General features: G+C 44.0%; 2 protein-coding genes across 2 annotated transcripts in view; both read right to left on the bottom strand.

Moving 5' to 3' along the window:
• The window catches only part of LOC311224234 (AN1-type zinc finger protein 5-like), a gene marked incomplete at both ends in the record, with an annotated part of 15,095 nt that extends 1,604 nt beyond the window's left edge, over window positions 1-13,491 (bottom strand). Inside the window, 4 exons of the mRNA XM_084309136.1 lie at window positions 8,056-8,175; window positions 8,937-9,022; window positions 9,268-9,370; window positions 13,332-13,491. Of these exons, the coding sequence (XP_084165262.1) occupies window positions 8,056-8,175; window positions 8,937-9,022; window positions 9,268-9,370; window positions 13,332-13,491 (469 nt within the window). The remainder of the gene's footprint in view (window positions 1-8,055; window positions 8,176-8,936; window positions 9,023-9,267; window positions 9,371-13,331) is intronic.
• A 32,562-nt stretch (window positions 13,492-46,053) lies between these two features.
• LOC311223819 (uncharacterized protein) lies at window positions 46,054-112,845 on the bottom strand (the record flags this gene model as incomplete). The annotated part of the gene is made up of 5 exons (XM_084308584.1): window positions 112,775-112,845; window positions 109,901-110,033; window positions 106,766-107,617; window positions 48,298-48,593; window positions 46,054-46,119 (listed from the first exon to the last, which is right to left on the bottom strand). The coding sequence occupies exons 2-5, from the start codon at window positions 110,019-110,021 to the stop codon at window positions 46,054-46,056; spliced, it is 1,335 nt and encodes a 444-aa protein (XP_084164710.1). The 5' UTR covers window positions 110,022-110,033; window positions 112,775-112,845.
• Window positions 112,846-144,179: the final 31,334 nt, after the last annotated feature.

Raw genomic sequence — 144,179 nt, 5'->3', positions numbered from 1 at the left:
GCACGTGGTAGCCTCCACTCTCCCAGATGATCTGACTGTGGGGGGTAAGTGCGCAGCGACCAGGAAGGGGATTGGGAATTGGCATACGACTAACATTGGGATGGGAGAAAATCGGAGGAAAATGGAGGGGGGAAAAGATCAATACAAAAAAAAAAAACAAAAAAAAGTTTTATTTCTTATTTTTGGCAACCATTTTTGCAGTGTGGAGTTTTCTCTCCTGATTGGATAGACTAGAGAACAGGATACCAGAGAATGTATTTTTGTTTACTGCAGCGCGGAGGGACTGGGAGAAACCCATGTTATACTGACCAAACCTTCTGTCTATATCAGTAACGGCTGTTGGAATGTAAGAGCTATTGTTTTAACATTTAGACCACTTACAAAAACACTTACAGTGCCTTTAATAACCATCCAATGTCAGCTTGTAATTGCAACTCCGCCCGGTGACCAAACCCCACCTAGACCCACTCCAGTTCGCCTACCAGCCCCGACTGGGGGTAGAGGATGCTGTCATCTACCTGCTGAACCGAGCCTACACTCACCTAGACAAGCCGGGGAGCACTGTGAGAATCATGTTCTTTGACTTCTCCAGTGCTTTCGATACCATAAGGCCTGGGCTACTGGGTGAGAGGTTGGAGGCGATGCAAGTAGAGGCCCCCCTGGTGTCCTGGGTTGTGGACTATCTGTCTGGAAGACCACAGTACGTGCGCCTACGGAGCTGTGTGTCAGACAGACTGGTCAGCAACACCGGGGCCCCGCAGGGGACAGTCCTCTCTCCCTTCCTCTTCACTGTCTACACCAACGACTTCCACTATCGGTCAGAGTCCTGCCACCTTCAGAAGTTTTCTGATGACTCTGCGATAGTGGGATGTATAAAGGACGGTGACGAGAGAGAATACCGGGAACTGGTAGTGGACTTTGTCACATGGTGCGACAAAAACCACCTGCAGCTAAATGTGGCGAAGACCAAGGAACTGGTGGTGGAGCTGGGGAGGAGGAGGAGTGCACCCGTGACCCCCGTTTCCATCAGGGGAGTTGATGTGGACATGGTTGAGGTGTACAAATACCTCGGTGTGCACATCGACAACAAACTGAACGGGTCAAAACATGCAGAAGCACTATACAAGAAGGGCCAGAGCCGACTCTACTTCCTCAGAAGGCTGAGATCCTTCAATGTCTGTACAAGGATGTTGAGGATGTTTTATGAGTCGGTGGTGGCGGGCGCCTTCTTGTACGCTGTGACCTGCTGGGGCAGCGGACTGAGAGCAGTGGACACAACCAGGCTGGATAAGCTGGTCAAGAAGGCCAGCAGCGTGGTTGGGGTTGAGCTGGACTCTCTAGCGAGGGTGGTGGAGAGGAGGAGCCTCGCTAAGCTCCAGGCCATCAGGGAAAACCCCACCCATCCACTATACACAGACTTGGCTGACAGGAGGAGCATGTTCAGTGCTAGGCTCACACTACCCAAATGCAGCACTGAACGGCACAGGAAATCCTTCATTCCAACAGCCATCAGACTATATAATGCATCACTGTGCCTCACTGCATCACTGAGCACAGAGCGGCAGCTCAATAATAGTGGCAGGAGGCCGCGACTAGCGGCCTCCAGGCTCCACAACAGGGGGCAGCGACGGCTGCCAGACATTAATCTAAGTCTTATTGGAACCCAAGGAGGTCAATACACTACCTAAAGCATACTGCACCTAGTTACACTGAATACTGGAATATATATTTCATATTTCATTTAGTTAGATTTAAATTATAATTATAACCAAATTGTTTACCCCATGCTCAGTATGCTCAGTATATTCTTACTGTATTTATTTCTGTATATATCATTTCATTTAATTTTATCCTATTTTATTTTACTCTACTCTTATCCTAGGCAACTTGATTTGATTTGTGTTATTATTCTAATTTGTGACCTGTCCTGTCTAAATGTTTAAATGTTGAGCGATTTGCAGTGTCTAATTTCCCACGGGATAATAAAAGTATTTCTATTCTATTTCTATTCTATTTCTCTGATTACTATTGAGCTGCATTTATTTGTGACTGTGTGTTGGTGATTGATTTATTGTATGTTTTAAATTCATTGTGTGTGCGTTTTGTAATCTCATATGCCATGTACACTCTGCACCATTGAAAATGAGGGTATCCCTGAGTAAAAAAAATTATATATATATATATATATATATATATATATATATATATATATATATATATATATATATATATATATATATATATATATATATATATATATATATATATCTGTATCACAGTAGCTAAAAAACTGATCGCATCACGCTGGTTTCAACCGGAAAAAATGTGCCGGAAAGTTTGGTCTCTTACATATCTCGATGTGATATATCAAGAAATATCTACAGCAAGAATTCTGGGTCTCAACGAATCCAAAATGTCAATGTGGGTAGAAGTGGTGGAGAGAATAAAAGCTAGCTTATAATGGTAGTGTCTGGTTAGGAGTGAGGGATAATGGAGGTACTATCCAAGGAGGGGTCCGGGAGGGGGGGGTTCGAGCTGGAGCATATGTGTGTAGGGTTTTAGAAAATAGGTATTAGGGGTATGTCCTATATAAGCATTTGTATAATTGTTAATTTCGCTGGATATACACTGTATACGGTTAAAATATTATTATATACTTTTTTTTTTGTCTTGTTTCTGTACTTGCATGTAATTTTAACCACCTTGACTGTTAGTTTCATTATGCATTATGTGTTGAGTACTGACTTTTAATCATTTTTGTTTTGCAATAATAAAAAAAAAATATATATATATATATATATATATATATAAAATAAATAACTCAAGTAAAAGACATTGTTGTTGTTAAAAGAACACTTTGGGAAATTAGCTTACTGTCTTCTCCAGAGAGAGACAAGAAGATACATACCAGTTTCCTCTCTGTGCGTTCAGTAGAAAGCTATCGATAGGTTATGTATATAACCTAGTTATATGAGTACTGGCTGAGCATCTTGCTCTTTCGCCATCGAGATATACCTCATCTCCAGTACCTACTGTACTTCATTAACGAAACAAATGCACCCATGCACCTGACCAGGCCCCGCCCCAGTGTCCTCCTATAAGGCACCAGGCGTGGTCACACTCGCCCTTCCTCTGGAAAAGTTTCCATCAGAAAACCCCCCCCAAGGGACCTCAGGGCGCGCTAAGAGCAAGACGCTCAGCCAGTACTCATATAACTAGGTTATGTATATCGTTATATAGTCGTACTGGCGAATCGCGTCTTGCTCTTTCGCCATCGAGATATGGGGACAGAGCAGACGCGAGGACCGACAAATGCACCCCCTGAGGACCCGCAAGCCCTACACCAGGGGGGAGGGGAGTCCCGTCACCCCCCCTTCCTAGTGAAGAGGGGGCGGCAGTCAACTCCACCCAAGTGCGAAAAAGAGGGAACTAGAAACCTCTAAATGCACAGCACAGGTGGGACCACGTGTGACACAACACCTTGTGGTCCACACCCACACATCCCTGCTAACCCACCGAATGGTGGGAAGCAGGGGAGGTTCCAGACCTCAGAACCGCCTGGGAGACAGAACCCCCAGTCATGTCCATGAGGTAAAACCTTACGAAGGGACCCGGGGAGGACCATGAGGCCGCAGCACAGATGTCCTCCACAGAGGCCCCTCCTAACAGGGCGGCAGAGGCCGCCACCCCACGCGCTCAGCTCACCCACGCGCTTAGCGGAGGTGATGGCCAGCAGGAACACAGTCTTGAACGACAGCTGTTCCAAAGGCGCTTGCTCAATAGGCTCAAACGGGGCCTCGGACAACTCGGAGCCAGAGAACGTTTCACCGGCTTAAGGCGCCGAGCGCCAAGCAGGAAACGCTTCACAAGAGGGTGGCCTTACACCTCTTGGAAAATACGCCACCTACCCGCGTAAACCACGATAGTGGAGGGAGCATGCGCGTTCCGGATGGTGTCAACCACAGAAGGATCCATCCTCTCCAGACTCACCCTCTCACCAGCCAAACCAGCACAGGGAACTAACACAGAGACCTGTGTGCTTGAGAGAGGGCCCGCGATGACCAAGGAACAGGCCACGGCGGGGCTACCAAGAGCTGGATCAGGACCGGGAACCACACAGCTGCGCCCCGGTCCGGCGCAATCAGGATCAAGGTCCTGTGCTCAACATACCCGCCCCAACAACTGACCTAACAGATGTACGGGGGGAAAGAATCCCAGGCGGCCACGGCATCGGTCCCAGACCTGCCTGACTATGTCCGGACGTAATCCCCACTAGTCAGGGTGAGGACCGCCCGCGACATCACACCTGTACCCACATTCACCCTGCCGGGGATGTGGAGAGCCCTCAGGCTGCGCAGATGGAGAACGCCCATAGCTAGCCGCCCGCCGCCCGGTGCAGACGGGGGGAGCGTACTCCTCCCTGTCTGTCGATATACGATGCTGACGTCGTATTGTCCGTCCTGATCAAACACCATTTGAGGACCAGAAGGACCGCCTTCAATACCAACACATTGAACGTAGCGCAGACCGGGCAGCATGCCTTGCCAGCTGCCCCCTACTGCGTTGGCCCGACGCGTCTCCAGCGAGGGAGGCATCGGTGAAAAACGTGACGTGTGACAGCCTACTGCCCATAGGGACCCCTCTGGTGAGGACCCCAGGCCCTCCCCAGGGGGCGAGGTCCCCCAGTACTGACACGGGAACCTTAGCCGCTTCCACTTGCCTCTCACCGGGTCTATTTCCATACTGGAAAAAAACCACCTCCGTAACCTCCTCCTGGGGTGAAGAGGAGGCCAAGAGGGACCACGGAATGAGCAGATGCCATCATACCGAGCAGGCGTATCACGGACAGCGCCGTAAGCGTCCTAGGACGGAACCTCCCGAGTGTGTCGATAACACGCTCTGAGAAGGATGCCCATAGCACTCCACCCGTTGACTGGGAAGAGGAGTACTCTACTTCCAGTCTACAGCAACCCCAGGCTGGTAGGAATTCCACCACCTGCCTGGTATGAGACCTGACGATCCACCTTGACCACCAAGGACCAGAACGTCGTCAGGGCACAATACACTTCGTAACCCCTGACGACGCAGAGGCCGCAGTGCGGCCTCCACGCACTTGGTGAAGATGCGGGGAGCCAGAGAAAAGCCGAACGGCAGCCTCTGGTACTCATACGCTAAACCCTGCAAAGGAAGCGTAGGTAAGCCCTAGGATGGAAGATCGGGGATACGCATCCTACAGGTATATGGAGGAGAACCAGGCCCCCACCTGACAGTGTTCAACAGGTAGGAGACGATCCAAAAAATGCTGAACCTTCCCATGGGACAGGTCCAGCATGGGTCTGACACCCCCCCCCCCCCCCCCCCCGATTTCTCGGGCACCAGAGAATACCGGGAGGAAAACTCCACGACGATGGCTTGCTTCGTCCACAGAGATTGGTTCTCGTTGACCAGAGCTGTCACTGCTGGTGACCCTGACATTAGGGTCTGTACCAAACCTGAAAACGGGTGGGGTTGTGTAAATACAAGTCCCTGCCTCAGCGTTCTCTCCATCCACTTCGACATATGGCACTGCTGAAGCCATATGTGATGATACTCCCAGAGCGCACCCACCGCCATTCGGCGCTGGTCCGCAAGGAACTGTAGATAGGCGGCCTGGTCCCTCCCGCTGTGCGTAGCCAACCCTGGACCCGTGCGAGCAGAGCGTTCTGTGGAGTCGGGACATCGGACCCTGACACTACCCACGAGGCAATCGCACCCAAGGGGGGACCCCGACAGAAAGGGCCGGTTTGATACGGGGGAAGCTGACATCAGTCTAGGTGACAAAAGCTCCCCCACTGAACACCCCTCCAGAACATGCTGAGGAGTTGTTCTGCAGCTGGACATGCAAGGTGTGAGGCCCCCATGGGTTCCTACACACCGTAGCCCTGCAGTGATATTACTACCACCCAAATCACGCGCGCCTGCGAGACCACTGCCAATCTTTCAGGAGTGGGAGGCACCAACATGATACCCGGCCTGGCGAAGGCGAGGTCGGGGAAGCCCGCACTGTGTGCCTCAAAAAGGTCTCGAGCCCCCCTGCTGACAACACTTGTAGTTGACAGACGTAACACCAGGCTCAACCAAACACAGCTTATGGTGTGGGAGCCGCTTGACAGCACAACATTCTCACGGACAGACCCAGGCTCAGCCATCAACTGGGTGTCAGCCCCTGTCCCCATGAGAAGCGAAACGTGGGGCCGCATGCGCTTCAACGAAGGCTCGCGGCCCGCAGCCAAAGGAAACAAATCAGAGCCCCTTTTCCGCTGGTGTTGGGGGAGGGAGTGATCGGCGAGCGGGCTGCTCACGGCAGGACGGCGACGGTTTCTCAGGCCGTGCTGAGGCTGTCGGCCTTGTGGACACCTGTTGACTCAACACCCAGGATACGAGGCCGTGCTCTCACCTCTGGCTGTGCGGCGTGAGGCGGTGTGGGGCCTAGGACAAATACCGCCCGCACTCCAGCAGAAGACCAAAATCCTCTGCGGAGAGGGGAGCCCTGAGGAGGGAACCTCCCTGCGGTTATAGCTTGCGGCTAGGTCAAAGCTAATAACGTCAACAACTTTGCGCGATGTTCCGACATCGGCTGGCCCTCATGGCCCCGCCACCAGACACCATTTTTGACAGAAAAAACAGCAAGTCGAACAAAGTTACTAATCGCTGCCAATTCCATACCGTGGCGGTACCGGCTTAACAGCCCACCAGCCACTCGCCGGGCCGAGCCACCTCATGGCGTCGGCCGGGCGGGGCACTGTTTCAACATGCCAGAGGCAAAGGACTGATGCTAAACAGGGAGCACCAGTGGTGGTTGCAACCAGTAACCTCCACTGTGGTGTGCACCATGAAGGGGTTAATGAATAAATGAACTAAAAACACCACCAATATACTGTAGAATGGGCTAGCCCATACACACAACGTTAAGGGGATGCGGACCAGAGAACCAGTCCCGCATATCATTCATAATATTCACAAACAGCACACCAGCCCTAGACCTCAGCCCATTCACCCATGAAAGGTAAACAAAGCCCCCCCGCAATACTCCCACAGTAGACACCGATTGACCGTCAGCATGAACGGTTAAGAGGAGGGAAGACTTTATTCAGACATCCCTCAGCGGGGAGACAAACAGAAACAGTAGCCCAGCACATAGCATAGCGTTAGCCGCGCGCTCCAGGATAACGGGGAAAACAACAACGTTTACCCAGATATCCCGCCCCTTGCGCCAATACACAACTCGGTTGTCTCACAGGACAACAAGCAGTATTATTAACACCAGCGTTAATGCCTGATGGCACAGATCCTACCTGAGTACGAGGTAGCTCGCACGCTGTCCCTCAAGCTGCTGTAAAAGACGAGGAACACAGGACAGGCCCTGATGCGGGGATGCATCAAAGCGCATGCAGCTGCAGGGCCGCAGAACCCATACGGCGCCGTTGGAACATGCCGAAGATTCCATGGGCTGGCAAATGTTCAATTGTTCAATTTCTCTTTACACTTACGCTAGTTACACAGGGTGCAAGCATCCGCCATGATGGAAACGAAAAAAGAGGAAGGGCGAGTGTGACCACGCCTGGTGCCTTATAGGACACTGGGGCGGGGCCTGGTCAGGTGCATGGGTGCATTTGTTTCGTTAATGAAGTACAGTAGGTACTGGAGATGAGGTATATCTCGATGGCGAAAGAGCAAGACGCGATTCGCCAGTACGACTATATAACTATCTGGCTGCACGTTAGCCTAGCTTAGCACAATGAATGGAAGCGGACATGGCTGGTTAGCCTAGGCATTGTCCAACTAACACCTCTCCGAAGGCTAACCGGCCATGTCCGCTTCCATTCATTGTGCTAAGCTAGGCTAACGTGCAGCCAGATAGATAGCTTTCTACTGAACGCACAGAGAGGAAACTGGTATGTATCTTCTTGTCTCTCTCTGGAGAAGACGGTAAGCACATTTCCCAAAATGTTGGCGTGTTCTTTTAAGACGTCGACACAAAAGCTACAGTTACATCACATCCTCCTCTCTGCTCACCTGTAAGGCCCACCTTCTTGCGGCACATGAAGCACCTGTTCTTCTTGGGTTTGGGCGCGTCCCCCTCACTGCTGCTCGAAGCTACAGGGCTGGGGAGAGAGGCAGTGGGCTGGCTCACAACTGAGAGAGAGAGCGAGAGAGCGAGAGAGAGAGAGAGAGAGAGAGAGAGAGAGGTTTTATTAAGAAACTATAGGGCTGGGGAGAGGCAGTGGGCTGGCTCACAACAGAGAGAGAGAGAGAGAGAGAGCGAGAGAGAGAGAGAGAGAGAGGTTTTATTAAGAAACTATAGGGCTGGGGAGAGGCAGTGGGCTGGCTCACAACTGCAAGAGAGAGAGCGAGATGTTTTATTAAGAAAGATTTTGTGGGACCACACACGTGTGCACCGAAATAATACTGTACATGAATCGCTAGATAAATGTTCCCCTAGCGTGCAGACCCGCGCTACCATGTTTGGCTTAACTTGCGCGGCTCATCTCTAGATGGGCCTTCCCAGATAAGCCCTCCTTGCGCTTGGCAGAAGGCCGCGTTCTTGCCCGAGGAAGCCTTGGCTAGCGGTGTTGAATCTAAGAATGGTCTCCAGTGTGGAGGTATTTTTTAAAAACAGGCTTATTTTTAGGAGAGGCCTCTGTACCTTGAAAGCAAGTCAGTAAGCCGACAGTTGGGAGTCTGAGGAATGCGGGGGAGCGGCTGAAGTGGGTCGAACACTGCGGTGTTGCCTTTAGATCCGTCTGTGGGTTGTTACCCGTGTATACTGTACGCATGTACTGTATACTGCATATACAGTAAGGGTGTATACTGCATATACAGTATGTGTGTACGTGCGCCTGTTTGGTATCCTGAGAGTGTGTGTGTGTGTCTGTCTGTGTGTGTGTGTTTCTTACCAGGTTCTAGGGGATCTGGTTTGTCCTCTTTGGAGATGCTCATCTCCGTCATTTGTTGAGGTACAGGAAGAGAACCTTGAATAGTTCTGTAGGAGAGATAGGGAGTTTAAAGTAACCGCAAATACAAACTCTGCACCCTCACTCACTCACTCACTCACTCACTCACTCACTCACTCACTCACTCACTCACTCACTCACTCACTCACTCACTCAATCTGACACACACACTCACTCACTCTGACACACACACACACTCACTCACTCTGACACACACACACACACACACACTCACTCACTCTGACACACACACACACACACACACAGTACTGACCTAGACATGTCTGGTGAAGAGGCAGGGGACACGTCCACCTTGGCTACACTGGCTTCTAGTCTCTGGAAGGCAGAGGCCTCTGAGGTAGAACTACCGGCTGATCCTGGATCAGAGGGGGGGAAAGCATTAATCATTACATTACAATTAGGGATGTCTGATATTATCGGCCGATATTGGCATTAACACAATCTGCGCCAGAAACGAGTTAACTCGTTATTGCCCGCCATGCGTTCAGCACCAGAAACGATTTAACTCGTTTTTGGGATCGTTATTTCGTTTATTCGCTATATCTATTCATAATTCATAGCTGCAGCCTCTGGTATACCCTTCAGACCCTGTCTGAGCTGGCAGATGGTCAACACCGCCCTCTACTGCCATGCAGAGCTATTGCATCTCATTGAAAATGGGCTGGTGTGTTTTAGGAGCCGATCTGAGCCGGGCGGGCGGGGGTTTAAATACTCAGGTGAGCCAGTTCTATACAACGATGGCATCGAATAGGGGGGGCGAGCGCCCCGCTACGACGGTCATTTCATGTATGCACAATGAGATATAATAATGATAATCTAGCGTTGATTTCAGGATGATTAGATAATCAGCCAAAAAATTACAACATGATGACTGGATTACAGTAAAATGCCTTTTTCTCGTCTTTTTCCTGGAATTACTCAAAAGCACCCAAACCATACTCTATTCAAAGCGGTATAAAACGGAAATGTACGGATGAAAAAACAATCTGTTTTGGGCATGTTGACTGGAAGCAACTCACTGACAGTCGATGGCGTTATTAGACCCATAGATATAATATAAGATATATTTTAAGCACTCGCAAATGTCGCAGTCTAAAACTACATCCATTGAATAAAGACCTGGCGATGAAGGGGGATCAGCGCCCCCTGCTGCTGGCGGTCAATGTGTTAAAATGTAATATCGGAAATTATCGGTTTTCAAAACTTTTAAATTTTTTACATTTATTTAACCTTTATTACCCAGGCAAGCAAGTGAGAACAAATTCTTATTTTATTTATTGTCAAAAGTATGCATAATGTTGTGTTAATTCCATGACAAGAGATATGTAATGTTAATTACCTGAAATTATTCTGTTTTTTGGGGGGGAAAACCCTGCATACACATTTCTAAATCCACGGGGAAGGACTGAGGAGAGCAAGCGTTGCGACGTGCGTAGTATCATAAGCCAAAGCAATACATTCGGTTTCCATTTCCCCCTGTGGCGACCGCGATGTCTTGCTTAAAAACAGGTTCAGTCAGGCCGTCGGCGACGCGTCATGGGGACAGAAAACAATATGGCCGTTTGACCTCTGAAGGTTTTTCAGAGGGAGTGAAATCCCTTCCCTGTCTATTGTCATGAAGCAAACAGCTGTCTTTCATTACAGGGAGTGGAAGAACAGAGAGGGAGGGCCGAGCGGAGAGGGAGCTGGGAAAATAACACTGCATGGAACTACATGGACTAGATGGGATCTGGTTGGATCACACAACAATGTCCTTCATTCCTTCTCCTCCCTCCCTCCATCCGTAGAAATATATTGGGAGGTTAATGTCTAATGTCTTTTGTGTTGTTTGTGGTGTTTTTATTTTTACTCTGTATTTTGTATTTGGTATTTATTAGTTAAGTTTTGATCTGTATTTCTTATTTCTTATTGTCTCGTCATTATTATGATTATTATTGTTGATGTTGATGTGTTGTTAATTGGAAATTGGAAACAATTATAATAATGTTCTGCTGTGCTTATTACTGATGATATACTCAAACATCAAAGGCTTTTTAATCTGTATCACTGGGGGCTTCACTGTTTCCCCAGGGGGCTTCGAGCTTCCTACCCCCTGAACATGCCCTGCCATGTTTTTACCAAGAGAAGGAGAGAGAAAGGCAAGGAGAGAAACTGGGGAATCAAGGAAATGCCAGCAATTGAGAGAAAATAGCCGTGTGTAACTATGTTATGAGATTGGAAAGACTGACATGCAAGGTGGTCCACGGAGAGCAGCTCACAGAGGCATTCCAAATGAGGACCGGGGTCAGACAAGGTTGTCTGCTCTCGCCCTTCCTCTTCCTGCTGGCCATTGACTGGATAATGAAGACCTCCACAGCACAGAGAAGCAGGGAACCAAATTAACTTTTTGACTTACCAGCCATTTGGCTGGTAGATTTTAAAAACGACCAGCCAAGGCAGATTTTTTACCAGCCAAAAATTTAAAATAGCTTTTTAGTATATCGCCATGTGTTATTATTACTATATAATACTCTCATATGCTATTTTCAATTAATATCATAAACAACATAAGGAATATTAGCATACTTTTGAGTGGACTGAAGGAATGAGTCAGCGTTAATAGTTTTAAATGCAAATAATTTATTGAAACATAGAAGTGGGGTCGGGGACACACACTGTTTCAACTCACCACCCCCGCATCATATTGTAGTCTAGTCTGTCTTCAAACTTCCACTCCTCTCGAAACCTTTTTATATTTGAATATCAACATTATCTGTGCATCCTCAGTAATCCTCAGTTTACTACAATATACTCCTCTCCTGAGTCCTGACTAGTGACTTCATCGTCTTTCCAAACGCACGCACACACAGAGAAAGGGAGAGTGCCCCCCATTTCCCTTTCCCCAGTCCACACTGTCTGCTGTTCTCTATGGCTCTGCCGCTGATCAGGATTAGCTTGTTAGCTTACGCTAACATAACGTTCATTTCGGGCGATGTTGGCATAAAGGAATGGCGACGATGCAATGCATGTTAGATGCATTTGACCCGTTGTGAGAAGAAGAAAAAACCACAGACTTATTTCGGCTCGCAAAATAGGCGCACTGCTGTGTAGCTCTGCTCTCAGGGAACAAACTTAACTTTTTGACTTACCAGCCATTTGGCTGGTAGATTTTAAAAACTACCAGCCAGGCAGATTTTTTACCAGCCATTGGCGGTTGGCTGGTACTTATTTTGTTCCCTGCAGAGAAGGTACGGGATTCAGTGGACACCTTGGACGCAACTGGACGACTTGGACTATGCTGACGATTTGGCACTACTGTCGCACACCCAACAACAGATGCAGGAGAAGACCAACAACGTGGCATCCACTTCCGCGCAAGTGGGACTAAACATGCACAAAGGCAAGACTAAGATCCTCAAAACCAATGCAAACAACACCAACGCAATCATGCTGGATGGCGAGGCTTTGAAAGAAGTTGAAGCCTTTACCTACCTTGGCAGTGTTATATGCTGATGTCAGAGCACGAATAAGGAAAGCACGTACAGCATTCGTGCAATTACGCAACATCTGGAGCTCAAAAGAACTGACTTCCAACACCAAAGTCAGATTCTTTAACACCAACGTCAAGGCAGTCCTACTATACGGAGCAGAGACGTGGAGAACTACAGCTGCAACCATCAGGAAAGTGCAGGTCTTCATTAACAGCTGCCTGCGGAAGATCATCCACATCCGATGGCCAGACACCATCAGCAACTGCGAACTCTGGCAGAGAGCAAACCAGCTGCCCGCAGAAGAAGAAATTAAGAAACGCAGATGTCGCCGGATAGGCCACACCCTGCGAAAGCCCGCAAGTAACATCACCAGACACACCCTAACATGGAACCCGCAGGGCAAGCGGAAAAGTGGCCGCCCAAGAAACACCTGGCGCAGAGACCAGGAGGCAGACACCAAGACCATGAAGATGACCTGGAACCAACTGGAGAGAACAGCTCAAGACAGAGATGCTTGGAGATCACTTGTTGACGGCCTATGGGGTAGCAAGCGTAAGTAAGTAAGTAAGTAAGTAAGTAACTATGTTACGGGTCGGAATTTTTACTTATGTATGGACATGATGCATTACTATGATTAATTATTAATCCAGAAGGGGAGAGGTTGCATTACGTGTGTGTGTGTGTGTGTGTGTGTGTGTGTGTGTGTGTGTGTGTGTGTGTGTGTGTGTGTGTGTGTGTGTGTGTGTGTGTGTGTGTGTGTGTGTGTGTGTGTGTGTGTGTGTGTGTGTGTGTGTGTGTGTGTGTGTGTGTGTGTGTGTGTGTGTGTGTGTGTGTGTGTGCGTGTTACCCATGGGGCTGAGGGGTGCCACTCGATCAGTGCTCTGCTGCCGTGTCAGGTGCTCCTTGTAGCACACAGAGCACATGCCACTGGTTCTGGGGTTGCCAAAGAAACCACAGCCAGTGGCACAAAGCACGGGCACTGCGCTCTGGTTCATCTCTTGAGCCATTGCTGAGAGAGAGAGAGAGAGAGAGAGAGAGAGAGAGAGAGAGAGAGAGAGAGAGAGAGAGAGAGAGAGAGAGAGAGAGAGAGAGAGAGAGAGAGAGAGAGAGAGAGAGAGAGAGAGAGAGAGAGAGAGAGAGAGAGAGAGAGAGAGAGAGAGAGAGAGAGAGATATTTCAGTTACAATACCAGTTTTGATTAGATATGAAATGGTAAATTGTCTAACCTGGTGCATTTTTTAAGATATTAATGTTTACTAATCATCTGTTCCACCCCTTTGGGTCGGTACCGACCCCAAAATGACATGTTGTCATAAATCCATATTTTTCGCGATTTTTAAATCAAACGTTTTCAAGTATTAACATCACTAACATGTCACAAAAGCATGTAGAATGTATATTATCATCAATACGTTAGTTTAGCAATAGGTTAAAAGTGCCATTAGATAGTTTTAGATTTTCGATCGTCTATCCAAGCCGGAAATGGAAATGGACATTTTTAACCATGGGAATTGTAGTCTTTTTCTGTAGAGGACATGCATAGCTGTCGACCAGCGTTGGAATTTTTCCGAACTACACTTCCTGTCACATACTGTGGGGGTTCAAAGTTCAGCGTTCTGAATGAATCATATCAATAACGGTTATGATTCGCGATAATAAGCCACAAAAGGTAACGTTTTTGACAAATATTGAAACACAGTTAGTTTCTCCTCCCTATTGTTAGCATGTAGGAACAATTAGATCTGAAATTAGTTTCAAAATGGTTACACTGTGGGGAAAATAAAAAAGTACACAAGATTACAGTAGATATCATTTTCTGTTCTTATGCACGCCTGGTGATACTAAATCCAAATTGACCTCGGGCATTTGAAAGATAATATATGTATATATATATAAATGTGCGAATTGGCTATAATAAGGTAATGTATAAGCATCTATTCTATATTCTATAATAATATTTCAAATTGCATTGGTCCGGATGGGAGAATTCAGTACTGTATCTACAGAACCTTCGGTTTTATCATCTTCCCTTTATTAATTTCCCTCGATTTTTTATACACATGATCTCAATGGTACTGAACGAGATCAGTGGCAGATTTTTAAGTTTGGTCATTATTATCATGGGGTTATTCACTGTCAAAGATGCAAAGAAAAATCATAATTCATATTCTCCTTTGTTTCATCACAATTTAAGCAAGCCTAGTAATAGACACAATATTTCTGACACTGTGAATACATTCCCTGAGGTCCATAGATGTACCTAGATACCAAGAATATGCAAATAGCCCTTGTAGAAGTCGAGCAATATTCCATTTACCTACTGTAGGTACTGTATATATTTTATGCAGATTTTCACATTGTGTGGAACAGGTACTAAATGACCATACCAGTCTAATTTTGACTTCTCGCCATTACCAGAGATTGTCACACATTTTGTGTTCATAGGTGTATAAAGTGTTATGTTTTGGTAGATCTCAGCCTACCTTTCGCACTGCCACTGGTTATTATGTTCCATGAAACTTGAAAGTCACTAGGCATAGGTCATTTACTCTTGTGAAACTCACCGTCTCGTTTATTTTCACTAATGTTACTGCATTACTCTACTACAAGCTATTCAAATACACAGCAACCGGGACCACCCGGGAGTTAATTACAAACGCACCCAAGTGAAAGCGGAAGTTTGACGTGTGGGGCTTTTACTACACCACTAACAAACGTAAAATAGCGCCATGCTTGAAGTAGTATTTTCCATCCCTTTTTAACATCAACGGTAGTTTGAAATGGTGTTTACTAGTAAGGCAAGCCGATATCAGCTAGGACGCACACCGTATATATACTACACCTATGAACGTCAAATTCGGTATGGTCCTTTAAGAATGGACCCCAAAGCAGGTACATTAATGTACTTTTTATTTAACATGACCAACACACTACAGCAATCAACACAATATAGTGCAACTCTACAGACTCTAAGTCAGTGGGTATTGAGTGACCAGATAAAAATAGTACTTCGCTTAGTGCAGAGGGTGCATAGATGGTACGCATCACGTGGACACAAGTGTGTCATTACTTTTAGTCGCGTGTCAGGATTTTCATTTGTATCGCAGGTGATAAGTCAAGTACTGCGAGTGCGATGTGTACATTTCAACAGGCTGAATCCAGTGAAAGGAGAGACTGCCATTCACCTAATGCTGTCCCCACAAAACTAACGTGAACCTGCACCAAGGACTGCTCCCCTGTGCACTGTAACTGTTCTGGGCCGGCTTAGTAACATTACGCTAACGTTAGCTAGTTTTTTAGTTTTTAGTTGCACAGTCAAGAGACGCAGCTCTACAGATCACAGAGTTGTAGTTCTCTACCTGGCCAAATATTCTGGGGAGTTTCAGGCTACGTCACAGGTCAATCTAGTGTTGCCTGAGGAATCCAATCCAGCCCCAAAACAATGCTGTTTCCCCATTGCCCATTAAACTTTAGGGAAAGGGTATGATGAAGCTACCACGTTCTCTTTATTCTTAGTGCTGTGTCTAAATTCCTTGTGGTATACTATCAACTTAATGTCACGTGAATTCAACTACGGCATGCATGAAAGAGGAACTCTCCCTCTTTAAAATTGAATCATCATCATATATTGCAAGGGTTGCATTATGTACGTTATTGCTACTTGTAAAGGCCTCTGCATGCTACAGCAACTTCAAAGCAACTGCACCACAACATCGACAAAGCAACAGTGTTTTAGACACTCTGCCTTTATGCTTCTGCAACATCGACGCGCAAAGTTAGTTTAACTAAAGTTTGTTTAGGTTCGTGTTAACGTTAGATAATGTACAAAATAAACGTATTTCCGGTGCTTTTAGACGTCGCTCTTTTATTTTGAAATCCCCCGACCGGAAGTATTTGTGATGTATTCTGCTTGTGTAACTTTAGGTTCGTGTAACGTTAGCTGGCAGCTACAGGCACTCGAGGTCGAGGAAGAGCTGCTGAATTTAATCGGCAGGAGGAGAGAGAGCTCGTCAAAGCTGGATATATCCCTGTGGCTGTGGTTGTAGGCACGAAAATGCAGCTCGAACTACCTGTTATTATATTATTAAATTAATATACAACTTGTCCGTGTCCAGTCCTTTCGAACTGCCCCACCGTCCGTTCATTGTAAACAATGATGCATGTAATTATATTAACGTTACTGTGTGTTGTTGTAGCTATGTTAATAAATTCTGAATGGCATTAACGTTAGTTGGGTATGATAGAGCATTGAATAGCATCAAGTTCAACGCTAGCTGGCTGGCTACAACAATGGAGGATGGTATTCTCTGCGGGACCAATATTATTATATGACAGCCCCGCCCCCATTCGCTAACCAACCAATCACTGCTACGCAATATCAACGCAATGGTTGTTTAGGTTAGATTTGGGTGAAAGGTACGCAACATCCTCACAACACAGTCTACAAGACCCTCTAAAACAACCGTGCTGAAATCGCGCTGATGTTGTGTTGAAGTTGCTTTGAAGTTGCTGTAGCATGTAGAGGCCTTAAGGCTGTCCCCGAAGCCTGTTTTTGGGATTCGAACTTCGTTCTAGAATGTTCTATTATGACATCATACTGTGACATCATACTGTGACATCACTCATAGGTCTAACTTCAAGTCTAGGGGGGGAACGTGCTTTTGCGGTCGCAGCCCCTGACCTCTGGAACAGCATTCCCATGTCCATTAAATCTGCCCCCTCCATCGAGTCTTTTAAATCAAAACTCAAAACCCACCTATATCGCCTGGCCTTCCCTGACTCACTTTGACTCTTGCCGTACTTGTTGACGTGTTGTTCTGTTTTTCCTTTGTCTATCCGTTGATTTTATTTTATTTTTCTGTTTATTTTATACTTTTCTTTGTACTTAGCTTAGCTATGTGAAGCACTTTGGTTGACAAGCGTCATGTTTAAACTTGCTATACAAATAAATTTGATTGATTGATTGATTGATCACAACATGACATCATACTGTGACATCACAAATGTTCTAGAATGTTTGATTATGACATCATACTGTGACAAATGTTTAGGGCTGACCTTTGAATTTTTGGAATTCGAAGCTTCGGGGCGAGATTCGATTTTAATTCGAAGCTTCGAGATAACAAATAAAAAAAAAATTATAATTTTTTTATATATATTTTTTATGTTGTGGGACTTGTACAGCACAACGAAGCTTCTTCTTCTTCTTTATTTTTTTCTGCAGTGTAAACGCAACATGGCGTATTACTGCCCTCCTCAGTTCTATTCTCGAAGTCAACTTCCTGTCTGTTGTTGCTATGCAACTGCAGCGTGGGGGGAAACTGCCCCGCCTGGTACATTGTGTACGCTTCATTTAGTGGAGAAACGGATCGTTAAAGCGGCAAATGAAAGACAATCAAGCGGAATTTTCTTCAGTCCTTCACAATGCCAAAGAGCTGCTGTGTTACGCGTTGTACTAATGACAAAAACAGACATCCAAATCGCAAGTTTTATACCATCACGGAGGAAAAAGTGGCTGGTGGCTAACGTTCGGCTAACTCGCTCTGGTGTTGTGGTCGTGGTAGCTACATGCTAAGCTAACGTTAATTACATCATATCGAACCGATAGGAGCTTATTTTATCTAATCTTACATGGATGTTTGATCGGGTAGTGGCACACGTGGTACCACCACGTAAGATTAGATAAGATAAGCTCCTGTCGGTTCGATATGATGTAATTAACGTTAGCTTAGCATGTAGCTACCACGACCACAACACCAGAGCGAGTTAGCCGAACGTTAGCCACCAGCCACTTTTTCCTCCGTGATGCATCAGCTGGTATTATATAAAACTTGCGATTTGGATTTGTTATTAGTACAAAACGTAACACAGCAGCTTCAATTTGGGTATTCAAGAGATGGCCTGCAGGTGTTTTGTATGGACATTATGTCAAGTCATTCAGGGGGAGCTTATTTGACTCATATCTCGCCTTAGAATCACCAGAAAGGCTTTCGAAATAGTGAAATGCCATGTTGGCCTCAATATTTTCAAAACAAATCGTATGAAAATGTTATGAAATGAACAATAATGTGATAAAACATGTAATAAAAACGGACCTCAACGCATGCATTTGATGGTAGAAATCCGTATGGTCCCCCTATACCAAGATGGCAGCGGTCTCATGACATCAGAGTGTCTTCGAGAATACTACGCCCACAATTGAGAAAAACTTAAATACGCATAGGCTTACAAAATATATATATATATAATAATAATAAATAAAATAACATTATATCCTCTGGTACAACTCTGCCTCGTGCAGAAATGTCAACACTGCCTCTGTGATCAGCTGGTGGTTCTCATTATTCAGGCCAAAGAAAGATTTTAGAGAGAGAAAGAAACTCCCAATTCTGATAACCTTTTATAAAAGAGTTCCCTTTTTTTCCTATACCTGTCACATTCTAGGAAAACATGCTTGACAGTTTCAGGCTCTCCACATTCACACCGCCCATCTGGATGTTTTCCCACAATGCTTAAGGTACTGTTCAACCCACAAATGTCCCAGCCTCAATCTACACATCTTGACCCTATCACTCCTAGACCCATATCCAGCCACGTTGATTTTGCCCCGAGGCTGCAGAGAGAAATATTGCCTCCCGTTGGTCCCCTTTTCCCACTCAGCCTGACACTCAGCCTCAACTCCTTTCTTAATCTTCTCTGAGTTCAACTCTTCCCATTGAAATGCTTATCTCTTCTTCCCTTCACAGGCTCTGTTTGGCAAGGGAATCAGCTGTCTCATTTCCCTTAATCCCAGCATGCCCCGGAACCCAGCAAAACTCCACTGAACAGCCTGCCTTCTCAATCCTATATAAAACTAATATTATTTCCTGAAGGAGATCAGGGCGAGCTTTAGACCTACCTGCACTCACTAGCCATCAGTGCAGCAGCCGAGTCCGAACATATAATCACCTGGCCTGGTCCCACTTCCTCCACCCACCACAATGCCCAGAGAATGGCCAGTAACTCTGTTACAAATACAGAGCTGCCGTCAGAGATTCTCTGTCCCTTACCGATCCCTAACTGAGGCACACACCACCCAAATCCTGCCTTCCCACTCTCTGGATCCACAGAGCCATCAGTATAACCAGAGACCCTGAGGCTAAAAGGAATTTTTCTATTTCTCCCACAATCTCGCCCTTGTCATTCTCCATCAATAACCTAAATTCAATATCTCGATCAGGAACTAGCCAAAATGACACTGACAGCCAACGAGTGTGCTCCGCAACCCTTACCTGATGTAACCTCAACTTCCTGGCCCACTGATCAACACTGGACAAAAAAGGCTTATACTTATCCCCATCTCCTGCCCCTGAAAGTAAACACCTAGCTGGGAAGGACAGACTGGCCCCACTTAATTTTGCCCAGTACTGTAGCCCTAACTTTATTCTCCTCAGGCTTAAGGGCAATTCCCCCATTTCCACTAATAATGCTGCAATTGGGGTGGTCTTAAAAGCTCCACAACAGATTATCAGAGCCTTGCACTGTAGCACATCCAGCTTTCCTAAATTTGACTTGGCAGCAGAACCGTACACAAAACAGCCATAATCAATTGCTGACCTGATCATCGCCTGATATATCAAGCACATGGTCTCTCTATCCGCCCCCCACCCACTCCCAGCCAATCTTCTCAGCACATTCACTATTCTTTCACACTTTGCCAGGGTTTTCTCCATAGGCGGCGGGTATGTAAGGCCAGGCTAGGCAATGCCGACCCAAACCAGCAGCCCCAGTCTGCGCATTATTATAGGCAGCCTAGGCTACGATATTGTGTGTGTGTGGGCTGCTGCAGCCCGGTGGTGACAATACGCAAGGGTCGGCCAACCAAGGTGTCAATGGCAGTAGGTGTGGTGGCCGTTTAACATTCCAGACTTCAGGCAGTAACCAATCACGCCGCATCATCAAACTAACTGATGCCAGTCTGGTCTTCAAAATCCTCCATGGTCTAGCCCCACCCCCACTTTCTGATTTTTCACCTCCAGGTTCACCAGAACTGTTGTACCGGGTGACTTGGCTGTTCCATTAAGGACAAGTACATTTAGCAAATCAGCCCTCTCCGTGAGAGCTGCCAAGACCTGGAACTCCATTCCAAGTTACATGCCGCCTGGGCATAACACGGATCACCTGAGGCCAAGGGCTTGCTCTACGAGGGCATGATGAGACTGAGTCAGAGTTAATCAAACCATGGAAACTTTTTAGAGCTACTATGTACATTGTTTTCAAAGCATGATGACATCCAAATTACGGAAAACGTTTCCTTCATTGCTGTCGGCACCGCAACTTGTGAACGGTCTTTCCCAATGAGGCGCATCCGAAACTGGCTAAGAAGAACAACAATATGCGCCAGGAGAGACAGTCAACTCTGAGTCCGCTTCACATTGAAAGTGATCTCACAGACAAACTTAAAGCAGAAAAGATCATTGATGCGCGAAACGTCGCATTTTTTTTGTTGCATTAAGGTAAGACAATGGTTAATCATATTGGATGCCTTCATTTGAACAATTAATTTGCACTATATGAAATGAGTGGGGCTCGCTGTAGTAGCCTAGTAGTGGGTGTGTGTATTGTATGAAATCAGAACCTGGACAGCACCGTTTGCGTGCACCGCTTGCGTGCAAGCAAAGAAAAAGGAAACACGCTCCGTGCGAGTCCTATCCCATCTATAGCCTACCCCAATGTCCAGCTCACCCGCCGCCTATGGTTTTCTCTATGAACAGCCCAATTCATTCTTTCATCAAACCAAACTCCAGAAAATTTAAACACCTTCACTTTCTCTAGGGGAGACCCATACATGACCAGCCCACCTCTAGGCAACTTCCTTTTTAAACCAAAAATCATATAATTAGACTTAGAGGCTGAGATTTTAAAACCCCACTTGTCTCCCCATTCCTCTACATCCCCCAGAGCTCTTTGAACCTGCTTTAAACAGTACTCAACATTCCTCCCTCTTTTCCAAATGGCCCCATCGTCTGCAAATAAAGACAACCAAACCCTCTTCCAATTTGACTGAAAATGTCATTAATCATAACATCGAAGAGAACCGGACTAATCACGCTTCCTTGCGGGGGTGCCATTTTCTCGTGGTGCAAATGTACATATGAAATAAACCACCCAGTTAAGGCTAAAGAGGACCTCATCGTCATGACCAGTTATTGCTCCCCATGTGACTCTGTCAACATGGTTTGTAACACCAGTAATTTAATTAATTAATTACTAATGACGTGGTTGCCAAGTTCCCTGGGTCAGTGCACGACAGCTACATCTTTCGGGAACAGCAGTCTATACCGAACGATGCAAGCCATGGATTATTAAAAGTATTCTTCAGAAAACGTTTCTGCTGTAATATTCATTGAAAATATAGGAAAAATGATGCGCTTTTGTATATCATAGGGGACGGCGGATACCAACTCCATGGGCTAGCTGATGACTCCTGTGCGTAACCCATACCTGTCAACCATCCCGTTTTTTCCCGGGATTGTACTGTATTTCAACCTTCCTTCCCGCCGTCATCCCGTTAAAATATTTTCCCGTATTTTTCCCGTTTTCTTTTATTTTTACAAAATGGCTGCAATTCCCCTCCGTGACGACAGGTGGCAGCAGTGTAGATTAGAACGTTAGCACAGGAAGTCGCGTGGTTTTTTTCCGTAGGCTATGTGTGCGAAGACGCTCTCTGATTGGCTAGCCGCGTACAGCGAAGACCCTCTCTGATTGGTTTAGCGCCGAAGGATCTCTTCCACCTTGTACATATATATTCTCTGCTTCAAAGTGGTTATGCTTTGGCCCGCTTTCGAAGTGGGTTATGCTTAGAGTTAGAGTTAAGGTTAGGGTTAAGATTAAGGTTATGGTTAGGGTTTAGGCTGGTAAAGCTATGCCTCCTAAAGTGTGAAAACGGAAGTACAGGAAGTACCGGCTACAGGCTTTCCGGTTTCGACAAAACAATTATAGAAACGTGTGAAGTGCACAATAGTTCTCGTTTAAGCCACTGCAACGGCTTTGCCTGAAGATTTCACTACATGTTGAAGGCTTGAAGCCCTAAAAATAAACTAAACATGTTTAAAATGAATAATAATTACTAGTAAAATGCACAATAATGTTAATATAGCAATAAATATAGTATAAATCATTGTTTTTTGCATGCTATTCTAATCTCCTCCCCCTCGTTTGTGATTGACGTCAGTCTGAATCCGGGGCATCCAGGGCGCTAGACAAAATGCACTGAGTAGGCGTCACTGCGTGCAAGTGGCCAATGTAATGAATCTAGTAAATACATTTTAGCCTATCAATGGTCATAAATATGATCTGGGGGGGGGGCTGGGGGGATCGCGGTTTCTGGCGCTCTGGACAAGCAAGCACTGCAGACGCACTCTGTGTTCACTCGTCACCAGTTTGAAAGACGGACACTGCAAGAAAAACTCAGATTGAAAGAACTTGGACCTGTTCAACCTGAGATCAGCATTCAGCCACAGCCAGAGGAAGGCAATATATTCTGTCGTTTTCTAGAAGCTGGTTATTATTATTATTTTTTAAGTGGATTAAGGCTTGTGGACAGCTGAATGTCTCGCCTCCTTCAACTCTTCTGATGGTAAGTCATATGTTTAATCTATGCAAGCCAGCCTTGGCTCTTTTAACAATATGCAAAATATGCTGTACTCATACTGAAGTTATTTTTGGTATATACTGTATACTAGGTCTTGTAACGATAGCTGGGATTCCCACGTCATGCTGTGTGTGTGTGTGTGTGTGTGTGAGAGAGAGAGAGAGAGAAAGAGAGAGATAGAGGGGGATACTAATTAATTTCACTGCGGGGGGCATAATCACCCGGGACAATATAATGGTAACTTGTTTCAAATGACAAGATATACATCTGTGATTATTATTGGATGGATCTGAATAAGAGAGAGAGAGAGAGAGAGAGAGAGAGAGAGAGAGAGATGTGTAGGCGCTATTGGAAACCTGGCTGCATGGACTGTGATCATATATTGATTGATGGCAATGGTGATAGTTGTACTGTAACTGTACCTACTTAAATATTCGACGCTCTGACGGACACAGTAGGCTACTCAGTGTGTGGTTTCGCGATGCGTGCGCACGCGCATGTTTGTGTGCAGTGTGACATTGTGCTACCTCGGTACATGTTAATTTTTGGTATCGACCCCCCTGGAGAAAAATTCACCAGCCGCCACTGGCGCGCACGCGCCTGGGAGCGCACGTGGCGTCATTGGCGTGCGTGCAACCAGTGTTGATATGAGCATCGCAACACTGGTTAGGGTTAAGGTTAGGCGAAGGAGACCCTTCGGCGCTAAACCAATCAGAGAGGGTCTTTGCTGTACGCAGCTAGCCAATGAGCGTCTTCGCACACATAGGCTACGGAAAAAAATCACGCCAGGAAGTCAGACCCGAAGAAGAAGACCAGCGACCGGATAAAGGCGGGGTTTAGCACAAAATGTATTACATTCTAAAACTACCTACCTACAAAAGCCAGAGAAGCGATACCGGCAAAGTGGGGTTGTTCCCGGAGAGCTCACTCTCGGACGTGGTTTCTCAGTGTAATGTATGGTGCTCTCCCTCAACATGCGAGTAGGGTGAGACAACACCATTCTTTAGTCCAAATAATACCCTACTTTATACTATATTATTGTCATTCGTTTAATGTAAAGTCAGTCTTACATTGGCACTGCTTTAACGTTGCATTTACCCATAATCCATTGCTGTATTAGACTGTGCCAGTATAACTTTTGTAAAGTAATGAAGAGCAAATGTAAAGTTCATCAATACACAATGAAACAATATCTTTATCTATATCACATGTCAAAACAATTTTTTTTTTATTGGTCTTTTTCCCCCCTCCATTTTCCCCCGATTTTCTCCCATCCCAATGTTAGTCGTATGCCAATTCCCAATCCCCTTCCAGGTCGCTGCGCACTTACCCCCCACAGTCAGATCATCTGGGAGAGTGGAGGCTATCACGTGCTTCCTCCGACACACGTCCAGCCAATCAACCGCTTCTTTTCACCTGGCAGCGCGGATCCTCCCTGAGAGGGCGTAGCGTGTGGAAGGATCACACTATCCCACTCAGGTCCTATCCGCACTTAGCAGGCGCCCCGACCGAACTGTAGGAGTCGCTGTTTACAACGACCCGGACCCACCCGCCAGCTTCTCCCACCCTCTAATACAGCCAATTGTATTAGTGTGAACGGCCAGCCAAGTTGGTGACAACCCCGGAGCTGTGAGCTGGATTCGAACAGGCGAATCCAGCTCACAGCTCCGGGGTTGGTGATGTCAAAACTACTTTAATAAAAGAAGATTTCCGTTTTTCAGTTTTATTTGTCACGGCATACAGGTAGGTATACAGTGAAATGCGGGGGGTCTCGCCCGCAACGATGTGCATAATACAAGTAATAATATAAGAGTCCAACCAATAGAGCGACATAGTGCAATAAACAAGTAAACAAAGTAGGCATATCGGTATCTGTACATGAGCTATTTACAGAGCTATTTACGATCTCAAGCTATACTATTCTTAAAGTGACCTTCTGTAAAGTGTCCATAGTGTGAGCGTGTGCAGCATGAGTGTGTGTGTGCTCATGTTAAAGTGGCTGCTAGTGTGTGAGCGTGTACAGTGTGTGTGTTGTGTGTGTGCTCATGTGTGCTTGTGTGTGGAGAGTTCAGTGTTCAAGGCTCTGATGGCCTGGGGGAAGAAGCTGAGCCGAAGTCTCTCTGTCCTAGTAGCTGGTGCTCGCAGGCGTTCACAGCCCTGGGGGGACCCGATGCTCAGGGTGATGGTGTTGGAGGTCTGACCCCCCACCCTGACCGCCTGGGGTCTTTCACTCAGAAAGTCCAGTATCCAGGCGCTCAGAGCGGAGCTCAGACCCAGCTCGATCAACTTGTCCACCAGTCTGGTGGGGACTATGGTGTTGAATGCTGAGCTGTAGTCAATGAACAACAGTCTCACATAGCCCCCCTTCTGGCGGTCCAGGTGAGAGAGGGTGCTGTGCAGTACTTGCGTCAGTGGACCTGTTTGGCCTGTATGTAAATTGCATAGGGTCCATATCACTGGGGAGGGAGGTACAAATGTGATCCTTGACCAGCCTCTCGAAACATTTCATGGCCACAGAGGTGAGTGCCACTGGTCTGTAGTCATTGAGACATGTTGGGGAGGTTTTCTTCGGTACAGGGATGATGGTAGACATCTTGAAGCAGGCAGGGACCACTGACTGATTGATTAAATATGGCGGTGAACACAGGGGCTAGCTGGTTGGCACAGGACTTAAGTATGCGTCCTGTTATACCATCTGGGCCAGCAGCTTTTCTGGTGTTCACCTGCATAAATGCTCTTCTCACACTGTGTACCGACAACGAGAGAGCGTCCCCGCCCCCCCGCGGTTGCCCCCCCCCCCCTCCACAACAACCGGCGCGCCAGTGACGTCACTAGCCGTTGAGCTAGCGGCGCCACTGTCTACACCAAACCGAGCGTAGAAAGAGTTGAGTTTGTCCGCGAGAGAGGCGTCGTCGCTCCCCATAGAGGGGGCGCTGACTTCGTAGTTAGTTATTGTCCTCAGTCCCCGCCATAAGCCTCTTGTGTCGTTTTGTGCCATTTGTGTCTCCAGTTTATCAGCATATGTCCGTTTTGCAAGTTTTACAGCCTTGTGCAGAGTATAGACTGTAGCCTTATACTCCTCCATGTTTCCTGACTCTCTGCCCAGGTTGTAGGCGGTGGTGCAGGATTTCAGAGCTGCTCTGATAGTACTATCCACCCACGGTTTCTGGTTAGGGAAGACCCGCACCTTTTTAGTACATTTACATTTACATTTAGTCATTTAGCTGACGCTTTTATCCAAAGCGACTTACAAGTTCTGTACGACAAGACAGCAAGAAGGGTACAACTCTATCAGCTGAGTAACAATGTTCATCAAGTGTTGCGTGTTACAGTGTAGGTTAGTTTATTAGGACAAGTGCATGACAGTAAGGTTAGTCAGGGTTAGATTTTTTTTTTTTTTTTTTTTTGATTTAGACATTTTCAGACTCTCGTCAAGTTTGTTCCAGATCTGAGGGCCCCTGCATGCTATGCTTAGGCTAGCACATTTGAGCCTTCTCCTCTTGCCAAATATAAGATGCCTATTTCTTGTGTTATGGATGTGCAGTGGTCGGCAGACTGCACAAACTCAGACAATCTGTGATTCATGTTGTTGACAACTTGGTACATGATTGATGCGTTTTGGTGAATGTTAAACTCAGCGAGCCTCAGGAGACCAAAGCGATGGCACAGAGGTTGTGAGGGTGCTTTATACCCGGACCATGATAGTACTCGTAGTATTTTCTTTTGTAAGCTTTCAAGTTTCTTGAGATGGCTGGGGTATGTGTTGCACCATATGACATTACAGTAATTAATGAGGGGTTCATACAAGGTTTTATATAGAGTGAGAAGGGCAGGTAAGGGAAGAAAATTACGTATTTTGCAGAATAAGCCAACATATTTGGACATATTTGGACACCACTCTTGACAGCTCCTTTCCATTTATTTGTATGCACATGTGATGTGTGTGCATCCAATTTGAGTGGAAGACAATAAAGTTTGTTTTGCTGAGATTAAGTGATAATTTGTTGCATTTAAACCAGGTGTCCACTTTTTGTAGTTCTGTGTTGAGTAGATCTTGTAGCTCGAGTGGATTTTTATGTGACAGAAACAAATTAGTGTCATCAGCGAATATTACTTTGTGCAGAAGTTCAGATGAGTTGACAAAGTCATTTATATATAGAATAAATAGTAAAGGCCCTAGAATTGACCCCTGGGGGACCCCATATTTGATGTCCATTTTTATTGATTTGTGATTGTTTATATCGACATACTGTTGCCTACCATGTAAACAGTTACTGAACCAGTTGAGAGCCAGACCCCTTATGCCATAATGGTGCAGTTTCCCAAGTAGAATAGTGAAGTCAATGGTGTCAAAGGCCTTTGATAAGTCCAAGAAAACGCCCACCCCACAATCGCCCTGATCAATGGCATCATTTATTTTTTCAATGAGGTCTAATATTGCCATATATGTTGTTCTCTTTTTCCTAAAGCCGTATTGAGAACTGGTGAGTATATTTAGCTTGGTAGTGTATTCGCTTAATCTGTTATGCATGACTCTCTCATACACTTTGGATAGAGCTGGTAACACGGATATTGGACGGTAATTATTGATACTATTTTTGTTATATATGGGTATTGGCACCACACCATGAAGTAAGGACAGATTAATACAGTGAGCGAGTGGTCTGACTATAATATTGGCTATGGCTATTAGGATTTTGCTGCATATTCCATCAGCACCGGCTGTGCGAGTGTCCTTCATCTTCATGATAATGTTGAATAGTTCATCATGGTCAGTTGGTTTCATGAAAAAAGAGTTAAGATAGTTACCTGATAAATACTGTTTAAAAGACACACCCCCGGGATGGCTAATTTTATTCGCCAGGTCTTCACCAATGGATGCAAAGTAGGTATTGAATTTATCAGAGAGATCCTGCTGAGACATATTTGCAGGGTCAGGGAGCACTGATGTTTTTTTGTCCCTATTTAGTACTTTATTTAGAACTGACCATGTCCTTTTTTAATCACCCTGATATTCTATTACCTGATCAGTATAATGATCACATTTGCTTTTCCTTATTAAATGAGTAAGCTTATTTCTATATAGATTGTATTTATTTCTATTATTTATACTAGGCTTCTTAAAGGAAAACTCCAACATTTTGGGAAATTAGCTTATTTAACATCTTCCCTGGAGTTAGACAAGAAGATACATACCTTTTTTGTCTCTGTGCGTGCATTTAGCTTTGGGAACAGTCGCTCCGTTAGCGTAGCTTAGCTTCATCACTGGAAGTGGGGGGGGGGGCCGGAGCCTGACGTTCCCTACAGGGTCTTACAGTCACCAAATACAACTCCAAAACGTTCCTGTAAACATGTTGTGACCTGTGTATTCACCACGTGGAGAAATAAAAAATAATTGAATTAGACAATTACGTTTTATAAGCAAATATACTCGGAATTTTTTTTTGCCTAACCACTCGAGTCTCTGGGCGCAGTCAGTGGTTTCAACGTGAAGCCGTGTTTGTTGATATTCTCATTCCTTCAAAGGATCCAAACCGATTGAAGTTTATGGATACCATGACTTAAAATCCTCTTACCTTGACGATTAAAAGCCTCCCCAATTTAGAAAACAGTAATCCAATGGCTGGTATTGATAATATAATACTAACTACTGCACGCTCGGAGCTAACCGGAGCTAACACAGAACAGGATGGTAAAGCAAATATAATGACTTCCTTTCTGGGGTTTTCAAAATAAAAGTGCGACGTTTATAGCAGCGGAAAACGTTTATTTTGTACATTATCTAACGTTAACACGAACCTAAACTAACTTTAGGTTAGTTGTAACGTTAGTTTAGGTTTGTGTCTGTTACCGCTTGTGGTTTCAGTAAATCCTCGTAATTACAATGACCCATGATTTCATTTTCTGGATATCATGACTAACAGTCACATTACACTTATCATTATCATTACACTCTGTTTGTAGATAATACATTCTCTTGTACACTTCAATGTTAAATCGCGTACCGTCAGGTTCTACAAGGACATCTTTACCTTCACTGAAGAACACTTTGGCGCCGTTAGCAGTAGCAGACTTTACTGAGAATAGTTCTTGCAGGAACGAAGGTATGTAGAGAGCGTTCTTTAACGTCACTTTACACCGGCGGCCCTCACTGTTTATGAGGCATACCTGTGCGTCTCCTCTCCCATGCGCCAACCCAAAAGTGCTCTTCCCGTCTGCCAGCTCCATGCTGTGTCTCTCCGGCTCGAAGGTGTTGTCAAAGTTCTTGAATCTGTTCCTGTCGTTGATGATGTGGGACGACGCACCTGTGTCCACGATCAGTCCCTTCCTCTGGAACTGCTGCTGCTGTGTTGACTGGGTGACGTACGTTGTCTGCGCCCCGAAGATGAAGTCCTCTCGTCCTGCTGCTCTCCGGGCGTCATCTCGGCTCGCCTCACGTCCACTGTTGCCGCCATCTTGTCCACAGCCGCCATCTTGTCCACAGCCGCCATCTTGTCCATGTGCGTATCGGGCGATCTGGTCTCGTTTCTTTCTGCACGCTTTGTCTGTGTGCCCCGTGGATTTGCAGAAGCTACACCAAACAGTCTTTGTGCAGTTATCTTTCCGATGCCCTTTTTCTCCGCATCGCCAACACGCCAGCTCCGTCGGGGGTCTGGTCTTCTCTCTCTGTGCCGCCCGGGCCTTCAGCACCCTCTCTCCCGCCTCCGCGGCATCTGGGTGTGTGTCTTCTGAGGCCTCAAAGTTCCGCAGCTTGGCTTTGAAGTCCCCCAGCGACATGTCCGCTGAACCGTGTGTCACCAGTAGTGTGAACGGTTTGTACAGCTCCGGTAGTCCTCTCATAACCATCGCCATCATTAGTCCATCGCTCGGTGCTTCTCCTGCACTCTTCAGCGCCGTAATGATCTGCTCGGCCCTGATGACGTATTCGGTCACAGTCTCTGTGTGCGCTTTCTTTAGCGCGGTCAGTGTTATGTAGAGGGATACGATTCGGGGTCTTCCTCTCCCGATGTAATGTTCTCTCAACACTTTCAGGCTCTCTCTGCCTTGGTCCTTAGTGTCGCGGAATATCAGCCCTAAGCTTGTGTCGTCCAGGAGTGGTGCCAACTCGCAGTATGCGTCGGCGTTCTGCTTGGTATCCTGCGCTTGTGCTTCCACCATTAGGTCTCCCGTGGGGGCCGTCAAGATCGTTGTCTTCAGTCCCACTCTGTGCATGCAGCACAACATTCGCTCTACCCAGAGCTCATAGTCCTCTGCCTTTCCGTTGAACGAGAGCAATTTGCTCCTTCCCTTGGTCGCCATCCTCTTTTTGATGGTAGGCGTAGCTTTAGCTCCTGTTGGCCTAGCCTTTAGCCACGCGGTGCTCCCAGTGCTAACCTAGCCTATACTTCAGCTAAACTTGCTACCCTTATTATTTCGCCCCCTGCGTAATCTGGGCCCATAACCTGTTGACAGAGTCACTTATGGGGCGACAATAACTTGGTCATGACGACAAGGTTTCTCTCCTTCTGCCATTAATCGGCGTGGTTTATTATCACATTAGGACCATTTGTACATGAGACCTTCTCTCTGTGAGAGGTAGATGGGAAGAGACAGAGGGGGAGTTAAACATCTCCTTTTATACCTCTTACCTGGCACAGCATTACTAGCTCCGCCTATAGCGCCCTCTTGTGGAAACAGTTAGACACAGTTAGACAGTTACTTGCAATCATACATAACATCTAACTTTAACATACTGTTCCATCCAGACATTTATGACATACCAGATCTACAGAAATACAGCACTGTTTAGGAGTACAATGCCTGTCACATAGACCCTGGCGTTGGAAACTCTGTTTAAGAGACAGAGTTTCTAAAAAGAGTATATACATTTGAGGGGGAAGAAACTGTACATTGGAGGGGGTTGGGTAGGTGGGGTGGGGACTGGTGGTTACGGTAACGTCAGTTTAACAAGCTAATAATCACCCATTTTGTCTCTGCAGTTTAGATGAGAAGAAAGGGCTGCCGATGGGGGACACATACCGAAATAGATACCGAAATAGAAAGGAGTGCAAAGTGTTCATCAAATACATCGCCAAAGATCAAAGACACCAGCTTCAAGTCGAATTGGAGGCGGCCAAATTCTGCTCCATTATGTCGGATGGATCCACCGACACAGCAGTCAAAGAAGAGGAATTGGTATACATTCGGTTTTGTAGTAAAGGGGAAGTGAAGGTGCGGTTTGTGGGGATACAGGATGTGGAAAAGGCAGACTCACAGCACATAGCCCAGGTTATCAAAGTCCAGATGGACAGAGTTTGCAAGGGCTGGGAGGAGAAACTGGTGGCCTGTGCCACGGATGGGGCTGCAGTTATGACGGGGGTGAAGACTGGAGTCATAACCAGGCTCAGAGAGGGTAAAGATTATGTTGTGGGTGTTCATTGCATGGCCCACCGCCTTGAGTTGGCCTGCTCTGATGCTATAAAGAAGACTCCCATGTTCCTCAGAGTGGATGAACTACTTACAGGACTCTATAACTTTTACCACACAAGTCCGCTTAACAGAGCGAACCTCATAAACAGCTTCCAGACCCTCAAATTAACCCCTCTCATGCCCACAAGAATTGGGGGGACTCGATGGGTTGGACACCACCATCGAGCTCTGGACGAGTATCTAAGAGGATACCCAGCCCTTGTCCTCCATCTTGAACAGGTTATTACCAGACCACCATATACATGAATGTTTGGCCTGTCGTAGTAAATAAATAGTAGAAGGTAGCAGTAGTAAATAAATACATATATTTATTGGTATTTACATTTAAAGTTGTTAATTTGATGTCTCTTGTTTTGTCTGTGCATTGTGTGTATTTCAGATTCAGTCGTCTGATGCCCAAGGTGTCTGTGGTGTCCCACAAGCAAAAGCCAGGAATCTCTACAGCTCTGCCAGGGACAGCACTGTCCTGAAATTCTGTGGGTTCCTGCATGATGTCCTTGGTCATCTTAGCAAGCTCTCAGCAACTCTCCAGAAGTCAGCTGTCACATTGGCTGAAGCTCACAACTCCCTGTTAGCCACCCAGGCTGTGCTCGAGAAATACAAAACAAGGTTTGCTATACTGTGAGTGACCGCAAACCATTCAGGCAATTATGTGATTTAATGTTTGAGAATGAGATTTAAAAAGTGTTGAATGCCCACGCTGGCTCTTAGGTCAGATCGATAACTTCATAACTCATTGGTCTGCCTATCTACACCTCAAACAGCGTCCTGTGAAGTGGTTGACACGCAGAACCAACCGAGTCTACAACATGTTGTTGTTACCACTGACCGACAAGAGACAGCGAATGCACCGTTCCGACCCCCGTCAGTCATCGACCTTTAACGTCGAGTGATTGAAGTTGCGGAATCTTTTATTTTATTTGCACTGGGAAGGACTCTCTATATTCAGAGGAGGTCCATTTCCCTAATCCGTTACACGTATTTATCACTGTATGGATTTACTTGATAATCCCATTATACAGAATCCACCTTTAGTCCTTAATGCATAATCATAAGTCTCCTTTTACTCCGTAGGGATAAAGCCTATTATTATAGTTATATCCCCATTATAGCTAGGGATAAAGCCACTTACACATATTATCACTATATGGCTTTACTTGATAAAACCAGGTTTATCAGAATCCACCTTTAGTCCTTAATGCATAATCATAAGTCTCCTTTTACTCCGTAGGGATAAAGCCTATTATTATATTTTACATCATTAATCAAAAATGCATGGGGTGAAGTTACAAGACAAAACACATTTCATGCTTACCCGGTCGTCTGGTCAGAAGAAAGGATACAAATCATATTTATAAAGAGGTAATTTTAATTAGAAAAAGCTAGTTACAAAAAGATACTGAAGTGGAAAGCACCCAATTCAGTTTAAAATAAGCACAGAACAAAACATCTCATCATGGACGGCTTGTGCCCAGTGTCGAGCACCATTCTTCTCATCTCTCAAAAAAGTCTCTCCAGCTCAGTGTAAAAATCCCTCTGTGCTCTCGCCAGTTGGCCCTTATAAAGGGCCCCAGGGTCTCTTCTGCTTATTGGTCCAAATACAGCGCTGTCACCGTGATGTCATTTCACCAGCCAGTCAATGCACGGCTCGTGGGGACTGGCTCTCCTCCCATTTTACTCCACTAGGCCGTAACTCGAAAGTAATTGTAACATTTTCGCTGGAACAGACTTCCTTTGTTCTCTGCTGTGGAAAGTCCCTTCACTCCCCATCTCACTCAGACCCCACAAAGGGTTAACCAGTTGAATGCGTCTGCCGGCCGGAGAGGAGGGAGAGAGACAGATGCATAGTTCATAAGAATACAATGCCCCTCTGACTGGAGCTCCCTCTTCATGGCCTTTACATTCCAGCCGTTCACTCCCTTACTGCATGGGGCCACTCTCGTTCTGACTCACTCTAACAGTAAGAGAAACAGGCATAACAGGCAAGGGTTATCATACCTTCTGTAGGTATCATCGCCAAGCATATCATTCTTTTTAAGCAGATAATTATGAAACATATAATTAATATAGCATTATATATATATACCTTTATACCAACAGTATATATGTTTCCATAATTATTACATGTGAAAAATAGTTTATACGGCTATAGTAGCCCCTCTCTTCTCCACTCCTTTCTGACTGGGCATTACCAGCCCAGGCCTAGATACTTGTTCAAAGCGTATATGCATATATATACGTATACACATATATATGTATATATATATATATATGAATACATATCACATCTAGACACCTACAGTAACATATGCCTAGATTTAAAACAGATATATACAATAAACCTATTAAATCATACAAGGGACAGAGAGAACAGGATGTCATTTATACAAAGTGTCACTCGTTGACTGGTGGCACTTAAAATGTGTTTACACATAACGTGTTTCTATTCCATTGTCCAGGAAGAATCTACAGACATTTCCCCATAATCATATATAAGATCAGGATGTCATACCCAGTGTCACTTAGTTGGCTGTGACACTTTACACCCCCTCTGTCATCCTGGTCGGTCATTTTCCATTGTCTTAATAGCGTCTGTACTGGGGGACGAGATGGCGATTGTGGGGTCACGTGGCTGTGACTCTCCACACCCCCTCTGCCATCTTGGTACCTTGTTACCCTGGTAGCCGGCGGGAAGACTTGCATCTGTTGTTCCCTGGCTGGACGGCTCGACAGGATAGGGGTCACGTTGTTGCTTGGTATCCGGCGGGAAGACTTGCATCTGTTGTTCCCGGCCGATGCACCCAGGTTGTTGTCGTCTTCGTCATCTTGGTCATCTTGGTCATCTTGGTCATCTTGGTCATCTTGGGGTCACCTTGGTCATCTTGGGGTCACCCCCTCTGACCTCTTGGATCTCTCCCATAGTTTGGGGCAGGTTGATTTGTCACTTCTCGGGCGACCCCCACGGGTCCCCGAGAATTGTAGCAGCAGTCCTCTATTGAAGTGTGGTTGGCCTGGTCTTGTGACCCTGTCCGTAGGCCTCGCAGGACATCACAGATACAGTCCACAGAGGACTCATTTCTTTTCTCTCTTTCAGGTCCATTCAGGGCTCTCGTCGCCCTGTAACCCGGGTCCAGGCCGATGTCTCTCTGTCCGGTCTGGGAGGTCTAGGAGGTCTGGGAGGTCTGGGAGGTCTGGGAGGTCTGGGAGGTCTAGATGAGGACCTTGAGGATGCTCTGGAGCTTGACCTATCCCGGTCTTCCTCCATTTCCGATTTCTGACCTGAGTCAGTATATTCCTTCTTGCCATTCGCTGCGTCGTCCGCTGACTCCGGGGGACCCCCCCCCCTTGTCTAAGAATGCGGCACTGGTTCAGGTTTTGTCCCTTTACCAGCGCACCTTTACCAGCGCACATTGTTCACAGGCCTTTCGGACTGTTATCGCTCTTTGTTTGGCTTTATGTATGAGAATGTTGTTAGTTCTCAGGTATACCAACATCCTCCTACTTCCGGCATGTCCAAGGTTATCATATACCTGTCTGATCATGTGAGTAGCCTCGTCCTGTTAGCAATGGCTAGTTAGCCTGCTATTCGCTCCTATTCGCAATGGCTATTTCAGCCTGCTCGCAATGGCTATTTCAGCCTGCTATTCGCAATGGCTATTTCAGCCTGCTATTCGCAATGGCTATTTCAGCCTGCTATTCGCAATGGCTATTTCAGCCTGCTATTCGCAATGGCTATTTCAGCCTGCTATTCGCAATGGCTATTTCAGCCTGCTATTCGCAATGGCTATTTCAGCCTGCTATTCGCAATGGCTATTTCAGCCTGCTATTCACAAAGTAGAGTTTTTTCTACTTAAGTTCTGACTTTAAGTAAGCATTTAGTTACTTTAGTCATGAGTAAACCTTTTTACCGTATTTCACAAAAATATACTTTAATTGTGATTGTTTCTTTAAGTAGAACCTTCTACGTTTTTGACTGTAAGAAAACATTACGTAACTTTTTAGTCATGAGTAACCGCTACTTCAAGTCGTTACTTATCAACCCTCTCTTGTTCCTGATAGATTTTTTACCAATATACTTTTGGCTGTCTGCTGCGCTTTGCAGACCTCTACGTCACTCATTGTTCCAGATCTCGAGCACTTAGGAGGAGTCTTGGTTGGAGAGGATTGCTTGCTGATAAGATCACACTTGAGTAAGGTTTTAACTCAAATCTGTAATAAATTTTACTCCAGAGGCCCCTGACCGCAGTTATTTCAGTTCATATTCTTTCGGCTTTTGATACCTATTCAATTAGCATAAAGCCCAACTCACGAATGTTCTAAGCCCCAGAACCTCCAATCCGTTTTGACAGACCTATAAACCAGTGACTCGGCCGCCCAAGCACCACAGCGTCCTGTATGCTGAAGCTTCCGAGTCCCCACAAATCTGATAGGCCCGTCGGATATAGAGACCCTGATGCTCGCTCTGTCCCCCCGCGTCAAGGTGCTAAGCTTGATGAGAGTTTGCAGAGTCTCAATTTTTATCCATAGGCGCTGGTGAGTGTACATCTCACGCAGCTGATATGGTTGGTACAGGTGCTAACCTACCAGATGGTAGCTGTCAGGAAATCCCCTTTGCATGAAATAGATTACAAATTCTTTCGTCCTCTCTACTCTGGTTTAGAGAAAAGACGGACATCTTTACAGTATTTGTGTTGAGAAAGCATTTTGACTTGGTCATACAGCATGCATTCCGTCCGTAACTGGTCTCGGGACCATGCTGCGCATTTGGCTGCAAGACGGTTACCACCTGGTACACCGATGAATAGCTTTTCAAGCAGTAAGCCTGATCTTTGCCTAGGCGTTCCACGTATGACTGATTCTGCTGCAACAGTGAGAGACAAGCTCCCGTCTCGCACCTGTGGGATTAGTTTCTCCACCATATTTTCCCCTGGATCTTGACCGGGGATTCTTACTTCCATTTCCATCATTTGGGCCATTGAAGCCCCTTCGGGGACCTCCAGTCCTTTGAGGTGTCTCAAAATGCGAGCGGCCTCCGGGTCATCATAGAGAGGTGACCCATGGAAAATCTGAGCACACTTATGGATATAAGCAGCCTGGGTCTCCCCTCGAAGCATTTCTGGGGCCAGTTTTTTGAGCACTTGGGTTTTGCTTAACAATTCTTGTGCTTTGTTGCTTTCTCCATATTGGGTGCTGTCACGCAGACTCCTGCCTGTATGTGAACTCTTTCCTCTCGGTCGGTAAATGTCTCCGGGAGATTGGGCTAGTATGGAGTGAGGGCTCACTTCCGGTCGGTGTTCCTCTGTGCTGTGTCTCAGGGCTCGGATTGGGCTTATGGACGGGGCCTCGTTCAACCAGTTTCTTTCTCTCCTGGCTATTTCAGCCATGGCCCTGTCTAGCTTGTACACCTGTTCACGTAGTATGTCATAGCCTGCATGTAAGTGTGCATGCTTGTATGGGTCTGTTACCCCAGGGTGAGACAACACTTTTTCTGCCACGGGTGACCGGGCTAAGGCCTGAGCCGTTCCCCATCTCACGGGATATGCTGGCATAATATCCCCTGTTTTCTTTCCTTCCAAGTCTCCTTCACTCTCTTCGGAGACGTCCTCCAATCCTGAGCTCCAGGTCAAGCCCGAGGGTGACTGAAAGGTGGTGCCTTTCAGAGTAGGCCCCTTGCCTATAGGTCTCAGTTTGACCGGTTTCGCTCTCTTGTTTCGAGGTCTAGGAGGTTCGCCCCTCGGGTACCGAACTCTCTCCCTAGATCTTGATCGAGATGAAGACTTGGAGGATGCTCTGGAGCTTGACCTATCCCGGTCTCCCTCCATTCCTGAGTCCTGATTTAGATCAGTATACTCCTGTTCGCTACTTGCTGGGTCGTCCCCTGAGTCCGGGGGACGGCCTAGAAGTCTATGGATACTCCTGGCCTGAGATCGCGCAGGTTCCGCCTTTTCAGGTTCGAACGGTACTGTCGGTCTCCTGGGTGTGGATGATCTCCCTCTCTCCGCTGCTCGGGAGGAGTTCTGGGAGTTGGACCTTTCTTTCCTGGGTACGGGTCCCGATCCCTTAGGGTTCGGAGGGGGAGTGAGAGGTACCAATGCAGGCTCATCGTCCTCGTCTTCCTCACCCTCCCCGGCTCTATCCACGGCCAGGGTTATTGACTCCTGGTCCCTAGGTTCCATCATGAGACGGATCTCCGTGTGCCCTGCACTCCTTAGGCTTGAGATCGCGCTGATTACGGCTTTCCCCAACCATATGCCTCTTTGGCCATATCCTCGAGACCTGCCCCACATCAGGTTTATGGCTAGTCGGTAGGGCATGTCCTTAGTACCGTGGCCAGCATAGATTTCCCTTTTCTGCAGTAGTTCCTTTATACGGGACACCAGTCTGTCCCAGTTTATGTGTGAGGACTCTATCTCCTTGTATTGGTCTTGACTTAGTGTCACATGGACAATTTTCTCCGCGTGAAACACCTCATAATCACACTCCGTGATTACTGCCTTGCCTGGTTTCAGGGGCTTTTTGGTCCTTTTTTCCATTACCTGTTTCCTCAGGTTTCGGTAGTAAGAGCCTCCTGCCGTTACCATGCTTGTTTCCCATCTACCATAGTTCGTCAATGACGGTCCAGTGAAGGTGAGGATTGACCATGGTGTATCAGAGTTATCGGTCCAGACTGGGTGGTTAGTGACTGTTATGTTTGGTGATTGTCTGTGAGACCTTGTAGATGTCACTCTCACCCTTGAGTGTTCACCACGGGGAGATATATAGGTTGCTCTCGCTTGCCTCACTTCCTCGTGACCACGTGGTCCTGGGCTTATGCACTGCAGGGAGTGATCTCGCTCCTGCAGCTCCTTCAGCTCCTCCTCAAACTCCTCCTTCTCCAGACGAGACTGCAGCAGTTCCTGTTTGGTGCTTCGCAGTTCGTCTCTGGTGGTGTGGAACTGCTCCATCCAGTGGGCACTCTCGTCCCTGCAGTCCTCTAGCTGCTGCTGCAGGGAGCGCACCGAGGTGTTCACACGCTGCCGCTCTGCCTCGATACCTGCCTGAGACTGGGACACCTGCTCCATGCTGCTCCTCAGCCTCTCCATGTCGGTGCTGTACTGCTCCCTGAGGGTCTCGGATCTCCCGGTCGTGCGTGGCCACCTCGTCCTTCAGCGCCCCCTTCAGGGCCGTGAGCTCCCGCTCCCGCTGCCTCAGCGTCTCCTGGAGCTGGAGGTTGTCATCCAGTTAGCATTCAGTTCACTCCTGGCTTGTCAGCCCATGTTCCAGTGAACACGCCGTTTTAGCTAGCGTCACGTAGCCTCGGGCTAGGTAGCCATCCAGGGAACATTCAGTGAACGGTCGTCTTGGCTGCGTGTCACGTAGTCTCCCCTCCTCACAAACAGTATCTTTGGGCTAGGGGAGCCATCGCCTTTCTGTGAACGGTCGTTTTGACTTCGCTTCACATCCAGTCTCCCCTCCTTACAAACAGTGTCTTTGGGCTAGGGAGCCCTCGCCTTTCTGTGAACGGCCGTTTTGGCTTCGCTTCACATCCAGTCTCCCCTCCTTACAAATAGTGTCTTTGGGCTAGGGAGCCCTCGCCTTTCTGTGAACGGCCGTTTTGGCTTCGCTTCACATCCAGTCTCCCCTCCTTACAAACAGTGTCTTTGGGCTAGGGAGCCCTCGCCTTTCTGTGAACGGCCGTTTTGGCTTCGCTTCACATCCAGTCTCCCCTCCTTACAAACAGTGTCTTTGGGCTAGGGAGCCCTCGCCTTTCTGTGAACGGCCGTTTTGGCTTCGCTTCACATCCAGTCTCCCCTCCTTACAAACAGTGTCTTTGGGCTAGGGAGCCCTCGCCTTTCTGTGAACGGCCGTTTTGGCTTCGCTTCACATCCAGTCTCCCCTCCTTACAAACAGTGTCTTTGGGCTAGGGAGCCCTCGCCTTTCTGTGAACGGCCGTTTTGGCTTCGCTTCACATCCAGTCTCCCCTCCTTACAAACAGTGTCTTTGGGCTAGGGAGCCCTCGCCTTTCTGTGAACGGCCGTTTTGGCTTCGCTTCACATCCAGTCTCCCCTCCTTACAAACAGTGTCTTTGGGCTAGGGAGCCCTCGCCTTTCTGTGAACGGCCGTTTTGGCTTCGCTTCACATCCAGTCTCCCCTCCTTACAAACAGTGTCTTTGGGCTAGGGAGCCCTCGCCTTTCTGTGAACGGCCGTTTTGGCTTCGCTTCACATCCAGTCTCCCCTCCTTACAAACAGTGTCTTTGGGCTAGGGAGCCCTCGCCTTTCTGTGAACGGCCGTTTTGGCTTCGCTTCACATCCAGTCTCCCCTCCTTACAAACAGTGTCTTTGGGCTAGGGAGCCCTCGCCTTGGGTAGGGCCAGTTCGCTTCCTGTGGGCAAAGCACGAAATTATGCTGCACTTGTAACTCCCCCCAGAGCTCTATAAACATTATGTTACCCTTTAGTTGTGAGTAAACGTTGCTTTAATCACCAAGATAGAGCCTTCTATTCATTTGTGATATCCCCGAGTAGAGCCTTCCACTCGAGTCGCCAGTAGAGCTTTCTACTTAAATTTTAGCCAAATCTGTGATTTAATTTTACTCCAGAGGCTTTTGACAGTAGTCCTGTCTTCTTCGGCCGTTTAGCACCTATTTTGGTTAGTATAAATGCACATCGCCAGGGACGCCATGTTGAATGCCCACGCTGGCTCTTAGGTCAGATCGATAACTTCATAACTCATTGGTCTGCCTATCTACACCTCAAACAGCGTCCTGTGAAGTGGTTGACACGCAGAACCAACCGAGTCTACAACATGTTGTTGTTACCACTGACCGACAAGAGACAGCGAATGCACCGTTCCGACCCCCGTCAGTCATCGACCTTTAACGTCGAGTGATTGAAGTTGCGGAATCTTTTATTTTATTTGCACTGGGAAGGACTCTCTATATTCAGAGGAGGTCCATTTCCCTAATCCGTTACACGTATTTATCACTGTATGGATTTACTTGATAATCCCATTATACAGAATCCACCTTTAGTCCTTAATGCATAATCATAAGTCTCCTTTTACTCCGTAGGGATAAAGCCTATTATTATAGTTATATCCCCATTATAGCTAGGGATAAAGCCACTTACACATATTATCACTATATGGCTTTACTTGATAAAACCAGGTTTATCAGAATCCACCTTTAGTCCTTAATGCATAATCATAAGTCTCCTTTTACTCCGTAGGGATAAAGCCTATTATTATATTTTACATCATTAATCAAAAATGCATGGGGTGAAGTTACAAGACAAAACACATTTCATGCTTACCCGGTCGTCTGGTCAGAAGAAAGGATACAAATCATATTTATAAAGAGGTAATTTTAATTAGAAAAAGCTAGTTACAAAAAGATACTGAAGTGGAAAGCACCCAATTCAGTTTAAAATAAGCACAGAACAAAACATCTCATCATGGACGGCTTGTGCCCAGTGTCGAGCACCATTCTTCTCATCTCTCAAAAAAGTCTCTCCAGCTCAGTGTAAAAATCCCTCTGTGCTCTCGCCAGTTGGCCCTTATAAAGGGCCCCAGGGTCTCTTCTGCTTATTGGTCCAAATACAGCGCTGTCACCGTGATGTCATTTCACCAGCCAGTCAATGCACGGCTCGTGGGGACTGGCTCTCCTCCCATTTTACTCCACTAGGCCGTAACTCGAAAGTAATTGTAACATTTTCGCTGGAACAGACTTCCTTTGTTCTCTGCTGTGGAAAGTCCCTTCACTCCCCATCTCACTCAGACCCCACAAAGGGTTAACCAGTTGAATGCGTCTGCCGGCCGGAGAGGAGGGAGAGAGACAGATGCATAGTTCATAAGAATACAATGCCCCTCTGACTGGAGCTCCCTCTTCATGGCCTTTACATTCCAGCCGTTCACTCCCTTACTGCATGGGGCCACTCTCGTTCTGACTCACTCTAACAGTAAGAGAAACAGGCATAACAGGCAAGGGTTATGATACCTTCTGTAGGTATCATCGCCAAGCATATCATTCTTTTTAAGCAGATAATTATGAAACATATAATTAATATAGCATTATATATATATACCTTTATACCAACAGTATATATGTTTCCATAATTATTACATGTGAAAAATAGTTTATACGGCTATAGTAGCCCCTCTCTTCTCCACTCCTTTCTGACTGGGCATTACCAGCCCAGGCCTAGATACTTGTTCAAAGCGTATATGCATATATATACGTATACACATATATATGTATATATATATATATATATATATGAATACATATCACATCTAGACACCTACAGTAACATATGCCTAGATTTAAAACAGATATATACAATAAACCTATTAAATCATACAAGGGACAGAGAGAACAGGATGTCATTTATACAAAGTGTCACTCGTTGACTGGTGGCACTTAAAATGTGTTTACACATAACGTGTTTCTATTCCATTGTCCAGGAAGAATCTACAGACATTTCCCCATAATCATATATAAGATCAGGATGTCATACCCAGTGTCACTTAGTTGGCTGTGACACTTTGTTAAGCAATAATTAAATGCATAATTCTGTATTAGAAAAGGGCCGATGATGGAGGCCACCAGTGGCCAGTCATTTAAGGGAGTGGAGTTGAGAGTAGCAGCAGAAGCCAGGAGTGACAGGGCAGGGACGTCACCCTCCTATCAGCACTCCAAGAGAGCCTGACTGTCAGATATGGAGACATTGGTTCAGGAGTACTGGCTGCCACCAAGTTGGCCAGCTTCAGGAACTGGCCAGCTTCACAAAATGCAGCAGCAGGTTTGTTAAGTGATTAAGAATCAGGTACAGACACATTGTACATTACACAGAATGAATTATTACACACGTTTGTATCAAAAGGCAGGCTAGCTAATTATATCTTAGTGTCTCAAAGGTAGCATCTATGTTGTCATGTAGACTATACATGGAGGTGTATTTTGTGAGATAACAGGGAGACTCACTAAATGTATTCCCTGACCCAGATTTTGGGGAGACAGAAGTCGATGTCCTCTGCGCTCATTTTCAACCAGTTCTGAACTCCAATGGTGTCTGCGTTGAGAACATCCCCGACCAGTGGGTAATACTGAAGACAAAGATCTACGCGGAAAATGAAATGCTGCCAAGCCTGACCTGGTGTGATGTCAACAAGATGCACAGAGAGCTGTGCCCTGATGTCCTCCACCTGATGGACCTTGTTATGTCTATCCCAACGTTTGTGTGTTCCATGTTGGACTTAAGGGCTATTTTTAGGGCATGATCTCTTTCTTTCATTGACTTTCTTATATTTTCATTTATCGAAGGGAGGGTGGGTGCTCTTTTGGACACATTTGGATTTTATTTCTTTAAGAAAGCTGTCCATTGTAGATTTGATAGTGGAGAGGAACAGGTGACTGTCAGTTTCTACATCAGTCCCTGAAGTATATCATTCCAGTTTATTCCATGTATTGCTGCTTCAAAGTGACCTTGGTCAGCCTTAGGGATTCTGAGGTAGGTCTGCTTTTTGGTGGTAGTCAGATTTAATCCATTCTTAGACAGTTTTCTAGATACAAGCGTTAAGGTCAGATAGGCCAGTGACTAAATGTAATGATTTAGTAATCCTCTCTGGCTTGTTACTAAACACTAGCTTGATTTGGGTCTTATCCTAGCTAGCCCTTTAATCATCTGAACAAAATCTAATTTCATTGTAAAACATTTGAGGGCTTTTCTACTATGTTCATCTTCCCCGTTTATGTTAATCTCCCATCAAAAGTACTTCTTTATCAAAGTTGCACTCTCTAAGTATGGTGTTCAGCTGGTCAGAAAATATAGCTTTGGAGTCTGGTGGTCGGTACAGCCCTAGGAGGGTAAAGGACATTTGGGGAGACATATTCCTTATCTGAAAAGTGGATCTGGGTACAGTGGATGTTATCTTTAACATAAAACATCACACCTCCCCATCTCCCTCCAGGTCGCTCTAAATATATTATAGCCAGGTAGTCAGAGCAGCAGCTGGGGAGTTATCATGAAGCCAGGTTTCAGAGAAAAATAAATAATCCAAATTTGATTCTAAGAGTAGTTGTTTAATCTGTTCACTTTTAGGGGTGATACTGCGTATGTTTAGGTGTCCCCTTGGAAGGCCTTTTCATTTCATTTCATTTCAAACCTTTATTTATACTCGTGAAAGCACTGAGGTTTCCCTCATTTACAGTGATGACGAGTTAACAAAGGACACAAATATCATAACAGTTAATAATTACAATGAATTACAATTACAATGATGGATTAAAAACAATTACATGATTCAGTACATAGGTCAAGTGCAATGCCTTTAAACTCCATGAATGACGGGAATGTTCCGAGCTTTAGAGTCTTTTGCAGGGTATTCCATGTGTATGGAGCATCGTAGGAGAAGGCAGACTTTCCAAGCTCAGACCGAACTCGAGGCACCCTGAGCACAAGCCGATCATTCGAACGAGTTTGGTAGGTGACAGCACTCCAGACCAACAAAGATGTAATATAAGGTGGAAGGCCTTTAGGCTTGGCATGGGGGTCCCAGACCACTCTGGCATGATTAACAGACATTTCTTTAGTTTTTTAGCTTCTTCAGATTGACAAAACAATATAATAAAAAACAATCTGGACATCCTGCAAAAATATATTTGATTTCAGATATAGTTTGAAGGTGTTTCTAGTCAACAGCAGACCATTTAAAAAAAAAATGCATTCAGAAGATTAAGCCTTTCATACAAAGTAGGTTAAAATGTAATATTTCATTTTCATACTTTACTTAGTTACTTCTAAGACATCAATTCACACCTTCCCACTTATCTTGACACTTACAATTCATCCATATTAGCTAATCATACATTCTAATGAGAATGTGAATGGATGTTCCATCAGAAAGTAAACAATTTGTTTTTAATTGATTGAATTGAAAGTGGATTCCAACCCTATAATGTTTTGATAGTTTGATCAATGCTACAGCCATTACTCGACAATATACACACAATGACAAAATAGTTAGTTACGTGTGCAACATGGTGCTCTGCAATTACCATGAACCAACAGTTAGATGGTAGAAAAACAACTAAAGATGATAAATTCATATAAAGGAACAGCCATTCCTTTAATAGAATACAAATGAAGACAATACATGAAACAGTCTAAAATAAACACTTCTGAAAGTAAAAAACATGTCCTACTAGGAATGTTGACAATATGTGCGACATTAATAACTAGTGTCTAAAAGTCAATACCAGAAGCAGTTTCCCCTCCAGTGTGTGTACACACCACATGTTTGTTAACTAGCTTGGCTTTTGGCTGGTCACCCCATACTGAGGTCAAAAAGTTCCTATGATCCCAGTATTTAAAACACTAGAACAATGCGTGTTCACTCTTATACCAATGACATATTGTCGCAGGAACATCCACACTGTCTGTCTCACTCCTCAGAGCGACAGAAACACAACGGTTGTTGTCAATGACAACTGTGTCTCTCACAGAGGCTTCTGTGCAGGTCAAAAGCTCTTGGTAGTAGTTTTTCATTTCAAAAGAACGGTCAAATATTACTACCACTATTATTCTTATGATTGTTGATGGACTGATAGCTGTAATGACGTACTGAAGCGTTTAACACTGGGCCACACGTTCATTATGAGTGTGGCTTCTCTCCTGTGTGAATTATCTGGTGTCTTTGTAGATTACACAGGAAACTAAAGCTCTTCCCACACTGGTCACAGGAGTAGGGCTTTTCTCCGGTGTGAATTCTCTGGTGTTTTCGCAGAGTACCCAGTTGTCTAAAGCTCTTCTCACACTGGTCACAAAAGTATGGCTTCCATCCTGTGTGAATGTTCTGGTGCGATTGCAGACTATTCTGTTGACTAAAGCTCTTCCCACACTGGTCACAGGAGTATGGCTTCTCTCCTGTGTGAATTCTCTGGTGTTTTTGTAGATAACGCAGTTGACTAAAGCTTTTCTCACACTGGTCACAGGAGTAGGGCTTCTCTCCTTTGTGAATGCTCTGGTGTGATTGCAGACTACTCTGTTGACTAAAGCTCTTCCCACACTGGTCACAGGCGTAGGGCTTTTCTCCGGTGTGAATTCTCTGGTGTAATTTCAGACTACTCGGTTTACTAAAGCTCTTCCCACACTGGTCACAGGAATAGAGTTTATTTCCTGTGTGAATGCGTTGGTGTTTATCAAGATTAATCTTTGAACTGAAGCTTTTCCCACACTGGTCACAGGAGTAGGGCTTCTCTCCTGTGTGAATGCGCTGGTGTCTTTGTAGATTACCCAGTTTACTAAAGCTCTTCCCACACTGGTCACAGGAATAGAGTTTATTTCCTGTGTGAATGCGTTGGTGTTTATTGAGATTCATCTTTGAACTGAAGCTTTTTCCACACTGGTCACAGGAGTAGGGCTTCTCTCCTGTGTGAATGCGCTGGTGTTTATTGAGATTGCTCTTTGAACTGAAGCTTTTTCCACACTGGTCACAGCAGAGATCTTTTCTTCCATCGAAGCCTCTTGGTTTCTTCGAGGCCCGACAGGACAGCTATCTGGATGGAGAAGAGTGTCAGAGGAAGGAGAGATTTGGTGATTTTATTCAGCTTTAATTTCCGATACCAGTACATACATTAAGAAAATATATATATATTATATAAAATTATAAATGTTTTATTATTTTTTTACAGCTACTGTTTGTTTTTTAGTAATAACTATAAAGTAATGGTATTTATTCAACAACAGGTGATTGTATAGATTAGTATTATCATTAATTGACAACTATCTCAATGAGTTCACCCACGGAATGGTTGTTGGGACATTGATTCCGCACGGACGTTACACGTTGTTGCACTCCAGAAGGCTCCGGTAACTTCAGCTCCTAGCAGAGGCTCTCTTGTGATTTTTAATGCACAATAAATAATCAACATTCTCTTTTGAGACTCCGCCTCAGACTCTTATGATTTGGCACTAAAAGCTAAACATTGTCACCGATATGGCTGTCCGCAACATGTCATTAATTGTGTGCGAGAGGTCGATCAGTTAGCCACATTAGCGTGAGCGTTTGTTTTATAATGCTCACTCAGCAGACCGCAGTGTTGTTGATAAATTACGTCATATGGTATCGGAGCGCAGAATTAGAGGGTACTCGCCGATACCGATACCAGCATTTTAGGCAGTATCGGCGGCATTTCCGATACTGGTATCGGTATCGGAACAACTCGAGTCTGCACTAGAACGTGGCCAGGTGTTAATTGCCGCCAGAGAGAGAGAGAGAGGGGGGCCATGCAGGATTACAATGCATTCTGGGTAGTGTTGTAGTTGTGTTGTAGTTGTTTAACACTAAGTGTAAAACTTTCAAGGCCATTTTCTCTGAATACGTTTTGTGATATCACCATGATTCATAGGAAGTAGCTTGAAAAGTATCCCACCAAAACGTTCAAGTGATGGCTTATTTTGAAGGTATGAATCTGTACTTTTCATAATATAAATTTTTTGAAGTTGCCTCAACAAGTCCCTACTATCTACGGCTAGTCACACATTCAATTGCAAATAGGGCTGCACGGAAAAAAAATCTATCTATGCGATCTCATTTCTAAATGACGACAATTCTGATGTATTTGCATTTAAATGGAGATCAGTTGCATTAAAACACTCGCTCCTATTCCCCTATGCAATCGCGTCACGCTGCATTCACATGTTGACTTATTTGCTTCGGAACAATCCCAGTTGCGATATCAATCACTTACACAATGAAAAGCAAAACACGCTATTAATTCAACATTCACGTTACTCACATTGCCATCATTGCGTCCGATAACCAGTGGCGGCTGGTGAAAAATAATCGAGGTGGGGTGGTGCCATATTCAATCAGTTTCAGTAACTACTAGGGGTGGAACGGTATGCATTCGAACCGTACACCGTTCGGTACGACCTCCACGGTTCGGGGCATGCGTGTATTGTTCGGTAATAACGTTAGCCGCAAGCTAACCGTGGAAACACTCACAGCGAAGTGACTCCACGACACCAGTTCCATTAGTAGGGAAGGGGGGGTATATTGACGAGGCTTGACAACAGAGGTTCAAAGATAACTTCACATTTATTGGCTGTTGGTTTATATTATATCATCAGGGCTACTCCTTCCAACGCAGTGTGGTGTTGCTGTTGACTATTTACTTCCTTGTGTGACGTCACTTCAAATACGGCTACCAAGACACTCAAAAACCTAAAGCGAGTCGAGTCGATATCATGCAGTGAAAAGCGGCATAAGAGAATACTTCATAATGTTTCATGCAATTAAAAAGTAAATATATATTTTAGTACACATGATTTATTTATTTTAAATAAGTGACTTTTCCTTTTTGATAAGAAAGTCTAGTGCTGGTTGAGCATATGCATACTTTGTTTTACATTTTTACACTTTGTAGAGCCATATGAAATCCGTTTTATTATTTTCCAAATTCCATTTAATTTGTTCCCAAATTCATTTTTTTCCGTTTTAATATTTCAGAATTCTGTATTTTGCTTTTTATGCTCATTTTACCATCAGAAATAGTGTCTAATAAGTGGGAATGAATAAATGTCCACAATTGAATATGATATAACAGTCCATTTAATGTTTTAAGTGCTGCAACTCAGAAATACAGTTCAATTTTACACAATACTTTGGGTAGGGAGGTGAGTGCGACTGGACGGTAGTCGTTCAGGCAACTGATGGAGTTATTTTTTGGGACCGGGATAATTATGGAGGTTTTCAGGCAGGGTGGGACGATGGCCTGGGACAGGGACTGGTTGAAGATCTTAGTGAAGACACCCGTCAGCTGGTCAGCGCAGTCTTTCAGCACCCGTCCCACGACACCGTCCGGCCCCGCCGCTTTCCTAGGGTTCACTCCCTTCAGTGTGCGTCTCACCTCGTGCTCCGTGAGGATGATGCTGCTGAGGGCTGGTGAGTGTGGTGAGGCTGCTTCTGTCTGCACCGCCTCGGGGGTGGCGTTGCCGTTGATGTGCAGTGTGGATGTTTTTTTTCGGCCTCGAATCGTGCGAAGAAGGTGTTCAGCTCCTCTTGCCAGCTGAGGGCAGGCCACGTGAGCGGATCGGCGCGGCCGAGAAATCCGCTCTTCGCTCTTTAAAGCTTGGTCCGCTCCGCTAATCGCTCATGTTGACCTCGCCCCCGTCGCTCTCCGCTCGCTCACCTTGAATCGAGCGCTCCCCGCTCCCCGTGCCAGATCGCTCTGCAGATTTTTTCTCTTTTCTTTTTAGAGCATGGTGTAAATTAGCTTAAACTACAACAGTCTACACCCCCTGGGCCCCTTAACAATTGTTTGTATTGAGCCGCATTGTAATTGTACCAATTCTGCAATGTTAAATAACGTTGTTTATCCATTCACTAGCTCTATTAAGCGATGATTAGCTAGCCGAGCCACAATGCTATGGTCGCTGCCATTAACGTTAGCATGTAAGCTAACGACAACAACAATGGCGTCGATACTTTTTCTAACAGGAGTGAGTGACAAAGCCTGAACAGGATATCACAGGTTCACCCTTCTCATTGGTTGAAAATGGCCTTCATGTTTGTACATCGCCATCTGTTGCTTTGGCATTGTACTACATGTATATTAACATCAGTGTTAAACCACTGTGAGCGGCCTGGAGTGGATTGGAGCGGAGGAGAACTCTCGCTCCGGACGTCGCGCCGACACATTTTAAAACCCACTCCTCGCTCACGTCAAAATCTTGATACCTCGCTTCAGGTTGGCTCTGGCAGTGCTGTATAGCTCCTTATCACCAGACCTGAAGGCAGTGTCCCTCTCTCTGAGCAGATGCTGCACCTCTCCCGTCATCCACGGCTTCGTATTGGGATAGACCCGGATACGTTTGTCCACGGTGACAAGAGTCTATGCAGTGCTTGATATATCCCAGCACTGATGAGGTGTACAGTTCCAGGTCTTCATGTTCAAAGACCTCCCAGATGGTGTTCTCAAAACAGTCCTGCAGCTGTAGGGTGGCGCTTACCGGCCAGGTTTTAACTATCTTTGGTATGGCCGGGGCACTCTCTAATGGGGGTGTAGGATGGAATTAAAAAAGCAGGGATACGTGGTCTGACTGACCTAGATGGGCTAGTGCTTTGGCTCTGTAGCCCAGCTTAATATTAGAGTAGACCTTGTCTAGTGTGTTATCTCCTCTTGTGGCACATTTTACATGCTGATACAATTTGGGAAGTACTCTCTTCAGGTCAGCGTGATTAAAGTCCCCCGCAATGATGTGAACAGCCTCAGGGTATGTGTTTTGTTGGTTGCTAATGGTGCTATGTAGCTGACCTAGCGCCGCGTTAGCATTAGCATCCGGTGGAATGTACACTGCGGTTATCAGAACAGCGTTAAATTCCCTTGGAAGGTAAATGGGTCGGCATTTGACAGTCAAATATTCTATGTCGGGTGAACAGTGGCTACTCACAATGTTTGTGTTCGTCGACCAGGAGTCTTTCGTGTAGATTAAAAGTCCACCGCCGCGCGACTTCCCTGTGCTCTCCATCGTACGGTCTTGTCTGTGATGCGTCCGCCCTTCTATAGCTCGATAGTTAAGTCCGGGATGGATGAATGTAGCCAGGTTTCTGTGGTAATTAGCACGCAGCTATCCTTCACAGTGTTGTTAGTTGCGACCTGTAGTCTCAGTTCGTCCATCTTGTTAGCGAGAGATCTGGCATTTGTTAGGAAAACACTCGGCGGCGGAGGTTTGTCCGGGCGTCTTCTCAGTTTCTCTAGTAGCCCGGCTCTGCAGCCCCATCTTTGTTTACGTTCCTTACGTCGGCGGCGTTGCTTGGTAACGGGGATAACAAACAACGGTGCGCCAGGGCTCCTAGCGATTTCAACCGGAATGTTATTGCCGCGGATAAACTCGGCTGTAACGGCGTTTTCCTTGGGTAATCCGATTTTTAGTAGGTTGTGTCTACTGTAGCTATTTTTAGCCCCTAACATGATGTTAGTAAGAACAAACAGACATTCACAAACAGTACAAACGCGCACCGAATGTTACACCACAGAGCCTCAGCAACCAGTCGCGACGCCACTTCCTCTTCCGCTCTCAAAGAGCACATAGGGGAGGCTGCAATTGAAACTGGCCCCCGTAAATGTCCAATCCCCCTCCTAATGTACAGTTTCCCCCTCTTACGTATATAATCTGCTAGGATCTCTGTTTAACAGTACTGTATATTTGGGGAGCATGTCTATGTTCCCCGGGTCCTATGTTCCCTGGGTTCTATGTTCCCTGCTTTGATTGATTGATTGAACATTTTAGACCACCAGCCCTGATTCCAAACTCTAACCTTAACGAGTTCGAAAGAGGGCCTAAGCTTAACCGTTCGAAACAAGGCGGACATTAATAATTAATAAAATAAAAATTTATAAAATGTTCAATCTATTAATCAATCAAAGCGGGGAACATAGAACCCGGGGAACATAGGGATGATCCCTATATTTGCATATCTTGAATGACACAAGTGTATCAGACATGATGTCATGATATATATCTGTATGTTGCGTATGTCATTATGAATTGAAAATGGGGGACCCTGATGTAAACAAGACGAAAGTCTTTCTCTGGTCTGCATCCCCTTAACAATTGTGTATTGAGCCGTACTGTACTGTACCCATTCTGCAATCTGTTAATAAAGTTTTCAATCAAACTAGCCGCAGATACTGCGGTACCAGCTAGGAAAATACTAGCTCCAGCAGCTACAGAAAGCTAACAGTAACGAAAATAGCTATTGGAATGAAAGTGGAGCAAGACCGAAAACAAATAGCAATCCCAACAAAACAGGAGCAGTCGAAACGAAAGAGAGAACTAATGACCGGCTATGCTAACTAGGCTAACATCAACCCCACAAGCGATAAGAAGCAGCTGTGGACGCTGCTAAGAACACAGTAAGAGCGGAGAACTCCCCTCTCAACCACTTAATTCAAAGGCATCTGAAAGGCAACATACAGCTAGAAAACACATTTCAGTCACTACCTGACGAGCCTATATCACCAGGAGGACGGGGCTCAGATGCCAGTCCCACGCCGAGGACATGAGCAGCAGGACAGAGGACATCAACAGCAGGCCAGACTCGCTCGGAGGAAACGGCTGATACTGATGTGACGTTCAAGAACGATCTGGTTCTTTTGAACCAAGGGAACGTAGCATGTGGCTGCAGCCCCGGATACCATCGTTTTTTCGCGACAGCGCCACCCACCGTATTGGATGACCAAGGGCCCGAATCCAAGACAAGGGATGGATGAATGAATGAATGAATGAATGAATGAATGAATGAATGAATGAATGAATGAATGAATGAATGAATGAATGCATGCATGCATGCATGAATGAATGAATGAATGAATGAATGAATGAAAACTTTATTTAACAGATTGCAGAATGGGTACAATACAGTACGGCTCAATACACACAATTGTTAAGGGGATGCAGACCAGAGAAAGACGTGTCTTGTTTACATCAGGGTCCCCCATTTTCAATGAATACTGATATTTATGACATACACACATACATGACATCATGACATTTATGGCATAGGGACATACAGGTATATAGTACTGTTACATTTGTGACATATACAATATGCAAATCTACAGTACTGTTACCCAGAGATCCTAACACATATGATGGGGAGGAGACTGTACACTAGGAGGGGGTGGGTGGGATGGCTACAATACAGTACGGCTCAATACACACAATATTAAAATGGTGAAGTGCTTTGAGCAGGATAAACTTATAATATACAGTATTACAGTTATATTATAAAATATACAAATATATAAATACTGTCATTAAAAAAAACATAAAAAAAAAATATATATATATTTTTATTCTGCCGCACCCCCCCCCCCCCCCTTCCAACGTGCCTGGGTGGGTAGGGATTCACATTATTTTACGGCTGTGGGTAGGGCGTTCCACATTGATGTGGTATAATTGCGAAACGTGTTTAGTCCCTTGTTTGAGCCGAATTTGGGTTGAACATGATTTGTGGAACTCCCTCTGGTGTTGTGGTCGTGGTATTCACTGACCTTTGGGAAGTATTTCGACATGTACATGGGTACCTTAGTGGTGTAGTGTATGTTGTAGACCAGGCCCATTGCAAGTTGCTGTGCTCTGTCGTCTACTCTAAGCCATCCTAGGTTGTCAAAGTGGGTAGGGGTGAGGTGGGTTTTAGGAGTGAGGTCAAGCAGTAGTCTGACCAGTTTGTTTTGTGATGTTTGTAATCTTGTTTTTAGTGCCTTTGAGGTGCTTTGGTACCATGAGGTGCAAGCATAGTCGTAGTACCCTTGAATGAGTGCTCCTGTTAGAGTCTTCAGGGTGTTCTTGTTTACCAGAGAGGAGATCCGGTACAAGAATCTTGTTAGTTGGTTGACCTTTTTGATTACATAGGATGCCATTTTGTCACAGGAAAGATTTGCCTCTAGGATGGAACCCAGGTATGTAATTTCATGTAATGTAACAATATTGTCACCCTGATAGATGATAATAAATATTTCACTTCATTAGCAAAAATAGTGTAGCATCAGTAAGTCTGCTATAAGCTATTCTCCCTCTCGTGTGTATACATTTACTATATGCTACTTTTTCACATGGATTAGGCTGATTAGCTTTAACAATCCTGATTCCTGAGCCTATTTTATTCAAAAGGAAGATATTGATTTAAATATGTATATAGCCTATTTATAAAAAATACATTTTAATCGTATCTCCTGTGCTGGCACAAGCACTACCATAGCACACAATACATATAATTCATGGAAATATACTAAAAAGCTATTTATGGCCGGTAATAATCTCTCTGGCTGGTAGTTCTTTTTATCTTTATCTAAAGGAAAAAAGGATGAGGATACTCATTAAACATTTTGAAATATTCAATTGAAATAGATTTTTCTGGTAAATTAATGGTTAATGATTAATCAACTAATCGATAAAATAATCAACTGATTAATCGATAACAAAATAGTCGTTAGTTACAGCCCTAATTATGAGTGGAACTCTTCTAACTAGTGCTGCAATAGATTAAAAAAAATTAACTAATTAATCTCACAATTTTCTGTAATTAATCTAGATTAAAAATAGCATTTTTCTACATAAAACCGAAGCTTGTAACAGATATTTATTTAGTAAAATCATAGAATTAATGTAAAATCAACACAAAGAAAGTATATTTAGATTCAAAGACTATTTTAATAGCTTTCTTTGAATACAGTTTCTCTCCTGTGAAATACAAATGTTCAACAAAACCATCAACAGGACTTGAGGAAGGAAAATGCCTTCCTTAAGGGTGTGGTGAAAGAGGTACAGCAAACGGCTGTCTCTCTCACCTTGGAGAAGAAGCATACAAAAGAGACCTTACTGTGTATACAGTGCAGAGAGATGAGGGACAACTTGATTTTCTCTGGTATCAGTGAGGACAAAGCTGAGGATAAAGCTGAGCCGGATAAAATTGTAAGAGACTTTATGTCAAAAAACCTCAAACCCTGAGGTGGTTAGGGACATAACCTTCTCTAGGGTTCACAGTCTGGGCCGACATGTTGATGGAAAGACCAGACCAATTATAGCTCGGTTTGAGCACTACAAGCATAAGGAATTGGTGAAGAGCCGTGGTAAGGAGTTGAAGGGGTCCTCTCTATGGTTAAATGACCACTTTCCTGTAGAGATCAATGACAGGAGAAAACAACTGCTTCCTATCATGAGGGAAAACAGGGCTCTGAATCACAGAGTGGCTTTGTCAGTCGATAAACTGTACATAAATGGACAACTGTATAGAGACTCAAAGGTGACCACCTGGCTCTTTTAGACGGTGGATGTTGTGTTTTCTTCTACTTCTTGCATGATTATCAAATTTCAAAAAAAGGGTTTGAGATTTGCACATTTAAATATTTGCAGTCTAAGAAATAAAGTCTCTGAACTGCTATTCTTCATGAAAACAATATTCATATAATGGCAATATCGGAAACACACTTACATTGCAACATTGAAGATTCAGAAGTGCATATTCAAGGATACAATTTATTCAGATTAGACAGAAATGGAAATGGAGGAACTGCATGCTATATTCAAGACCATATACCAGCTAAAACTAGGAAAGACCTGTATATGGAGGGGGTGGAAGCTATTTGGCTCCAGGTTCACTTGCCTCATTTAAAACCTATATTGATATGCTGTTGCTACAGACCACCAGGTACTAATATTGAATATTTGGATACGATTTGTAATATGATACATAACGCCACGGATTCCGACCAGGAACTACTTTTGGCTGCAGATATGAATATTAATTGGTTTGATACCAATTGTTTTTTGAAAAGGCTAATCAATGCAGCTTCTGTTTGCAACCTGTCACAGATCATGAACCTCCCAACCAGAATACGTATTAATCAAGATGGTTCTAAGTCATCAACTTGTGTTGATTACTTCATCACTAATGCTCCTGAAAAATGCTTGAATGTAATTTCTGTTGCCGTGGGTTTTAGTGATCACAACTTAATTGCATTAACTTGGAAAGCAAAAATACCCAAAAGTGGGCCGATGATAATTAATAAGCGTATGTATAAGGCTTTCTCAGAGGAGAAGTTTTTAGAAGATTTAAAAGATGTGAATTGGGAGGTTAAGTCAAGTCAAGAGTTTTAATTGTCACGGCATACAGGTATACAATGAAATGCGGCTGGTCTTGCCCGCGACGATGTGCAATACAGTGGTACAACATATAATAGAATCCAATAAAATACAGTGGTACAACATATTAATAGAATCCAATAAAACAGTGCAATAAACAGGTACATGGTGTGCCATCTCGGTATCTGTACATTAGTATTTACAGAGCATATAGGACATGCTAGGTAGCTTTAGTAGTGCAATACACTGTTCCTGATGTTATACTACTTTAAGTGGCCTTTCCTCTGGCCATAAGTGTGCGTGTGTGCGGCATGAGTGTTAAAGTGGCTGCTAGTGTGTGAGCGTGCTCAGCGTGCGTGTCGTGTATGTGCTTGTGTGTGGATAGTTCAGTTTCTGTGTCTCTCAATGTTCATTGTTCAAGGCTCTGATGGCCTGGGGGAAGAAGCTTAGCCTAAGCCTCTCCGTCCTAGTAGCTGGAGTTCGCAGGCGTCTGCCTGACCTCAGCAGCTGGAACAGGCTGTTATTGGGGTGGTGGGGGTCTTTCATTATCCTGCAGGCTCTGGATTTGCACCTCTTGTTGTATAGAGCCTGCAGGGGAGGTAGCGTAATACCCGTGGTACGCTCGGCTGAGCGCACCACTCTCTGTAGGGCCTTCTTGTCCTGTGCCGTGCTGTTCCCATACCAGGCAGTGATGTTTCCGGTCAAGATGCTCTCTACAGCTCCTGAGTAGAAGGACTGGAGTATCTTCCCAGATACTCTGAACTTCCTTAACTGTCTCAGGTGGTAGAGGCGCTGCTTCGCTTTCTTTACTACTGTGTCTATGTGTGTTGACCATGTCAGGTCCTCTGAGATGTGGACCCCCAGGTACTTGAAGCTGCTCACCCTGTCCACGGTAGCCCCGTTAATCGTCAGTGGTGTGTGTGTCTCCTGCTGTCCTCTCCTATAATCCACGATCAGCTCCTTGGTTTTACCAATGTTCAGGAGCAGGCTGTTGTCCTGGCACCAACGTTCCAGTACCTCAACCTCCTCTCGGTAGGCCTTCTCGTCGTTGTCCGAGATCAGCCCCACCACCACCGTGTCGTCGGCGAACTTCACAATGGAGTTGGAGCTGAACTTGGCCGCACAGTCGTGTGTGTAGAGTGAGTACAGCAGGGGGCTTAGAACACAGCCCTGGGGGGACCCGATGCTCAGGGTGATGGTGTTGGAGGTCTGACCCCCCACCCTGACCGCCTGGGGTCTTTCACTCAGAAAGTCCAGTACCCAGGCGCTCAGGGCGGAGCTCAGGCCTAGCTCGATCAGCTTGTCCACCAGTCTGGTGGGGACTATGGTGTTGAACGCTGAGCTGTAGTCAATGAACAACAGTCTCACATAGCCCCCCTTCTGACGGTCAAGGTGGGAGAGAGTGCTGTGCAGTACCTGGGAGACCGCGTCATCAGTGGACCTGTTTGTCCTGTATGCAAATTGCATAGGGTCCATATCACTGGGGAGAGAGGCACAAATGTGGTCCTTGACCAGCCTCTCGAAACATTTCATGACCACAGAGGTGAGTGCCACCGGTCTGTAATCATTTGGACATGTTGGGGAGGGTTTCTTCGGTACAGGGATGATGGTAGACATCTTGAAGCAGGCAGGGACTACTGACTCCGCCAGGGATTGATTAAATATGGCGGTGAACACCGGGGCAAGCTGGTTTGCACAGGACTTAAGTATGCGTCCTGTTATACCATCTGGGCCTGCAGCCTTCCTGGTGTTCACCTGCATAAATGCTCTTCTCACACTGTGTTCCGACAACGAGAGAGCGCCCCCGCCCCCCCGCGGTTGCCCCCCCCCCTCCACAACAGCCGGTGCGCCAGTGACGTCACTAGCCAGAGGGCTAGCGGCGACACTGTCTACACCGAACCGAGCGTAGAAGGAGTTGAGTTTGTCCGCTAGAGAGGCGTCGTCGCTCCCCATTGAGGGGGCGCTGACTTTGTAGTCAGTTATTGTCTTCAGTCCCCTCCACAAGCCTCTTGTGTCGTTTTGTGCCATTTGTGTCTCCAGTTTCTCAGCATATGTCCTCTTAGCAAGTTTAACAGCCTTGCGCAGAGTGTAGACTGAAGCCTTGTACTCTTCCATATTTCCTGACTCTCTGCCCAGGTTATAAGCCGTGGTGCGTGAGTTTAGGGCTGTTCTTATAGTGCTGTCCACCCAAGGTTTCTGGTTTGGGAAAACCCGCGCCTTCTTTGTGAGGACAATGCCGTCTACCACTGTTGCTATGTAACAAACAACGGTATCAGCGTACTCGCTGACGTCACTGGCGCTTCCTTTAAACATGTCCCAGTCTGTATCCTCGAACGCGTCACGGAGCTCGGTCTCTGATTCGTCAGACCACTTTTTTGTCTCACGTGACACGACGACGTCACGCGATCTTTGTTTGTATGCTGGGATTAAAAAAATGGAGTCGTGTTCGCTCGCGCTTGCAGAGCCCATCAGTGGCGGAGCCGCTACAGCCTTGTAGGCAGCTCTGAACGGGGTGTAGCAGTGGTCGAGTGTGTTCCCCCCTCTTGTGGAGCAGGCGATGTGCTGAAAAAAGGTCGGCATCACTTTTTTCAGGTTTGCCTGATTGAAGTCACCAGTCACTATCGTCGCGGCTTCCGGGTGCTTGATCTGCTGTTTGTTGATGTGGTCGTGTAATTCCACCAGCGCTTTGCCAGTATTTGCCTGTGGGTGAATATACACGACGGATATAATGACCGCGGTAAACTCACGGGGTAGGTGGTACGGTCGGCACAGGATTTGGAGATGTTCCATATCTGGGGAGCATGAACTTGAGAGGACATGTACTTCCTTGGGATTAACCCAGAGATTGTTCGTGAGGATGCAGACCCCACCTCCGATGCTCTTCCCAGAGGCTGCCGTGCGATCTGCTCTCAGGATGGTGAAATTGTCAGATGGAGAGACGCTGTTGTCCGGCGTCGCTGGCTTGAGCCATGTCTCAGTGAAACACATGATGTTAACGTCTCTCATCTCCTGTTGGAATCGGACCCTCGCTCTCAAGTCATCCATCCTTCCCTCCAACGAACGTGCATTCGCCAGAAAGATGGATGGAATTGCTGGACGGTAAGCAGATCTTTTTAATCTAAGTCTGATACCGCCTCGTCTACCTCTATGCTTCTTTCTGCCGTTTCCTTTGTTGTCGTTCTCCCGCTTGATTTCTGTTAGCCATTCTGGGCATAAAGTGTCTCCCAACTCCTCTTTGAGTCCGGAGTTTAGGTCCATAAGTGTCTGGCGGTCGTATGACATACCCGCCAGTGATGTTTTAATAAAAAAAGTTGAAAAAACAAACATAATAGCAAAAAATTTGCACAATCGTCGCGGAGCTAAACCAAAGGCGACTGACCGGGGTCGCGCCATAGTGTTTGTTGTGCTTGAGGGTAAGGATACAGAGGTTGCATTGTCATCTTTTGTCATTATTTTCTAGGATTTGCGATAAACATGCTCCAATTAAAAAGCTGACAGTCAGAACAACTAAAACACAGTGGCTTGATAAAGAATTTAAAACAAGTATGACGAAGAGGAATGCACTTTCAGTGCCAGCAGGGGACGCACGATTTAGTGCTTGAATGCCCACCATCCACTTCAATGTTAGCGTTAAAAACCCTTTTTTTTTATATTATTATTGCAAAACAAATGCACACTTAACTAACAATTAAGATGGCTAAAATGACATGCAAGCACAGAAACAGAAAGCAAAAAAAATATAATAATATTTTACCGTATACAGTGTATATCCAACGAAATTACCAATTATACCAATGTCTTATACAGGATATACCCCTAATACCTATTATCTAAAACCCTACACACATATGCTCCAGCTCGAACCCCCCCCCCTCCCGGACCCCTCCTTGGATAGTACCTCCATTATCCCTCGCTCCTAACCAGACACTACCATTATAAGCTAGCTTTTATTCTCTCAAACCACTTCTAACCACATTGACATTTTGGATTAATTGAGACCCAGAATTCTTGCTGTAGATATTTCTTGATAAATCACATCGAGATATGTAAGAAACCAAACCTTCCGGCAAATTTTTTCCGGTTGAAACCAGCGTGATGCGATCAGCTTTTTAGCTACTGTGATGCCCGATAAAACCAATCTCTTTAGCTGTGGATTTACTGCAAACTCAAAAACATCATTCAATAGTAATACAGAGGGGTGTACTGGTATATTCCAAGATACGAGTTTTGATAATTGTTGGGTCACATCCTTCCAGAATGCCTTAACTGGTGGGCAGTCCCAATACATGTGCATAAATGTCCCTTCGTCTCCATTTGTACATTGGGAGCATTTGGAGTCTTGTTTAAGACCCATTCTGTTCAGTCTTATAGGAGTCAAGTATGTCCTGTGAATATAGTTAAGATTGATTTGTTGATGGTCCGGGTTCCTTGATGTAAGTCGGACATTTGCCCATGCTCCTTGCCAATCAAAGTCACTTTCCAGTCACTTTTAAAAACCCCTAATCTATATTTTAAATTATGGCTATGTGTCTAATCTGCCCGTCGCTTATCAATGACGTTTTCCAGTCAACATTGTCGAAGCAGATTGTTTTTTTATCGGTTCATTCTCGTTTTATAGCATCTTGAAAAGCCCTCGTTTTCAAGGGAAATAAAGATTCCATGATAAACGGAATATTCTAGAATACACAAAAACGTTGTGATTTTTTGGCCTATTTATGAATTGTTTTCAAATAAACGCTAGATTATCATAGTATAGGTGTACGTATGCACGCTATATAGGCGATCTGAAAAATGTATTATCTTATTTCCTCATCGCTCGCACAGCCAAACAGCCACATCACACATAGGGGAAAAGCTTATATCTCCGTGAAAACAGGTCTGATTATCCTAAGACTGGTAAAATAGATTCCTTACCTGAGATCAGATGTTATCCAAAAAGATTATTCCAATTCCTGATCGCCATTCCAAATATTGATCGCTTTTATTGATCCAATGCTACATACTGTAAACACATATTCCACGCTGTTCTGAGGCTCCACAATGAATCCGATCGGCTCGGGTTACATACCTGAGAAGTAAAATGTGGATTCCGGATTTTTCTTTTCTCATCCATTTTCATTGAGTCCATTCAAAAAGGGTGCATTACCATCTGGGAGACGATAGGGGCGGTTTTTCCCACATCTGAGCTCCTACAGGGGCTGCATACCAATGGGAGACTTGTTGATGAAATATGAATTCAGATGGCTAATAAAAAAAGAAAACAATAATTGTCGTGGTGGGCATTCAGGCATTGGGCTGATAAAACGTGTTATCACGTGGTGGGCATTGAACGTGTGTTAAAGTGTCTGCAATTGCCTCTGGTCTATCTTTAGACTGGAAGGTATATCGAGCTCTTAGGAACAGAACCACTCAAATGAATAGACAGGAAAAAAGATTTATTATCATTTGAAGCTTGAAGAATGTAAAAATGACAGTAAAAAACTTTGGAGGGCACTTAATGAAGCTATGGGGAGGGATACATTCACCAGGACAGCTTCCTTCATAGAAGTGGAGGGAAAGTTTATTACAAAACCTGTGGAAATAGCCAATTACTTTAATAACTTCTTTATTAATAAAGTTGACACAATTAGAAGTCAGATGAGATCTGTGGATGGGAAACTCTGAATCAATAATACAAAATTTAATTATGAAGGGAAAGGAGTGTAGCTTTGAATTCACAAAGATAAGTGTCAAAGAGGTGGACACACTCTTGTCAAGCATGAAAAATGGCAAGCCATGCGGCTTTGACAATATAGATGGTAGATTATTATAGCTAGCGGGTTCGTTTGTAGCAAAGCCTTTATGTCACATTTTCAACTTATGTTTTGAGAATGGTATTTTTCCAGTCCTGGAAGATTGCGAAGGTCACGCCGCTGTCAAAAAACTGTAGGGAGGCCTTCACAGGAGTAAATAGTAGACCTGTGAGCATATTGCCTGCCTTGAGTAAATTAATGGAAAAGATTATAAGATAAGATATTCCTTTATTGATCCCCTTGGGATTATATACAAAAAAGGTACAAGCTTATTTTGATTGGAACAGAATCAATTCAGATCACCAACACGCATACAAAGCTGGCTACTCCACAAACACAGCACTCACATCGCTGACTGATAACTGGCTTACACATAATGATAGGAAGTCAATGGTGGGTGCTGTGCTTCTGGATTTTAGCGCTGCATTCGACATTATAGATCATGCTCTTCTGCTCATGAAACTTTCAGCTTATAAATTCAATGAAAGTGCTATTAAGTTGTTAAAGAATCACTTACTTAATAGACTACAATGCGTGATGTTTAATGGCACACTATCGAAGATGAGGGGACTCCATGCCGGAGTGCCCCAAGGGAGTTGCCTGGGTCCCTTACTGTATGCAATCTTCGTTAATGATTTACCATTAGTACTTAATAATGCATCAATGGAGATCTATGCAGATGATACTACCGTGTATGTAGCGGCGGAACAATCCGAGTCTGTTAATAGGTTATTGCAAGATGAGATAGTGCTAATTTCCAACTAGGTAAGTGAAAATAAGTTAAAGTTAAATGTTGCAAAAACCAAGAGTATAATGATACATCTAGATCAAATCCTAAATTAAATCTAGTTCTGAACTGTGCTGATATCAAACAGGTCAGTGAGGCAAAACTGCTGGGTGTTGTAATAGATTAAACACTTTCTTGGTCGAAACACATTAGCAATATGGTGGCTAAGATGAGCTGTGGTACTTCAATGATCAGAAGGTGTAGAAATCTGTTGACTAATGGTACAGCAAAGCTTGTACTACAATCTTTGGTCATATCCCGCCTGGACTACTGTCCTACTATATGGTCTAACGCCTCTAGGCTTGATCTGAGCAAACTCCAGTTAGCTCAGAACAGGGCGGCACGCCTCGCTCTGCGCTGCTCTGTGAGGAGTAGTGTTGGAGTGATGCATGCCGCGCTGACATGGATGACAGTGGAACAGAGGATGGCATGTAGCCTGGTAACTTTTGTTTAATATCTGTAATACTGGGAAACCGGAGGGTTTGCACTCATAACTGTACCCAACTAATATGAGACATGGATATAGCACAAGGCAAGCATTAGATTCATGCTTTACTTTACCTAAAAAGACGGTAATGTATAGAGCAGTTGCTTATTGGAATAAAGTACCCAGAAATATAACTATGGTAAGGAACAAATTTATGTTTAAAAAAAAGTTTAAAATTGCACTCTTGAATAATTTGTTACAATTTGGTCATTGACTTATTATGGAAATTAGTATGGAAATATAAAGGTGATCGAGAAAAGTTATGCTATAATATGAGTTAAAATCATATATATGATTTTGATCCGTTTTGTTCTTATGGACTGAATATGTAATTTGTATTTTATGGTTGATAATTGTGATATCCAACTTCTAATATCGAGTGAGCTTTTATTCACCGTTTTGTTCGTTGTGATGTTTTCTTGTGAGTACTTCAATGTTTGTGGTTTTATATTTTTATTTAACTTTTTTTGTGTGTTTGTATTTTTAATGTTTGGACCCCAGGAAGAGTAGTCTCACTTTGGTGTGTAGACTAATGGGGATCCACAATAAAACAATAAAACATTGACTCAGCTAGACCTAAATCAAATCTAATCAAATAAAATCAAATGTATTTGTAAGGCCCGACAACACACGTTAATGTCCCCATGGGCCGGACACGTCTTCTTTAAACAAGTCAAGAAGAAACATCACAATAAGTCAAGAACAAAACAAGAACACCATAAGGTCCAACAAATTTAAAAATGCTAAATAAATGAATGAATAAATGATCTCTCTTATATCCGCGGCGCTAATATTGAAGATGTTTCACTCCAGGGATTAATTAGAGCCATATGGAATCCGCGATCACGAAATCGCGGACGGAATCGCGGAATTGAGCAATAAAAATGGAATCAACTATAAAAAAAAAATATATATATATATATATATATATTTTTTTTACTTTTTTTTTTTTTATGTTGTGGGACTTGTACATCACTTTGTTCAACTTTGTCAGTGCTGTAAAGTTTAAACCTTTTAAAATCTTAGACAAAAAAAACACTGCTTTCATGAAATATCGTAAGCCGTCATTTGAGGCTTTATAAAAGCAGCACAATGAACACAAATCTGTCAGTGCCGAGTCCGACCTCGTCTTAAATAACAAACAGCATTGCTTGTTGTAGTTAACAAAGAGAGGCAGAGTTGATTTTGCAAAAATATATATTTTTTTTTTTTTTTTTTTTTAAATAATCAAAATTTATTTTCATATTCGAATCCCATGCCCATCGAACGAAGCTTCGAAGTATTTAAGACAGCCCTATTAAATGGACTGTTATATCTTATTAAATTGTGGACATTTATTCATTCCCACTTATTAGACACTATTTCTGATGGTAAAATGAGCGTACAAAGCAAAATACAGAATTCTGAAATATTAAAACGGAATTTGGAAAAAAAATTAATGGAATTTGGAAAAAAATAAAACGGATTTCATATGGCTCTAGATTAATCTATTAATTATTTTAATGCTTTAATAAATTTAAATTAATCTCCAGAGTTAAAGCATTAATTTTGACAGCCCCACTTCTAACACTGGCTACAGCTGTAGAGGTTCTCTCCTCTAAGATGTACAGTTACCCCCCCCCACCCCGCCTACCCAACCCCCCCACCTCCAATGTACAGTTCCCCCCCCCCCACCTACTCAACCCCCCCACCCCACCTACCCAACCTCCTCCAATGTAGTTTCTTCGTCAAATGTATACTCTCTTTTTTAGACTCTTTTTGTATCATAAACAGTACTGTATTTGTAAATCTGGTATGTCATAAATGTATAGATGTAGCAGTCCTGTCTATCTGTATGTCATGTATGTCATATATGTTATGATGAATTGAAAATGGGGGACCCTGGTGTAAACAAGACTAAAGTCTTTCTCTGGTCTGCATCCCCTTAACAATTGTGTGTATTGAGCCGTACTGTATTACGGTATATCCATTCTGCAATCTGTTAATAACATTTTCAATTAATCAATCAAAGAGGAAGGTGGGAGAGGGGTTGGAGAGGGACAAAGAAAATTAATTAAATATCTCTCTCTCTCCCTCCAACGTCCAGCTATTTCTCTCCTGTGTGAATTCTCTGGTGTGTTTGCAGATTACTCAGACAACTAAAGCTCTTCTCACACTGGTCACAGGAGTAGGGCTTCGCTCCTGTGTGAATTCTCTGATGTGTTTGCAGATTACCCAGTTGACTAAAGCTCTTCTCACACTGGTCACAGGAGTAGGGCTTTTCTCCTGTGTGAATTCTCTGGTGTGTTTTCAGATTACTCAGATGACCAAAGCTCTTCCCACACTGGTCACAGGAGTAGGGTTTTTCGGGTTTTTCTCTTGTGTGAATTCTCTGATGTGTTTGCAGATTACCCAGTTGAGTATAGCTCTTCCCACACTGGTCACAGGAGTAGGGCTTCTCTCGTGTATGAATTATCTGGTGTGTTTTCAGACTACTGAGAGCACTAAAGCTCTTCTCACACTGGTCACAAAAGTAGGGCTTCCATCCTGTGTGAATTCTCTGGTGTGTTTGTAGATTACTCATTTGACTAAAGCTCTTCTCACACTTATCACAGGAGTAGGGCTTCTCTCCTGTGTGAATTATCTGGTGTGATTTCAGATAAGTCGGATGCCTAAAGCTCTTCTCACACTTGTCACAGGAGTAGGGCTTCTCTCCTATGTGAATTCTCTGGTGTGATTTCAGATAAGTCGGATGCCTAAAGCTCTTCGCACACTTGTCACAGGAGTAGGGCTTCTCTCCTGCGTGAATTCTCCGGTGTGTTTGTAGATTATGTTGAAGTCTAAAGCTCGTCCCACACTGGTCACAGGAGTAGGGCTTGTCTCCTGTGTGAATTCTCTGGTGTGATTTCAGATGAGTCGGATACGTAAAGCTCTTCTCACACTTGTCACAGGAGTAGGGCTTCTCTCCTGCGTGAATTCTCTGGTGTGCTCGTAGATTATGTTGAAGACTAAAGCTCTTCCCACACTGGTCACAGGTGTAGGGCTTCTCTCCTGTGTGAATTATCTGGTGTGATTTCAGATAAGACGGATACCTAAAGCTCTTCTCACACTTATCACAGGAGTAGGGCTTCTCTCCTGTGTGAATTATCTGGTGTGTTTTCAGATTACCCAGTCGACTAAAGCTCTTCTCACACTTGTCACAGGAGTAGGGCTTCTCTCCTGTGTGAATTATCTGGTGTGCTCGTAGATTATGTTGAAGACTAAAGCTCTTCCCACACTGGTCACAGGCGTAGGGCTTCTCTCCTGTGTGAATTCTCTGGTGTGATTTCAGATAAGTCAGATACCTAAAGCTCTTCTCACACTGGTCACAGGAGTAGAGTTTCTTTCCTGTGTGAATGCGTTGGTGTTTATCGAGATTCATCTTTGAACTGAAGCTTTTTCCACACTGGTCACAGCAGAGACCTTTTCTTCCATCCAAGCCTCTTGGTTTCTTCCCAGGCCTTACAGGACAGTTCTCTGGATGGAGAAGAGTGTCAGAGGAAGGAGAGATTTGGTGATTTTATTCTACTTTAATTTCCATGTAAGAGGTTTATAATGGTACGTAGCTGGGTTTTATAGTTTAACCTCTTAAGCCAGACGGGTCAGATATCGGTGCCAAAATGACATAACGTCAAAAATGTATCTCTAGTCTAGACTGTATGACATAATGTTGCGTTTTTTGTACACTTGATCTCAAGAAGGTGCTTAATAAGCACCTGGATTTTTGACGTCTGGTCAATGTTAGCATAGTCTTATTCACCTTCAAAGTGAATTAAACATTTTTATAAAATAATGTATTCTCCTTTGGTTCATTACAATTTACTCAAGCATAGTAACAGACAGAATATTTCTGACAGTCGGAATACATTCCCTGAGGTCCATAGATGTCCCTAGATACCAAGAACATGCAAATGGTCCTTGTAGAAGTGGAGCAATCTTCCTTTTAGGCAAATTTAGAGAGTCTGGCTCAACACATTGTGCGCCATAAACGGCGTAAGTCGTTATTGGCCGCCATGCATTGAACGCCAACAACGGCGTAAATCGTTTTTGGGATCAATATTTCATTTTTCCACCATGGCATTCAGAATTCATCCAGCCTCCCTCCGGACTGCAGCGGCACCCTGTCTGAGATTGCAACGCCTCAATACCGCCGCCTGGTGGATGGTCGGGCGAGTTACACTCACGTCAAACCGGAAGTGGCGATCGGTGCATCGAGGAAATCCCTCCGGCAGTCATATCTTGTTACGTGGGTCCAGACAAACACTCGAGTGCATTTGGATCGCTTTCGATATGATTTCGGCGTTTATTGCACCATACAAACCGGAAATGGATCTAGGAGATCGGCGTCAAATAATTGGGATATTTTTCCTCCAGTCTCATCGGCGAATGGTAAGAGGACACTAACGTTATTTTCAGCCCGATTGTCCATTTCCTTGTTTGCAATCAGTCTGATCAATATATCAACCCATACTAAATAAAGCCGTTACTGACGATCAAGGAATTATAAACGACCCCCCCCCCCCTTTCCTTCACGCATGATGAAGCATAATGTATACCGATCATATACATTTGAATTTTTTAATATAGCGTGTATAGGAAAGAAACGGCAATCGATATTCTATCATATGCGTCAGGGCCTATAACTAGCGTTTTTGGAATTACAGCAGAAAAGCTTAAAAACACTTATATTCTCGAAGGTATTAACACAACAATGTATGAATGAAAAAATATAACGTTCCCACATCCGGAACGATAGATAATCGATGTTGAATGGGCCATAGTAATGTCAATATAGCTATAATATTTAAAAGGTTATAGCCCTGCAAAGAAGGTAAACATCTCCATAGGGTTACAGTGCTGGCAGACTGGGTATAATGATGGGCACAATGCCCGGCGCCCAATGTGTTAAGAGGTTAAAGTCAACACTTATAAAGTCATAATGTTTACAGATTAAAGTCAACATTTCCATACTTGTTTCCATGCAGTCCAAACAGCTCTTCTCTTGGTCCAGCTGTGACGGTTATGAGGGGTGGTCATATTCAGACAAATCTTGGGGGAAAGTAAGAAAAGAAATATCAGTACATTTTACATTCATCCTAACAAACAACGGTCTAACTTTTCAGTTGAAATGCATCAGGAACACAGAAAGCCAAGCAAGAACCATCAGTCCTTAATTAAGCATTACATCACACGCAGGAGTGGTTTGTGACCAATAAACCATGCCTAGGGGTGGTTGTTAGGCCCGAGGCGCAGCCGAGGGTCGTTAGACCCCCCTAGGCATGGTTTATTGGTCACAAATCACGACTGCACGTGGTGTAAAGCTTTTATACAACTGCCAGATTCATCCAACCTTATTTCTATACAATAAACACACATTAATCGAAGATTTATTGAAAAAACCATCCGCCAGAAAAAGTAGTTCCCACAACTCCATGTGGAAGCAGCTTGAAGTGCATCCAACCAAACTAACACATCCAACTGTGTATTATTGGAATGATTGAGAGAAGTTGCCTCATGTGGAAGCAGCTTGAAGTGCATCCAACCAACTAACACATCCAACTGTGTATTATTGGAATGATTGATTGAAAATTTATTAAAACGTTTTCTTTGCCCTATTTTTTTATTTATTTCTTTTAGCCTAAACTTAACCAGTTGGAAACCAGGGGTACAGTAATAAAATTAGCAATCAACCAATCAATCAATTCAATAGACCATGCTCACTTAAAACAGCGCTGCTTCTCTCTCAGTCTGACTCCCCCGCTGTTGCAGACAGGAGTGTGTGTGTGTGTGTGTGTGCGTGTGTGTGTGTGTGTGTCACAGTGTGTGTGTGCGTGTGTGTGTGTATGTGTGTGTGTGTGTGTGTGTGTGTGTGTGTATGTGTGTGTTTGTGGGTACGCCAGCGTCGGACAGTGTGAGAGAGAACGCTGCAGTCGGAAAGTAGGAAGGAAGAAATTTAAATCAATCAATTAATCTATCAATCAATCCGCGATTTTTCTTTTGTTCTAGATTGAGTCAAGACCCATCAATTACATCATCCAACATTGTTTAAAATACTAACACATTCCCCTTGACAGAATCGCTTCATATTTAGTCGTTATGGTGCTTTCAACATAACAATTTTGTTGTCCGCGATCCTGTTTTCTCCCGGAGTGAGCCGGGGAGGGTTATGTGATTTGGTTGTGGGCGGGTCCTGAGCCCAGGACCGTGGATTGTTACCAATAAAGACGTGTGAATGGCCAATCAGAATCGAGAAATTTGCATGCCGTTGTATAACCAGCTATACAGGTAGCTCTCTTTTCCTAGGCTAACAAATTGGAAAGGAAGGAAGATTTTCATAAGAACAGAAAAACACATGGGTGTATATATAGACAGAATGGCCTGACAGGACAGCTATCTGGAGGGAGATAGTGATGGAGAAGAGTGTCAGTGGAAGGAGAGAATGAGAATTGGTGATTTAGTTTCTATGTAAGAGGGTTACAGATTTAACTATGGTATTATAATAGGAGATTCTGGCCTTTCAAATGATGCCTCACTTGGCCCTATAAACCCATTTCTACATTCATATTGCATGTGTCCGGATGGCAAAGTTCTGTACTGCATCTTTGTTTATTTGTTTAGATATTGACTATACTTGATCTTAAGAAGTAGCTGAATGAACTCAGTGGCATCTTTTAGCTTTTGGTCATTGTCAACATGGTTATTCACTGTCAAAGATGGAAAAAAATGAACAATTTATATTCTCCTTTGGTTCATTACAATTGACTAGGGCTGTCATGATTTATCAACCATGTCGACTATGAAATTTTGTGGACTTTTCTGCCTTTTGCGATGGAAATGGCAGACGTTCAAAGTCATAACATTCACAACGTGTAATCCAACTAGTGTGCAATGAATCACGTTCAAAATATAAATAACTTCTCTTAAACCACTATTCGTGATTCTGCCTAGAGCCAGGACTGGACAGTGCACGTTCACTCGCATTTGATGTTTCATGTCAACTCCAGCTGGAAGGGAGGGGCTGAGCCCGATACCCCCCACCTTCAATTTTAAAAGCTATGACAGCCTGTGACAACTCCTCTTGCGAGTCACGCTGTTTCTATGTAAACTCTGTGAGCAACGGTTTTAATAAATGCGTCTAACATGCTTTACATCCTCACCATTCCATTCATGTATGCCCACGTCGCGGTATAACCTAAACTAAAGTTAGCTGCTAACTAAGCTAAGCTAAATAGCTCACAGACACAGGAGAAATTAGTTTTGTGGAGTTCCAATAGTGAGGAATGGGGGGGGCGGGGGGCTGAGCCCGTCTCTCTCTCTCTCTCTCTCTCTCTCTCTCTGTACGTTCAATGAAGTAGCCAAACGTAGGGGTGGACGGTATGGTCTAAAATTTATATCACGGTATAATTTGAAGCATAGACGGTAACGGTATATATCACGGTATCAGTGTTTCCGTTAGAATAATTTTTTTTGCCTGATAGGCAGGCTATATAAAGAATGACATCCTCAAGGCATGTAGATTTATAATATTTTAACTTAAAACTAGGCTACCTTTGTGTATACAGTCATTATATTCCAAATAAAATAAGTCCCGAGTCGAGACTCCGTGCTGCTCCCATTGCCAACAGCGGGGCTGGATGCTGGATTTTGCTAGAAGCATATGCAGCTGCAGAGCCGCAGAGTAGGGGCGCTTTCAGGTCCGGTCACAGGGCCGCTCAACAGCGCCCCCCACCCAACGGCTGAATTGACAATGGCTGAATTGGAGTATTGGAGAATTGGAGTATTGCACTGTGCCTCCAAATGTATATACTATTTTTTTCTGGACTCTTTTCGTATCACAAACAGTACTGTATTTGCAAATCTGGTCTGTCATAAATGTATAGATGTAGCAGTACTGTATCTGTATGTCATGTATGTCATATATGTTACGATGAATTGAAAATGGGGGACCCTGATGTAAACAAGATGAAAGTCTTTCTCTGGTCTGCATCCCCTTAACAATTGTATGTATTGAGCTGTACTGTACCCATTCTGCAATCTGTTAATAAAGTTTTCAATCAATCAATCAAACTGTTGTGGTCTTGGTCCATGAAACAACTATTACTTGGCATTTATAAGACAGCACGCCTCAAAAAGAATTAAATAAACCAGACAAATCATCTCTGTCAAACGTCTTTAATTTTGCAAACGCCTCGTCAATAGCCTAGGTACAAGCCGCGCCGGTCTGCAGCTGGTTTTGGATTAGCTTAGCCTTTAGCTGCTCGGCGGCGTCGTCGGATTTGAATACACCATCGTAGCGGTGGTGATGTTTCAAGTGACTTATTAGTAGGGATGCCCCGATCACGTTTTTTGCCACCGATACCGATCACCGATCGTCGTGAGCCATATCGGCCGATACCGATATGGCTCGATTTTTTTTTTTTATATAAAATATATATATTATATAATTAGACTTGTACTTGTATTATCTGCGAGACATCGCCACCACGCAACAAGTCAAAATGCTCGCTATCTGCAAACCGCGCCACTGTCTGTGTACTCTAGTAGCCTCCAGCTCCAAAAAGGATTCTCCGGCGCTGCAGCTGGGCCCTATTGGTATAACGTTACTACTGTCACATTCAGCAAGCCCTCAGCTCGAATACGCATTCAATCAAAGTTATAAGACATTGATATCAGGAGCTATCTGTAGCTACTGCTAGCCGGCTAGATGACGTTAAGACAACTATTTAGTTCAATCGGACATTTCGACACGGACCACTCTCACATTGAGCAAGCCCCGGTACACTCCCAGCTCGCTGAAGAGACAACAAGCATTCCGTGAAGACCCGCCCTACTCTGCCTCTGATTCGCAGACTGGGTGGGGGAATGTGATTGGACCAAAGCAGAGTAGACAGACGCACACACACAGTGGAGTCGGACATGCAAAGATGCTGCTTGCATGATTGATAGCGGAGAATTTTTACTTGTTGCGTTGTCTCGCAGATAATACATATCATTATCAATAAAAGTATCATTTGCTCAGAGTCCAGAGACAGTTGTGGTTCGGTCTGGACCGGAGTCTGGACTTTGACAATGCCTGTGTTAGACCTACAGTATAATACTGCCAGCTGCTATAAGAAAACCAAAAACTATCTGTATCGGCCGATATGGCTCAAAGACGATCGGTATCGGTGGCAAAAAACATGATCGGGGCATCCCTAATTACATGTATTTTTTATATATATAGGCCATGTACTTATTTAAATCAATATCTTCCTTTTGAATAAAATAGGCTCAGGAATCATGCTTGTTAAAGCTAATTGGCCTAATCAATGTCAAAAAGAGTAGCCTATAGTAAATGTATACACGCACACACAAGAGAGAGGGAGAATAGCTTATAGCAGACTTAAGGATTTTACAATATTTATTATTTATTATATAATTTAACTATCCAGTTAGTTTTTATAGTGTAACGTTTGGCTACTTCATTGAACATAAAGAGAGAGAGACGGGCTCAGCCCCCCGCCACCCCCCCATTCCTCACTATTGGAACTCCACAAAACTAATTTCTCCTGTGTCTGAGCTATTTAGCTTAGTTAGCAGCTAACTTTAGTTTAGGTTTTACCGCGACGTGGGCATACATGAATGGAATGGCGAGGATGTAAAGCATGTTAGACACATTTATTAAAACTAGTGATGCACCGATGTGAAAATTGTGGCAGATACCGATAACCGATATTAATATTGCTGTTCTGGCCGATACCGATATTTACCGATGTCGATATCTCTGTATAGAAAACACTATGATAATCAAATAAAGAGCTATTTTCCAAAACGAATTTTTTTTTACTTTTGTAACTTATTTTCAGAAATGACTGATATTTTTAAACGATTTAAGGCCAAAACATGTATATAAAAAAAAATTATAATAATATCGGCCCTATCTTGATATCGGACCGATACCGATGTGTAAAAAAACTGCCATATAGGCCGATATTATATCGGCGGCCGATATATCGTGCATCACTAATTAAAACCGTTGCTCACAGAGTTTACATAGAAACAGCGCGACTCGCAAGAGGAGTTGTCACAGGCTGTCATAGCTTTTAAAATTGAAGGTGGGGGGGTATCGGACTCGGCCCCTCCCTTCCAGCTGGAGTTGACGTGAAACATCAAATGTGAGCGAACACGCACTGTCCAGTCCTGGCTCTAGGCAGAATCACGAATAGTGGTTTAGATTGCGCACTAGTTGGATTACACGTTGCGAATGCTATGACTTTTAACGTCTGCCATTTCCACCACAAAAGGCATACAAGTCAATGAAATTTCATAGTCGACATGGTCGATGAATCATGACAGCCCTAGTCAATTGTAATGAACCAAAGGAGAATATGAATTATTCGTTTTTTTTTCCATCTTTGACTGTGAATATGACAATGACCAAAAGCTAAAAGATGCCAATGAGCCCATTCAGCTACTTCTTAAGATCAAGTATAGTCAATATCTAAACAAATGAACAATGGGCAGATGATTTACAGGGGCTTTTCTAGATGCAGTACAGAATTTTGCCATCCGGACACATGCAATATGTAGAAATTAGGGATGCCCCGATCACATTTTTTGCCACCGATACCGATCGTCGTGAGCCATATCGGCCGATACCGATCCGATACCGATAATTTTTGATTAAAAAAAATAAAAAAAATATATAAATGTTTTATTTTATTTTTTATAAAATATATATTATATAATTAGACTTGTACTTGTATTATCTGCGAGACATCGCCACCACGCAACAAGTCAAAATGCTCGCTATCTGCAAACAGCTCCACTGTCTGTGTGTACTAGTAGCCTCCAGCTACGACCAGGATTCTCCGGCGCTACAGCTGGACCCTCCGGCGCTGCAGCTGGACCCTAGTATTGGTATAAATCACATTCAGCAAGCCCTCAGCTCGAATACGCATCGAATCAATGTTATAAGACATTGATATCAGGAGCTATCTGTAGCTACTGCTAGCCGGCTAGATGACGTTAAGACAACTATTTAGTTCAATCGGACATTTCGTTTTGAACTGTGAACTAACGTCAGCTAACGCAAGCTAACGCACGCTAACGGAGATATCAACATGGACTACTAGACTTCCTGGGGCATTTGTTGATATCCGGAGCTATCAGTAGCTAGCCGGCTAAATACCGTTAGACAATGCCTACTAAAAGTGAATAGTTGACTGGGTAATTTTGTTTAAACAGTAACGATAGCTAGGTAGCTAACGTTAGCTCAGGTCGAATGCACTATCTAGACTCAGCAGAGGAGGTCCGCCTCCTCTGTGTTTACAAACTCTACACGGGTACGGGCGGGGCTAGGGAGGAGGAGCAGTTTGCAGGTCCTGTGCGTCTGAGACAAGCGAGTGAGATATCCACTTGATCAGTTTCCGCGATCGGCGAATATGACTCATTATCGGAATTCCCCGATCGCATATTTATACTGATTATCGGCCGATAACGATCGGTGGCCGATCGATCGGGGCATCCCTAGTAAAGATCAAAGACGGGTTGCGTCATCATTGCAAGAGAGGCCATTACACCCCTCCCTACACCTCTCCCAAACCGTTCCTACAACAATTGTTTTATTTGCATCATCATGTATACATTTATTATGCATTATATTTTGTATGTTTTAAATATCAACATTATCTGGCCATCCTCAGTAAATACTATCAAACTCCTCTGACCTCATCTGGTCTGGGACATGAACGCACACACACAGAGAAAAGGATAATGGCTTATAGCAAACTTAATGATTTTTGAATATTTTATTTATGTTTAGTTAAATGTTTCAACTATCCAGTTTTTAAAAGTGTAACGTTTTGCTACTTAAAATCATTGAATGTACGTAGAGAGCGGGAGAGAGAGACTGGCTCACCTTTCCCTTACTATTGCTCCACTATTTTCTCTGTGCCTGTGAGCAGGGTTAGCTTGATCTAGCAGCAGCTAACGTTAATTATGTTTTTACGGCAACTAAGCATACAAGAATGCAAAGCATAATAATAATAAATTGGATTTTAAGAGAGAAGCGCCTTTCTCAGACTCAAGGACACTGTACAAGGAAAGGGTGGAAAAAGAAAAATGTTGAAAAAAAAAAGAAAAAAAGATAAAAAAATTAAAGTTATGAATATACGAGCATGTTGGACTTGTTGAACCTGTTGCGAACAAAAAAGCAGCGACTTATTTTGGGTCACAAAATGACCAAATAAGCGCACTCTGGAGCCCTGCTTTAACGTCTTCACACAGGCGTTTCACATGCTGTTGTTGCTGCCAGGTGGTTTGTTCTCACGTGAATCCAGCTGCCGGAGCTGCGCTTGTGTAAATGAGACTTGCCACAGGATTTTCTAAATAAGAGTATCGATATGAACCGATCTTTTTACGCTGCATCGATCCTATTGGATCATTGATATTTAGATCGATGCATCAATCTCTATCAATCTATCGTCCCACCCCTAGTAGCCACTCTGCCGGACTATGTAGGGTGGGGTTTTAGTTTGTGTGGTGTGATAACGATGTTGAAATTTAATTTAGAAGTTTAGACTTTAGTTTTAGAACTGAAATAAAAATGTTGTTATTACAGAGAGGGTAAAGTAAAAAAAAAAGGTTTTGCAGAATGGGTACAATACAGTACGGCTCAATACACACAATTGTTAACACATTCCTGGCCAACCACATATATATATATATATACGTTCAGGGAAGGAAATTAGTAGGGGTGGGAATCACCAGAGGCCTCACGATACGATACTATCACGATACTTGAGTCACGATATGATAGTATTGCGATAAATATATATTGCGATATGCTGAGTATTGCGATATTAATATTGCGATTTATTACCTTTTTTCAACTGAAAGTAAAACTGTCAACATGTTTTATCTAATAAAATAAAGTTCAGTCCATCTCACTTCAATAATTTTAATTGCAGAACATGGTATTTTTTCAAGCAGACAGATGTAAATAAACACTGTAATCTGTGTTGCATGTACCTGACAAACTGAACTGTTTGTATTACAGTCATATTCCAACTTAACTGAATGCTCACGTGTGCGTGTGTGTGGACTACTGTACTATTACAGGTATTAAAATGAACAATGCAACTTCCTTATACAAAAAAAATAAAAAATTGAATATCGATACTTGGCATCCCTGTATCGATACAGTATCGCCACGCAAAGTATCGCGATACTACTACGTATCGATATTTTCCCCCACCCCTAGAAATTAGGCAATTTTACTCGCCAAATGCGAGTATTTTTTATGTTTGGTGAGTGATTCATGAAGACCACTAGCCACACTGGCGAGTAAACAAAACAAAAAAGGATCGGTTCATATTGCGATACTCTTATTTTGAAAATCCCGCAAGTCGTATCCGCCCAGTAGTGTGAAACGCTGTGTAGCAGAGCAGGGCTACAGAGTGCCTATTTTGCGACCCGATATAAGTCTGTGCAGTTTTTTTCCCGCAACTGGTCAAATGCATCTAACATGCTTTGCATCGTCGCCATTCCTTTATGCCCACGCCGCATTAAATACCTAAATTAACATTACGTTAGCTGCTTACGCTAACTAAGCTAATATATTATGAATTAAAAAAATAAAAAATAAAATTACAATAAAGTTTCATAAAAATCTTAGGCAAACCTTTAGTATTATGGATATTAAACATGCTGGCAGAGTACATGCATCCATGCTGTTGTGAACATTTTAATTAAATAAAGAAATTCCCTATCCATAGTTGCCGTGGGAAAGAATAAAATAAAAAATAAAATAAAATAAATTCCCTACCTACCCATGGCCTTAACTGACAACCAACAGGAAACAAACAATATTTTATTTTATTCCCAAGCATCTTTCACTGCCCAGTTCAGCCCAACCCAGTCCAGAATAGTTCCCTCTTTCATGTTAATATGTTTTATGCTAATATTGTGAAGAGTAGAGACAGTTGTTAATGTTTTATGTATGGCTGCCTGTCAGTTTATCGCATTAATTAGATTAATTAATTACACAGCAAATTATCGCGTTATGAAAATTAATTACAAAAAAAATAAACGTTTTTTTTAATCTCATAAGAACGTAGAATACACATTTACACTTATTTTTTTTAATATGGTCCATTTGCATGTTCTTGGTATCTGATTCTAGGGACATCTATGGATCTCAGGGAATGTATTCCCAGTGTCAGAAATACTGTGTCTGTTACTAGGCTTGAGTAAATTGTAATGAACCAAATGAGAATATCAATACCCTTTTTTTTTTATCTTTGACCGTGAATAACACCATGCTCAAATTGACCAGACCTGAAAAATCTAAGCAAATTAATAGATGGAAGATGATTAAACAGAAGGTTTTGTAGATACAGTACTGAATTCTGCCATCCGGACACATGCAATTTGAAATATGATTATAGAATATCAGGCATAAAATGGTTATGCGATTAAAATGCGATTAATTAATTACAAATCCTGTAATTAATTAGATGAATTTTTGTAATCGCCTGATGGCACTAGTTTTATGCTAATAAATATTTTAAAGAGTAGAGACACGGTGTGATTATTACTATGATTGAAAATCAATTTAGACGAAGACATACAAAGAAGTAATTATCACAATTAGCGATTTATTTTTGGCTGGTAAAAAAAAATCATCTACTCGCCAGTTGGCTGGTAAGCCAAAAACTTAGTTTCCTCCCCTGTACGTTATTGGGATCCGACCCCTGGAAGGCCAACCGCGTATATATACGTAGAGCCATATGGAATCCGCGATCACGGAATCGCGGAATAAAAATGGAATCAACTATAAAAAAAAATAAAAAATTAACATTTTTTTTTTATGTTGTGGGACTTGTACAGCACTTTGTTCAACTTTGTCAGTGCTGTAAAGTTTAAACCTTTTTAAATCTTAGACAAACAAAACACTTTGCTTTCATGAAATATTGTAAGCCGTCATTTGAGGCTTTATAAAAGCAGCACAATGAACACAAATCCGTCAGTGCCGAGTCCGACCTCATCTTAAATAACAAACAGCATTGCTTGTTAGAGCTGCCGTGATTACCGCATTACCGCGGTATCGCTGTTACATCACGCCCACCGCAAGAGTAGGCTGAATACCGCGTCACCGCTGTTTTTTTTTTATAATAATAAAGCACCCTTCTCTCGTTGGGCTTGCGGCTCTGCAGATATACCCTACTCCTCTATCGAGGTTCCAAGCGACCCTATTGGGTACCAGAAAAGTCATGTGAAACATTGCAGACCACTGATTGGTCAGAAGAGAGACGCGTCACACGATGGATCGTCTTGCAGTGCTTTTACTTCCTGAATCTCAGCCATTGATCAGAGCTCAGTCACAACACGGCTAATATACGTTAGCTCCCACCGGAGACCGGAGTGGATTACCGACGTACCGTCGCTCCTCAGGGAACGAGGCATAATGATTTTACTGCAACGAAATGTTATAATAAAAGCCCTTCGTTCTATACACTTGTCTGATTGAAAACTTTATTAACAGACCGCAGAATGGGTACAACTCTGCACGCTCTGAGCAAAGAAAGGAACTGAGATATGAATTGAGCAACGCTTGCCTTGCTATGGTCCGGTAAATACGAACGTGTAACTATATAACGTAATGCCACAAAACGAATGCCTTTGTAATCATAAGTAGTAACGTTATAATAATAATAAGAAGAAGAAAGGGTCGCGACACAGAGGGGATACTTCGAATCCGTGTTTCACTTTTAACGAATGCGTGCTTGCCGAATCCCAAACAATATTCATGCTGCAAAGTCATCCTCTAAAGATAGACATTTAGACTAGAGGCAGGCTATATGCTATAAAGAGTAGACTACAAAAAAAAATGCATTCAAACTTTTTTTTTGTGTGTGTGTGTGCGGTAATAACCGCAGTGGTAGGAAATATTTTGCAAATGTGTGCGGTAAGGAAAACATGAATACCGCGGCAGCTCTATTGCTTGTTGTAGTTAACAAAGAGAGGCAGAGTTGATTTTGCAAAAATATATATAATTTTTTTTCTCTTTTTTTTTTTTAAATAATCGAATTTTCTTTTCATATTCGAATCCCATGCCCATCGAACGAAGCTTCGAAGTATTTAAGACAGCCCTATTAAATGGACTGTTATATCTTATTAAATTGTGGACAATTATTCATTCCCACTTATTAGACACTATTTCTGATGGCAAAATGAGCATACAAAGCAAAATACAGAATTCTGAAATATTAAAACGGAAAAAACGGAATTTGGAAAAAAAGAAAATGGAATTTGGAAAAAAATAAAACGGATTTCATATGGCTCTATATATACGTTATAGACTAGTTTTTGCTTTTATTCCATTTGAATATCCTACTCAATGTCACAGAGCTGTATGTTGGCTGGAAAATGCCTATTGGGATTCGTAAAGTGCAGTACCGGCCAGATCCTGGTAGTGGCACTGTCTCGAGAATGGAGTAATCCTTGTTGCAGACGGGGTGTCACTTTTTTTCCATTCCGGGTTAACTTTTCTGTTAGCCTGAAGCTATGGCTTCAACCGATCGCCTGGAATACTTATTGCGACGCCGAATTCAGTATGCAGTAAAGGAATATAGCATCAGCCAATGGACATATCGATCTACCAGATGGCAATCAATAACTGGGAAATTATTTTTGGAATCCAACCGGCCACAGGTAAGAGCGATTTGACGTCAATTTCAGCTTGATCGGGCCTGTTCTCATAGCCATCCCCCTGATCAGCGTATGTTGTTGTAATAACGGCTAGATAACGTTACACAATGCCTCATGTATTAAACTAAAAGTGAATAGTTGACTGGGTCATTTTTAGGGCTGCAACGATTAGTCGACATAATCGACGATGTCGATTATAAAAAAATCGTTGACGAGAAATTGTTGCGTCGATTAGTCATTAAAATAAAAAATAAAAACTTTATTTAATTTTTTTTTTTTTTTTTGTGCACTACCTATCTTTGTGAGAGTGGCTTCTCAGGGTTCCAGACAACATCATAACATGATGATCCCATAGCAAATGTTGGACATTGAAAACATTGTTCCCCTGCAGGAGATGATGATCAGACTAGACACACAATACATTACACACGCACTCCTCTCACTCACAGCGATCAGAGTAAGACACACACATACACACTCCTCTCACTCACACACAGCGATCAGAGTAAGACACACACACACATTCACACTCCTCTCTCACACAGCGATCAGAGTAAGACACACACACATTCACACTCCTCTCACTCACACACAGCGATCAGAGTAAGACACACACACATACACAAATTACACAGTACACACCTCTCACTCACACAGCGATCAGAGTAAGACACACACACAAATTACACAGTACACACACTCCTCTCACTCACACAGCGATCAGAGTAAGACACACACACATACACGGACTCCTCTCACACACAGCAAACAAAAGACCTAGAAGTCTGTCTGATCCGACTCATCCCCCTCTCCCCTTACAGCTGTTCCACGTCACCCTCCTGGTCCTGGACCAAGTTACAGCCCCATCAGCCGCGGTGCTGGGGGCAGATGCTGCTAGTTATTTCTTTTTTAATTATAATTTTTTTAGTTATTTAAAGTACACTTCCACTTTAATTTGTATTATTTAATTTATTCATCTTGTTATGAGTGATTGCTGTATTGTTCTTCAAATACATTTTTATTTAAAGTGGCTTAAGATCCAAATGTTTCATGAGTCATTATTTTAATTTGCTATGGGATCATCATGTTATGATGTTGTTGTTTGGTCCTGGCAAGAGTCTCAAAGTCTGGGGTGATGGTAGACAAGCAACTCTGAGGTCATGCTCAATGTCCAATCTGTTCCTCTGCTCTGTCTTCAGCTGGACCAGAGCTGAGAAGCCACTTTCACAAAGATAGGTAGTTAAAAAAAAAAAAAAAAAAAAAAATCCTTTTTTTGTTTGTTTACATAATTGGTTTTCGATTAGTCGACTAATCGAAAAAATAAGACAGATTAGTCGACTACCAAATGAGTCATTAGTTGCAGCCCTAGTCATTTTGTAACGGTAGCTAACGTTAGCTCACGGAGGTCCCACTAGACTAACGTCACGGTGACTTCCCGAGGCAATAGCCTGTGTTTACACGGGTGCGGGAGGAGCAGGAGGAGTAGGAGGAGCAGTGCGCTGCATGTCTGTGTGCTTGAGACAGCGAGTGAGAACTCCGCTAAGAATTGGATCATGTTTTTCGATCGGTTTTCACATGACTATTTGATTGCCCGCCACATGGCGGACAGACCTCTCAGTCTCACTCGCCAAACGTAAAATATGCCCGCCAATGGCGGGTGGCGGGCTCTAATTTCGTGCCCTGTGGGGATGTTGTTTGCTCCTGACAAGAGTCAAAGTCTGGGGTGATGGTAGACAAAGCAACTCTGAGGTCATGCTCAATGTCCAATCTGTTCCTCTGCTTTGTCTTCAGCTGGACCAGAGCTGAGAAGCCACTTTCACAAAGATAGGTAGTGCAAAAAAATAAATAAAAAATTTTGAAATACGATGCATCGATGCAATAATTCGGCGTCGACAAGTTTTTTTGATCGACGTCGTCGATTAATCGTTGCAGCCCTATTCCGCAAGCTCTGGATTTGCACCTCTTGTTATATAAGACCTGCAGGGGTGGTAGTGCAATACCCGTAGTACGCTCAGCTGAGTGCACCACTCTCTGTAGGGCCTTCTTGTCCTGTGCCTTGCCGTTTCCATACCAGGCAGTGATGTTTCCGGTCAAGATGCTCTCTACAGCTCCGGAGTAGAAGGACTGGAGTATCTTCCCCGATACTCTGAACTTCCTTAACTGTCTCAGGTGGTAGAGGTGCTGCTTCGCCTTCTTTATGACTGAGTCTATGTGTGTTGTCCATGTCAGGTCTTCTGAGATGTGGACCCCCAGGTACTTGAAGCTGCTCACCCTGTCCACTGTAGCCCTCTTTATCCTCAGTGGTGTGTAGGGATGCCCCCCGGACCCCGGTTCTAAACGCGAACCGGTACTAAATTAGAAAAAAACTGAGTATTGGCGGCTAAGTGGCGCAGTGGGCAAGGCGCTCGCCACTAACGCAGGAGATGCTGGGTTCGAGCCCAGCTCTCGGCGTTGCTACCGGCTTGGCTGGTCGTTCATACTAACACAATTGGCAGTGTTAGGGGTGGGAAAGCCGGTGGGTGGGGATTGGATGTTGTGGACAGCGACTTCTGTACAGCAGAATCAGGAAGTATCGGGGGCAGCGTGAGCCTCCCACGCATTACTCCTCGCACACTGAGAGATCACGGTGTTCAGGTGAAAAGATGCGACAGCTGCCTCCTCGTGTACCGAAGGGGACACGTGATGCAAGGCTTGGTCCTCACTGCAGTCGACCAGTGGGAGGCGTAGTCTAGCAACGTTTGAGACAGGGGAGGGGAGAATTGAAGGGAGAATTGGCGAGGCGAAATTGGGATGGGAGAAAAATAAGGAGAAAGTGGATCAAAACAAAAGTCTGCTATCGATACTAGAGAAATTATTATTATTCGTTTTTTTTTGGGGAATTTAAACGTTGCAAACTATCTCCTCTCTCTGTCTGCACGAGAAGCGAGCCGCAGCGAGCCATTACACACACTCGTCGTGAGCTGCTCACACTCACACAACACACATACACAGGGTACTTAAGGGAGGTGCCTGTCCGTGGCTCGGTGCTGAAGCGCTTGTTCTACGGAGCTAACAGAGTGTACCATCCAGCAACACTGGAAACGGAGTAACGTTAACGTTATGTCGAGTTCATACTACACTTGACTACACGTATGAACTCAACATAACGTTAACGTTACTCCATTTCCATGAAGTGTTTAATTAATTAGCAGCAATCTGTTCTGTTGTTGAAAATTTTACGTTAAGTTAGGTATCCGACGCACTTCTGGCGAGGACAGGAAGCCGTCATGAAATCGTTGGTCATATTGTAGTCTTTTAGTCTTAACTAAAAGATTTTAACAAAATAAAAAGCAGCAGCACTATTGCATAACGGAGTCATGTTTGCATTTCTTTCTTTAGGGGAGTAGGACATTTGTTTCACAGTTTTAGCATGATGTTTTATAGATGGCCAGGTTAAACACAGGTTTGTTTTTTAAGAGGGGGGGGGGTTTGATTTGATTGAAGTTTATTTCAAATATGCAACACAACAAACAAACATCAAGTACAGATATAGCCTTAAGCCATTCAAATAATAAATTGTACATTTAAAAAAATATATATATTTAAATAATAATAATGTAAAAGAACCGATAAGAGTATCGATAAAGTACCAAACCGTTAATCAGTATCGGTAAGAGTAGTACAGTAGTATCGATAAAATCCTAACGATACCCATCCCTAGTGGTGTGTGTGTGTCCTGCTGTGTTCTCCTAAAATCCATGATCAGCTCCTTGGTTTTACCAATGTTCAGGAGCAGGCTGTTGTCCTGACACCAGCGTTCCAGTACCTCAACCTCCTCCCGGTAGGCCTTCTCGTCATTGTCAGAGATCAGCCCCACCACCACTGTCGTCCGCAAACTTCACTATGGAGTTGGAGCTAAACTTGGCCACACAATCATGTGTATAGTGAATACAGCAGGGGGCTCAGAACACAGCCCTGGGGGGACCCGATACTCAGGGTGATGGTGTTGGAGGTCTGACCCCCCACCCTGACCGCCTGGGGCCTTTCAGGCTTTCACTCAGAAAGTCCAGTATCCAGGCGCTCAGAGCGGAGCTCAAACCCAGCTCGATCAGCTTGTCCACCAGTCTGGTGGGGACTATGGTGTTGAACGCTGAGCTATAGTCAATGAACAACAGTCTCACATAGGGTGCTGTGTAGTACTTGAGACTAGAGTAGAGATGTTCCGATACCATTTTTTCCTTCCCGATCCGTTTCCGATACCTAAGCTTTGGGTATCGGCCGATACCGATACTGATCCGATACCAGTGCATACATAAAAAAAAAATGAATAAAAAAAAATATATATATTATATATATACTTTTTTTTTCTTTTTTTTTCAGATACTGTTTTATATATACTGTTTTTTAGTAATAACTAGAAAGTAATGGTATTTATTCAACAACAGGTGATTGTATAGATTAGTATTCGTATCATTAATCAATGAGTATGGGCAGGGCACGAAATTGGAGCCCGCCACCGGTGGGCAGATTTTCGGTTTGGCGAGTGACACTGAGAGGTCTGCCCGCCACCTGGCGTGTAGTTCATATCGATACTCTTATTTTGAAAATCCTGTGTGGGTCTCATTTCCGCCCCAAGTGCAGCTCCAGTCATAATATCGATGGCTCCGGCAGTTAGCAACGTTTGGTTCATATGATACTCTTATTTTGAGAACCCGTGGCAACGAGTCATATCCGCCCCAGTCCGTGCTTCTGCGCGCATCAACACAGAGGCTCCTATTGCCTCCATGAGCTAACGTTACTGTTTAAACAATGACCCAGTCAACTATTCACTTTTAGTTTAATACATGAGGCATTGTCTAACGGTATCTAGCTGGCTAGCTACTGATGGCTGCTGATATCAACAAATGCTCCAGCAATAGTCGAGTGCATGATACCTCCGTTCGCTCGGTAGGCAACGTTAGCTCACGTTAGCTCTATATGCCCCAGTAAACTAAATAGTTCACTGAGGCGTTGTTATCTAGCCAGCTAGCAGTAGCTACAGATAGTAGCGATGCCCCGATCGATCGGCCACCGATCGTTATCGGCCGATATTCAGTATAAATATGCGATCGGTGATCGGTGATAATATTTTATTTTCACCGATCGTCAAACTCGCTGTTGCCGAGTTCTGTCTCAGACACCGGTGGTGCGGCGTCTGCTCTCGAGTCCAGCCCCTCCCGCACACATGTAAACACGGGTCTAGTCTAGTGAGACACGGGAGGACGGCGTGTCGGCGTCTCCCTGAGCTAACGTTAGCTTAGCTACCGTTACAAAATGACCCAGTCAACTATTCACTTTTAGTTTAATACATGATGAGGCATTGTCTAACCGAACGGTATCTAGCCGGCCAGCTACCGATAGCTCCTGACATCAACAAACGCTCTAGCAAGTATAGTAGGTTGGTATGATACCTGTTAGCTGACGTTAGCTCACGTTAGCGCAAGTTAGTTCACTGTTAAAAACGAAATGTCCCATTGAACTAAATAATTCACTGAGGCGTTGTATTAACGTTATATATCCGGCTAGCAGTAGCTACAGATAGCTCCTGATATCAATGACTTATAACACTGATTCGATGCGTATTCGAGCTGAGGGCTTGCTGAGCACAGTTAAGTAACGTTATACCAATAGGGTCCAGCTGCAGCTCCGGAGAATCCTGGCTGTAGCTGGAGGCTACTAGAGTACACACAGACAGTGGAGCTTGTTGTGTGGTGGCGATGTCTCGCAGATAATACAAGTACAAGTCTAATTATATAATATATATATTTTATAAAAAAAAAAAATTATATAAAATACATTTTAATTTCTTTTAATCAAAAACGATCGGTATCGGATCGGTATCGGCCGATATGGCTCACGACGATCGGTATCGGTGGCAAAAAACGTGATCGGGGCATCCCTAATCTTTACTGATTAGCTTTATTTCCGTTCGAAGAGAACATCTTTATTCCGAACCGTAAAACTGTGAAAACATACATGAAATACAATAAATCACTGATCAAACCATAACAACATACGTACATATTATCTCTGCTTGTATAGGCGTGGCACCGGTCTTTGCAAGGTTGGTTGTATAACCCACTGAACTTAACCTACAAGCACATTACGGCCCCAAAACGTACCTTGTTGACTGCATGCAATATGAGAGGAAAGTGAAGAGCTCTGGTGTCGATGTGGCTTGTCTGATGATCGTGGAGGAGTGAAGGAACAAACCTTATAGTGTCTCTCTATTTATACCCTATGGCCGGGTCTATGACATCACCGCTATGACATCACAATGTTCCAGAACGTTCTAGCCTGTTCTAACCGGTCCTACTATGACATCACCGCTATGACATCACAATGTTCCAGAACGTTCTAGCCTGTTCTAACCGGTGCTACTATGACATCACACTGCAGCTTAACTGGAATTACACTATGACACAGCTGCAGTTACAAGGGGTTTTAGGTTGAGTTAAAAAAATTAACTTGAGTTATTTCAAGTTTCTTTAATAGTGTAACGTTGCTAGACGTAGCAACGTCATTCACGACTCTAGAGGCAGGTTGTTAGTTCTCAGTTAACTTATTTATTCACCATTAATTAGCATAGGCTGCAGCACACAAGTGACCCATCGCTACCATTTCCCATGCCTCAAGAGAGCGCACCCTGGGTGCCACACCCTCTTATACCTTCCCCAGGTCAGCCCCTGACCCCTCGACTCTGTCAACCTTTTGCAAAGCTTAGCTTTATACTTCATACTAACTAACACTTATAGTAGACGACAGAGTACAGCAACTTGCAATGGGCCTGGTCTACAAGATACACTACACCACTAAGGTAGCCATGTACATGTTGAAATACTTCCCAAAGGTCAGTGAATACCACGATCACAAGGGATCATCCCTATGTTCCCCGGGTCCTATGTTCCCCGCTTTGATTGATTAATAGAACCCACCTCACCCCTGCACACTTTGCCAACCTAGGATGGCTTAGAGTAGACAACAGAGTACAGCAACTTGCAATGGGCCTGCAGGGCTGTACGCTAAGCTTTTTCACTAGGGGCACACTTGCCCCTAAATGAGAAATTTAGGGGCAAAGAATATTTTTTAGGGGCAAATTTTTTAATAACTATTTTACCATTATAGTAGGGCTGGGCGATATGGCCTCTAAATGATATCGCGATATTTTGACATGCATAAAAAATGCTTGATTTAACCCTTTGATGCATACAGTCACGCCAATATGATGATTATAATAAGTCCCTGCAACATATGTTTGCATTATTAAACCATGAAGATGCTTTAAAAAATAATTTAATGAAAATGTACTAAGAGTAGTCTACTGACACACTAATAAAAAAAATTTACATCTAAGACAATTTATATAAAAACTCTTGGGTGCCTTTTACACAGTACTGTGTTTTCTATCCACTTTAGCCAAACACACACACACACACTACTGTGAGAAAATAATAATCACACAGACTTAATGATTTTAGAATATTTCAGATAATGAAATTAAATGTTTATATCATCAACTATCCAGTTAGTATTTATACTGTGTGTAACATTTGGCTACTTTAAATCATTGAATGTAGAGAGAGAGCGAGAGAGAGAGAGGGGGCGAGAACGAACAAGAGAGCCAGCCCCCGCCTTCGCGTTTTGATAGTCTAAGCTGCCGTAGGTGATGACGTCACACGAATGTAAACAGGAAGAGATGGAGACACACGGAGATGGAAATTCAATGATATACGGAAATGAATAACCAATAAATATGAAGTTATGTTTAAACTTCTGTTGTCAAGCGTTGTCAATATAACCCACCCCCTTTCCTCACGAATGGAACTAGTCTTGTGGAGTCCGCTTTGACCGTTTTCCAGGGTTAGCAGAGATCGCTAGTTAGCTTAGCATAATCCTAATGGTAGCTACCGTTAGCTCATTGCTCGTGTCAATTAAATTGCATGTTATTAAAGGTCCGCGCTGGTCTGTCTAATGAAATTACAATCGCAACATTATATTGCACTGTACAGCCCTGGTTGTAGGCTAATGTTTTATTACAATTTGTATGGATTAATTTAGGAGTGAAATGCGAATGAAGGGTTGAAATCACCACTCGCAAGCTTGCCCCCAGATATTATTTTAAACTCGCACGGACCAAATTAGGGGGCAATTTGCGATCATATCATCGCAGTGTACAGGCCTGGCCTGGTCTACAAGATACACTACACGACCAAGGTACCCATGTACATGTCAAAATACTTCCCAAAGGTCAGTGAATACCACGATCACAACACCAGAGGGAGCTCCACAAATCATGTAAAACCCAGATTCGGCTCAAACAAGGGACTAAACACGTTTCGCAATTATGCCACAACAATGTGGAACGCCCTACCCAAAGCTGTAAAGGAATGTAAATCACTACCCACCTTCAAAAACACTCTCAAAGAACACCTACGGGAGACTGCAATTCAAAACTGGCCCCTACAAATGTCCTAACCCAGTTGTACAATAAAGACCAAGCATGGCTTTGTCAGTATTCCAATGTACAGCCCCACCCAACCCCACCCCACCTACCCAACCTCCTCCAATGTACAGTTTCCATGTCAAATGTATGTCAGTATTCCAATGTACAGTGTCCCCCCCCCCCCCCACCTCCAATGTACAGCCCCACCCCACCTACCCAACCTCCCCCAATGCACAGTTTCTATGTCAAATGTATATACTCTTCTTCTGGATTTTTTTAGTATCACAAACAGTACTGTATTTGAAAATCTGGTATGTCATAAATGTATAGATGTAGCAGTACTGTCTATCTGTATGTCATGTGTGTCATATGATGAATTGAAAATGGGGGACCCTGATGGAAACAAGACGAAAGTCTTTCTCAGGTCTGCATCCTCTTAACAATTGTATGTATTGAGCTGTACTGTACTGTACCCATTGTGCAATCTGTTAATAAACTTTTCAATCAATCAATCAATAGATTGAACATTTTATTAATTTTTATTATTTTATTAATTATTAATGTCCGCCCTCTTTCGAACTGGTTAAGGTTATAGAGTTTGGAATCAGGGCTGGTGGTCTAAAATGTTCAATCAATCAATCAAAGCGGGGAACATAGAACCCGGGGAACATAGACATGCTCCCGATCACAACACCAGAGGGAGTTCCACAAATCATGTTCAACCCAGATTCGGCTCAAACAAGGGCCTAAACACGTTTCGCAATTATGCCACATCAATGTGGAACATCCTACCCACAGCCGTAAAGAAATGTGACCCACCTTCAAAACCGCTCTCAAAGAGCACCTAGGGGAGGCTGAGATTGAAACTGGCCCCGTAAATGTCCAATAACAATCCCAACAAAACAGGAGCAGTCGAAACGAGAGAGAGAACTAATGACTGGCTATGCTAACTAGGCTAACATCAACCCCACGAGCGATAAGAAGCAGCTGTGGACGCTGCCAAGAACACAGTAAGAGCGGAGAACTCCCCTCTCAACCACTGAAGACACACAGCTAGAAAACACATTTCAGTCACTACCTGACGAGCCTAGATCACCAGGAGGACGGGGCTCAGATGCCAGTCCCACGCCGAGGACACGAGCAGCAGGACAGAGGACATCAACAGCAGGCCAGACTCGCTCGGAGGAAACGGCTGATACTGATGTGACGTTCAAGAACGATCTGGTTCTTTTGAACCAAGGGAACGTAGCATGTGGCTGCAGCCCCGGATACCATCATTTTTTCGCGACAGCGCCACCCACCGTATTGGATGACCAAGGGTAGAATCCAAGACAAGGGATGAATGAATGAATGAATGAATGAATGAATGAATGAATGAATGAATGAATGAAAACTTTATTTAACAGATTGCAGAATGGGTACAATACAGTACGGCTCAATACACACAATTGTTAAGGGGATGCAGACCAGAGAAAGACGTTTGTCTTGTTTACATCAGGGTCCCCCATTTTCAATGAATACTGACATTTATGACATACACACATACATGACATCATGACATTTATGGCATAGGGACATACATGACATACAGGTATATAGTACTGTTACATTTGTGACATATACGATATGCAAATATACAGTACTGTTACCCAGAGATCCTAACACATATGATGGGGAGGAGACTGTACACTAGGAGGGGGTGGGTGGGAGAAAATATATACATACGGTGGGGAGGAGACTGTCTGTTAAAAGGGGGGGGGGGGTTAGACATTTACAGTGGCCAGTTTCAAATTGCAGCCTCCCGTAGGTGCTCTTTAAGAGCGGTTTTGAATGTGGGTAGGGATTCAAAAAAAATTACGGCTGTGGGTAGGGCGTTCCACATTGTTGTGGCATAATTGCGAAAACGTGTTTAGTCCCTTGTTTGAGCCGAATCTGGGTTGCACATGATTTGTGGAATTCCCTCTGGTGTTGTGGGCGTGGTATTCACAGACCTTTGGGAAGTATTTCGACATGTACATGGGTACCTGTGTGGTGTAGTGTATCTTGTAGACCAGGCCCATTGCAAGTTGCTGTACTCTGTTGTCTACTCTAAGCCATCCTAGGTAGTCAAAGTGGGCAGGGGTGAGGTGGGTTTTAGGAGTAAGGTCAAGTAGTAGTCTGACCAGTTTGTTTTGTGATGTTTGTAATCTTGTTTTTAGTGCCTTTGAGGTGCTTTGGTACCATGAGGTGCAAGCATAGTCGTAGTACCCTTGAATGAGTGCTCCTGTTAGAGTCTTCACAGTATTCTTGTTTATCAGAGAGGAGATACGGTACAAGAATCTTGTTCGTTGGTTGACTTTTTTGATTACATTGGATGCCATTTTGTCACAGGAAAGATTTTCCTCTAGGATGGAACCCAGGTAGGTAATTTCATCTTTCCTTGTGACAATATTGTCACCCACTGTAACTGAGAAGCCGTCGGTCTTGCTGAGTTTGTTATTTGATCCAAGAGAGAGACAGAGAGAGAGAGAGAGAGAGAGAGAGAGAGAGAGAGAGAGAGAGAGAGAGAGAGAGAGAGAGAGAGTGATTTCATTTCAGTACAGATTTTTTATACCCCAAAATGTATAAAGGGTTAAGGTAGACTAGTTAGTTGAACCGAGGTCTGCTATTATGAATCATGTGCCATAGACTATACAGGGCAGGCAGACGTTAAATAAATGGTTGGTCAAAGTGGGAAGACAATATGTTGGTTATTGTTATCCTACCTTTAAAATATCATGTATATCCCCCTGGTGTACACATGTGTGTGTGGGGGCCTCCACAAGAGTCTGACCTAGAGGCCTCTGAATTCTTAATCTGGGCTTGGTTGTGCCCTTCCTGATGACTTGTCGTACAGAACTTGTAAGTCGCTTTGGATAAAAGCGTCGGCTCTGGTAAACAAGAATACCCTGAAGACTCTGGCAGGAGCACTCATTCAAGGGTACTATGACTATGCTTGCACCTCATGGTACCAAAGCACCTCAAAAGCGCTAAAAACAAGATTACAAACATCACAAAACAAACTGGTCAGACTTCTACTTGACCTTACCCCTAGAACCCACCTCACCCCTGCCCACTTTGACAACCTAGGATGGCTTAGAGTAGACAACAGAGTACAGCAACTTGCTATGGGCCTGGTCTACAAGATACACTATACGACTAAGGTACCCATGTACATGTCAAAATACTTCCCAAAGGTCAGTGAATACCACGACCACAACACCAGAGGAAGCTCAACAAATCATGTTAAACCCAGATTCGCCTCAAACAAGGGACTAAACACGTTTAGCAATTATGCCACATCAATGTGGAACGCCCTACCCAAAGCTGTAAAGGAATGTGAATCCCTACCCACATTCAAAACAGCTCTTAAAGAGCACCTACGGGAGGCTGCAATTCGAAACTGGCCACCGTAAATGTCCAAACCCCCCACCCCCTCCTAATAGACAATCTCCCCCCCACCGCATGTATATGTTCTCTCCCCGCTGTATGTATATTTCTCTCCCACCCACCCACACCTTCCAAATGTACAGTCTCCTCCCCACCGTATGTATATTTCTCTCCCACCCACCCACCCCCTCCTAATGTACAGTCCCCTCCCCATCATATGTATATACTCTGTCAGGATCTATGGGTAACAGTACTGTATATTTGAATATCGTATATGTCACAAATGTAACAGTATTAAATACCTGTATGTCCCTATGCCATAAATGTCATGTATGTTGAGTATGTCATAAATGTCAATATGAATTGAAAATGGGGGACCCTGATGTAAACAAGACAAACGTCTTTCTCTGGTCTGCATCTCCTTAACAATTGTGTGTATTGAGCCGTACTGTATTGTACCCATTCTGCAATCTGTTAAATAAAGTTTTCATTCATTCATTCATTCATTCATTCATTCATTCATTCATTCATTCATTCATTCATTCATTCATTCATTCATTCATTCATTCAGCTAAATGACTAAATGTAAATATAAAATCAAGAGATATTTTCTTTTTAAATCCATGTAGATTTATTCAATCATAATGTAGCAGGGTGGATTATCCCTGCTTTATGGGAGTGGTTGTACACGGCCACCTGGTAGCGAGAACGCAGCAGAGCTGAGTCCAGCTGGGTCCCCGACTGTAGGCCAGGAATGTTGAAGTGGAGGTCGAGCAGAAGGAGTGGATGGGGCCTAGGATTCACTGACCTAGGGATGGTACTCTGGTCCTTCTTGCCCTCCAGGGCGATCAGCAGTAGCTCCCCACACACCCACACTTCCCCCAATACTTCCTGAGCCCTCCCACACCCGATGGCAGTAAGATGGATGATATATTCGCTACCCAAAGCAGTACTCTTCCTTAATGATGAGTGGAGACCTTTCACAATGAACTATGGGCAGGGGGTGGGGAAAGGGTTAAACAATAATGAGCATTACCCGGAGAGAAAAGGGTTAGACAAAATGCACATTAAAGACACACACACAGTGCTCCCATTTACGTCTCCTTTACTGAAGCTCATTCACGTTACACGTTATCGCATACCTATCAAGGCTACTTACACACTGGGCACCTAGTGCTCTCGCTCTATATTACAGACACAGTAATGACCTCTTCCCTTTAAGGGTTATCCACTGCTCCGCTTCGCTGTAGGTGGAGAACAGGGTAAGGAGTAAAGGAGTTCAACATCAGGGAAGCCAACTCGCTAGACATCTTTAAAAGACAGCTTAAAACCTATCTCTTTGCTCAGGCATTTCACTGATAGATATCTGCTACCACCTAGTGGCAAGAGGAAACATCAGGGATATCCTGACACAACTTGTATTTATTCTTACCCTGCCTACTCTTTTACACTGCCTATCAAATTCATGTGTCGGTTATTGCACTTTTTACTACTTACTGATGACTATTTTTAAACTGAATCATTTTAAACTATTCTTATTATTTGCCTATTAGGATGCTAGATCCTAATGTGAAACACTGTGATTTGCCATATCTTGCTATGCTCGCTCATGCCTGTATTTTTTATGTCCGTCGGTTATTGCACTTTTTACTTCTTACTGATGACTATTTTTAAACTGAATCATTTTAAACAATTTTTATTATTTGAATTACAGGAGTATTACTGAATAGAGAGCCTATTAGGATGCTAGATCCTAATGTGAAACACTATGATTTGCCATATCTTGCTATGCTCGCTCATGTCTGTATTTTTTTATGTCCGTTCTATTTTATAATTTTTTTTTTTTTTTTACTATTTTTAAACTGAATCATTTTTTTTTTTTTTTATTTGTCTTTTTCCCCCTCCATTTTTCCTCCGATTTTCTCCCATCCCAATGTTAGTCGTATGCCAATTCCCAGTCCCTTCCTGATCGCTGCGCACTTACCCCCCACAGTCAGATCATCTGGGAGAGTGGAGGCTACCACGTGCTTCCTCCGACACACGTCCAGCCAATCACCGCTTCTTTTCACCTGGCAGCGCGGATTCTCATTGAGAGGGCGTAGCGTGTGGGAGGACCACACTATCCCCCTCACGTCCAATCCGCGCTTAGCAGGCGCCCCGACCGAACTGTAGGAGTCGCTGTTTACAACGACCCGGACCCACCCCGCCAGCTTCTCCCACCCTCTGATACAGCCAATTGTATCAGTGCAGACGGCCAGCCAAGCTGGTGACAACCCCGGAGCTGTGAGCTGGATTCGAACAGGCGAATCGAGCTCACAGCTCCGGGGCTGGTGACGAACGCAATCTCCGCTCGGCCACCTAACCGCCTTAAACTGAATCATTTTAAACTATTTTTACTATTTGTGTTACTGAAAACTGTAAGCGGAGAGCCTATTGGGATGCTAGATCCTAATGTGAAACACTGTGATTCTACCTGTCTATCTTTTTATGCTCACTTATGCCTGTATTTTTTACTGTTGTGAAGCACTTTGAACTGCAACCTCTGTATGAAAAGTGCTATACAAATAAAGTTATTATTATTATTATTATTATTAATGGGAATTTTTGTAAAGAACCACATGTTATTATTACACTCAAAAGAAACGGACAGTGGGCCCACGTTAGCAAATAAAAGTCCTACCTAAAGCCGGTGTTTCCCCAAAACAATAAATGGTCGGGGCGCCCCTAGACACTGCTGCCAGCGTTAGTTCAAAGCACCGTTTATCTTCGCCCTTAGAGAGCCTGCGCCACACAGTGGAAATGTCTACCGATAAAGTTTCAGCACTCGGAGCGCCGCTGTACTTATCCAAGATGGCGGGCCTGCTTTCACCACCAACCGTCCGGGTGGTAAGATGGCCGTCGGGAGATCCCGCGATAACAGGCAGCGGGGCGGGGTAGACGCTGGGCAGGTGACTGCTGGGGTAACGGCTTGGAGGGGCTGGAGGAGCGTGCAGTGTAGTGACGTCCGCTGCTGGGCTGAAGGGGTGGGCCGACACGCGGGCTAAACTGTGGTGCTAGCCTAAACAAAGCTAAGCTGTGGGTCGTGGTGAACCCCCTGTCATGACGCCTATACACAGCTAACGCAAGGTGGACAATATCTACCACCTGGTCTTCGGCAGTCGCTCGCCTGCTGGTTCATTCACAATGTCTCTTCCGCATTAACCAAACACTAATCTACCACATACTTCTAGGATAACCCGCTTTGTAACTGAGTTTATCTCTCGCGTGCTGAATCTCCGGAGCTCCCGTTCCGTGCGTCCTTCTCCCTCTGTGGAAAACGCTGAAGAGGAAGCCCCTCCCTCGGCACCGCGCTCTGAACCCATTCTTCTTCACCTGTGTCTCCCTGCCCAACGTGACCACCAGCGCCCCTGGTGGCACCTGTATCCTGTCCCACTATGAAGTGTCAATGTTAGGATAGGGAGAATCAAAGAGAGCAGCAAGTTAAGTGTCAATGTCAGGGTAGGGATGATCAAGAGCGGTCAGCCGGTTACACAACGTCCTTGTGAACACAGGGAATGCAAAAGATTAGCGTTAGACACATTGAATAATAGTCGTACATTTTCAGGTGTCTACAATAACACATGCAATATCTGTTTATAATGTTGCAAATTATTGTTTTCTGCCTAAATCTTCCCAAACTACGTTTTCATCCTTGTATTTTTGGACACACCGCTCTGTCTGGCACGCAGTTCTGCTTTCAACCACTTGGTGTCTCTCTTGCACCGCTTAGAACTTTTAACTTTTAGCAATATTCCTCAGGTCTATTCCATAGACAGTGTGTTCCAATGTTCTATTCCATGTATAGACAGTGTGTTCCAATGTTCTATTCCATGTATAGACAATGTGTTCCAATGTTCTATTCCATGTATAGACAATGTGTTCCAATGTTATATTCCATAGACAGTGTGTTTCAATGTTCGATGATCTATTCCATGTAGGAATAATAATAATACTACTACTAATATAGTAATATAGATAGTAATATATGTATATATATATAGATAGTAATATATGTATATATATATATATATAGTAATATATGTAGCAGGGTGGATTATCTCTGCTTCGTGGGAACTGTGGTGCACGGTCACTAGGTAGCGAGACACAGTAGCACTCTGGCCAGCTGCACCTCCGTCTTTGGGGTCCGGAGCGTCAACTGGAGGCTGGCAGTGGGAGTGTATGAGGCCCAGGATTTACAAACCTGGTCCGGTACTCTGGTCTTCCTCTCTCTCTCTTGGGCAGTCAGCAGTACTCCCCAACACACCCTCACCCTCCACAATTGTCTCCTTAGCCCCCCCACACCTAATGACTGGATGGTAAAGAAATAACTTGGTTCCCCCCGCAAGCAATACCCTCCCTCAGTAACACCAGAAACCTTACAGTGGGAAATGGAAAGTTGAATAGGAAGGGGTTAATAATGGATATATTACCTGCATCAAAGGGTTAGGGTTAGGGTTAGGCTCAATAAAAGACACACACACAGTGCTCCCGTTCTGGATGAGTGTTATTGTAACGTGGCCTAGTTACAACAATGCTACGTCTGGTGATTATTGCACCATGGGTATCAACACACAATGATTACACTGGCATAAATCAATTATATAATTACACCCAGGCACCAAGTGCTCTCACGGTACCCAGACTAAGTGCTACCCACGTCTGGGCTGAACACAGTATCTACCTTCTCTAAGGGATTACATATACTGCTCCAGGTCGGTAATATGGGGAAGGAAGGGGGAACATAGGGGAGGAAAATAGAAGGATTCACTGAACGGGAAATATTATGAAAAACACATTATCACGCTCAAAGAAAAGGAATGAAACAAAAGAGTGAGCCCACAAAATACCAGTAAAGTCCTATCTTAATGCCGGCATATATTGTTCGGGGTACCCCTATGGAATGGTAGTAGCAACGTTACTTTCGCCCGCAGGCTGCACCACACTGTGTATTGTATAAGGAATCGGGAGCATCAATGCTCATTTGTACTCATCCGAAATGGCCGCCTCGCCACTCCACTGTTGTCCGGGAGGCAAGATGGCGTTGAACGCTCTCGGCTAGGATGTTAGCAGGCGGAGCTGGGCAGAGAGGCAGCGCCGGCTGAGAGCGTGTGCTGAGCGATGACGACCCCTGCTGGATGGGAGGAACTCCCGTAAGCCGCAGGCAGCCTGGTGCAGGTCTGAGTGAAGTCCGCCGGAGCAGGCTGAATGCAGGCAGCCGGGTGCAGGTCTGGTCGAAGTCAGCCGGAGCAGAATGGTTGTTGGCCCACGCTCGTCCTGGTGCGCGCACTCTATACCGCACACTGTAACTACTATAACTCGGTGGTTAAAGACTTGGATACTTGGTTAACCGCACGTTACTTATACCGCACACAGTAACTATCATAACCCGATTGCTAGTGCCTGGCTCTGCACTAATTGTTCGTATACTATCGCTGGTACTGCTAGGATATCGTGTCCACTAGCCAGTACTTGTTATCACCCGTTGCTATCTCACGGGGCCCTCTGGCATAACGTCAGCAACAGGGCTCTCCAGAGCCCCCGTTAGCTGCGACTACTCGTTGTCCAAGTTCACTGCCGAAGAGAGCGTCTTCCGTTTCTCTCCTCCATTTATCTCCTCCCAACTCTCTCCGCCACTCTCTGCCTGCTACCGCCCCCTGCTGGTCCCGCCTGCCAGTCACAAGGGGAAACGCATTGTAGAATATGATCCAGTACTGTCATTTATAATCCATATTCCAGTGCTCTTCGGAAGGGGACGCTTGTGTCATTGTTCGTGTGAATATCAATGATGTCTTTGTGTACAAAGGGAATATAAAACACCAGTCAGCAGTCTCGAATAATATACAATATTTTCAGACTGCTACATTTCCCCCCACTTTGAACTTGCTAAGTCCTCTGCAAGTTAACAACAACAACAAACGCATGCATGAAAACGGTCCTGAGACCAACAGTTTCACACATCGATCGACACTCGTACCTTATGCTAACAGTTTCACACACTCCTTCATGAGCTGGACACACTGTTCAACAAACACACTCTTGAGCACGTAGTCCTGGCGATACCGAACGGGTAGCCGACCTCTAGTGCTCCTCTGGGGCCGGATTGGTCCGACTCCCCCCTCTCGGATCCCGTGTCCGTCTCGAGCCGGGGCACACCATATACACTGTTGCCTCCAGTCCTTCACCTCGGCCGCCATCTCTGTCCAGTAATAGCCCCGCCCCATTAACCCTAGTGTCCCGCGTTCGCCCAAATGTCCCCCAAGGACATGTTGAATCTCATATACGTGCCGCCGCAGCACCCCCGGCACCACCAACTGGAGTATCTCTTCTCCCCCTCGAGTGTCACTAACACGCCTGAATAGTACCCCATTCTGCAGACGGAACCGTTCCCACTGCCCGTAGAGCTTACGTATAAGCGGTATGTTTTCATACGAGCATTACTGCAACCAACACAATAGTGTTGCAGCTCAATATCACTGTTTAAGCAACAGACTAACCTCTACCTTTATGTGGAGATTCAGGTCAAGGCAGAAAACCCTTTTTCAACCGAGTGTAGGCTGCAGGCCTTGCTTAAGCTCTAACATGAAGTAACACCTAGCCCTCCTATCAACCCATACTAGCGAAAGATTCACACGTTGCAACCCCATCATATGTTTGGTGAATAAACACACAGTTTGTTAACAAAAAATACAGTCCCCCTTTAGAGGGGACTTTTTATTTCTGAACAAAATAATAGAGGGGCCGGGAAGGGAACATGGGGAGGGGACCACAGAGGGAAAAAGTCACTGAGGTCTCTAGCGACGCCTGCCACGAGCCGCTCGGAGCTTTCCACCCCGTGGAGCCCCGGAGGGACGGTAAACGATCAGCGGCTGGTCTCGACGATCCCTACCGTCACCTCCGGGCGTAGATGGGCCGGCTGTAGTGGCAGAGGCGCCCTCTCTCCTCCTGGCCTTCTTCGCTGAAGGTCCAGCAGTGGTGGTGGTGGCAGCGGCGGCCACGACGGAGGTACTGCGACGACGTGGCGGCCGTCTGACTCCACCGGCGACATCGGGTGGGGGGAAATGAGGCTGAAGCACGGAGCGCTCCTCCTGCATCTCCCTGCAGGTTGAGGTCATCAGCTGCAGGGCCGACCCGAATAATCCAGCTTCGGAGAGGGGTGCCGTCAGAAGGGGAGTCCTCTTCTTCTCCGGCACACGCGCCTGCTCCAACCAAAGGTGGCGCTGGATCAGAGTAGCCAGGGCGCGCACTTACCCAGCGGCTATAGCCTGCGGCTGAGTCAGATGCAGGATGGCTCCTGCCGACTGGGCGAGCTGATCATGTTGTAAATCAGTCAGCTCCGTGCCGCCCGTTAATATCCCGGACATGAATCTCGCCAGCTGCGCGATGTTAGAAGTGGCAGCTAGAGATTGTGTTCCGGTGATAAATAACTGGTCACTCCAAAATGCCAACCGCCTCGCCGGTTTCCCTTGGGGAACCGGCTTCCGTAACGGCTCCCACACCACCTCAGGACAAAGGAGCGCCGCCATCGGCCTATCAAGCCGTGGCACGCCCTCCTTCATGCCGTCTACCAAACCCGCCACCCGCGTGACTTGCACGTAGGCGGGGATAAGGCCCATGATGTGGGAGACCACCTGGCCCTGATGGACATAGGCCGCCATTGAGGGGAAAAATGGGTAGACAACGTCCACCCCTCTCACCGGGCGACGCTGCCATAGATGACCTATGCAATCATCAGGGACAGGAACAGGCAGTGGCTGCGGCAGGGGCACGCCGTTTGCGACTGCCGCCGCCGCCATGAGCTCGGGGAACAAAGCACGCAGTTCTCCCTGCATACTTTCCTCCTCCGAGCCCGCGTCCCTCACATACAGCAGACTACTGGTCAAGGAGCCACACTCTGATGTGGCTGATAGCAGGGCATCCCGCCGCCGAGTCGGAGGTTCTAACCCAACATCTGCGGACGAGGAACCCCAAGGAGACATCTCCCCCCCCTCCAGTGTTACCTGGACAGGCAGGGGACATGTCTCCACCGGGCCTTCGAACAAGAACCTGTCTGCCTCTATCATGTAGTCTTCTGTCTCCATCGGGCATGTAGAGACCGACGCATCCTCATCCGGCTCCAGCAACTCACCAAAATCAGGCCGTTTCGCGTCTGCAAGCCACCATCTTGCGACGGGAGCGAGCTGACGCAAAAAGTTTGCGTCTCAAATCCCCCACAACCAAAGGAGCCGGCCGCCCAACAGCGGACGACTCCCCGGAAGCAGAGGTACCAGAACCGGAACCAGGCCATCGCACAGAAGACGGCACTGGTGCACCAGCTCCTTGGAGAGGCAAACTACCCATCGGACGCCTACCGGGCGTGGCTGCCGACCACAAGAGGCCTCAACCCCGCTCCAAGACGTACGACAGAGGCAGAGATGGAGAACCGCTGGTGAAGAGTGGCGTTGCGAGCGCAACTCTCCGAAGTAGACATTATGACTTAGCTTTTTTCTTTCTAAATATATGAGAGAAGAAAAAGCAAGAAAAAATTTAAACACGTCTCAACTTTCTTCAGCTAACAACCTTGTCAAGTGTGGGATCTACCGAAGGCACTTCCTTGTGGTGAAAGTGAAGAAGGAGGCGAGTAGGTGACCACACACCTGCTTATGAAGGTAAGCGGATAGGGGTGTGGCCAGACGAATGTTGGGATGTAAAGGTACATTGTGGAATTTTTTATTCAGCGCTCGTGCACGAAGTGAAGTGCGTGCAGAATGATGCTGAGCGGAAGCCATAATGAAATAGAACTATATCATTTTAAACAATAATAATGCGCATTGAAGGCACTTGTGATGATTGAGTACCTCAGACATTTTCAGAGGAACAATGTTTTCAAACTTTGATCTAAAGATCTAGTATTGAAGCCAGGGCTCTCAGATTGTGCATAGCAGGATACATTAAAGGCGTCCAGGAAAGCCTCTTGGTGAAGAGTCCTTCTTTCGCTGTAGAAAGGGCGAGACGACGTGCTGAGCTAACAGGCTAATGTACTATACTTTAGCTAAGCTACTAGCCGGTGCGGCTAGGCTAACTCTCCGACTACACATAATAACGCAACACTTTAATGGTCGTCGTCACAGCCCGTCTGTCAAACGTCCTCTTCATCTTTCGCCCTAATCACTATACTTTTGGAAATAAGCTCACGGCACGCAACGTTACTTCCACTGCTCCGATACACCACTGGCATTCCACGTGTTCCGCAGGTAGAAGGCTCTCCACCCACACGTACTCTCCCCTCTGTGGAAAACGGCGAAGAGGAAGCCCCGCGCATGAGACTCCTCCTTGATACCAGCCTCTTCGTCACCTCTACCTGTTGCCAGACCAACGCCCACCAGCTCCCTCTAGCGATAGTCCTCCACAATGCCCCGATGAGTCCAAGAGCAACCGGGTCATAATAATTACACAACAGTTATAATGAACACAGTAAGACACATTCACGTGTCTACACAAGGTTGAACAGTTTTAACACTATTTTCCTAAAAAATTTCCCCGATTTTTTATTCTACTTTTGCTTCATATATTTTTGGTCTCAACTTTTTACCTGGAGCAATCTTTTCAACTGAATGTACATGTTTGACCTTGTAAGGGATTGTTTATAAAAAATATTAAAAAGGAGAAAAAAGTTATTTGATTTATTTTTCAGTGATAACATCAGGATAAATAAACAATGAAGTTTTGAATTTTCACATTTTACAGTTGTCATTTAGCTGAGGCTTTTATCCAAAGCGATCTACAGATTTGATTTGATTTTATTAGGGATCCCCATTAGCTGGTGCAATAGCAACCAGCTAGTCTTCCTGGGGTCCACACACAAAAACAATCACTATTGCAAAAAACAATATTTTGATTGTGAACAGCATGTCACAAGGAAGTACATCTGTGGCAGCTAAGGGTCAGTGGCATTGTTCATCAAATAATGAGTGTTACACTCTGATGCATAGTAGTATAGACAATTAGACATATTAGCAAGATGGATAGTAGTACAATATTTTATTTATTTATTATTTCAGATATTGTTTGAAGGCGTTTCTAAACATTCTAGTCAACAGCAGAACATTTTCAAAAAAAATTGCATTCAGAAGATGAAGCCTTTCATACAAAGTAGATTAAAATGTAATATTTCATTTTCATACTTCTGAGTTAGTTACTTCTAAGACATCAATTCACACCTTCCCACTTATCTTGACGCTTACAATTCATACATATTATTGGCTAATCATACAATCTAATGAGAATGTTTCAGAGTTGGGATCAATTCACTTTTTAATTCAAGACTTTATTTAAAATATGTTCCGTCATGAAAAGGTTTTACTATCCAACCTAATGACAAGTAAATGTGAATGGATGTTCTATCATCAGAAAGAAATTTTTTATTGAAAGTGGATTCCAACCCTAGAACGTATTTTTTTATCCACTTTCTCTTTATTTTCGCTTTTTCTCCCATCCCAATTTCGTATTGCCAATTCTCCCCTCCCCTGTCTTGAACGTTGCTAGACTATGCCCCCCACTGGTCGGTTGTAGTGAGGATAGAAGCCTTGCATCACGTGTCCCCTCCGGTACACGAGGAGGCAGCCAGTCGCATCTTTTCACCAGACAGCACGGACTCTCAGTGGCGAGGAGTAATGCGTGGGAGGCTCACGCTGCCCCCGATACTTCCTGTCTCTGCTGTGCAGGCGTCCCCCAACCGACCTGTAGGAGTCGCTGTCCACAACGTCCAATCCCCACCCATCGACTTCCACCCGCTGACTCTGCCAAATGAGCCAGTGCGACGGCCGGCCAAAGCCGAAGGCAATGCTGAGACTGGGATTCGATACCGGAGTCTCTTGCATTGGTGACGAGCGCAATCTCCGCTACGCCACCCAGCCGCCCACCCTAGAACGTTTTGATAGTTTCATCAATGCTACAGCCATTACTCGTCAATATACACACAATAAAGACAAAATAGTTAGTAACAAGCAGTTAGATGGTAGAAAAACCACTAAAGATGATAAATTCATATAAAGAAACATCCATTCAGATTCAGACAACTTTATTGATCCCGCGTGGGGCAATACCGATTTGTAGCTTCACGAGTAACCAAAAAAAAAAAAAAACTCTCAATGACAGCAACAACATTCCATGCAATACACAATCCAGTAAAAGTTAAAGTAAAAACAGACAACTAAGTGTAAATGGCTACTTAAAGTGACCACTGTCTTTAATATAATACAAATGAAGACAATAAATGGAACATTACTCTAAAATAAACACTTATTCTTGTGAAAGTAAAAAACATGTCCTACTAGGAATGTTGACAATATGTGTGACATTAGTTCAATACATCACTAGTGTCCACATAAAAATATAAAAGTCAATACCAGAAGCAGTTTCCCCTCCAGTGTGTACACACCACATGTTTGTTAACCCTTTCTCTGCCACGCTTATGTACATCCTTATACCGTCCTCTGCCAGCTCTATTTGTCTATGGAGAAGTTCCCCTTCTTTGCAGGGCTATAACTTTTTAAATTGTATTGCTAAATTGACATTACTATGGCCCATTCAACGTCAATTATCTATCGTTTAGGATGTAGCAACGTTCTACTTTTTCATTCATATATTCATACTAAAATACGGTCTAAAGTATAAATATGTTTTTATCGTTTTCTGCAGCATTCTGCAGAACGTGATTTATAGCCCTAAATACATTATTAGATCAAATGTAGTTTGATACCGATTGACGTCACAATAAAACTTTCAATTGCACAAGGTCCTAAACGTCTTGCCTCATCATCTGCTGGTGACCGGAGGGGGGGGGTTTATAAGTCCGTGGCCGACGTTAAATGAATCATGTAGTATGGGTGATATATTTATCATAGCAGTTTGTATCGAAAATGGTAAACAAACAGGCTGAAACTCACCCCAGTCTCCTCGTAGCGTTGGGTGATGAGCGTGGAGCAAAAGGATTGCTATTATGGGATGTTGATATATGCGATCCATTTCCAGGTTGTATAATAGTATATACGTCCAAATCATGTTGTTTATCGAGTTATTGGCAACGGATCGCTATCCATTGTGTCGAGCTCGAGTCCCGCGAGCGATAGCGAGTGGCCGGACCGAATATGGATGAGCACCACATCCTGCCTCTCATTTCCTGTTTGGGCGATCCGCCGATCGGCCACCAGATGGCGCTCTTGAACCGTTGGAGAGTTGAGAGGAGATCAACAGGGGATCTCAAGACTCCGTGGGTAAAATATGATTGCCATCACAGATTTTTGAAATATTGATCTCAAAGACGCCTTACGGCGTCATTGGCAGATTACGCATGGCGGAGAATGACGTGGAAACTCGTCCTTGGCGAATAAAGGGTTAACTAGCTTGGCTTTTGGCTGGTCACCCCATACTGAGGTCAGAAAGTTCCTATGATCCCAGTATTTAAAACACTAGAACAATGTGTGTTCACTCTTATACCAATGACATATTGTCCCAGGAACATCCACACCGTCTGTCTCACTCGTCAGAGCGACAGAAACACAACTGTTGTTGTCAATGACAACTGTGTCTATGCTAGTACTGCTTCTCTCTCACAGAGGCTTCTGTGCAGGTCAAAAGCTCTTGGTAGTAGTCTTTCATTTCAAAAGAACGGTCAAATATTATTCTTATGATTGTTGATGGACTGATAGCTGTAATGACGTACGGAAGCGTTTTAAACACTGGGCCACACATTCATTAGGAGTAGGGCTGTCACGAGTAGTCGGCGAGTCAATTTCGTCAATTTGCATATTCATGTTCGACGCGTCGTATTGTTAATTGTATGTGCCTTCTGCGGTGGAAATGGCAGACATTCAAAGTCATAACATGCGCAACGTGTAATCTAACTAATGCAGTGAATCACGTTCAAAATAGAATTAACTTCTCTTAGACCACTAATCGTGATTCTGCCTAGAGCCAGGACTCGACAGTCGCATAACTTCCATGTTTCGCTCCAGCAGGACATCATTGTAACATCATTAAGTCTGCTATAAGCTATTCTCCCTCTCGTGTGTGTGCATAAATTTACTATATGCTACCCTTTTTCACATGGATTAGGCTAATTAGCTTTAACAATTCTGATTCCTGAGCCTATTTTATTCAAAAGGAAGATATTGATTTAAATATGTATATAGCCTATTTATAAAAACTACATTTTAATCGTATCTCCTGTGCTGGCACAAGCACTACCATAGCACACAATAATTCATGGAAATATGAATAATAATTCATGGAAATATACTAAAAAGCTATTTATGGCCGGTAATAATCTCTCTGGCTGGTAGTTATTTTTTTTCCATTTTTATCTAAAGCTAAAAAGGATGATACTCATTAAACATTTTGAAATATTCAATTGAAATAGATTTTTCTAATAAATTAATGGTTAACTCATTGGACGCCAACCACGAGTATAGTCGGGTTAACTCGCCGACGCTTGAGCGCCAATCACGAGTATAGTCGGGTTTTAATCGTTATTTCTTTTATTAGCGATATCCATTCATTTTCATCCATCCAACCTGATGTTATCGTTGGGAATGGGTCTGAGCTCGCAAAAGGGCAAATACCGCCGCCTATCGTCTCCCGGATGGTATTGCACATCATTGGATTGGATTGGCTGGGGATGTGCATAAAAAAAAAAAGGCCGGGTCCGGGTTTTGCTTCTCGGGCATGCAGTAGCGTTGTACCACGTTGACTGGGGGGACTGGGAGCAGCGTGGATTATGTATTTTGGACTATAACGTTGGATCAATGGACGCGATCGATATTTGGAATGGCGATCAGGAATTGGATTAATCTTTTTGCAGAACATCTGATGTGAGGTAAGGACACTATGTTACCAGTCTTGGGTTAATCAGATGTTTTTTTCATAGCAATCACAACGTGTCTGTGTGTGTGTGCGTGCCGTTGGCGCTGAGCAAGGCACGGATAAGCGATTTTCAGCCCGCTTTTGTATCGTGCATAAGGAAACATATACTATCGATAATCTAGCGTTTATTTGAAAACGATTCATAAATCAGCCGAAAAACGACAACGTGTTTTGTGTATTCCACTAAAGGGCTATTATCGCGTATTTCTCTGGAATTACTAGAAATCTCAAACTATACTCGTATTCAAAACAGTATAAAACGGAAATGTACCGATGAAAAAACAATCTGTTTCGTAGCAAGCAAGTCATTGATAAGCGACGAGTGTATTAGACCCATAGCCATAATTATATTTTAAGCACTAACAAATTTCCCCATCCTCCCATTGATTAAAGCGCTGGCGTGCTAGCCCTAATTTGGTCATATAGGCCCGGCGCTGAATGAGTTAATGATGAATGAATTAATCGATAAAATAATCAACTGATTAATCGATAACAAAATTGTCGTTAGTGACAGCCCTAATTATAAGTGGAACTCTTCTAACACTGGCTACAGCTGTAGGGGTTCTCTCTAAGAATGTGCAGGTAAATTGACAGGTTTGAAATTTCCCTGAATCTTCTCTCCCAAGTGTATTTTATCATGTTTTCTGAAATATGCTGATGTAGGGAATCTCTTATCACACAAACCACAATGATGTGGCTTCTCTCCTGTGTGAATTATCTGGTGCAATTTCAGACTAGACAAATGACTAAAGCTCTTCTCACACTGGTCACAAAAGTAGGGCTTCTCTCCTGTATGAATTCTCTGGTGTGTTTTCAGATTACTCTGACGACGAAAGCTCTTCTCACACTGGTCACAAAAGTAGGGCTTCCATCCTGTGTGAATTCTCTGGTGTGATTTCAGACTAATCAGTTGACTAACGCTCTTCTCACACTGGTCACAGGAGTAGGGCTTCTCTCCTGTATGAATTATCTGGTGTCCTTTCAGACTATGCAGATGAATAAAGCTCTTCCCACACTGGTCACAGGAGTAGGGTTTTTCTCCTGTGTGAATCATCTGGTGCATTTGCAGATTACTCAGTTGCCTAAAGCTCTTTCCACACTGGTCACATGAGTAGGGTTTTTCTCCTGTGTGAATTCTCTGGTGTAATTTCAGACTAATCAGTTGAGTACGGCTTCTCTCCTGCATGAATTCTCTGGTGTATTTTCAGATCAGTCAGACGACTAAAGCTCTTCCTACACTGGTCACATGAGTAGGGTTTTTCTCCTGTGTGAATTCTCTGGTGTATTTTCAGATTACCTAGTATCGTAAAGCTCTTTCCACACTGGTCACATGAGTAGGGCTTTTCTCCTGTGTGAATTCTCTGGTGTTTTTTCAGATCAGTCAGACGACTAAAGCTCTTCTCACACTGGTCACAAAAGTAGGGCTTCCATCCTGTGTGAATGCTCTGGTGTGATTTCAGACTAATCAGTTGACTAAAGCTCTTCTCACACTGGTCACATGAGTAGGGCTTCTCTCCTGTATGAATTCTCTGGTGTGTTTTTAGATTACTCAGTTCCCTAAAGCTCTTCTCACACTGGTCACAGGAGTAGGGTTTTTCTCCTGTGTGAATTCTCTGGTGTGATTTCAGATTATCTCCCCGACTAAAGCTCTTCTCACACTGGTCACAGGAGTAGGGCTTTTCTCCTGTGTGAATTCTCTGGTGTGCTTTCAGACTATGCAGATGACTAAAGCTCTTCCCACACTGGTCACAGGAGTAGGGTTTTTCTCCTGTGTGAATCATCTGGTGCATTTGCAGATTACAGAGTTGCCTAAAGCTCTTTCCACACTGGCCACATGAGTAGGGTTTTTCTCCTGTGTGAATGCTCTGGTGTGATTTCAGACTAATCAGTTGACTAAAGCTCTTCTCACACTGGTCACATGAGTAGGGCTTCTCTCCTGTATGAATTCTCTGGTGTGTTTTTAGATTACTCAGTTCCCTAAAGCTCTTTCCACACTGGTCACAGGAGTAGGGCTTCTCTCCTGTATGAATTCTCTGGTGTGTTTTCAGATTACCCAGTTTCCCAAAGCTCTTCTCACACTTGTCACAAAAGTAGGGCTTCCATCCTGTGTGAATTCCCTGGTGTGATTTCAGACTAATCAGTTGATTAAAGCTCTTCTCACACTGGTCACATGAGTAGGGCTTCTCTCCTGTATGAATTCTCTGGTGTGTTTTCAGATTACTCAGATACCTAAAGCTCTTTCCACACTGGTCACATGAGTAGGGTTTTTCTCCTGTGTGAATTCTCTGGTGTATTTTCAGATCAGTCAGACGACTAAAGCTCTTCCTACACTGGTCACATGAGTAGGGTTTTTCTCCTGTGTGAATTCTCTGGTGTATTTTCAGATTACCTAGTAGCGTAAAGCTCTTTCCACACTGGTCACATGAGTAGGGTTTTTCTCCTGTGTGAATTATCTGGTGTGATTTCAGATTACCTAGTAGCGTAAAGCTCTTTCCACACTGGTCACATGAGTAGGGCTTTTCTCCTATGTGAATTCTCTGGTGTTTTTTCAGATCAGTCAGACGACTAAAGCTCTTCTCACACTGGTCACAAAAGTAGGGCTTCCATCCTGTGTGAATGCTCTGGTGTGATTTCAGACTAATCAGATGACTAAAGCTCTTCTCACACTGGTCACATGTGTAGAGTTTCTTTCCCGTGTGAATGCGTTGGTGTTTATCGAGATTAATCTTTGAACTGAAGCGTTCTCCACACTGGTCACAGCAGAGACCTTTTCTTCCATCCAAGCCTCTTGGTTTCTTCCCAGGCCTGACAGGACAGCTCTCTGGATGGAGAAGAGTGTCAGAGGAAGGAGAGATTTGGTGATTTTATTCAGCTTTAATTTCCATGTAAGAGGTTTATAATGGTACATAGCTGGGTTTTATAGTTCAACCTCTTAAGCCAGACAGGTCCAGTACCGGTCCCAAAATGACATAACGTCAAAAATCAATCTCTAGACCGTATGACAAAATGTTTTTTGTACACTTGATCTCAAGAAGGTGCTGAATGAGCATCTGGATTTTTCACGTCTGGTCAATGTTAGCATGGTGTTATTCAGTATATTCTCCTTTGGTTCATTACAATTTACTCAAGCATAGTAACAGACACAATATTTCTGAGACTGGGAATACATTTCCTGAGGTCCATAGATGTCCCTAATTACCAAGAACATGCAAATGGACCTTGTAGAAGTGGAACAATCTTCCTTTTAGGCAAATTTAGAGAGTCTGGCGTAAGAGGTTTCTTGATTCTGATTGGCTGAAACAGTCAAGTTAGACGTGGTTATTTCTCATAACACACGCTCGTGATCCCAGAACCCGCCCACAACCGAATTACAATCACTGCCAGTTCGAGTTTTAAGGAAAAACCAAGATGGCGGACAATAATCTTTACGAATGGATGTTGATAGCGTCATAACGACTCATTCAAAAACGATAACGACTCATTCAAAAACGATTCCGTCACATGGAATCAGAACATGTGAGCGGAGCGGAGCGCTCGAGAAATCCGCTCTTCGCTCTAGACGTCTGGTTCCGCTCTCATTCGCTCATGTTGGTCCGCCCCCCCAAGTCGCTCACCGCTGCACTCACCGCTCAACCTTCATTTACGAATCAAGCGCTCCCCGCTCCACAGCTCGCTCAGCAGAATATATATATTTTTTTGGAGCATGATGTAAATGAGCTTGATTTGACCAAACTACAACAGTCTATACCCCCTGGGCCCCTTAACAATTGTTTGTATTGAGCCGTATTGTAATTGTACCCATTCTGCAATGTTAAATAACGTTTATCCATTCAACTAGCTCTACCTTAGTAGCTAGCCTAGCCGTAATGCTATGGTCGATCCCATACACGTTGGCATGTAAGCTAACAACAACAGCGTTAACTTTAAACATGGCGGATTATACTTTGGTCTTAGCAGGATGTGAGTGATGGTTCACCCTTCTCATTGGTTGAAAATGGCCTTCATGTTGCGCCGACCCATTTTACAACCCACTCCGTCGCTAACTTCAAAACCACCCGCTCCACCCCCCGCCGCTCACATGCTCTGCGTGGAATGTGTTCGTTTCTTACACAATGTTGGATTATGTAATTGGTGGGTAATGAGTCATTGTGGAACAAAATATAAATCGTTGTTGTTAGATGCCATTCGTCAAAAGGACACTAATTTCACTGTTAATAAAATGTTCAAGCAATCAATCAATCAAACCAATAACACACGCTCACTGCTTTGAAGCAGCTCGGAGGTGCATGCCATCTAAGAATGAAGTGAGCGTGTGTTATTGGAATGATTGATTGATTTTTTAATACATTTTATTAATGTCCGCCTTGTTTCGAACTGGTTATTAGGGATGGGTACCGAATTCTGTACTTTTAAAGGTACTTACCGAAACACGTCGGTACTAACGAGTATCGATTCACGTGAGATACCAACAACAACAAAAAAAGTACACTTAAAAAAAAATATTTAACCTTTTTTCTTTTCATGTCAACGTTCACACGCACAATATACGCTTACCTAGGATTTTACTTGATTCAACAACAAAGCAGTTGGGGCAATGGCAAGCCGAAAACGGTCAAAAGTGTAGAATTTTTCTTTTCACGACTGAGGTAGGTAGATTACATTTTTAGAGACTACTAGGTTCAAAAAAAGCATTTGCCTCCTATAGGAGGGCAATTGTATAAAGATGTAAGTACTGTCTATCTGTAATAAAATAATGTTCAATCAATCAATCAATCCCATAACACACGCTCACTTCATTCTTAGATGGAATGCCTTGAAACAGCGCTGCTTCTCCACACGGAGGCAACGTCTCTTTTTTTGTTTTGGAACTACTTTTTCTGCAGATGGTTGTCAATAAATCTTCAATTAATGTGTGTTTATTGTATAGCAATAAGGTTGGATGAATGCGCCAATTGTATAAAAGCCATTACACCACGCGCAGTCTAACGACCACCCCTAGGCATGGTCTAATTCTCATAAGGCACTCCTGCGCGTGATGTAATGCTTAAAAAGTCAACAATTATAAAGTCATAATGTTTACAGATTAAAGTCAACATTTCCATACTTGTTTCCATGCAGTCCAAACATCTCTGCTCCTGGTCCAACTGTGACGGTTTCATGCAGTCCACCAAACAGACAGACAGTTCTCTCAAACCAAGGTGCGAGGGGCTATGAGGGGTGGTCATATTCAGACCAATCTTGGGGGAGAGTAAGGAAAGAAATATCAGTACATTTTACATTCATCCTAACAAACAAAGGTCTAACTTTTCAGTTGAAATGCATCAGGAAGACAGAAAGCCAAGCAAGAACCATCAGTCCATAACCAGCTATACAGGTAGCTCTCTTTTCCTAGGCTAACAAATTGGAAAGGAAGGAAAATCCTGACAGGAAGATTTTCATAATATCTGAAAAACACATGGGTGTATATATAGACAGAATGGCCTGACAGGACCGCTATCTGGAGGGCGATAGTGATGGAGAAGAGTGTCAGTGGAAGGAGAGAATGAGAATTGGTGATTTAGTTTCTATGTAACAGGGTTACAGATTTAACTATGGTATTATAATAGAGGAGATTCTGGCCTTTCAAATGATGCCTCACTTGGCCCTATAAACCCATTTCTACATTCATATTGCATGTGTCCGGATGACAAAATTATGTACTGCATCTACAAATGTAATTTACAGCATCTGTAAATTATCTGCCCATTGTTCATTTGTTTAGATATTGACTATACTTGATCTTAAGAAGTAGCTGAATGAGCTCAGTGGCATCTTTTAGCTTTTGGTCATTGTCAGCATGGTTTTCACTGTCAAAGATGGAAAAAAATTATATTCTCCTTTGGTTCATTACAATTTACTAGGGCTGTCATGATTCATCGATCATGTCGACTATGAAATTTCGTCGACTTGTATGCCGTTTACGGTGGAAATGGCCGACGTTCAAAGTCATAACATCCACAACGTGTAATCTAACTAGTGCGCAATGAATCACGTTCTAAATATAAATAACTTCTCTTAAACCACTATTCGTGATTCTGCCTAGAGCCAGGACTCGACAGTGCACGTTCTCTCGCATTTGATGTTTCACGTCAACTCCAGCTGGAAGGGAGGGGCTGAGCCCGATACCCCCCACCTTCAATTTTAAAAGCTATGACAGCCTGTGACAACTCCTCTTGTGAGTCGCGCTGTTTCTATGTAAACTCTGTGAGCAACGGTTTTAATAAATGCGTCTAATGTGCTTTACATCCTCGCCATTCCATTCATGTATGCCCACGTCGCGGTAAAAACCGCTAACTAAGCTAAGCTAAATAGCTCAAAGACACAGGAGAAATTAGTTTTGTGGAGTTCAAATAGTGAGGAATGGGGGGGCGGAGGGCTGAGCCAGTCTCTCTCTCTCTCTCTGTACGTTCAATGAAGTAGCCAAATGTAACGCTATAAAAACTAACTGGATAGTCAAATTATATAATAAATAAATATTGTAAAATCATTAAGTCTGCTATGAGCTATTTTTTTTTTATTATTTTTATTTTATGCATTTTATTTGGGAGTACCATCAAGTATGTTTCACATCAGTTCCCATTTAAAAAAATAATTTTACCCCCCCCCCCCCCCACCTCCCCATTACACAGAAACAAACAGATAGAGAGACAAAAAAAAAACAATAACAATTTTAAAGATATACCATTTACACTTTCAAACCCGTAGGGCTGTACCGAATGCTTCGAAGCTTCGATCATAATGTTGACATACGAATTCAAAATCAACATCCAAATTTTTTATTAAAAAAATTATTATTTTTTTATCTTTTTTTTTCTTCCGTCTATTCAATCTGTTTAAACCAATGGGGGTTTTCTTCACAGTTGCAGTTAAAGATTAGGCTACACTAATATTATACTATAAGACGTCACCATCACTTTCATACCAACCGTGCCCTTATTGGATTATTTATGTTGACGAAACTGATAAAGAAAGTTGATTTAATAAAAGAGACTAATTTAATCAGATTAATCACTTTATTAAAATTGAGGATTTAGTTTGAAAAATAATAAAAGAAATTGTAATTTTTTTATGAAATTCTTTTTCTTTTATAGACATTCGAAGCTTCGTTCGAATACTTCAATAGAAGCTTTGAATGTTAAAAAATGACATTCGGTACAGCCCTACAAACCCGTACCATAAGTCAAGGATTGTTTAGGATACATTCATCGCCATTGTGAACGTAAATGCTTAAGGCTGCATAAGAAACTACAACAGTCATCGAGCTAGTCTCCCTGAGGAAGAACTTCATATTCGGGATAAAGATTATGAGAAGGGTCCTGTAAGATTCTCTGTGCCTGGCCACTACTTTCTCGAAGATAGATTGGAGTGACGGATACTTGGTGTTTCCGGTCACCTTCATCGCTGCTTTCACTAGCCTTTCAATCTTCGACTTACACTGTACTGTGAGCGTACCAAACCACGGCCCATCTCATCAGGCTTTCTAGGACAGCTTTATAAAATGTGGTCATGATCGCTGTGATCACACCAAACAGTCTGAGACTACGGAGGAAGTGCAGTCGTTGGGCTAGTTTGGAACACAGAACATCAACATGTACATCCCATTTCAGTCGATTATCCATGTGGATTCCTAGGTATTTATATGATGCAACCTGCTCTATATCACAGTCGCCAATTACCACAGGGTCATGTACTCTCACTTCTCTGGGGTCATAGATCATCTCTTTGGTTTTGGTGGTATTGAGAATGAGATGATGTCTCTCACAGTAACACCAGACCTGAAAGGAGTCGATCTCTTTAAAGTAAGTAGAGGGGCAGTCGCCAGCCTTCAATAGGATTAGAATAAATGTGTCATCTGAACATGTCAGGACATGATTGTTAGGCTGACTGCTGCTACACTCATTGGTGTACAGCGTAAATAGGAGAGGGGAGCTCACCGCACCTTGAGGCACCCCTATGATGAAGAATTTGACCTCAGAGGAGTGGGTCATTCACCTTGACTTGTTGTGTCCTGTTGGTAAGAAGAGAATAGAACCATTTGATTATTGAGGGGTTTATCCCAATAGTTCAAGTTTCTTTAATAGTTTTCATACAGAAGTACAGAATACTTTTATACAAAATGCTTCTTTCTGTTACGCTACAGAGACTGTGCTAGACAAAAGATAAGTATGAAATAAAATAGTATAGCATGTAAAAATAGAAGTAAAAAATAGAAGTCACGTACGTAGACAGTGTTCAGTATATACATATCTACAATGTTCAATGCAGTATGGTAACTGAGTTACCATTTGTACCCACGAAAAAGGTTTGCGTCTTCCCGAACCAGAAACCGTGGGTTGACAGTACTATCCGAGTGGCTCTGAACGCTCACACCACTGCTTATAACCTGGGCAAAGAGTCAGGAAACATGGAGGAGTATAAGGCTACAGTCTATACTCTGCGCAAGGCTGTAAAGCTTGCTAAGAGGAAATACGCTGACTAGATGGAGGCACAAATGGCCCAGAACGACACAAGAGGTTTATGGCGAGGACTACGGACGATAACTGACTACAAAGTCAGCGCCCCCTCAATGGGGAGTGCCGACGCCTCTCTCGCGGACCAACTAAATTCCTTTTACGCACGGTTCGGTGCAAACAGTGGCGACGCTAGCTCACCGGCTAACGATGCCACTGACGCGCCGGCCGTCGTAGAGGGGGGGGGCATCCGCAGGGGGGGGGGGGGGGGGCACTCTCAGTGACGGAACACAGTGTGCATGTATGCGGGTGAACACCAGAAAGGCCTGGCCCAGATGGGATAACAGGACGTATACTTAACACTTTGAGTGGCGGCCTCCGTGTCCTATTTACCCCGTTGAATGCCACCACCCACTTCAATGACAGAGCTCTACCTCAGATGGCCACAACCTGCCCCCTCCCATCTACCCCCAACTGCTTGCCCCCCTCAGTCCCTCATGTTCCCCTGTCCCCTACTTTGGATGGACATAGCTTGCCCCCCCCCCCTCCACACTTGCTAGCCCCCCTCGGCACCCCCATACCTCTGATGACAACAGCCCGTCCCCTCGTCCTCCTCACCCGCCCCCCCACCAACTCCACCCCCAGAACTCCAGCCCTGATTGAACACCCGGAGTCAACCCAACACCCACCTTCATCACAACGGATCGGGTAAGAAGGCAGTTTTCCAGGATCAAGGTGAATAAAGCCAGAGGGCCAGACAACATCAACCCCAGAGTGCTGAGGGCGTGCGCTGAGGAGCTGGCGGACACATTCAAACACCTCTTCAACCTCTCACTGAAGAAGGTTCCCCGGCTGTGGAAAACATCCCTCATCGTCCCTGTGCCCAAGAAGGGACACCCCACCACTCTCAATGACTACAGGCCGGTTGCTCTGACGGCACAGGTCATGAAGGTCTTTGAGAGGCTGGTTCTGGAGCACCTAAAACCACAGGTGAGAGACTTTACGGACCCCCTGCAGTTTGCATATGAGCAGAATATCGGTGTGGAGGATGCCATAATCTACATGGTCCACAAGGCCTATCTACATCTGGAGAAGCCGGGCAGCTCAGTGAGGGTAACATTCTTTGACTTTTCTAGTGCCTTCAACACTATTCAGCCTCCACTACTAGCTGATAAGCTGTCAGTGATGGGGGTGGAGGACGACTTGGTGGCCTGGATCTTCAACTACCTCACTGGCAGACCACAGTCTGTCAAACTGCAGGGGTGCCACTCCGACGTGCTGATCTGCAACACTGGAGCCCCCCAGGGAACTGTATTGGCACCCTTTTTATTCACCCTGTACACCTCAGACTTCCGCTTTAGCTCCGGGAACTGCCATCTCCAAAGGTTTTCTGATGACTCCTCCATCGTTGGATACATCACCAACGACAACGAGGAGGAGTACAGAGCTGTGGTGGAGAGCTTCACAGAGTGGAGCAAGGAAAACCACCTACAGCTCAACATCAGCAAGACGAAGGAGATGGTGGTGGACCATCGGCGGAGCAAGAGGAAGCCCCCAACTCCCATCATCATCCAGGGGGTGGATGTGGAAAGGGTGGAGAATTACAAATTCCTGAGTGTTCTCATGAACAACAAACTGGACTGGACGGACAACACTGAGGCCCTCTATAGGAAGGGACAGAGCAGACTGTTCTTCCTGAGAGGGCTCAGGTCTTTTAATGTCTGCAGCAAACTGCTGCAGATGTTCTACCAGTCTGTGGTGGCGGGTGCCCTGTTTTTCGCTGTGGTATGCTGGGGGGGCAACACCAACACAGACAAAATAAACAAATTGGTAAAAAAAGCAAGCTCTGTGGTGGGAGCGGACCTGGACAGTCTGGAGGTGGTGGCAGAGGGGAGGATGAGGAGGAAGCTGCATGCTATCCTTGAGAACGCCTGCCACCCCCTCTATGATGAGCTGACCGCAATGCGGTCCACGTTTAGCCACAGACTCACCACCCCCCCCCCCCCCCCGCCCCCCCCCCCCCCCGACATACCACAAAGCGATTTGGGCAGTCCTTTGTGCCGGTGGCAATCAGGCTCCACAACCAAGCAGGGCCAGGACGGGCCAACTGCCGTGGACTGGAGGAGCTGGGTTGTGGACTGTAACCAATTAATTTAATTATTTAACAACACATTCATGATTGGACTCGTTTCTTTTTCACCACTCTTTTTTAGCTCTTTTTAGTCCTATTTTAGCTATTTTTATCCATGTGTACTTGTCCATCTTGTTTTTAACACATGTATGTTATGTATAAACTTTTTTAATTGCCGTTTTTAAATTGCTGTTACGCTGCTTATGCTGTAAAGGACATCTTAATCTACCCTCGGGGATAAATAAAGGTTTTCAATTCAATTCAATTCAATTCTCATATTTGCGAACGCATAAACTATATCTTAAATTATGGCTATGTGTCTAATATGGCCGTCGCTTATCAATGACTTGTTTGCAGTCAACAGTCGAAACGGATTGTTTTTTTCAATCGGTTCATTTCCGCTTTATACCATTTAGAAAAACGCTAGTTTTTTTTGAAAGTTTCAGAAAAAAATTAAGATTGTGATAAACGTCCTTTACTGTAATACACAAAACAAATTTTTGGCCTATTTATGAATTGTTTTCAAATAAACGCTAGATTATCGATAGTATATGTGTACTTATGCACGCTATAGAAGCGGCCTGAAAATCGATTATCTTATTTCCTGATCACACACACACATATGGCACACGCTGATATATAGGTGAAAATAGCTCTGATTATCCCAAGACTGGTAAAATAGATTCCTTACCTCAGATCAGATGTTCTCCAAAAAGATTATTCCAATTCCTGATCGCCATTCCAAATATCGATCGTGTTTATTGATCCAACGCTGGGTACTGGAAACACATTCTCCGCTGTTCTGGTGGTGGGCAATGACTTCGATCGTCTCCGGTTACTTGTCTGACAAGTAAAATGTGGAAGCAGGACTTTTTTTCTCTCCATGCGTTTCATTCAATCCAATGGGGTGCAGTACCATCCGGAGAGACGATAGGGGGCGGTATTTTCCCTGTTCGAGTTCAGACAGATCCCCACTGGTAACGTGAGGCTAGATTGATGAAATATGAATGGAAATCGCTAATAAAAAAAATTTACGATAAAGAAACGGCATATCTCGTTCCTGGCACTGAACGGTTGGCATGAAATAACGAATTATGCCGTGGCTGGCACTCAAAGTGTTAAGTCCTGTGCTAACCAGCTAGCCCCAGTGTTCACCACCATATTTAATCTATCCCTGGCTGAGTCCGTGGTCCCTGCCTGCTTCAAGGTGTCCACTATAATACCGGTACCAAAGAAATCCTCCCCAACAGGTCTTAATGACTACAGACCGGTGGCACTCACCTGTGGTCATGAAATGTTTTGAGAGGCTGGTTAAGGATTACATTTGTGCCTCCCTCGCCAGTGATATGGACCCTTTGCAGTTTGCATACAGGCCAAACAGGTCCACTGATGATGCGGTCTGTCAAGTACTACACAGCACTAGGGCGGGCCATTTTTTTTTTTTGGAAAATCTATCGAGTGGGGTGTCTAAAATATGTGTTTTTTTGTGGGGAATTCAAATATGGGATTATTTTTCGGATTGGATAAATCTAACCTACATCGTTTTGGATTTCAAAATGGCAGATTTTACCATTTTTCACCCCTTGGCCATACATGGATGCCAACATGAATCTGAAGGAAATCCTAACATGCAAGGTGTCTAAATTATGTGTTTTTTAATGTGGAATAAAAATACAAGTAATTTTTTAGGATAAGATAACTCTAATCTACATCATTTTGGATTTCAAAATGGCCAATTTTACCATACCCTTTTACCCTAGGTGCCACACCCGCTTATACCCTTTCCAGGTCAGCTCCTGCCCCCTCCCCTCTGCCAACCCCCGGCTCGCGCGACCAATAGCGTCGCCGCCAGCCCCAGGTTGGCAGAGTGACAGCTCGGCTGACCAACCGACCCAAATCCCAGGGTTGCTGCAGTTGGAATGGCAGTTGGGATTTTGCTGTGATATTGCTCGGTCCTTGATCTTTATCCATCCGTCTTTTCTGCTCTTCCTGTGGTGTTGTAAGCACATTTCTTATTAAGAACCTGAGGAACTAATATATTAGTTATTATTAGTAGGGATGCCCCGATCACGTTTTTTGCCACCGATACCGATCACCGATCGTCGTGAGCCATATCGGCCGATACCGATCCCGATCGTTTTTGATTAAAAGAAATTAAAATGTATTTTATATACATTTTTTATTTTTATTTTTTTTATAAAATATATATATTATATAATTAGACTTGTACTTCTATTATCTGCGAGACATCGCCACCACGCAACAAGCTCCACTGTCTGTGTGTACTCTAGTAGCCTCCAGCTACGGCCAGGATTCTCCGGAGCTTCACCTGGACCCTATACTCGAGTAGCCTCGAGCTACGGCAAGGATTCTCCGCCGCTGCAGCTGGACCCTAGTATTGGTATAACGTTAAATCACATTCACAAGCCCTCAGCTCGAATACGCATCGAATCAGTGTTATAAGACATTGATATCAGGAGCTATCTGTAGCTACTGCTAGCCGGATATATAACGTTAATACAACGCCTCAGTGAATTATTTAGTTCAATGGGACATTTCGTTTTGAACAGTGAAATAGCTTGCGCTAACGTGAGCTAATAGCTAACAGCTAACAGGTATCATACACTCTACTAGACTTTGTGGAGCGTTTGTTTATGTCAGGAGCTATCGGTAGCTGGCCGGCTAGATACCGTTCGGTTAGACAATGCCTCATCATGTATTAAACTAAAAGTGAATAGTTGACTGGGTCATTTTGTAACGGTAGCTAAGCTAACGTTAGCTCAGGGAGACGCCGTCCTCCCGTGTCCCGTCCCACTAGAGTAGACCACTACTAGACCCGTGTTTACATGCGTGCTGGAGGGATGAGCAGACGACGCACCACCCGGTGTTGAGACAGAACTCAGCGACAGCGAGTGAAATCGGTTTGGACGATCGGCGAAATTAAAGCATTATCACCGATCACCGATCGCATATTTATACTGGTTATCGGCCGATAACGATCGGTGGCCGATCGATCGGGGCATCCCTAATTATTAGATGTAAATTACCTTGCTGTATATTATTTTTGTTAGAATAATTGATGTGGTGCATCGCTAGCTTGAACTAGCTAGCTAGCTAGAACTAGGGAGGAGGGGGGGGATCTCCTGTATCCTCTTTGATGGGCGGATTGACATGACCAATGTGATGATGGAAGCTGAGGGCAGTGACCAATCTTTTCCTGCAAAGATCAAGGAACAACACTATAGTGTTGCTATTGAGCCTGGCAGCAACTATCTGTTCCACTTTACACCAGAGAAAGCAACTAAAGAGGAGTCCCATGCAGAGCAGATTGCTAAGATCCTGTTTTCCTGGCTGAAAGAGAGGTTCTGATAAGACCTTGTGGGCCATTGGAGGAGACTCAACCAATGTCAACACTGGAGTGAAGGCAGGTGTAATGCGGAAGCTGGAGCTGCACCTGGGGAGAAAGCTGGTCTGGTTGGTGTGCAACCTGCACACTGGTGAACTCCCACTGCACCGTCTCATTGTTGAAGTTGATGGGGCTACTCTGTCAGACAACAAATGATCTGGGCCAATAGGACAGCTCCTTGATTCTGTTACGGACTTGGAGATCAATCCTAACTTCACCAGGATCTTTCTTGGCCCTCCGCTGATCAAGCTGCCTGAGAAGATCATTCAAGATCTCTCAACTGATCAACACTATGGCTATAAGCTGGTCTGTGCAATCAGGGATGGAGTGCTTTCTGCAAGGCTGGCTCTGCTGGAGATTGGACCGGTAAACCACAGCCGCTGGCTCACCACAGCAAACAGACTCCTCAGGCTCTGGGTGTCAAAGCATCAACTTAAAAGAAAGAACCTGAATAATCTACAATGCATTGTGGAATTCATCATTGGAGTGTATTATCCATGTTGGTTCAACATGAAGGTAAAGCACTCCTGGATCGAAGGGCCTAAGCACATCCTGTTTCAGCTGGACTGCCTCAAGTCTCAGAGGAAGGAGGTGCTGGATGTTGTGATGCCAACTGTGAGAAGATCTCCTCGGTATGCCCACAGTGAAGCCATCCTCCAAACACTGCTGTGCTCGGAGGATCAAAAAGAGAGAATTGAGGGGGTGGAGATAATCCTGGCCATCAGGGGAGAGGGGGATCCAGACACTCAGCTGGGAGACTCCTCTGTCAGGATCAGAAGAACACCTCACATCAATAGTGACGCTTCCAGCATTGGTGGCTTAATCAGCTGGTCAGAAGATGTGTCAGAGTCACCTCTCACCTGCTCCCTAAGCACCTCCGAGGTGAAGAACTTCATCAACACCCCCATGGACGTTCTCGACTGGCCTTGCCACACACAAAGCATCGAGAGGGTTGTTAAAATGGTGACTGAGGCCTCTGCTAAGTACTTTTCACAAGAAAAAGGGATGGAGGGATCACGGCTCAGGAGACCAGCAGGAAGCTGATGTCCAAGAATGAATCCAAGCAGGACTTGTTCAACCTGATCAAATTCAAGAAGATAGAGGATTGATGGAGCCCCATGGATTTTCTCAATACATTGAGACAGGGTTCGAAATTAACGGGGGCTTGGGGCATAATGCCCTTGAAAATGGACAAAATGCCCTCGAAAATCAGTTAAGGGGGGCACTTAATGCCCCCGACAGTTTACTAATTATATATATTTATCCGGTAATGGAGCGTCTGTGTATCGTACGGTTCAGATGACGCGCAAATAAAAAAATTCATTTGGCAGAGCCGGTGTTCTGCACTGGCTGCAGCCAGCCAGGTGCTAGTCAGTTTGTGTAAAAATGGCACGCACAATATAAATCAATCTTCATTACGACTTTAAAAACATAGCCATTAACATTACATAGGCCTACACACATCTTGCCATAGCGTTAGCAGTTTGTACAATGTTTGTAGCGGTTAGCTAGCTAGCCCTTCACAACAACAGCTAACACCGTAGCTACTAGCTACTGTAGCAGAGGAGGAAATGGGAGTCTGAGAGGCGGGGTGTTTAAAGACAATGATAGGCGTTTATTTAACATCCAAGAAGGCTAACATACAACTGTGTTTTACTAACTCCAACCGGGACTATTATCGCTTTCGCGCTGCTTGTTGATGTTATGAACTGCTCCTAACGTGACCGGAGCTGAAGGTGCCACACGCTAAAATGTCCGTGGGGACCCGGCGCCAACCCATAGATAGTTCCAACTCACCGAATTACGTAATCCACCACAGTTGCACTCAATATTTAAATAATGTTAGTCTAAATAAATGTAGACAGAAACATAATAATTTCAAGCAGAAAACGAATCTTTCCATTAAGAACTGACAATCAGGGAATTTAAACATGGTTGACATTGTTTTTGTGTGTTTATATTAATTAAAGAAAGGAAAGTCTAGTGCTGGCTGAGCATATTGTTTGTTTGCACTAAGTTAATACTTTGACAAATGTAGCCTATATTTTTCAGTCAGTTCGGTCTTTGTGTGCCAAACATTATTTAAGGCTGTAAACACTGTAAACCTTTTATTTTATTTTTAATAAATGAGAAGCATGTTTAGATTTGAGTGTTACATTTTTTTTAATAAAAATTTACGTATATCGAACTGAAAACCGTGACCCCAAAATCGTGATACGAACCAAACCGTCCATTTTGTGAACGGTCCCACCCCTACCGTTTATCAAAAAAATTCAGTGCCCCCGAAATACAAAAAAAGCCCCCGAAAATCAATTAAGGGGGGCAAAAAAAGCCCTTGAAAAAAAATGTTAATTTCTAACCCTGCATTGAGACATTTGTTAAAATGGTTACTGAGGTTTCTGCTGAGTAGTTCTGGAAAGAGCTCACCTATTTATTGCTGACGTTGACTTTAAGTTTGTGTTTGTAGGTTGGTGGCTAAAGCAGTACAGTAGGAGACCTTGCTGTCCAAGAATGAGTCCAATCAAGACATTGGAACCTGGCAAAGTTCAAGAAGTCAGGAGATCGAGATTTAGCACTTAGGTGTTTGTGTGCATTACAAATACAATTTATTATTAGGGATGCCCCGATCGATCGGCCACCGATCGTTATCGGCCGATAATCAGTATAAATATGCGATCGGTGAATTCCGATAATTATTCATATTCGCCGATCACGGAAACCGATCGATGACGTGGAAAGCATGAGCCAATTCTCCGCCGACCGCTCGAAAAACACGAGGCAGTGTCCATTGTCACATTTTCTCACCTGTAAACATGTCGGTGGTGTGGAACTATTTCACGGTGTCTGAGACTGATGTAACAATTGCCATCTGCAACGTATGCCAGAATAAAATACCTCGTGGGGGAAACATTGTCAAGAGTTTCAACACAACGAATTTAATACGACATTTGAAGTCTCAGCACTTAGCGGAGCATGGAGAATTCATTGAGGAGAGTAAAAAAAAAAGGCAGCTGAGCCGCCACCAAAGCGCCCGCTTACGCAGACCACCATGGTAAGCACATCTGCGTATGGCAGTGGGACTCAGAAGGCTAAGGCAATCACACGCAAAGTCATGGAATTCATAGGGCTCGACGACCAGCCATTAAGTGTAGTCGAAAACATAGGATTCCGACGGCTACTCTCTCACATTGAGCCGTGCTACACTGTCCCGGGGCGCACGTATTTTACAGATGTTGCGCTACCTGAGCTCTACCAGGCAGTGTTTGCGCACGTGGACAGCCTTATGAAAGAAGACGTGTCTTCAATCAGCTTTACGAGTGACATTTGGAGCCCTGATGTCAGCCCCATGTCAATGCTGAGTTTGACAGCTCAGTGGGTTGACGCAGAGTTCCAACTGCGTAAAACTGTCCTGCATTCACAGGAGTTTTCAGGCTCCCACACCGCTGCAGCGCTGGCAACCGCGTTTGAGAATATGTTCGAAACGTGGAATATTCCAAGAGAAAAGATCCACGTCATATTGCGAGATAACGCCCGCAACATGATCAAATGCATGACAGACGCGGGACTGCCACATTTGGGGTGTATGGCCCACACGCTTCAGCTGGCTGTCCACGATGGAGTGCTGTCACAGCGGAGCATAATTGACATCACAGCTACAGGGAGACGCATCGTGGGCCACTTCAAGCACTCTTGCCTGGCTTATTCTAGATTGCAGAGTGTGCCGACACAACTCGGCCAGCCTATCAAAAGGTTGCAGCAGGATGTCAGCACCAGATGGAACAGCACGTATTATATGCTCCAAAGTCTCCTTGGGCAAAAACGGGCACTGGGTGCTTATGCAGCGGACTTCGAACTACCCGCTATATTCACTGCCAACCAGTGGGGACTGATCGAAAACATGCTATCCATTCTGGCACCGTTTGAAGCGCTCACCAAGGAAATCAGTTCATCCTCCGCATCTGCCGCCGATGTCATCTGTGATGGCTTTAAAACGTTTCCTGGGCAGAGATGTGGCATCAGATCATGGCGTGAAGACGACAAAAGCCACACTGCTGGAAGCTGTAACCCGCAGAGACATCGAAACAGAGCCCCTCTACAGTTTGGCAACCATCATAGACCCAAGGTGAAATTAACAACATTTAGCCAGAATACATTTAGCAAATAAAATATAATTAACAAAATGGAGATCATACTGTGACATCACAAATGTTCTAGAATGTTTGATTATGACATCATACTGTGACATCACAAATGTTCTAGAATGTCCCATTATGACAATTATTAATCTATTTTAGATTAGCCTTACAAACGTTTATTTCTATTATTTATTATTATTTATTATTATCATATTATTAACTATGACAGTCTTATGCTGCATCGTATAAAAGAACGAACGCCATGCTAAATTAATGTGATGTTTTCTTTGTTTTAAATAAAAGATACAAGGACCGATTTTATTCTGACGAGCTCAAGGCACAGACACGGGGACTGCTTTTGCGTCTGCTGGCCTTACAGACAGGCCCCGACCCAGCTAGGGATGGGTACCGAATTCGGTACTTTTGAGGTACCGAACCGAAACACGTCGGTACTACCGAGTATCGAATCAAGTGAGAAACCGAAAGAAAAAAATATATATATATATATAATTTTTTTTTTACTTTTTTTTTTTTTTTTTTTTACTTTTTTCTTTTCATGTCAACGTTCACACGCACAATATATGCTTACCTAGGATTTGACTTGATTCAACAACAAAGCAGTCGGAGCAATGACAAGCCGAAAACTGTCGAAATTGTAGTTATTTGAAGTTTGGATTTTTTTTACGACTGAGGTAGGTAAATTAAATTTCTTGAGACTAAAGTACAGAAAAAAGGTATCGTTGGGTACCGGTATCGATTCACAGGTACCGGTATCAGTTCAAATGTGAAAGGTACCCATCCCTAGACCCAGCACCCGGAGCCAGCGACACAGGCGAGCCAGCTGAGAAGGTGCGACGAGCAGGTTCCTTGTCGTCAATGTTTGCCGAAATTATGGCTGAAGAAACCCCGCAGCAGCAGGCCAACGACGATAGCGCGGCTGCGTCACAGCTGAATCTTTACCTGGCAGAGCCCCATCTCTCGGAGTGCACAGCCACTGGCGTACTGGAGGAAAGCAAACGGGGATCGCTTCCCTGCCCTCGCCACTGTGGCAAGAGCGTACCTCTCTGCGCCCTGCACAAGTGTGGATAGTGAGCGCTTGTAGCGCTGCATCTAACATCGTGGATGAACACAGGAACAGGATTACGTCCGAAAAGGCAGAGATGCTCCCCTTTATTAAAAAGAATCTGCCAATGATGCTTAATAAATAACACGCCATAGGCATTTAGTCTATAGGCTAAGGTCTCTTTCGGGCCTTGTTTTAGAAGCCTATAGCCCCCAGGCATATTGCCTTTTGCACTGTTTTAGCCTATTAACGCAAATTGTTTTTGCAGCCCGTTATATTGTTATATTTTATTATTTATTTGTAATTGTTGCAGCGTATTTAGGCTAAGGTCTCTTTCGGGCCTTGTTTTAGAAGCCAATAGCCCCCAGGCATATTGCCTTTTGCACTGTTTTAGCCTAAATAGGCTAATTGTTTTTGCAGCCCGTTATATTGTTATATTTTATTATTTATTTGTAATTGTTTCAGCGTCTTTACTAGGCTAAGGTCTCTTTCGGGCCTTGTTTTAGAAGCCTATAGCCCCCAGGCATATTGCCTTTTGCACTGTTTTAGCCTATTAACGCAAATTGTTTTTGCAGCCAGTTATATTATATTTATATGTGTAATTGTTGCAGTTGCTTAATTTATTATTATTATTATTATTATTATTATTATTATTATTACTTTCAGCCTGTTAATAAATATTATTTAGGCTATGCTAATTAAAAACAAATGTTCATCTAATTAAATTCTCTGCATATTATTTATTAATGCTTCAATTCAAGTTTCAAGTTCAAGTTTCTTTAATAGTTGTCATACAGAAGTACAGAATACTTTCATACAAAATGCTTCTTACTGTTACGCTCCAGAGACTGTGCTAGACAAGATAGTATCAAATAACATAGTATAGCATGTAAATTAGAAGTAGAAAATGAGGTCACAGTGTTCAGTATAGACATATGTACAATGTTCGATGCAGAATAGACGTAACTGAGTTACCATATAATATACAATACTATGCAGTGTACTAATGTACAATACTATATAATGCAAAGCAGAAATGGGATGAGGTACAATTTACAGTAAGGTGTATTCATTCAGAAACTAAACAATCCATATGTGCATTTGTTTACATAATGATAACGAAAATAACATATCATTGAGGGAGGGAAAATGGAAACTTAGCCTAATGCTCTAATGCCCTGTTAGTAAGTTGAACTCGCTCTGACTGGGGACGCTGAGGGCATGCTGAATTGACCAAAGCAGTATACACACAGACTGTAACTGAGGGGTACAATTCCCTGACTGTATTGTTAGATATGATACTTACTACCACTACCTCTTGTACTTTAGACTCTGGCCACCCAGTACTAGGCATAAATAATTATGGTAAACACTCCCACGTAGATGAAACGATCCAACACAAATGTACCAAGTCGAAAGTCTGCGTTTAATAATAATTAATACATAGCAAAAGGTATGTAGAGCAATCACTTAATTACATTTATGATTTGAAATAGGATGCACTTTTATGGCAAATGAGTATTCGTTGGTATATCAATAGAGAACGTCCAATCTCTGGTGGCGCAGGCGGTAAATATACAACCTGGAATATTTAAGGAATAATAGCAATGATACTTTAATGATTATAGAACTGGATACACTAGGGGGGGATTCCGGTCGCTTGTAAGACAACTGGAGAAGGGGGGGGGGGGGGGGTAGAGTCTGGCTGTATCCGTCTGGCCGAGGGTATCCTGGGAGAACCCACGGTTGTGCGGCTCGGTGCCTCAGCGATCCTCGATCCACAGATGAAAGCAGTTGGACTCTCTGTGGGCCGGCTTCCTCCGGTCCACGATGGAGAGACGTGAAGCGACCTCGTCGTGTAGAGCGTCTCCTCACCTGTCGTCCTCTCCGGGGGGGGGGGTTTCCAACACACGGCAGTGTTGGTCTTTATCCATAGAATAATCACTGTATACAAAGCATAATCCGTGCCTGGGAAGGCGGGCTGTCGTCGGTAGAATAATCCGGTATGCAGGTCCACTCGCTCGTCGGCTCTGGGGCTCCTCGGGTGCAGCCTCACATGGGGTCGGCCACCCTGGATAAGCAGCCAGTTCTACCCGAAACGATGGGGGTACTGACTACGATAGTATTCTCACCGCACGAAGCACTACATATGAATAGACTATTATTAGCTTAATAGACTACGTCCAACTCGACGATATAGTGCCAAATATGACTATTCAAATATTAATATACACGATGTCTCAATACCGATGGTAGGCCGAACTTGGCCTTACTCCCACACGTGGCGTCGCGGGGAGGCTTTACGTCTGTCACTCTATTGGAGGGTAAGAAACTGGACTAAAAAGGAAGTCCTACTTTAGTAGCGCAGTATATATACGCACTATGAACAAATAGTACCATTAGTGGTGCGGTAGCCAGATTCCTACGCGGAACTAGGACTTGTTCGTACATGTTGAGCGGTACGTTTGAACTGGGTCTGGGGGGTATGGCAGCCTGGCACCAAGGTCTCGACCAATAGTAGAATGGAGACTATTATGGGATGTTCAGTAGGCTAGAATGGATATTCAATGCATATTGTACAAGGAATATACAAGGGATATCAGGGAATATTAGAGAATATACAAATACAATTAAATATATATATATAAATAAATATATATATTCGGTTTAATCTGGCCCTTCACAACACAGACAGTGGAGCTGTTTACAGATAGCGAGCATTTTGACTTGTTGCGTGGTGGCGATGTCTCGCAGATAATACAACTACAAGTATAATTATATAATATATATATTTTATAAAAAAAATAAAAATTATATATATATTTCTTTTTAATCAATCAAAAATTATCGGTATCGGATCGGTATCGGCCGATATGGCTCAAGACGATCGGTATCGGTGGCAAAAAACGTGATCGGGGCATCCCTATTTATTATTGTTAGTATTATTATTATTATTGATCTTTGGAGTTGTATCCAGTTATATACAGTTCACTTGTTAATACATTTGATGGATTTGTCATTATAAATAATTTCCCATATATATTTTTTTATCTTTGAAAGGGGATGGGTAAATTTGGCAATTTTGTAATACAATACCAATGGGTTCAAATGGTAAAATCAGCCATTTTGAAATCCAAAATTATGCAGGTTAGAGTTATCCTATCCCAAAAATGAAATCCTATTTGAATTCCCCATTAAGAAACACATCATTTAGACACCTTGCATGATAGGATTTCCTTCAGATTCATGTTGGCATCCATGTATGGCCAAGGGGTGAAAAATGGTAAAATCTGCCATTTTGAAATCCAAGATTATGTAGGTTAGAGTTATCTGATCCGAGAAATGAACTCATATTTGAATTCCCCATTAAGAAACACATCATTTAGACACCTTGCATGTTAGAATTTCCTTCAGATTCATGTTGGCATCCATGTATGGCCAAGGGGTGAAAAATGGTAAAATCTGCCATTTTGAAATCCAAAACGATGTAGTTAAGAGTTATCTGATCCGAGAAATGAACTCATATTTGAATTCCCCATTAAGAAACACATCATTTAGACACCTTGCATGTTAGAATTTCCTTCAGATTCATGTTGGCATCCATGTATGGCCAAGGGGTGAAAAATGGTAAAATCTGCCATTTTGAAATCCAAAACGATGTAGGTTAGATTTATCCAATCCGAAAAATAATCCCATATTTGAATTCCCCACAAAAAACACATATTTTAGACACCCCACTCGATTGATTTTCCAAAAAAAAAAAATGTATGGCCCGCCCTAACACAGCACCCTCTCTCACCTAGACTGCCAGAAGGGGGGCTATGTGAGACTGTTGTTCATTGACTATAGCTCAGCGTTCGACACAGTCCCCACCAGACTGGTGGACAAGCTGGGTTTGAGCTCCGCTCTGAGCGCCTGGATACTGAACTTTCTGAGTGAAAGGCCCCAGGTGGTCAGGGTGGGGGGTCAGACCTCCAACACCATCACCCTGAGTATCGGGTCCCCCCAGGGCTGTGTTCTGAGCCCCCTGCTGTATTCACTATACACACATGATTGTGTGGCCAAGTTTAGCTCCAACTCCATAGTGAAGTTTGCGGACGACATAGTGGTGGTGGGGCTGATCTCTGACAACGACGAGAAGGCCTACCGGGAGGAGGTTGATGTACTGGAACGCTGGTGTCAGGACAACAGCCTGCTCCTGAACATTGGTAAAACCAAGGGGCTGATCATGGATTTTAGGAGAACACAGCAGGGGACACACACACACCACTAGGGATGGGTATCGTTAGGATTTTATCGATACTACTACTCTTATCGATACTCTTATCGGTTATTTTACATTATTATTTAAATATATATATTTTTTTAAAGTACAATTTATTATTTGAACGGCTTAAGGCTATATCTGTACTTGATATTTGTTTGTTGTGTTGCATATTTGAAATAAACTTCAATCAAATCAACCCCCCCCCCCCTCTTAAAAAACAAAAACCTGTGTTTAACCTAGCCATCTATAAAACATCATGCTAAAACTGTGAAACAAATGTCCTACTCCCCTAAAGAAAGAAATACAAAGAACGCAAACATGACTCAGTTATGCAATAGTGCTGCTGCTTTTAATTTAGTTAAAATCTTTTAGTTAAGACTAAAATAGGACTACAACGATTTCATGACGGCTTCCTGTCCTCGCCGGAAGTGCGTCGGATACTAGTGCGTCAGATACTATCGGGCGATAAGTGCCTTGTTGAAAAGCTCAAATGTGCCGATGGCTGGTTAACAAAGGCATTCGTTTTGTGGCATTAACGTTATATAGTTACACGTTCAATAACATCAGCATATTTACCCAAACATAGCAAGCATTACTCATTCATATCTATCACTTCCTTCCTTTGCTCAGAGAGCCCGTACTGAATTGTACCCATTCTGCAATCTGTTAATACAGTTTTCAATCAGACAAATGTATAGAAAAGCTTTTATTATAACATTTGTTGCAGTAAAATCATTATGCCTCGTTTGGTCATCCTGCAGAGCGCTGGTAGTCTACTCGTGGCCGGCGGGGAGCTAGCGTTATTAGCTATTCGTTTGTTGTGGTTCTCGCATGCAGATCAATGGCGGACTTCCCGGAAGTAAAAAACGAATAAGCGCTTGCCGATTGGTGGTAAGAACAGCAGAGGCGGGTGCAAGCGGTGTGACGTAATTGGCAGAATCGACTGTCAATCAAAATGGTTCTGTTGCCATCTACCTGCATTGCTTTGGTTGAGAGAGATAGTGCTCTCTTATTAAAACTCATACACTTTTTTGAAAGCCAGTGAGTATTGTATGACTCAGACTTCAGCAATAATCATGACTGTCATAAATGTATAGATGTAGCAGTACTGCAGGGCTGTACGCTAAGCTTTTTCACTAGGGGCACACTTGCCCCTAAATAAGAAATTTAGGCGCACAGAATATTTTTTTTAGGGGCACATTTTTTTACATTATTTTTTACAATTTTACCATTATAGTGCAAACAAATATGTTCCTCCTGCCTCATTACTGTGGTCCTTTTATTTAACATTTAAGTGTGTTTGTTTTCAGGTTTGTATCTTTTATAATGAACCAACTGAGAAAGTGTGTAAATAACTAATAGAACAAAAACAACAAACTGTGCGTGTGTGTGCGCGCGCTTGTGTAGTGCTCCTTGAATGAGATCACCACAACACACACCATTGAATTAATCAGGAGGACAAGAAACTCTGCATACCTTTGTTTCACAATGAAAAGTGCTTTATACATAAAATGAATTATTATTGTAAATAACCGCATGAAAGGTTTATTATTTTTATGGGTAATTACCTGCTTCATATTTGTGATGTTACTGGTTTCAGGGTGTGCCTAAAGTGATCAATGTGTTGGGCCATTTATAGAGATCTATGCCAATTAATGTTTTATGTATATCCGGGACTTTTTTTTTATAAGAATTGAGAGGCCTACTACGGTATTTGTTATGTCAAAATGCTCGCCATCTCCACTGTCTGTGTGTATACTCTGCTTTGGTCAAATCACATTCAGCATGCCCTCAGCAGGGTATCTGCGGCTCAACAGATATACCCTACTCCCTCAGATAACCCCTTTCGTGACTGCGATGCAAGCCAGGGCAGGGAACAAACTTAACTTTTTGACTTACCAGCCGGGCAGATTTTTTACTAGCCAAAAAACCAAATAGTATTTATATTGTAACGTTTGGCCACTTTAAATCATTGAACAGAGAGAGAGAGAGAGAGAGAGAGAGAGAGAGAGAGAGAGAGAGAGAGAGAGAGAGATAGAGATAGATAGAAGGCATGCCTGAAAACCTACCTGTTCAAAAAGGCCTTTGACTGTTAGCTTTTTATTTTAATTCTATTGCGCTTTTGTTTTAAAATCGTCTGTTTATACTATGTTTTTAATTAACTATGTTCTATTTTTATCTTATTTTTATTCTGTATTTTATTTTATTTGTTTTACTAATAACTATTTTATTTCTTTTTCTTCTTTTTTAACTGTTTTAACCATGTAGTGTAGCACTTTGGGATCCCAGTGAACAAAAAGTGCATTACAAATCCAATCTATTATTATTATTATTATGTGTGGCTGCCGCCCTGTCGGACATCTGTGCTCTACTGAGTGCACCTTTCTAGTCTAGAGAGAGAGCGCTGATTCTCCGTAGCTGAGCAGCCTCAGAGCAGGGTTGCATTTTGTCAACACAAGTTGGAACCCTGGAGGAAGCGATATAAGGAAACGAATTGCCAATAAATGTGAAGTTATCTTTGAACCTGTTGCAGGGAATATGCCTCCACATATTGGTCAAATCAAATTCGAAATAGTAAAATATCAGAGCACAATTAAAAACGCGATTGCAGGGTTTTCTTGTAGGCTAAAGAACGGGTGATGTAAGAGCTCATGTGCGTCTCATGTTACAAACTTGACCTCGTGAGCAGAGCGCATCTCATTTAAAAGGTACACACACACACACATCACACAAACACACACACACACACACACAAACTCACCACGCCGCATCATATTGATGCCGAGCACAGCCGAGTGAGCAGACTCATTACCTGCCGGCCGATGCAGTGTATTTTGTTAGCCGCCAGGTGGCGGGCAGACCTTAAATTATAGGCGTCAACCAATAAATCTACAAGCCAATGGCGCTGGGCGTGTAACTATTTTGTACCCTGAGCCAGGGGCTCGAATATGCATCGAATCAATGTTATAAGCAGGGAGCGAAATTTACTTTTTGACTCGCCGGCCAGTGGCTGGTAGATGAAAAAAATCTACCCGCCAAGCATATTTCTTACAAGCCAAATTTTTTAAAATTTTTTTTAATAAAATATATATAATCATACTTGTAGTTGTATTATCTGCGAGACATCGCCACCACGCAACAAGTCAAAATGCTCGCTATCTGCAAACAGCTCCACTGTCTGTGTGTATACTCGAGTAGCCTCCAGCTCCAGCAAGGATTCTCCGGCGCTGCAGCTGGGCCCTATACTGTAGCCTCCAGCTCCAGCAAGGATTCTCCGGCGCTGCAGCTGGACCCTACTGGAGCTAACGTGTACTAGGTAGCTACCTATCCAATGGAGGTATTATGCACTACTAGACTTGCTGGAGCATTTGTTGATATCGGGAGCTATCAGTAGCTAGCCGGCTAGATAACGGACAATGCCTCAGTATTAAACTAAAAGTGAATAGTTGACTGGGTCATTTTGTAACGGTAGCTAACGTTAGAGCAGTCAGCAGACTGCCCGGCCCGACTCTAGCCTCTCTGTTTACATGGGGTTGGGAGGGGCTGGAGGAGGGAGGAGCAGCGCGTTGCATGTCTGTGTGCTTGAGACAGCGAGTGAGAACTCCGCTAAGAATTGGATCATGTTATTCGATCGGTTTTCACATGACTATTTCGTTGCCCGCCACATGGCGGACAGACGTCCTCTCAGTCCCACCCGCCAAACGTAAAATCTGCCCGCAAATGGCGCTTGGCGGGCTTTAATTTCGCTCCCTGGTTATAAGACATTGATATCAGGAGCTATCTGCAGCTACTGCTAGCCGGCTAGATAACGTTAAGACAACGCCTCAGTGAACTATTTAGTTTAATGGGACATTTCGTTTTGAACAGTGAGCTAACGAGCTAACGGAGGTATCATGCACTACTACTAGACTATTGCTGGAGCATTTGTTGATATCAGGAGCCATCAGTAGCTAGCCGGCTAGATACCGTTAGACAATGCCTCATGTATTAAACTAAAAGTGAATAGTTGACTGGGTCATTCTGTTTAAACAGTAACGATGGCTAGGTAGCTAACGTTAGCTCACGGTCGCATGCACCAGACTATAGCAGACTGCCGGAGGCATAGGAGCCTCTTGTTTACACGAGTGCGGGAGGGGCAGTGGAGGAGGAGGAGGGGCTGTGTGCTGCTACTGTGCGTGTGCTTGAGAGAGAAGTCAGCGACAGCGAGTGAGATCTCCGCTAAGAATTGGATCATGTCTTTCGATCGGTTTTATATATATTTATATATATTATTTATACTGAATATCGGCCGATACCGATCGCTGGCCGATCGATCGGGGCATCCCTAATTAATTTAAGAGTGAAATGCGAATGAAGGGTTGAAATCACTACTCGCAAGCTTGCCCCAAATATTATTTTCCACTCGCACGGGCCAAATTAAGGGGCAATTTGCGATCATCTCGTTGCAGTGTACAGCCCTGTACTGTCTATCTGTATGTCGTGTGTCATATATGTTATGATGAATTGAAACATGGGGGACCCTGATGTAAACAAGACGAAAGTCTTTCTCTGGTCTGCATCCCCTTAACAATTGTATGTATTGAGCTGTACTGTACCCATTCTGCAATCTGTTAATAAAGTTTTCAATCAATCAAAACTCATGAGCATTATAAAATAAAAACACATGGCACGGTGGAATTAATACCATAAACATATTTCTTGATGTTTCCTTTTTTTTAAGTAAGTAAAGAGGCCTATGTTCATATCGGTGAGCACAATTTGTAACACAAAAAGAGAGACGTGTAGCCTATTTATTTAATATTTTATTTATTAATTTTATTATTATTATTTTATTTGTTGCCATGCCTAAAATAATAGTCAAGCATAGGGCTAAAACATTTTCATAATATAATTTTTTGTTATATGGTTATAATAAAAGCTTTTCTATACATTTGTCTGATTGATTGAAAACTTTATTAACAGATTGCAGAATGGGTACAATACAGTACAGCTCAGTGGACTGGAGGATGAAGACCAGAAAAATACTTTCGGCTTTTTTACATAAGGGTCCTCCATTTTCAATTCATCAAAACATTTAGAGACATACAAATATACAGTAGTTTCATAAAAAAATATATATATATATATAAAAATATATATAATATTTTTTTTTGCCACAAATATCGGTATCGGCCGATTGTGTTAGTTGAACAATCGGTATGGGTGGCAAATTTTCATATCGGTGCATCCCTATCGGATACCTAACTTAACGTTACATTTTCAACAACAGAACAGATTGCTGCTAATTAAACACTTCATGGAAACGGAGTAACTACACGTATGAACTTGACATACCGTTAACGTAAGTCCGTTTCCAGTGTTGCTGGATGGTACACTCTGTTAGCTCCGTAGCTAACGAGCGCTTCAGCACGGACAGGCACCTCCCTTAAGTACCCGTGTATGTGTGAGTGGCTCACAACGAGTGTGTGTAATGGCTCGCTTCTCGTGCAGACAGAGAGGAGAGATAGTTTGCAACGTTTAAATTCCTCGAAAAAAAACTCATAATCGTAAGAATTTCTCGAGTATCGATAGCAGATAGGATACTCAGTTTTTTTTTTTTTAATCCACTTTTTCTCCCATCCCAATTTCGCCTCGCCAATTCTCCCCTCCCCTGTCTCGAACGTTGCTAGACTATGCCTCCCACTGGTCGGCTGCAGTGAGGACCAAGCCTTGCATCACGTGTCCCCTCCGGTACACGAGGAGGCAGCTGTTGCATCTTTTCACCTGAACTTTTTTCGGTACTTTAGTCTCTAAAAATGGTATCTAAATTGTATCGGTTGTAAAAAAAATCCAAACTTAATATTTAATAAATAAATAATGTATTATTATTACTTTATTATTATTTACATCTTACTGGTGTAAAGTATTTTACAACTGATTAAACAAACAAACAATCTTATGCAGGTGAACACCAGAAAAGCTGCTGGCCCAGATGGAATAACAGGACGCATACTTAAGTCCTGTGCTAACCAGCTAGCCCCTGTGTTCACGTAAGGCTGAGCCCGAACCCTGTTTTCAGGGTTCGAACGTTCGCCAGGGTTTATCGAACGAACGTTGTTTTTTTAAATTTTTTAATACATTTTTTTAACACATTTTTTTTAATTTTTTTTTATAATTTTTTTTTATTATTGTATTATTATAGATCCTACGGAGGGCGGCATTGCATAGTCTATTGGTGAAAAACATGTTGTTTACAGTGGTGGCTGTTCATGTAAACATGTAATTAAACAAAGCACTCAGAAGAAAATAAACAAGCTACTGAATCAAAGTATGATAAACAATAGCCCTTGCAGTCACGTAAGGGGCTAGATAAACAAATGCATTAGTTTTGTGGCATTAACGTTAGTGTTACACGTTCAATAACAGGTATTCACTCTTGGACGACGGGGAGGGGAGCCGGGAGGAGAGGCGCACGCCTCGGCTCAACAGACCCGTCCACCGTCTACCTCGGAACGGCCGGGCTCCCAACACGCCTGCCGCCCGTCCGCCCTACCACCGTTCCGAGGTAGACGGTGGACGGGTCCCACCGTGCGCCTGCTGTTTTTTCCAACGCAACCACCTCCCGCCATGAAGCTCGCGCTCCGTGGCCGAAAAAGGCTGGTATTCATTAATGATCCTTCTGCAGGTTCACCTACGGAAACCTTGTTACCGATTACTTCCTCGGCGGGGAGCTAACTACGGCTCCCCGGTAAGTCTGTTGAGGCTTGCCGATTGGTGGTAACAGCAGAGGCGGGTGCAAGCGGTGTGACGTAATTGGCAGAATCGCCTGTCAATCAAAATAGAGCTCTGGTTGAGAAATAGTATCCCGCTGCAGCCCGGCAGACCATACTGGTTGAGGCGAGCGCCTCGCATTCACATCACCTCAACCCCGTGCGCATCCTTTATTTTCTTTTTCACCGAACGTTCGAGCTCAGCCTTAGTCTTCACCGCCATATTTAATCGATCCCTGGCGGAGTCAGTGGTCCCTGCCTGCTTCAAGATGTCTACCATCATCCCTGTACCAAAGAAACCCTCCCCAACAGGTCTCAATGACTACAGACCGGTGGCACTCACCTCTGTGGCCATGAAATGTTTCGAGAGGCTGGTCAAGGATCACATTTGTGCCTCCCTCCCCAGTGATATGGACCCTATGCAATTTGCATACAGGCCAAACAGGTCCACTGATGATGCGGTCTCCCATGTACTGCACAGCACCCTCTCTCACCTGGACCGACAGAAGGGGGGCTATGTGAGACTGTTCATTGACTACAGCTCAGCGTTCAACACCATAGTCCCCACCAGACTGGTGGACAAGCTGATCGAGCTGGGTCTGAGCTCCGCTCTGAGCGCCTGGATACTGGACTTTCTGAGCAAAAGGTTCTTCTAGCCCAGTGCATAGATTATTATATTCCACCAGGGGGCAACCTACCGCCACTGGATCATATGCATTATAAGAATGGAACACAGTTAGCCAGAGCAAGCGGTGTATCCCACGACAATGTACTAAAATCACCCTAAAATACTCCGTTCCGCCCCAATACATTGCAACGACGTCCACCGCATACCCCACACTACTCTAACCGTGGCCTCAGAATTCACGCCACACACACACTCGGTGCGTAAACTATAAAATAGCGGCGTGCAAGCTAATGATCCTAGCCAGCCTTGATTACTACTAGAGTCCTACCTCTCTACCCAGAGGTGCACCGCGGGTCTCCTTCACTGTCGGCCATCTCCTTCACTGATTGGTTGTTAGTGCGTGTGCTCATATCCAAGCTTGGGAAATCGATATATCGAAACTTTGCGACCACGTTTCATGTTTATTTCGAGGAAATAATTTATCGCGATAGTTATCGTTATCATTTTATCGCCCAGCCCTAGATCAGATCTCCAACACCATCACCCTGAGCATCGGGTCCCCCCAGGGCTGTGTTCTTTTTTTTTTTTTTTTTTTATATCTTTTTTCCCCCTCCATTTTCCTCCGATTTTCTCCCATCCCAATGTTAGTCGTATGCCAATTCCCAGTCCCTTCCTGGTCGCTGCGCACTTACCCCCCACAGTCAGATCATCTGGGAGAGTGGAGGCTACCACGTGCTTCCTCCGACACACGTCCAGCCAATCACCGCTTCTTTTCACCTGGCAGCGCGGATTCTCATCGAGAGGGCGTAGCGTGTGGGAGGATCACACTATCCCCCTCAAGTCCTATCCGCGCTTAGCAGGCGCCCCGACCGAACTGTAGGAGTCGCTGTTTACAACGACCCGGACCCACCCCGCCAGCTTCTCCCACCCTCTGATACAGCCAATTGTATTAGTGCAGACGGCCAGCCAAGCTGGTGACAACCCCGGAGCTGTGAGCTGGATTCGAACAGGCGAATCCAGCTCACAGCTCCGGGGTTGGTGACGAACGCAATCTCCGCTCGGCCACCTAACCGCCTCCCAGGGCTGTGTTCTGAGCCCCCTGCTGTACTCACTATACACACACGACTGTTCAGCTCCAACTCCATAGTGAAGTTTGCGGACGACACAGTGGTGGTGGGGTGGGGCTGATCTCGGACGACGAGAAGGCCTACCGGGAGGAGGTTGAGGTACTGGAACGCTGGTGCCAGGACAACAGCCTGCTCCTGAACATTGGTAAAACCAAGGAGCTGATCGTGGATTTTAGGAGGAGACAGCAGGAGACACACACAACACTGAGGATAAACGGGGCCACCGTGGACAGGGTGAGCAGCTTCAAGTACCTGGGGGTCCACATCTCAGAGGATCTGACATGGTCAACACACATAGACTCAGTCGTAAAAAAGGCAAAGCAGCGCCTCTACCACCTGAGACAGTTAAGGAAGTTCAGAGTATCTGGGAAGATACTCCAGTCCTTCTACTCCGGAGCTGTAGAGAGCATCTTGACTGGAAACATCACTGCCTGGTATGGCAACAGCACGGCACAGGACAAGAAGGCCCTACAGAGAGTGGTGCGCTCAGCCGAGCGTACCACGGGTATTGCACTACCAACTAGGGATGCACCGATATGAAAATGTGCCGCCGATACAGATTGTTCAACTAACACAATCGGCCGATACCGATATTTGTGGCAAAAAAAAAATATATATATATATATATATATATATTTTTTAACTACTGTATATGTGCCACAAGCGCCCTTTTGGCGGTGCGTGACATGAAAAGGCTAATGGCGGTGCTATGGTGTTATTTTACTAATAAATATAATCTGTTTGAGCCTATGCATGTAATTCAAATTTTTTTCTTTCGTGTGCGGTGAAGTATTTTATTTGTTGCAATTTGAGTAAAATGACTGGAGTTACCAAAATTTTCGTTAATAACTGCTGCTTATTGATATAGCTGGTTAATTGTTTTGTGCTCGCTAAGGCGAGGATAATGCTTTACTTGTATTGTATGACTCATGAGCATTATAAAATAAAACACATGGCATGGTGAATATACAGGTGCAGCTAAATAAATTTGAATATCGTGGAAAAGTCAGTATATTTCACTGTATTATTGATGCAGTCATTTGTGCAAAAGGAGCCCTAACCAAGCATAGGGCTAAAACGTTCTTAAAAACAACAATATAACAATTATAATAAAAGGAAAGCTTTTCTATACATGATTTGTCTGATTGATTGAAAACTGTATTAACAGATTGCAGAATGGCTTTCATAACCTTACAGACTAACTTCTTGTCTTGCTCAAGACTTGTTTATGACTTATGAGTTTTAATAAGAGAGAGCACCATCGCTCTCAACCAAAGCAATGCATGGTGACTGTAATGTTTCTTTCTATCAATGAAGAAACTGGGGTTCTTTCAATATCATTTATTTAGGTCCTGGTAGTAGGTAGGTAGCATACACGTCAACCTTCAACAGGTGTCTCATTATCATAGTTATACAGACTAAGCAGTGCTATGTAGCCTGGTAGATGGGGCCATCTAGTGGTGAGTATAAATCACATCACCTATCACCACAGTGACGGCAACAGAACAATCTTTATTGCAGGCCTGTACAGTGCGAGATATATATCGCACGTGCTACAGCAACAGCGGTCTGTGCGATGGATGGATTTACTTCAGTAGCACTGGTGCGATAGGGATTCGGTTCATATAGATACTCTTATTTTGAAAATCCTGTAGCGGGTCTCATTTCTGCCCACACGCAGCTCCAGCTAGGCTCCGAAAGCTAGCAACGTTCAGGTGCATATGATAATCTTATTTTGAAAAAACTCTTGTGACAACTCGACGAGTCATATCCGCCCTATCTGTGCGCCTTCTGCAAGCAGAGCAGCGCGTTGGTCGGTTCACTCGGTTGGTGCGCACTGAACTGCTGCGTTAACACAGCAGTGCGCCTACACGTCCCGAAATAAGTCCGTGGTGGTTTTTTTTTCTCGCAACGGGTCAAATGCATCTACATGCTTTGCACCGTCGCCATTCCTTTATGCGCACATCGCCCGAAATTAACGTTTATGTACCATTACAATCACTACAACGTTAGCAAGCTAACAAGCTAATCCTGATCACAGGCAGAGCCAGCAGACAGTGTGGAAAGGGAAATGGGGGGGCACTCTCTCCCCTTCCCTGTGTGTGTGTGCGTGCGTTTGGAAAGATGATGAAGTCACTAGTCAGGACTCAGGACAGGAGTATATTATAGTAAACTGAGGATGGACAGATAATGTTGATATTCAAATAAACAAGTTTCGAGAGGAGTGGAAGTTTGAAGACAGACTAGACTACAATATGATGCGGGGGTGGTGAGTTGAAACAGTGTGTGAATGAATGAAAACTTTATTTAACAGATTGCAGAATGGGTACAGTACAGCTCAATACACACAATTGTTAAGGGGATGCAGACCAGAGAAAGACGTTTGTCTTGTTTACATCAGGGTCCCCCATTGTGTGTGTGTGTGTGTGTCCCAACCGACCCCACTTCTATGTTTCAATAAATTATTTGCATTTAAAACTATTAACGCTGACTCATTCCTTCAGTCCACTCAAAATTATGCTAATATTCCTTATGTTGTTTATGATATTAATTGAAAATAGCATATGAGAGTATCATAGTAATAATAACACATGGCGATATACTAAATGACAGCCAAACATGGCACTGCAACTAAATAACACAAATACAATAGGCACATTTGTGACTGTTACAAATATAACACGTTTTATACTTGTGCTACAAGATTTTGGCCTGTGCTACAAAACTATCAACCTCTGTAGCACCAGTGCTATGTGCAAAAAAAGTTAACGTACAGCCCTGCTTTATTGACAGTCAAATCTGCCAATTACGTCACACCGCTGAAATATTCAAAAATCATTAAAGGGGAACTATTTTACTATTTCTTTCACTATTTGGGCACTTTTACACAATTCCTGTGAGTCTATGGAACACCTCTGTAATATATATATATTTTTTATTCATTGTTTTGTATTTCTAATCAAGTCCTCAAAAACAGCATTTTTCTACCTCAAGATCTCGAGCTGTTTTGAGCCTGGGCTGCAGGTGCCACCTAAACCACTGTGCACCGTCGTGTTCGCCTGAACATTAACATGCAGCAGTGACTATATGACATCACATATAGGCACATTTTCAAACGACTCAGTTCAGTGAGGGTGAATATTGTGAGAGGAGAATTGGAAGAATGCGCCAATATGAGAATTTTGAGACATAGATCATATTAATATAAGTTCACATAGCTAGGAAACAATGCTAAACACTCAAAAAGGCCATTTATAAGATAGTTCCCCTTTAAGTTTGCTAAAAGCCATTATCCTTTTCTCTGTGTGCGTGCGTTCGTGTCCCAGACCAGATGAGGTCAGAGGAGTTTGACAGTATTTACTGAGGATGGCCAGATAATGTTGATATTTAAAACATAATGCATAATAAATGTATTAGGGCTGACCCCTATTAGTCGATTAATCGGTCGAAAGGAGCCGTAGTCGACTGGCCAACCTCTTAGTCGAATATATAAAAAAATAAAGATTTATCATTTTTTTTTATCATTCTTTCCAAAAGAAAAGAGGCCTAGAAGCGTGGCTAACACTAATGGCACGCATACCAGAGGCTAACTGCCTAAGAAAACAGGCACAGAGGCACTGAAAGAGGATTTCACCGTCTAATGAACACACTAGTAAGACAAATATCAAGATGTATCCATCAGTGGACCAATTGCATGCTTTTGCAGAGGACAAGAAGCCTTCAGTTGACTCCTTCAGACATTAAGCACCCCCCACAGCCCAAATGGAACGATAAAAAAATTAAAAAAAAAAAATTATACATTATTTTTTTTTGTCGCCCAATAGTCGACTAATGGCAAATTTTCGCCAATCATAGCAGCGTCATTCACGACTCGAGGCTGGTTGTTAGTTCTCAGTTCACTTATTTATTCACCATTAGCATAGGCTGCAGCACACAAGTGACCCATCCTAGGTAGTCAAAGTGGGCAGGGGTGAGGTGGGTTCTAGGGGTAAGGTCAAGTAGAAGTCTGACCAGTTTGTTTTGTGATGTTTGTAATCTTGTTTTTAGCGCCTTTGAGGTGCTTTGGTACCATGAGGTGCAAGCATAGTCGTAGTACCCTTGAATGAGTGCTCATGCCAGAGTCTTCAGGGTATTCTTGTTTACCAGAGCTAACGCACGCTCGCATGGATTGGGGGCCCACAAATAGATTATTTCATGGGGCCCAGAATCTCCAGCTACACCCCTGACTACACCACTAAGGTACCCATGTACATGTCAAAATACTTCCCAAAGGTCAGTGAATACCACGATCACAACACCAGGGGGAGCTCCACAAATCATGTTAAACCCAGATTCGGCTCAAACAAGGGCCTAAACACGTTTCGCAATTATACCACATCAACGTGGAACGCCCTACCCACAGCCGTAAAGAAATGTGACCCACCTTCAAAACCGCTCTCAAAGAGCACCTAGGGGAGGCTGCAACTGAAACTGGCCCCGTAAATGTCCAATAACAATCCCAACAAAACAGGAGCAGTCGAAACGAGAGAGAGAACTAATGACCGGCTATGCTAACTAGGCTAACATCAACCCCACGAGCGATAAGAAGCAGCTAAGAACGCTGCTAAGAACACAGTAAGAGCGGAGAACTCCCCTCTCAACCACTGAAGACATACAGCTAGAAAACACATTTCAGTCACTACCTGACGAGCCTAGATCACCAGGAGGACGGGGCTCAGATGCCAGTCCCACGCCGAGGACATGAGCAGCAGGACAGAGGACATCAACAGCAGGCCAGACTCGCTCGGAGGAAACGGCTGATACTGATGTGACGTTCAAGAACGATCTGGTTCTTTTGAACCAAGGGAACGTAGCATGAGGCTGCAGCCCCGGACACCATCGTTTTTTCGGTACAGCGCCACCTACCGTATTGGATGACCAAGGGTCGAATCCAAGACAAGGGGCGGTTGGTGAATCCCAAAATCGTCCCGAAAAGGTTTCAAATGGCCCGAAGAGAAAGCCCCTTTGTGGTTTTGGTTGGTGATTGAATGAGACCCAATGCACTTACCAAAGAGGGGTTTTGAAATAGGAAGAACAAGCAAGTCAGGAACATTACATGAGTATTCAAAGACTCACATTACTAATATGACGAGTTGGCATGAACTCCAGACCCAAAACTAAGACAGCCATAGATAATATCAACCAAGATTTGATGCATCGGGGGTGCCGCACTGGAGAGTGATAGCTAAAATATGTCACCTAGCAGAAAGCATTACCGTAAACCTGTAACTAATCGCGCACTCGAAATTCCAGGGGCGGCTGGTTTGACCACAGTGAAAGGAACCATGCTTTGAGAGGGCAATGGTATACAGATATGACCCACATAATGGACATTTCCTGTCGCAGGTGGAATTGATGGCACAATTTGATCCAATCTTGAGCGAACATTTGAGGAGGATTCAAAACAAAGAAACAAAGGTGCACTACTGAAGAAATACACTCCTCGATGTCAGTTTCAGAATTTAATGACAAGGATGATGACACCCTGAAACAGACAATACAGCGAAATAAGCTGACAAAGTATTACATACATGCATGTCATCACTAACATAACGCATATATACGATATATAAAGTATATACACACTAAATAATAATGTAGACCATCTTGGAACATGTCTATGTTCCCCGGGTCCTATGTTCCCCGGGTTCTATGTTCCCAGTTTTTTTTCTTTTCTTTTTTCGAAAAAGGGTTCTATGTACCCCCATCCGCAAAAGGGTTCTATGTTCCCCGGGTCCTATGTCCCCGGTAGCCGCAAAAGGGTTCTATGTTCCCCGGGTCCTATGTTCCCCGGGTCCTATGTTCCCCGGTAGCCGCAAAAGGGTTCTATGTTCCCCGGGTCCTATGTTTCCCCGGTAGCGATAAAGGCTCGCCCCAGGCTTGCCACAGCAGTGGATTTAAAAGATTTAAAATATAATTTGTATCGCAAAGGAGTCACGGATCTAGTCGGGCCACGTAGCATTATGTCGAGAAAAATCAAATACAATAAACAAGTGTAACTTAAAGAATTTAAAACGAAGTTTAGCCTAATAAATCGTTTTATAAGCATTCGTTCTTATTTGTGGGCTGTGTGTGTGTGTGTGTGTGTGTGTGTGTGTGTGTGTGTGTGTGTGTGTGTGTGTGTGTGTGTGTGTGTGTGTGTGTGTGTGTGTGTGTGTGTGTGTGCCTTTCACCGAGGAGGACTTAACCCTTTCACTGCAGTACACAGCTGTAACGTCATATTAAGATCAAATCGCATTCTTATTCTGCAATTACATAAATAAATGTGTTTTAGGATATTTTAAGAACTACACCTTGCAAAGCACAGCAGGTTTTTAAAGAAAAGTAATTTAATTATGCTGCTAAACTATTTACAGAAACAAACAAACAAACAAACAAACAGAACCAAAATGCCATGACCAGCTTGGAGGAGAGAGACAGCCACACTGGCAAAGCCTGTGTGTGTGTGTGTGTGTGTGTGTGTGTGTGTGTGTGTGTGTGTGTGTGTGTGTGTGTGTGTGTGTGTGTGTGTGTGTGTGTGTGTGTGTGTGTGTGTGTGTGTGTGTGTGTGTGTGTGTGTGTGTGTGTGTGTGTGTGTGTGTGTGTGTCAGTGTCGGCGCCATGGGGGGGCATTCGCGGGCCATGCCCCCCCAGATGACGCACTGTGCCCCTATTATTAAACGAAATTAAACAAAAAAAAGTCTTAAAAGAAGTGTATGTTTGATCGCACGTAACCCCTTTCGTGACTGATGCACCGAGTGAATCCACAGTCACTTGCTCCCCAATAGGAAACCAACCTAGATTTACCATGTAGGACTGGTTCTGGTCGAACCGTTCGTTATACAAGTATCACCGAGAAATTTCAAAGATACTCACAGTTGCACGAGGGTCTTGGACAGAGATACGGGAGGGATAGAAAGCTCTGCGTTGCTAATAAACATTTTAAATATCTTTTATAAACTGGTCAAAACGGCATTATTTCCAGCGTTGGGTGCATGATGCGCATGCGCTGTGATCACAGCGCAGGCGCAGCAGGCAGCCAAATACGGAAATAATGCCGTTTTGAGCAGTGTTGATCCCAGTTTATAAAAAACAGCAAACAGTCTCGCCCCCCTCTCCAATCTTATTTCGTTGCATGATAAGCTTGCGTGTAGTTATTGATTATTATATGCGAGGGGAGGGGGTGGGCGGTGGGGGTCAATCGGAGATCGGGTTTAGAGTCAGAGAGTTGCGTAGTGGTTGTAAGAGGATCCATGGACCTGCCCCGCTGTACAGTACTGGCTGGCACAGACATAACAAGGCAGACAGTGAGTAATGTGTTCTCAACCAGGAGCACCGTTAACAGTTACTTTCACTTATTAATGAATGT

Source organism: Notolepis coatsorum (assembly GCF_963971535.1).
Source record: "Notolepis coatsorum genome assembly, chromosome: 2".
Classification (NCBI taxonomy): Eukaryota; Metazoa; Chordata; class Actinopteri; order Aulopiformes; family Paralepididae; genus Notolepis; species Notolepis coatsorum.
The sequence above is the reverse complement of the archived record's forward strand: the minus strand, read 5'-3'. Positions and strand labels throughout refer to the sequence as shown.